Raw genomic sequence first — 144,179 nt, forward strand, 5'->3', positions numbered from 1 at the left:
TGTACTTGCAAATATAGTATCTGAAAGTTGCAAGTCCTATCTTTAGAAAGGGCAATGCTGGGACTTCCCTGATGGCCCAGTGGTTAAGACGCCGCACTGCCAATGCAGGGCGTGTGGGTTCGATCCCTTGTTCTTGGGAACTAAGATCCCACATGCCACCTGGCACCGTAAAAAAAAAAAAAAAAAAAAAAAAAAAAAAAAAGGCAATGCCGCTTATCATTGGGGGTCCAGGGCATGGGAGTTTAAAGTGGAAGAAGAGCAGGTCCCAGAGGTCTCTGAGGCAGGCCTCCTATCTTACAGAGAACATTTCCTTCTAGGACAGAAGCCATCTTAACCCCTCTTTTAGGATAGGACCACCGTACCATTCCTTGGCAAGGTAGCAGTAAAACTGGCAGTCATGCCAGTCCTTCTGCACCGTTAAAGTAATTTTAGTAGAAGCAACAAGAACCTCGACTCCAACTGGATTAAACAATCAAGGTGATCTATCAGTTCATGTATTTGAAAAGTCCAGAAGTAGAGCAAGATTTTCAGTACAGTCCATTAAGGATTCCACCTCTCTCTCTCTGTTTCTCTGGATTCTGCCTTTCTTTATGTGTTGACTCTGTCCTCAGAATAGTTTCCCTCTTAGCTGCTAATAGCAGCAACATTGGTTTCTGACTTCTTCATTCCCATGTGAAGAGAGAGACCCTTACTTCATTCAACCAGTAAACTGAAGTGCTGGACTTGTTTCACCTGGACCATCCCAGAACAATCACAATGGCAAGGGAGATGGGATTAGAACCATTCCGGAAATAGGCAAGGGTCAATCCATCCCACCTACAATGCCTGGCTGCAACTGAATGCACGAGGAGGGTGTGATGTCGGAGAGGCACCATTATGTCCATGTTCAGCCTCTGCACTGATATGCTTTGTCCCTGTAACTCAGAACCACAAAGCTGCCCAAGAAATAAACTCACTCTGTTTTTAGCCATTCTCTCTCTCTCTCTCTCCCCTTTTTCTTCTCTCTTTCTCTCTCTCTCATTCTCCCTGTCATCTTTACCTTCTGCTTTGTTAAAACTGACTGGCCATGAAAGCAAGGTAGGAAAGAGGATGAGGAATAAGACAGGAAAGAGATAATGTGTCCTTCATTTTAGTAGAAGAACTCTAGAAAACTCTAGACTCTAGAAAACTTCTAGACTCTAGAAAAATTCTAGACTCTAGAAATCAGTGATTAAATCTACACAGTTACCCAAAGTCTGAAGCTGTGGCCAGAACTAGTGCTCTAGATTAGCAGATGTATGTGGTAATCCAGAAAAAAAATTTATTTTGGGAAATTTTAGAAGAGAAAGCAAAATAGGTAGATTACCCAGATGTACTATACAAGTCTGGACAATTCTCCTTCAAACCAATACTATCCCTTGTGTTAGTCATGCACTCTTAGTAATTAAATAAATGAATAATCTAAAAATATGGCAGGGAGCTCCCTGGTTGCCTAGTGGTTAGGATTCTGGGCTTTCACTGCTGTGGCCAGGGTTCAATCCCTGGTAGGGGAACTGCAAGCCACGCAACGTGGGCAAAAATAAAAATAAATTAAAATATGGCAAATGTTGTGCATAATAATTATTCACAGTAGCAGGAAAATAATTGAAATTAACTTAAATATCCATCAGCAGGCAAAGTGTTATCTAGATTATTGTACAATCATTCAATGGAACATTAAGTAACAATATTAAATAATGGTTCTGAAGGATCTGTAATATCAAAAAGTAATGCCTGTGATTTACTACCAAGGGTAAAAAGCAGAATTTGAAAAATAATTACATTAAATGTACATATCAGCTATAATTATATAAAATATACATACAAAAAGGAAATAGAAATATACCAATGGTACTTGAGTTTTACTGAAATGTGATTGTTTTCTACTTCTCAATGTTTTTTGTGGTACTGTTACATTAATTTTATAACTGAAAAAAATTAGAAAGCATTATTACTTGGCAGATATCTATTTAGCACTTTGCCTCTGTGCTGGTAAAATAGCAGTTACGATTAAGTGGTCTGTTCTCTGTCCCAATAGCACTCATTCATTTACTTGACAAATAATTATTCAGTACCTATTATGTACTAGGCACCAGGGATATTTCAATGAGGTAAATGACTTGGTCCCTGCCTCTATCCTTACAGCCCAGTGAGGAAGACAGACAATAAGCAAATAATTTATTACAAATCAGGAGAACATAGTATGAAGGTAACCAACATAATGTCATACTAGGAAGGGGAAGCTGCTTTAAAAGGGGGTCAGAGACGCTTCCAAGGAAGTGGTATCTAAATTGAGATGACGATGAGAAGGTGCCAAAAACTGCAAGTGCCAGGGCAGAGCAATTTAAGCAGAGAAGCTAAGGTGAGAAAGATCTTGGCAAGTCCTGGGAACCGAGAGGAGGAGGCCCCGGGTGGCTGGAGCACAGTGCAAGAGGAGAAGAGGAGTTAAAATGAGGTTGGAGGGCTTCCCTGGTGGCGCAGTGGTTGAGAATCCGCCTGCCAATGCAGGGGACACGGGTTCGAGCCCTGGTCTGGGAAGATCCCACATGCCGCGGAGCAACTGGGCCCGTGAGCCACAATTACTGAGCCGGCGCACCTGGAGCCTGTGCTCCGCAACAAGAGAGGCTGAGATAGTAAGAGGCCCGCGCACCACGATGAAGAGTGGCCCTGCTTGCCGCAACTAGAGAAGGCCCTCGCACAGAAACGAAGACCCAACACAGCCATAAGTTAATTAATTAATTAATTTTTTTTAAAAATGAGGTCGGAGAGGTAAGGAGGGACCAGATCATGCAAAACCTTGATAAGCATTTTGGATTTTATTCCCAGCGCAATGTGAAACTATGGAAGAGAAGAAACACGGTTCAGTTAGTATTTTAATAAGCTCACTCAGGCTGCTTTGTGAAGAATGACTTGGTGGTGAGTAGAGGACAAGATAAGAAGCAGAGAAGTAGTCAGAACGTCTGTGAAGGAGATGATAGTGAACTGGAGTAAGGTGGTGGCAATGGAATGAATTAGAGATAGACCAGAGGATATGATGAGGTGAGGGGAGAATGAGGCAAGGGTGATGCCCAGATTACTGGTTTGAGCAATTGAGTGTATGGCAGCGGCGCTTACCGAGATGGGAAAAGTGAGGAAGAATTGGGGGAATAAAATGAAGAATTTACTTAAATTTAAATAACACTGAACTGCAATTTAGAATCTGCTTATATAATCTTACTCTCCAGGAAGACCTTTAAGGACGGGGAATATGTTTTTCACCTTTGAAGTCTCAACAATGCAACATGTTACAGACTAGGCATTTAGTAAGTGTTTGTTAAATGAATGTCACAGCTTTGCAAATAGTTCATTCCTTCCAGTGCAATAAGAGTCTACTTATTGTGAAAAGCCTGATTTTAGACAGTTTTCCTTACCAAGGCAAACAAGGACAAAATGATTGACCATTAATTATTCTTTAACTGAAAAGGTGAAAGAAAAAGCATGAGATGCTTATTTTTTAAATTCTTTGTTTAGTTTTCTGTAGTTAAACTAAAATGGGAGTTCAAAGCTTTAATGTGTATGTTTAAATTCTTGGGCCTGCTACTGACCTTCTTCAAGTGATTTTACCTCCCAGTGTTTTAGTTTCTCCATTTACAAGATGGAGATAATGGTAGTTGCCTTATCTCACAAGGATGTCATGAAAATAAGTCAGATAAATTGCTTTGCCCTCCTTAGAGAGGGGCTCTAGAAAGTAAGTATTATTAGATATGATGATGAATACCCACAACTTCAAAGATATTTTTAAATTGCCCCCCAAGTCTTTGAACATGTTAAGCCTATGAATAGCACCCTGTTAGGTGTTTATACATTTCTGGCAAGCTTTCACCTCTTGTTAAAGCAGTAAATGGTCTTTGAACAAATGTATTTCTCATTCTTTGATAACTATGCTTCCTTGTTTGTACACTTGAAAGATGATTATCATCTGGCATATGAGGTCGAGTTGAACTCCTTGGTGCCATTACAGTTCAATTGCAGCTTTAATTGAGTTTTCCTCCCAAGGTTGAAAATAAGTCACTTGGTTCACTTTAGTAAGCTACTTACTTCCTAAATAATGGTGAGGTGAATTCAACTATTTTCTGCAAATGATATGTATAAATAATGCTTTTCATTTTAGCTATAATATCCTCATTCAAAAATTGACATAAAAATTCAGTATTTTTATTTCTTCATTGCTGTATTTTTTTTTCTGATGGGTTTTCCTAGAATTGCTTTAAATATCTATAATTATTCATTTTAACATTTCTAACATAGACAGCCATGGTACACACATAAATATCACCAAAGTAAAAACCTACAACTCTCAAGACAAAATATAGGATAGTGAACATCATCTAGAGCAACTTTATATTTTTTTTTTGGCCAGTGTGAAGCATGCTGGATCTCAGTTCCTTAATCAGGGATTGAACCCATGCCCCCTGAAGTGGAAGCATGGAATTTTAACCACTGGATCACCATGGAAGTCCCTAGGACAACATGCCTTACTGCAGATGTGCATCAAGTTCATAATCAGTGTTATATAAAAACTTGACATTAGCACTTCCACCCTTATCCACACATCCTTTACCTGTATACCCAACACAAATCAAAACCACTTTCTGCTGGAGTAGCCACAATGCTCCTATCAGAGTGCTGTAAAATCATTCCTTGCAAACTATGAGAATAAGACCTACCTCTCCTCTTTAATAAAACCATTAAAGGTAAGTCTTAGTATATCCATTTAATAAATGTGGAATCTGAAGTTGGGTGACTTATACTAGATTCTTTTGGCCAGGTCAGAACCCAGGTTAAAATCGTTTGACTATTTCTTCCTGTTTCCTTTTTCTCTCAAGGAAGAAATGAGAATTTGAAGATACTGTTATCAAACAAAGTTTGTGTGCATGATGCAGAGTGAGGACAAATAAACCAAAACGTCAGAGTTTGGAGCAGAGAAAGGTTTATTGCAGGGCCAAGCAAAGAGAACTGGTGGCTTGTGCTCAAAAAACCTGAACTCCCCATTGGTTTTGGGGGAAGAGTTTTGATAGGCAAAATTTGGGGCAAGGGCTGCAGGGTGTATGACTTTCTACTGATTGGCTGGTGGTGAGGTAACCCAGGGTGGTGGTCCAGGAATCTTGTGCTCAGCCTGAACTTGCCATCCTCCACCTGTGTGGGGGCCTTAGTTCTGCAGAAGAACTCAAAGATATTGTTATAAATATTCCTTGAGGAGGGACAGGGACCCTGCCCCAAGGCTACACTATTGCTTCTTGACTGCTCCTCCCTTGTTTCTGCATTCTCTCTCCTCCCTGATTAGCAACTGTTTGAACCTGCCCTTTGAAGCTCAGGGAAGTTCATGGAGGCTGAGTGAAGCCTATTTCCTACAAACTATTGGGTTGGCCAAAAAGTGTGTTGGGGTTTTTCCATAAGATGTTATGGAAGGGACTTCCCTGGTGGCATAGTGGTTAAGAATCTGCCTGCCAATGCAGGGGACATGGGTTCAATCCCTGGTCCGGGAAGATCTCACATGCCACGGAGCAACTAAGCCTGTGCAACTACTGAGCCTGCACTCTAGAGCCCACGAGCCACAACTACTGAACCCACATGCTGCATCTACTGAAGCCTGTGTGCCTAGAGCCTGTGCTCCACAACAATAGAACCCACTACAATGAGAAGCCCGCAACGAAGAGTAGCCCCTACTCGCCACAACTAGAGAAAGCCCATGCGCATCAACGAAGACCCAATGCAGCCAAAAAAAAAAAAAAAAAAAAAAGATGTTATGGAAATATGTGAATGAACTTTTAGGCCAACCTAATAGAAATGGGCGACACAGAAAGGATTTGTACCCAGGAGCCCCACAGCGTCCTTCTTGGTTTCAATACTGCACACTGTGATGACTTTCTAAGAAGGGAGATCTAAACCAAGGTGGAGGAAGGGTATGGGAGAAATGGCCTCAATTCCACCAGGTGATGGTATAAGTCTCCTCATGTTACCAAGTCCAAGCTCGCTCTGCTTGCTGCATGACAGGCCAATGAGTCGGGAGATGAGGTGTTGAGATAAGGAATATGACTTTATTTGGAGAGTTGGCAGACCAAGAAGATGGCAGACATTGTCTCTGAAAAACCATCTTACTGGGGTTTGGATGCCAGTTCCTTTTATAGAACAGAGAGGAGGAGGAAGTAAAGCAAGAAGGCCATAAGATTCACATATGTCCCCTGGAATGGCCAGCCTCGAGGAGGGAATTTCTTCTTTCTTCAGCCATCCACAGGTGGACAGGGTCAGGATGTTTCCCTGAACAAAGGCACTTTTGTTTAACATTCAGGCAGAGGGGCAGTGTTCCCTGAGGCAGGCCATTGTGTATAGACAGTATCCTTTTAGTGGACAAAAGCAACAGGAAGCAAAGGTTAAAGTAAAAGAAACAGATCCAACTTGTAGTCAGATTTCGCTCTCCCCTGTTAGACTCACAGCCCCACCAGGATCTGACAGAATGGACACTGAAGGACAGGCCTATCCCTCAGGTTGATTCATAAGAGCAAATATCGTAGGTGTCCTAAGTCCTATATGTGGGGGAGGAGTTCCAGTTCTATTTTCAGAATATTATTAAAGTTTTATTTTGAAATTTCTGTCTTTAGCGATATTCCCAGGGGCCTATAAAAGATGCTAAGAGCATAGCCTCCTTTCACATACAATTATCTTGCATAGGCCTTTAACTGGTGGGATGGCCCAAACTCCCATACTTCTGGGAAAATCATTCCTGACTTCTGGTATCATTGAATTTGCGTAGGCCAAAGGCCACAGATTAGTAGCTATGATGGGCCAGAGTTTTCCTCAAAAGGTTTTTTGAGTGGCCCATTGCAATGACTTCTGACACCAACTCCCAAGTTAGGCCAAACTTCACTGGTTAAGGGCACAGTTCTCCACAAGACTGCCCTTACTTCAGACACCAGCTTAAAGTCTGGGGTTCCCCAAGCCATCCTCACTTCTGACCAGCTGGCTACAATTCAGCTGGCTAACCCTCAGGTTAGATAATTCACTAGAATGACTTGCAGAACTCAGAAAAGTGCTATACTTACGATTACAGTTTTATTATAGAAAAAGGATTCAAATCCAAACCAGCCAAAGAGAGAGATGTAGAGGGTGAGGTCTGGGAGGGCCCCCAATGTGAAGCTTTCTCACCCAAGCTTCAAAGTGTCCAGAGTTTTGACTGGGACTTCATGACGTCAGCGTGATTGGTTGAGTCATTAGCCAGTCTCTAGCCCCACTCCTCTCCTAGGAGGTCTGATAAGGACATGTTTGGTATTGTTGGTGTGACCAGTCCCATCTAGGTCATCCCATAAGCTATTAGGTGCTGTCTGAGGCACCCACCAGGAATAAGAAAGGCACTCCTACCAATCAGAAATTCCAAGGATACGGAAGCTACTTCTCAAGACTCAGGAATAAAAGCCATCCAAATGCTTTATTGTACACACACACAATATGTAATTGTATTTTAAATTAACTATCAACATTTTAAAATCAGTCTTTACATAAACTAAACTTTTTGTCTCCCCCTGAAATATTTCCAATTTTAGGTCTCCGTTCCCACAAGGCTGCTTCCCCTTTAAAAAGGATATTTCCCCACCATCTCCACAGTCTAATTCTTGGTGTGATTCACTCCTTTTGTTTCCTTCTGGTGCACTGCAGACATTTAAATTTGCAAATCTTGGCCTAAGCCTTGGGTGTTTTTGCTGTTTTTACTTCCATCACACATTATTACCTTAAAAGAATAAATGGGGAAGGAATGACAATTACCTTTTGTCATTTCATCCTCACCTTAGTTTAATTTAAAACTGCTTTTCCTCTGCACTTTGTGTGAGTGCGAGTGCAGGTGTCTTCTATTTGTCTCTTATGTCTTGAGCCAGGCCAATATGGAATTTTTGACTGCAGAACCAGGACAAACTAAATTAAAACTCACATCATCCTCAGAATCAAAAACTACAGCCAACCCAGGACCTTGGAAAAGAAGCCTCTCTTTCTAAAGACAAAACAAAACCCGTGTTTCTCAATATTTTTAAAGCTGTAATTTCCTTCACAAGCATTAAATTCTCACATTCTCCTTTATTATTTGAAATTCATAAGTAACTAAAAATAAATAAATTAGACAAATAGTTATTTTCAAATTTCATTTACCCCTTCCCCCATTAAAACCCTTTGCAAATCACTGTTTAAATAATCTTAAAGGCATGAAATAAGCCCCAAGTACTTCAGGGGCCATGTGGATACATGCAGTCTCTCTCAGGTACAGGGGTTGCATAGACCTTGAAGTATAGGCAATCCTCAATATTCGCAGATTCCATATTTGTAAATCCACCTACTAAGATTTATTTGTAACCCCCAAATCAATAGCTACAGCGTTTTTACAGTCATTCATGGACACACGCTGAGCAGTGAAAAATTTGAGTCACTTGACACAAAGTTTCCCCACTGAGGTCCAACAAGGTGACACGCTGCCTACTTATTCCAAAAAGAACACTGTAAACAAGTGCCCTTTTTGTGATTTAGTTAGTGGAAGTTTTTTTTTTTTTCATTTTTGTGCTTGTTGATGATTTTGCTGTTTAAAATGACCCCAAGTATAGTGCTGAAGTGCTGTTTGGTGTTCCTAAGTGAAAGAAGGCTGTGATATGCCTACAGAAAATATATGTGTAGATAAACTCATATACAGGCAAGAGCTATATATAGTGTTGTTGAATATGAGTTCAATGTTAATGAATCAATAATATATATTAAATAAGATGTCTTTAAATAGAAACATTCATAAAACAAGATTATTCATTGATCAGTTGATGAAAATGATGTGACTAGAGGCTCTCAGGAACCTAATCTTGTATTTCCCCTAGGAGAAATGGCTTTGTATTCACTAATTCAGTGTTAAGGTGACTTTATAGAACATACTACCACAAATAACAAGAATAAACTGTACTTGTAAACTAGTGAGACACACAATGGACTTTCCAGCACAAAATCCTATCAAAGAAGGTTGTGGAGGGAAGTGAGCAGGGGATGAAAACTAAGCTCACAGGCAAGTAACCCTTAAAGATGTTATTTTATTTTAAACCAGAAAATGGTGGTGGAGCTAACACTAATCATCTTTCCCAGGAAAGCCAATGCAGCATTAAGGTGCCACATAGTAAACAGAACACTGGACTTTAAGGTTCAGGTGGCTAATTGCTGGTCCCAACTCTGCAAAAAATTAACTTAGCCAAGGGAGTTTCTTCATCTGGTAGAGGGACTTAAATCTTTTAGCAATAAGAAGTCACATTTGCCATAATTATTATCTCCAAAATGTTGTCATGTAAATTATCTCATTGGTTGAACTCTATGGCCCCTTCTTGCTCCAAAATTATATAATTTAAGGAAGAGAATCATTCTGCCAAAACAGAAAAAAGTATATCAAATGTTCATAATACTGAGAATTTTCCTTTGGAATGTTTATAAGACATTTGTCAAGGAGAGGATTTCAAGTATAAGAACTAGAAAACGGCTGGGGTCTTTTAAATTGTATTTATTAAATCACTACTTTCTTTTTTTAAAATGAGAGAGAGAGGGACTTCCCTGGCAGTCCAGTGGTTAAGACTCTGGGCTTCCACTGCAGGGGGCATGTGTTTGGGAAACCCTGCAGGCCTCAGGAGGCCAAAAGAAAAAAAGAAAAAAAGAAAAAAAGAAAAAAAAAAAGAGCCTTCTCCCCAGTCGGTGGCCATCCTTGCCTCAGGGCAGACTCCATCACAAATTTTGTACGTGTGGAGAAGCAAAAGTACCACTAGATGGAGCAGGAACAAAAGACATCTATTTATTTCTAGTTCAAGGAACCCTGGCAGTCTTCAAAAGCGATCTTAAAGGTCACTTTCTGAGTAACTGGTAGCTTAGTGAAGCTAGCTGAGTTACCTGAAAAACCAAGAAAAATCTTTGGCAAAATCAGAACGAGAACGTCATTCACTAACTTACCCCATGTTCTTTCCACAAAACCATGCTGACGGGAAAACTTTTTCCTTCTTAGAGAACATTACCAGAAACAGTGCAGTCCAGGTTTTTCACATTTCTTAACTGAAGGCTAAGAATTGTATTAGACGACACTGAGGGACCTACTTCAGGCAACAGGATGAAATGCTAGACATGTTCATGTAGATACTGACATGGTCCTGATTTTTCTTTTCCATTGTCGGATCCAGCTCCAGGCTGGATATCACACTGATAATTTGCCTTTACAATTCAGGCTGCTGGGTACTCTCTCTCCCAGCAATTGCCGCCAGAATAGCTGTCTCAAGGAAGTGAAGGCACTGACTTCAATTCCCACATAAACCTGGAAGTTAGGTTTCGGAGACGAATGGGCAGAATGACCTGTTGATTGTTTCCTAATGGACCTTTTTCTTCCCCCCCCCCCCCGCCCCACACACACCTTGGCAAAGAAACCTGACCCAGTTCTTGGGGTGGGGTGGGGGGATATATACTTCTTCGTACACTTTTCCGACACCACTTAATACTTTGCATCCAAAGACGGAGACAAAGATGAAAAGCAACGACCATTAAGGAACAGAATTTCCACTGTTTTAAGAACAGACTAGATCTTCCAGCTAACAAATATTGTGTTTAATAATCTCACAAAAAAAATCACTGCTCTTCCATACCCGATTGTCGGGACTGATCGGGATCTACTTTGGAAGAGGCAAAAACCTCGACAAAATCCGCAGAGCAGGAACTGCGTTGTGATACTATGATAAAAAGCAACAAAACCAGAGGAGGGGGAGGACAGAAAAGCCCTACACAGGAACGGCTAGCTGGCTATTCGGCTCACTGCCCATTCATTGGGACCAATTTTGGAGATGCCGCCACGTGTCCTTCTGACAGTTGATTTGCACGCACTGTGGTCCAATCTGCAAGTTTGGAGGCCCACAGGCCCACCACTGACGGCGAGGGAAGACGGACGCGCACCAACGGAGTCCCTCCTTCCAGAGAGAAAGCAGACTGCCCGCGCCCCACCCCCGCAGCTCCTCCGGCTGCAAGTGTCTGAGCCGAGTCCCGGGTGCACGTCCCACAGCTCAGGGAAGGGCACCGCGCGCGGGGACAGGCTCCGTTCCTTTCCCTGCGGTAAGAGCCTCGCCTCGGCCCCCCAAGCGACCCGCGGCTGACAGAGCCCAACTCTTCGCGGCGGCAGTGGGCGCCTCCGGAGAAGCCCCGGGCCGACCGCGGCCTCAGGCGGGGCGCGGGGCCTGGGCGGGCGCCACGCAGGTTCCCGGGAGAGGTGAGCGAGCCAGCGGCTGACATTTTTTTTTTTTTTTTTTTTTTTTTTTGCTTCAGTCTGGATGGTGGATGGCGGTAGGCCGAGGCTTTTCCGCCCGCTGAAAGTCAGCGAGAAAAACAGCGCGCGGGGAGCAAAAAGCGCAGCGCCTACGCCAGTTTCGGTTAGGGTTAGAGAAAAAATGGCAGCCACCACTCCCGGGCCCACCCTCCGCAGCCCACAGCGCCTCCTCCAACGTCTCCTTATAAAGAGAGCGGCCGCCGCCTGCGCGGATTGGCTGGGGCCCGCACGCCGCGGCTCTCGCGAGAGCCGGTCTCGCAATTTTTTTTTTTTTTTTTTTTTCAAAAGTTCTGTTTCCCGCCATGAGGACAATCGCCGCCCCACCCACACATTCCTTACGGGAAGATTTGGATCTTTTCTTCAGACGTATTAACTTGTAATTTGAAAACTAACTTGAATGCTTCTTAGCGCTGTTTTCCATCTCTTACAGACCAGGCGAGGTGCACGTTACTATCTTAAAGAAATGGAGTTCACACAAAAATTGTAGGGCCAAAACAGTGATTCTCAGTTCGGATCATCACGTTTGTTAGAGAACTTTACCAGAATAGATTCCCGAACAGAATCTTGGCTTGGCCCATTGGGCTGCCTCCGCGATCCTGACCTGTTCCCTTCTTGAGCAGAGGTTGTTTTATTACGTATAACTACTCCCTTCTCGATCTCAACATTGAGGACTGAATCTCCCTTTTATTAGGAAATAAAGGCTTTTCAGTCATTGACTTTGCTTTAATGTTGTGTCGTGATTGTGTTAAAAAAGAATAATGCACCGTAAATTGTAGCAGGTTTTTATATTAGCCGGTACATGCTGTTTTTCATATAACTGGCTAATCTTAAAAGTTGAACTCTTCAGTTGGGTGAACTTCATGGAGTTGTCGCTATTGGCACCGCGATCTGAAAGAAAAGTAAAATGTTAAGGGGATTGGTTTGATATGGTTTAAGATAGGGGAAAATATAACTAAACGGAAATTTCACATTTTATTTCCTTTCCCTAGATTACCTGAAAAGAATCATCTATGACCCCAGTGAAGAGGCTAGAGTCTGTACAGAATATTCCAGGCTAGTTGTTGGGTTAACTGCCTAAGACACCACAGTTAAGGACCGTGCCCCTGCCTAATCTAGCAAGCTACTTTGGAGATCACTTTCAATTTACATCTCTTAACCTCTTTACTGGGATGTTGAAGTTTAAATTAGATAAATGTACCTAAACAGGTTAGACGAAATTTCTCTTAGGAAAAAAGCACTTTAAGAATTTTAAAGTGAGGGGGTTGGGATCATTCTGTTAGGGGAACCACTGACTGAAACCGCCTGCCCTGGCCAGGTACCATAGTAACCACTTGCAAGAGCTATCTTAAGCAGGAGGTCCTGGTAAGGAATGCGGAACTAACAAGCTACCACCAACCGGAAGAATTTGGGAAAGATCAAAAGGAGAGAGGAGACTCCAGTCCAAGTGTTGTACCAACCTCCCAGAATCCTTCTCGCTAGAATCCATCTTGGCTGAGTGATGCGTGTGCCACCAGGAAGGATCCTGAGTCAGAGTGATTGGCCAGAGACAACCCAGAAATCAACCCAATTACCATAAAACCCGAGACTGCGAGCCACGTGGCAGAGCAGTTCTCCTGGGCTCCCTCACCCTGCTGCTCTCTGCCCCGCCGCCCCTTCCCAATAAAGCCTCTTGCTTTGTCAGCATGTGTGTCTCCTCGGACTATTCATTTCCGAGTGTTAGACAAGAGCCCACTCTCGGGCCCTGGAAGGGGTCCCCCTTCCTGCAACAGTTCTCTCTACAGTGCTTGTGACTCTAGTGAGTACAGCATCGACTATTCAAACTGCTCTCAGATAATCATTTTCTACACCTTATCCAATCTAATAGTTTTGCTTACAATCACTAAAATGATCAACACATGTCAAAGAATGAAATGCACCTCTTCACAAATGCTTCAGGCCAAACTGAATTACTTCCTGCTGCTTGTACATGCCCATGATTTTTACACCTTGGAGGCTTTGCCCTAATGTTCCCTCTGCCATCAGTGTGCTTCTGGTCAATTCTATATATCTGCATATCTACTGGGAGTGCACCACAGAAGTCATCAGGGAAGGGGACAGAGATGAAAAGAGAAAGCCCACAATCCCTGTCCTCTAAGAACATATCTAGTAAGGCAGAAAGACAAGCAAACCAAAAGATAAGCCTGCATAAATTAAGTGGTCAATAAAAGTACAAGTAATATAATGTGCTGAAGGATACAAATAATCGATTTTAACTATGGAGGAAGTAGCATGAGCTGGACCTATAAATTGTCTAATTCTATAAGCAAAAAATAACATTGTGAAAGTTCCCATAGAGACATTATCTCATTTGTATTTCATAAGGACCCTGTGAGACAGATAGAGATTAAGATTAGCAACCCCACTTATCAATGAGGAAATTGATCTTCAAAATATTTAAACAATTTGTTTAAATCATGCAGCTGGTAGGTGGCAGGACCTGGACCTGAACCCACATATACTGCCTCTACATTCAGAAGGATGGGCACTGTATTAGGTTTAAATTTCAGCTTCAAGCCCAGCCCCCAAAAGCCTTCCCTGAGCCTTCAAGTTGTTTTCCCTCCTATAAGTCCCATTTTATACTTCTCTTAGAACACTAAATCAGTTTCCACCTTATATTGTAATTAAAGTATGAATTTCACCTCTCACACTGGACTGCTGGCTTCTTAAGGACACAATCTGACTCCTGATTTAGCACTTACTGCACTTAGCACAGTGCTTTGCAGAGAGCAGATACTACATACTTTGAGTTATGTCAACACTGCCAACATTCTCTCAGCTACCTTCAACATTTCAGACCCTTCTTTCCCCTTCATAACTAATTAGGCACCAAGATTTGTCAGTTTTTCATAATTTCTTCTTTTTAATTCCTATTGCTTATAATCTTGAGTATAAGACTTTACTACTTTATATCTACACTAACAGCTTTCTAATTGATCACTGAATCTCCAGGGCCTTTCCCAGTCCAATTTATCCTCCAAACTACTACCACATTCATCTTAATTTCCTTATGTCTCCTGTTTTCAAATCTTTAATGGTTCCTTTTTGCCTATAGGACATTTAAAACAAAGCCTTCGGGCTTCCCGGGTGGCACAGTGGTTGGGAGTCCGCCTGCCAATACGAGGGGACACGGGTTCGAGCCCTGGTCCGGGAAGATCCCACATGCTGCGGAGCAACTGGGCCTGTGCACCACAACTACCGAGCCTGCACTCTGGAGCCCGTGCTCAGCAGCGAGAGAGGCCACCAAGGTGAGGGGCCCGCGCGCCGCAGCAGGAGTGGCCCCCACTCACTGCAACTAGAGAAAGCCCACACACAGCAACAAAGACCCAATGCAGCCAAAAATAAATAAATAAAAATAAAGATAAAACAAAGCCTTCCAGTCTCTGGCCTTAATTTACCTTCCTAGTCATTGCTCTTAGTCTGCTCAATATGAGCTCTTCATTTTAACAAAACCAGTGTATTAAACATGCCTTGAATATGCTTTGTTCATTCTCATATCTAGCTTGTTGCTCATTTCCACTATGCTCTTCTGAATATCTGCCCTCTTTTATTATGCTCCCACACCCATCCTAATGCCACCCCATTCATGATGGCATACCTCTGCTATGAAATCTCCCCTTATAGCAATCTTCCTTCCATAAACTTCAACAACCTTCAATCTGTATCACTCATTTGGCACATATCATGTTGTACCACGAATTGCTCTCTCCCTCCAAAGGAAGTGTAAGATCTCCAAGGTAAAGAATAACATCTTCTCAGGACTCCTCTGGTGGTGCAGTGGTTAAGATTCCACACTCCCATGTTAGGTGGCCCGGCTTCGATCCCTGGTCAGGGAGCTAGATCCCAGATGCATGCTGCAACTAAGGAGCCCACCTGCTACAACTAAGACCCGGCACAGCCAAATAAATAAAATTAAAAGAGTAATGTCTCCTCTAGCATTTAGTTTGGTTCTACTCAATAAATATGTTATTTGACTGCTTCATCATTATTTTCCCCCATTATAGAAACGCAACAGAGACATGGACCTTCCAATAACTGAAATATTTTTTCTCCCAGAAACATATAATATCCAAAGTTTTCTGTCACATGTACTCAAAACATTTTCTTCTAACCATTTTATCTGTATTCAGAAGCATCTTTGGTGTACTATGTTGGGTCCGACTTCTTTAAATTCTACAGCGGTGATCCACATGTCCTGGAAGGCAGAGAGGGATGCAAGAACAGAGCCTCCCATCCACACTGATATTTTCCTTTCTGGGGGAGCAATAACCCGCACAGGGGTGTTGGCAGGCACCACCTTTGCTATATCTTTAACTAGCCGCTTATCTAAACCAGGGAAAGAGGTTGATCCCCCAGCAAGGATAATATTGGAGAAAAAGGAATTCCTCAGATCTGTATCACATTTCATTATGCTGCTGAAGCACATCTTATCAATGCCAGGGGTCTCAAGATGCATGAGACTTGGAGAGAAGAGGGCCTCTGGACAATGAAAGAGCTGGTCATGGAGTTTGAGTGTCTTCCCATCAGGCAGTTGGTAAACCTTCTCTATACAATCAGCTTTCTTGGCCTTTTCCTCTTCAAAGTTCATTGCCACATAACAATAGGTTTCCTTAATGTCTGTGACAATCTTTCTGTCTGAAGCACTAAGCAGCATGATGCCGTGCTCCTTCAACAGCATCGTGAGGTAGTTGGTAAGGTCAAGACCTGCCAGATCTAGCTGCTGGACACTATGACGCAGACAGATGGGTACACACTGGGTAACCCCAGCACCTGAATTCAGCACAAAGCCAGTTGTGAAGCCAGCAGCAAAGAGAGCTAGCACCCTGGATGGACATATAGAAGGCAGGAACCTCCAGATGCTCAAAAAACACTTCAGTGACCCGTTGCCGGTTGGCCAGTGGGTTCAGTGCTGACTCTGTAATCAAGACTGGGCCATCACAGGGCTTTAGCTTCAGGTTATCGTCATAGATATGCTTCCACATGATCTCCATGTCCCCCCAGCAAGTAATGAGACCACGCTCCACTGGGTAGCTGTAGGAAAAGCAATAAGATAAATGGCAGCTTTAAATTTTTCCAGTGTCTGCTCTCTTCAAACATGGGTTAATCCCCATATTTATTACCAGTAGCCCTTTATGGGCAGTGCCCTCCAGAGCCTCTCAGAGATGGTAACTGCCAGCAAAAGATAGCCCAGCTACCTTCCTCTGCAATTTTTGTTGCTTTCCATCTTCCCTACCTCTTTGGAATACCCTTTTTGACTTAAAAAAATAATAATAATAAGGAAATCTTCACAGTTTTAATATCAGTTAGTTGAAAACAAATAGCCCAGAAGACAAAGGTACCTTGAATTAACATTCCTAAATGAACTTATATTTTATGAACGATAACTGTGTTTGTACGTTTGAATACATTTAAAAAGATACAGCGAGCAAGTAATGTTCACTCTTTAGGTATGTGGTACCCTCAGAGATTTGCGGCTCGAGCGTTTGCAATAATGATAGCTGGCAGAGACTTTCCTGTTCCTCACTTCTTATCCTTTCTCTCAGTGTTGGGCCCCTCCTCTGGGCTCCCCCTACTTTGCCTCCACGCGGGTCCTGCCGGACGGGAGAAGGCGGTACCTGATGGAAAGTGAGCTTCTCCGCTGCTGCGCTTGGTCTCCCACGCACACTTCCTGCGTGCCCTCTGCCCTCCAGGTCTGGCCTTTGGCGCGGCCTATAAAGTTCTGGTAGACAAACTGGGGCTCCCGGGACCCAGCCAGGCCCGCCTTGATCACTCTTGAGCCGTTGTCGATCACCACCGGTAGCTGGTAGTAGCTCACGCCGCCGCCGCCTCCTGTCGCCCGGCCCCTCGGGCTGCCCTGGCTGCGGGCTGCGCGGGAAGCGCGGAAAGCGATGTGCCGGTCCGACGACCTGGAACGCCGCGTCATAGAGACCCCGGCACGGCCCCGCGGGGCCTGAGCCGGGCTGGTGGGAGCCGGGGGCTGGGGGGTAGGCGGGGGGGAGTCCCAGGCCTGGGACTCAATGGATGCAAGGCGCACTCTAAAGTGCCACCCACGATTGCGTCTCACCCGGGTTGAACCACTCCTCACCCCCTTGGAATCCGGGAATACCAATATCAGGAAAACCTGACTTTCTTCCCAAAAAGCTAGATACAAATCTAACCCTTCACAAGAGGCTTTCTCTAATACCTCGATAAGCCATAAAAACAGTTTTATTTCTCAGCGTCATTACATTCTGGTTAATAGATGTCTGTCCAAGGACCTGCGGGAAGCTCTGAAATGCGCCCTCGAAACTGGAAAAAAGTGGAGAGATTTGACAGGGTAAAGTGTCGTAGCAGGGGAGGCACGGTTCATGCTTCTGAACTTCTAAAAAGAGAATTTCGTCAACCTGTAAAAAGAGAAAGGGAAAAAGTGCTAGGACTTAAAGAGGGTTTTAAATACTTTTATTATTATTTCTATATATTCTGGGCAGTACTTTGTTGTGTTTCTTTCCCCGTGTTTTCTAAGCAAAATGTACTCAAAACCAAACAAGTATAATCTCACTTTAAAATTTTTTAAGCAATCCCATCAGGTTACCCACCCCACGCCCCCGCCCCCGGTGTAATATGGAAGCTCATTCTCATTCCCTAAAAATTCTTGATTTTTAGGCATAAGGATGTGTCTGCCTCTTTGCAGGAAAAACGATATTCCTTAGGTCATATGAAGCTCAGGCTTAGAAAAATTTATGCATGTTGCGTGCCCAAAAAGTGCATCTTGATGTCTGATTTTCTTTTTTAACCTCTTCAATTTTGCACACCCTGTAGAAGATTTTAAAACAAGTGCCGTCTAAAACAAGTACAGAGCAGAGGAGGAAATTCAAAAGCTAACGACACGTCCCTCCACCAGAGGCTGGAAGGATCGCTTTCTCGCTAGCTAAGTAACAGCTAGGGAGTTTGGTGCTGCGCGGAGCTGCACCCCGCTGCGGGAGCCGGGACTGCGGGATTCGCGTGCGGCCAGCCCTTCCTAGCCCGCCAAAGCCCCGAAACTCATCCGGGACTCTCAACAGAGTAACGCGAAGAAAAGAAACTAATATAACACTTCTTTTCCGTAGAAGAGAGTAAACCCCAAAAAAGTGCAACCAACGGGTGCCCGGTTGCTAACTAGGGGCTTTGAAAAAAGTGTATGCAAATTCCAACTTTTGAAATGGTAGTACTGTCCAACTGGACATACGGTTATTTTTCATTTGGGGGGGGGGTTCATTGTTCTTTCTGTTAAAAGTTACGCTAACCCTACCTTTAAGTGCTTGTGAATTGCACGTTACGACAGCGATATCAAGGACTTTCTCAGACACGACTGCCAAGCGGGTTTCCGTAGTGTAGTGGTTATCACGTTCGCCTAACACGCGAAAGGTCCCCGGTTCGAAACCGGGCGGAAACAGCTTAATCCTTTTTCCCTTGTTTACGTCCACTTATTTACTCCTTTTTCCCCTGTTTACGTCCACTTACTTAACAGGGTTTTGTGATACTCCGTATGTTTGCTTTTCATTTTATTTTTTTAACATCTTTATTGGACTATAAGTGCTTTACAATGTTGTGTTAGTTTCTGCTGTATAATAAAGTGAATCAACTGTATGCATACGTACATCCCTATATCCCCTCCCTCTTGCGTCTCCCTCCCACCCTTCCTATCCCACCCTTCTAGGTGGTCACAAAACACTGAGCTGATCTCCCTGTGCTATGCAGCTGCTTCCCACTTGCTATCTACTTTACATTTGGGAGTGCGTATATATCAGTGCTACTCTCTCAATTCGTCCCAGCTTACCCTTCCCCCTCCCCGTGTCCTCAAGTCCATTCTCTATGTCTGCGTGTTTATTCCTGTGCTGCCCCTAGGTTCATCAGAACCATTTTTTTTTTAGTTGCCATATATATGTGTTAGCATATGGTATTTGTTTTTCTCTTTCTGACTTACTTCACTCTGTATGACAGACTCTAGGTCCATCCACCTCACTGCAAATAACTCAATTTTGTTTCTTTTTATGGCTGAATAATATTCCATTGTATATATGTGCCACATCTTCTTTATCCATTCATCAGATGATGGACACTTAGGTTGCTTCGATGTCCTGGCTATTGTAAGTAGTGCTGCAATGAACATGGTGGTACATGACTCTTTTTGAATTATGGTTTTCTCAGGGTATATGCCCAGTAGTGGGATTGCTCGGTCATATGGTAGCTCTATTTTCAGTTTTTTTTTTTTTTTTCTTTTTGCGGTATGCGGGCCTCTCACTGTTGTGGCCTCTCCCGTTGCGGAGCACAGGCTCCGGATGCGCAGGCCCAGCGGCCATGGCTCACGGGCCCAGCCGCTCCGCGGCATATGGGATCCTCCCAGACCGGGGCACGAACCCGTATCCCCTGCATCGGCAGGCGGACTCTTAACCACTGCGCCACCAGGGAGGCCCTATTTTCAGTTTTTTAAGGAACCTCCATACTGTTCTCCATAGTGGCTGTACCAATTCACATTCCCACCAGCAGTGAAAGAGGGTTCCCTTTTCTCCACACCCTCTCCAGCATTTGTTGTTTGTAGATTTTCTGATGATAACCATTCTAACTGGTGTGAGGTGATACCTCATTGTAGCTTTGATTTGCATTTCTCTAATGATTAGTGATGTTGAGCATCCTTTCATGTGTTTGTTGGCAATCTGTATATCTTCTTTGGAGAAATGTCTGTTTAGATCTTCTGCCCATTTTTGGATTGGGTTATGTTGGCTTTTTAAAAAACATAATCCTGATAGTAATTTGCAGTACCTTGGGAATTTGAACTTTCAACTGGGATGTTATTTTACTTGTTCACCAAATGTTTTTTTATTAACGGCTTGCACATGGAAGAAGTGCTTCAGACTTTTTAAAAAAGCTTTTAAAACTCACAACCTGATACTGAAAAAATAATATAATGTACAGCCTAGTAAGAGTAATCAAACACCGCGTAAAAAGTAAGCCCTGTTGCCCCCAGCACTCTTTGTATTACAAGTCATTTGGTTTTCCATTAGTTTTCCCCCTGAGATTGCTGATTTCTCTAAACGCCAGAGACCATGTTTTATGCTTTTTCCATATTCTTAGTATCTGTTTGACACCTAGTAGAGAGAAATATTTCTGAATTAATTACTGAAAAGGATTCTGACAAAAATAAAGTGGAATCAAAAAAAATTATATTCATAAAGATGAAATCAAGAAAGAAACCAGCCTCATTTTTTTTTCTTATAAACCTAACGGTTGTGGGTTTTTTCACAAACATTATTCTTACCAGGAAGAAAGAATTTACAAAGAGAGCAAACAGAATCTAGTTGTAAAAAATCTCAAGAGAGAAGAAAAGAATAAATTCAAGTTGAGACTGTCCTTTAATATAAAATCACGAGTAAATTTCCTGTGGTCCTGACACAACTTTTTTTGTTTTTAGGTGGAGTATAGTTGCTTTACAATGTTTTGTTAGTTTCTGCAGTACAACGAAGTGAATCTGCTACATGAATCAGGATAGATACATATATTCCCCCCCTCCTTTGGACCTCCCTCCCACCCCACCCCCCAATCCCACCCATCTAGGTCATCACAGAGCACCGAGCTGAACTCCCTGTGTTACAACTTTTAACAAAAAAAATATTGGGCTTCCTTGGTGGTGCAGTGGTCGCGAGTCCGCCGGCCAATACTAGGGACGTGGGTTCGTGCCCCACTTCGGGAGGATCCCCCATGTCGCGGAACGGCTAAGCCCGTGAGCTATGGCCGCTGGGCCTGCGCGTCCGGGGCCTGTGCTCGGCAAGGGGAGAGGCCATGGTGGTGAGAGGCCCGCGTACCGCAAAAAAATAAAATAAAATGTTGACGCTTCAGTTTTCTTAGATTATATTGTCCGCGGGTAGTACGAAAGAATTCACCCTAACATACCAGCACGACTTATCTTACCGTTTCTGCGTCTTTTTATCTTACGCAGATAACTGGCACCCCTTTCCCTCACTGTACAAAATCTGAATACGATGTAAATAATTGTATTAAATTTTTTCTAGTCCAGACGCAGAAGAACCCTTTCCGGTACAAAGCCCACCTTTCCCCATGCGCATGCCCAGTGTACCCTACTGCTTTGCTCCGCTTTCATGCAGCTCAGACTTCAATCACCACGTAAGGGTATCCTGCAAACTGGGCTCCAGTTGGCTGATGCAAACAAGACTCGTGGGTTCCCAAGAGCTTTCGGGTACGTAAACTAAAAAGGGGTGATCAGTTTCAGTTCAAAAATTCCCATGGCCCAGAGCCCGAGTACACAAAGCAGCCGTTCCTACTCGTGGGGCCTCAAAGAAGGGGAGCATGATGGGAGAAGACGAGCAACTAACTACAAGCCCCAGCATGCAATGCGCTATTTGGCTCCTGGAAAGAGTCCCGCGGTGTAGCGCGGTTCCGCCTCGGCCCAGAACGCGGGCCGAGCGCGAGATGACGACTGTCGTCCAACCAGAATGCTCAGAATGAGGAAGACAGGCGTGGCGCTGTGAGCGAGACCTTAGATCTCGTATCCAAGACTCCCTGTTTCTCCCTAGCTCCTGGCATGCTAGGTAGCGGTGTCTGTGTACGCCAGACTATTCCCCACAGGCCGGCATCGGCCCTCCGAGATCCTAGTGCCTACGGTGTTGCCACGGAATGCCCGGAGCCGGATGTGACGTAGCCGTGGAGGAAGAAGGGAGAGGTGGAGCGTGGCGCGGTGACGTCCTTCCAAGATGGCGGAGAGAGAGTGAAGAAACTGTGTTCCCCTTTGGGTTACTATAGGTGAGTTCTGTCTTCGCCCTCAGCCTGCTGTCCCCGCTCTCTCCAGACCCAGGGACATTGGAGGGCAGGCTCCTTGGAGTTCGCGCTCAGGTCGGAGTGAAGGTGTTAGTGTGGAAAGCTTGAGCGAGGCAGCCCCGGTGTTGGCCTTGGCCACAACCTCTGCTGTGGGAATTCGCGGGAGTGGGAGCTCGGCGAAGGGCAGGGAGGCGGAAGCCAGGAGAGACCGGCTTTCGCAGTCACTCTCGGATGCCACCTCGAGTGGAGGCGGGGTAGGGAGGGGTGTGGCTTCCTGGGGCGAGTGAGCTAACCTTTGACAACTCTTGGCCCTGCTCGTTCTCCGCCCCCTGGGCGCCCACCTTGCGTTTGAAGCCACTGTGCTCCGAGGAAGCTAACAGGTTTCAGTGATTTGAGAGTTTTACATTTGATCTTAGCCAAAAGGCCGAGAAGCGATTGAGAGCAGTTTTGAAGAACTCATACCGTGTCCTTTTCCCCTTTGTCCCAAGAAATAATTTCTTAGTGGTTTATTAATTTTTTTCGTAATATACCTGTGCCTACTGAGCTTGAAAGTCTGAAGGTTCAACTGATGCAAAAGCGTGAAATTTTGCGGTGCTTTTGTTTTTTCCACTTGGTGGAAAATGTTTTCACACATCGCCATTTATTGACGTGTCCAAAGGATTGTGTTAGTTTACCAAGCTGAAATAAAAGCTAGAAAGGCATTTATCCCTTCGGCAGTTTTATCCATAACTGTTTGATAAGAATTTTCTGGGGATATAAAATGAGAACAGACTTTATTCTAGTTCATGTTTTGTGTCTCTTCACTCATCAATTGCTTGGGTGAAAAGTTTGATGAAAACTTAGGGTTACTGATTTACTATTTCTTTTTGTTTTTTAGAGCAAGGGTAAAATTCGATTCTGATATCAAAATGCAGTATTCGCACCACTGTGAGCACCTTTTAGAGAGACTGAACAAACAACGGGAAGCAGGTTTTCTTTGTGACTGCACCATAGTAATTGGGGAATTCCAGTTTAAAGCTCATAGGAATGTGCTTGCCTCGTTTAGTGAGTATTTTGGTGCGATCTACAGAAGCACTTCAGAGAACAATGTCTTTCTTGATCAGAGTCAGGTGAAGGCTGATGGATTTCAGAAACTGTTGGAATTTATATACACAGGAACTTTAAATCTTGACAGGTAAGGTACACATTTTATTTCCACTTATAAAAGCTGGTCAATAGTCTTTAGAGCCAAAGCAGATTAGTTTTTTTCCATTTAGTCCCTGAACTCTGAGTCTTCAAATATTGATGTGCACAGTGTTGTTTTTAATAAAGAAGTCAGTGTCTCTGATTTGAGATAAACAGACCACATTTCATAAGCACAGAAAGTACAGATGTTAATACGATTAAAGCATGGTTTTTGACACATTTGATTTATCTACTGAAACAAAGCCCGTGATTTCAGTTATGTAAAGTTAAAGATCAAAATATGATGAATTTTAATTGAATTCCAATTTCCCCTTGCTTTTTGGTCTTTATGTTCCTCTGGTCTTCTCTCTCACTCTCTATCCCCTACTTCTTAAGGTGTTAGGGGTGGGGAGGTATAGGTGGAGAAAGAAGGAAGAATCTCTGTGTTCATTTAATAGTGCTCCCATTTCCAGCTGTAAATAGCAACCTGCAGGACCTCTTCCTGATCTTGATTCAGGAAAATAACTTCATTGGCCATGACTCCTGTTGCCTGGTAGAGCTATCAGTGCTAATGCTTAAGTCTGGTCTAAGATGCAAGGATGCTTCTCTGAGATGCTTAATGCTGTCACTGTACTGACAAGAAGTACGTTCCGAGGAATCTGATAATGCAGGCATTTTGTGTCTTTCATACGTGATGAACTGTATAATTAGATTAATACTAATTCGTTTACTTGTTGTTGGGGGAAAGGTAGTGGGGATAAAAGGAAAGAGAAACCAATAAACTTAGTCCTGTCTTCTTTTCTCCATCTTTTATGAAAGTGTAAACATGAATAGATCATCATCTGACATAGAAAGATTATGGTCTTTAGAATTAGATCTTGCCTGTCAAGTCACCATGTCTCTGAGCAAGCTGTAGCCTCTCTGGGCCTCAGTTTCTCCCTTTGTGAAAATGAGATGATAATAACTACATTGGTTGTTACTGTGAAGATTTAGGATTTACTGCCTCCCAATGAACATTACTTTCCTTCCTTTATTTCCTCTTCTCTATCCTACTCTACAAGCCCATTAATTCCGCATTTATTGGAGAAAAATTAGGGAAAAAACAAAAAAGGAAACACCTGAAATTCTGCCACCCACTGATAACCACTCTTAACACTTCGGTAAATATTCTTTCATTGTTTTCCAGATGATCTCCATAGATATATGCATGTACACATTAAGCAAAGTTCTTCGCTCTCTTTACACTGCAGCTTATCGTGGAAATATACTTCTTGAAAAGCTGGAATTAGGATGTTCCTTAATCCTATTGAAAAGGAAACATTCATGCTGTTTGGAATTGCTTTTAAATTTTGATGTAATGAAATTTTTGAGTCAGTTCCGTGTAAGTTGATTAAAGGAATAAAGCAGTGTCATAGAAAAATGTCATATGATGTTATTTAAATTTACTGAATATTTGGCTATACAAGTGCCTCTGATCTAAAAATTTAGAATACATAATATAAAATCACAAAACCAGTGAATTTTGGTTGATCTTCAATTTAGTGGTTTCCCTTTCTCAAATAACTTTACCAAAAATCTTGAACTGATTGGAACACAATGAACAGTGCCTTACTTTGAGCCTTCATGCAAAAAACCAATGTGAAGAAGAGCCAGATGTTTGGCTCAATCTTTTTTTTTTTTTTTTTTGGTGTGGACCATTTTTAATGTCTTTATTGAATTTGTTACAACATTGCTTCTGTTTTCTGTTTTGGTTTTTTGGCCCCAAGGCACGTGGGATCTTAGCTCCCCAACCAGGAAATGAACCCGCACACCCTGCATTAGAAGGTGAAGTCTTTTTTTTTTTTTTTTTTGGTATTTATTTATTTATTATATATATTTTTTCAATCACTTCCTTTTTTTTTTCTGCTTTATAACAAAGTGAATCAGTTATACATATACATCTGTTCCCATATCCCTTCCCTCTTGCATCTCCCTCCCTCCCACCCTCCCTATCCCACCCCTCCAGGGGGTCACAGAGCACCGAGCTGATCTCCCTGTGCTATGCAGCTGCTTCCCACTAGCTATCTACCTTACGTTTGGTAGTGTATATATGTCCATGCCTCTCTCTCGCTTTGTCACAGCTTACCCTTCCCCCTCCCCATATCCTCAGGTCCATTCTCAAGTAGGTCTGTATCTTCCTGTTTTACCCCTAGGTTCTTCATGACATTTTTTATTCTTAGATTCCATATATATGTGTTAGCATACGGTATTTACCTTTCTCTTTCTGACTTACTTCACTCTGTATGACAGACTCTAGGTCTATCCACCTCATTTCAAATAGCTCAGTTTCGTTTCTTTTTATGGCTGAGTAATATTCCATTGTATATATGTGCCACATCTTCTTTATCCATTCATCCGATGATGGACACTTAGGTTGTTTCCATCTCCGGGCTATTGTAAATAGAGCTGCAATGAACATTTTGGTACATGACTCTTTTTGAATTATGGTTTTCTCAGGGTATATGCCCAGTAGTGGGATTGCTCGGTCATATAGTAGCTCTATTTTCAGTTTTTTAAGGAACCTCCATACTGTTCTCCATAGTGGCTGTACCAATTCACATTCCCACCAGCAGTGCAAGAGTGTTCCCTTTTCTCCACACCCTCTCCAGCATTTATTGTTTCTAGATTTTTTGATGATGGCCATTCTGACTGGTGTGAGATGATATCTCATTGTAGTTTTGATTTGCATTTCTCTAATGATTAGTGATGTTGAGCATCCTTTCATGTGTTTGTTGGCAGTCTGTATATCTTCTTTGGAGAAATGTCTATTTAGGTCTTCTGCCCATTTTTGGATTGGGTTGTTTGTTTTTTTGATATTGAGCTGCATGAGCTGCTTATAGATTTTGGAGATTAATCCTTTGTCAGTTGCTTCATTTGCAAATATTTTCTCCCATTCTGAGGGTTGTCTTTTCGTCTTGTTTATGGTTTCCTTTGCTGTGCAAAAGCTTTGAAGTTTCATTAGGTCCCATTTGTTTATTTTTGTTTTTATTTCCATTTCTCTAGGAGGTGGGTCAAAAAGGATCTTGCTGTGATTTATGTCATAGAGTGTTCTGCCTATGTTTTCCTCTAAGAGTTTGATAGTTTCTGGCCTTACATTTAGGTCTTTAATCCATTTTGAGCTTATTTTTGTGTATGGTGTTAGGGAGTGATCTAATCTCATACTTTTACATGTACCTGTCCAGTTTTCCCAGCACCACTTACTGAAGAGGCTGTCTTTTCTCCATTGTATATTCTTGCCTCCTTTATCAAAGATAAGGTGACCATATGTGCGTGGGTTTATCTCTGGGCTTTCTATCCTGTTCCATTGATCTATCTTTCTGTTTTTGTGCCAGTAGAAGGTGAAGTCTTAACCACTGGACTGCCAGGGAAGTCCCTGGCTCAGTCTTTTTTGATACATGTCTTTCCTGGGGAGCTGGGGAGCCAATTGTTTGAGCTCAGACACAAATGTAAGAGAAGACATATACCAAAAATAGAAAGTCTGTACAACTTAGTGATTAAGAAAACAGAATAATAAAGAATTAAGTGGACTCAGGAGCTAGATTACCTTGGTCAAATCTTAGTTCTAACACTCTGAGATCTTGGACAAGTTACTTAACTTCTTTGGACCTCTGATCCTTCATTTGTATGTAAAATGGGGATTATAATTACTCATAAAGCAGTTAGCCATATACCTGGCAATATGTAATTAAATGACTTTCAGTGACTATTCAAAAAGTGAAAGCAAGTTTGCAGGCACTTTAACTTCATGCTTATAAACAAAAGCAGATCAGTTATTGACATAAACAAATTCTGATTCTCTTAATTGTAACTGAGATAGGCTATCTGTGAAATAGATAATTTGTATGAATTACTGTTTCAGTACTGAACAGTTAGTGTGTGACTCAGTACTAGTTTGTATTGGTCTTAAAGGCTATCTCACCTTGTTGGTGATTCATTTTATGAAGCACTAAGCACAATTATAATTTGAGACCTAAGTATAATAAGTGATGGAGTAAATTTGGTTTTCATTCTAATAGTATCTCTCATTTATTGTAATTTAATAATAGACTGTGTAACAGAATCAATAAAAATGCTTAAGAAACGTAATGTTTTTAGAGAGTGACAGTGCTATATACAAGGAAAAAGCATTTTGTATGGAAGATGAATAAGATTGTATTTATGTTTGGGGCATTCATGCTATATCTTTGCAAACAGGGAGTTAACTTGATTACAAAGATCATTCGTTATTTGCTCCAGAATTATAGCCAAAGGCCCTAAGAAAAGACTTTTTTTTTTTTTTTTTTTGCGGTACGCGGGCCTCTCACTGCTGTGGCCTCTCCCATTGCGGAGCACAGGCTCCGGACATGCAGGCTCAGTGGCCATGGCTCACGGGCCCAGCCGCTCCGTGGCATGTGGGATCTTCCCGGACCGGGGCACGAACCCGTGTCCCCTGTATCGGCAGGCGGACTCTCAACCACTGCGCCACCAGGGAAGCCCCAGAAAAAACTATTTTAAGTAATGTTTTCTTAGCTAAGGGAGTCAGTTTACAAACAGGTTTCCAAACTAGCCTATAAATCTACTCAATTTTCTGAAGAATTAAATAATATCTGGGGAAAATGACAAGTAGGAAGTTTACTTGAGGGTGTGTGTGTGTGTATGTGTATGTTTATGTATGTATCCATCGTCAGATGATTAAAAGCGTATATTTTTAGTGTTAATACCAACTCAGCTCTGAGTTTACAGCTAAGAAAATTGAAGCACCCAAAGATGCTGATTTATTCTAATTAATTCAGCTAGTAATCCAGAGCCATTGCTAGCGTAACTGAACAGCCAGCCTTTCACTACATTGTAAACTTCTGGAGGGCAGAGACTATTTGATATTTCTTAATATCGCTCTCAGTACCACGCATGGTAAATGCTCAGTAAATTTTTTTTTCTTTTCACATTTTATTCAATACATATAACAATACATAAAAGATTGAACAATAAGGAGATTTTTAATTTTTTGCTTTTATAAATTGCTTTTCTTTTTAAAAATTTTTTTTAAAAAGTAAGCTGCAGGCTTTGGCTTGGAAAACACCAGGGTAGTGGGGGGCATAAACCTGAGGCTTCTGCCCCTTATCTGCCTTCACGGTACTGTCCCCTTCTCCCAGCTCCTCCCTGACTCTGTGAGCCAGGCCTCAGACCTTCCAGCTAACCACTTCCCATGAGCCACTACTCTGATGTCAGCCTATAACCAAAGGAGCTGGGGGTCTGGGCCTGGTTACCAAACCTTCGCCACCCACTCAGTCAGGGTGCTCCCCACCTGCAGGCAGGCAGCAACACCCTATCTGCTACCATCAGCCCCTCCCAGAGCCCACTGCCCCACCCCTCCCTGTCTAGCCCAGCCATATGCAGCTCTGCCCCATCTGGGGATGCTCTGCTCAGAGATGGGCCAGCAGGGCCGCCCCAGCCCCCCGGTAGGCAAAGACTCTGGAAACCTCTGGGGTCCTGTGTTCGGCCATGTGATCCCAGGGGTGCACATGGGCCACTTGGGTATCTGAACAGAAGGGCATGGGAGGGAGGGCCGCACCCATGCAGTCCTGCTCTGCTGGTCTAATGGGCAGCTGCCCACCCTACCCCACCCTGCACCGCGGGCTCCTGAGTCGGCAGATTAAGCATTTTATAAAGTGAAATGCTCAGTAAATATTGATTGGAATGTTGAACATTAATTTTTTCTACATAACTCTAATATGACAAACTCTCCAGCTAATTTGGGTTGGGGATCACACACAGAAAAGCTGGGAAGGTTGCTAGAGAGAGCTTAGTGCATTCTAAAACCTTGTTCTTCCAGATGTGATCCATGAACCAGCAGCATTGGCATCACCAGGGCGTATGTTAGAAATGCAGATGCTCAGGCCCCAAAGCAGACCTACTGAATCAGAATCTACATTTAACAAATCCTTGGGTGATTCACATGCACAGGAAAGTTTGAGAAGTGCAGTTGAAGTCCCTCACAGGGGAGCAGAGGAAGATAATAATTTCTTTAGACTCTTCTTGTTGTCAGTCCAGAAAAGTTGGTTGGTATCTGAAGAGGCCTCAGGAGAAATGGGAGGAGGCAGTAAGTTGCTAACAGCCACTTTCGTGTTCCAGCTGTTTTCTTAACAAGTAGAAATTTTAACATTTTGTTTTTCCATGGTTGTACATATGAATAATCCATTACTTTTCATCTTTTCAAGTTCTGTAAAACTGGAGATTTTTGCCTAAACATTCTGAGTGAATAAATTTTTTATAAATTTGTTCTGTTAGGCCTTTTGTATCATTTTACTTCATTAGGTCTTTAAAAGACAAATATTTGTGTAGCTCTGTTTCAAAAATGTTTTTTCTTTGATCAGAACATTGTCATTTAGCCTTGTTTCCTTACAGTTGGAATGTTAAAGAAATCCATCAGGCTGCTGACTATCTCAAAGTGGAAGAGGTGGTCACTAAATGTAAAATAAAGATGGAAGATTTTGCTTTTATTGCTAATCCCTCTTCTACAGAGATATCTAGTATTACCGGAAACATTGAATTGAATCAACAGACTTGTCTCCTTACTCTACGAGATTATAACAGTCGGGAGAAATCAGAAGGGTCTACAGATTTAGTTCAGGCAAATCCTAAACAAGGGGCTTTAGCAAAGAAGTCATCTCAAACTAAAAAGAAGAAGAAGGCCTTCAACTCCCAGAAGACAGGGCAGAATAAAACAGTGCAATATCCCAGTGACATTTTAGAGAATGCATCTGTTGAAGTATATCTAGATGCAAATAAATTGTCCACACCTGTAATAGAACAAGTTGCACAAAGAAATAATTCAGAACTTGAGTTGACATCAGTTGTGGAAAATACTTTTCCAGCACAAGATATTGTGCAAACTGTTACAGTGAAACGGAAACGTGGAAAATCACAGCCAAACTGTGCTCTGAAAGAACACTCTATGTCTAATATAGCCAGTGTCAAGAACTCTTACGAGCTGGAGAGCTCCGGGGAAGAGCTGGATCAGAGGTATTCCAAGGCCAAACCAATGTGTAACACGTGTGGGAAAGTGTTTTCAGAAGCCAGCAGCTTGCGAAGGCACATGAGAATACATAAAGGAGTCAAACCTTATGTCTGCCACTTGTGTGGAAAGGCATTTACCCAATGTAACCAGCTGAAAACGCATGTAAGAACTCATACAGGTAAGACTGGTTTGTGGAAAGTATAATTGTTTTTATATTGTGACCGAAATAGTATTTTTATAAACATATTAACATACAGTGTTGACTGTTTGTGACCAAAATTTGGTATATACTTGTATTCATAAAAGTATTGAGCATGTTAGACTTGAAAATGTCTTTGTAATTGTGACCAAGTATTTAATGGCTATTTGTTTTGTTGTAACTGATACTCTGAAGTCCCAGTGTGTGAACTCTTTAAACCATTTTCCCTCACAATTAAAATAAGCATAAATTTAGTTCTACCTAGCTAAATATTTAACAGACAATATATTAAAACTGATAAAAAGTAATTACAACTCAGGCCGATTCTCAGATTTTACCAACACATCTCACCACCTGCTTCTTTGTCGAACTTCTGAACATAAATTATATATACGTTCCTTCCTCAGCCTCTATATTTACCTTTATTGGTACACTTAGATTTGTGCTTTTTAAGATACATTATGTATTTCTCTCATTGATCACTCTTCACTATTATGGACTAAGAAACACTAATTTCTTTTAACTCTACTGGTGGTTTCAGTAATCAATCTGGAAAAATATCCTATTTGCTTTTTTACTTCTAGAGTTAATATTTTCTGAATACTGTTGATGAACTCTTTTGAAAGCTTGTATGGCTTAAGCAACTAAAACAATATTTCCTTCTAAATATAAATTTTATTTACTTTTCTTTTAGGTGAGAAGCCATACAAATGTGAATTGTGTGATAAAGGATTTGCTCAGAAATGCCAGCTAGTCTTCCATAGTCGCATGCATCATGGTGAGGAAAAACCCTATAAATGTGACGTATGCAATTTACAATTTGCAACTTCTAGCAATCTCAAGATTCATGCAAGGTAAAAATAAAAACAAAAAAACAGATGTTTGATCTTTGAGTCTGTCATTCACTATAGCCTTAAATAGACTATTGTATGAGAATTCAGGACAGTAGAGTTCTAATTGTGGTACCACCACACAGTATTCTTAGTACAGTGAAGGAACCGCAAGGGAGCCATGGTGCCTGGAGGGGAATAAGTGAGCGAGGGAATAAGATCAGAATGGTGTTAGGGTGTCCACATGGTGAAGGTTTTGTAGGTCATTATAAAGCTTTTACTCTTGAGAATGAGAAGTAAGTGACGTAATCTTGCTTGCATTGTAAGAAGATCACTATGGATGCTATGTTAAGCAAAAGATTGTAGGATTGCAAGAGTGGAAGCAAAGCTACCAGTTAGGAAGCTATAGATAAAACCCAAGTAAGAGTGACAGTGGTTCAGGTCAGAGAGATAGCAGTGGAAGAGATAAGTGGTAGTCAGATTCTGGATGTATTTTAAAGGTACAACAAACAGAATTTGCTGCACATTGGATGTGGGGTATGAAAGAAAAAAAGAAGAGTAGAATTGAAAATGATTCTCAGGTTTTGAGCCTGAGCATCTGAAAAGATAGAATTACCATTAACTGAAGTGGAGATTTGTGGACAAAGCAGTTTAAGTAGGAGTACAGGAGTTCAGGAGTAGAGTTCTGATCATGTTAAATTTGAGATGACTATTAGACACCTGAATGGAAACGTGCATTAGATAGTTGGTTATCTAAGTCTGGAAGTCAGGGGGATGGTTTGAGTAGATAGTATTTAAAGTCATAACATTAGATGAGATCACCAAGAGAATGAAGATGGATAAAAAAGAGATCAAAGGATGGAGTCATAAGGCACACTAAGAGTTCTGGGAGACGGGCAAGTCATTATAAGTGACTAGGAAGGAACAACCAATATAGGGGCAAACCAGAAGATTGGGCTGTCTTGGAATTCAGGTGGAGGAAATGATTTCAGAGGGAGTAATCATTGTGTCAAATTCTGCTGATAGGGAGATTAAGAGTGAGAATTGACTTGGATTTGGCAAAGTGAGAGGTTAGCAGTGGTTTTGACAAAAGCAGTGTTAGCAGAGGCTAGTAGAGAAGAAATGAAAGTAGAACCATTGGAGACTCAAGATTTTACTAAAGGGGAACAGAAAATAGAGGAGCAAGTAAGGTCAGGGGTCTTTTTTTTTTTTTTTAAGATGGGAGATATATCAGTATATTAGTATGCTACGATCCAAAGGGGTGGTGAAACTAGATGATATAGGATGGAGGAAATTGCAAGAGTGATCATTGAGTAGGCAAGGAGGATAGTATCTTAAATATATAAACTGGAGTACTTGGATTCAGAAGAACTGTCATTCTCATATTAGAGTTAAGAAAAGCAAACTCTATAGATACAGATGCCTATAGGTGGAGATTTGTGTGGTAGAAATTTACTTCTGATTGCTTAAGTTTTTCTCGGTGAAACAGGAAGCAAGGACATCAGCTGAGAGTGAGGATGGGTGAGGATGTGCTGAAGGTTTGAGGGAAGAGTTTTGAAGAGTGAGTGAATGGACAGACAAAAATAATTGCCTGCAGCATTCTGGGCACACTTGACTACCACATAAGGCTGATGGCAAAACTTTGAACTAGTCTCAGAACTAATGTTTTGAAAACCAAAACATTCATTCTTGACAGTATACATTGAAAACTGTTGATTTTAAATACATATTGTTGATCTGTTAAGATGAAATGAAATAAGATACTGCACGAAGAATTGTATGAAAAATGTTTGCTGTGTGGCGTTATCCTTAGATTGTTTTACTTGCCAACATGTATCTTTATATTTATTTACTAATAGGAAGCATAGTGGAGAGAAGCCATATGTATGTGATAGGTGCGGACAGCGATTTGCCCAAGCCAGCACATTGACCTATCATGTTCGAAGGCATACGGGAGAAAAGCCTTATGTGTGTGACACCTGTGGGAAGGCATTTGCTGTCTCTAGTTCTCTTATTACTCATTCTCGAAAACATACCGGTAAGGATTTGACACAGGGATGGCTTAAAATAAGGAAAGTTGTAAATAAAAGAAAAAGGGAAATTGAGCCTTTACAAAAAGTAGGTTAAGGCTTTGTAGTTATATATCTGTTGTGTCTGTGCTTCTTGAAGCTTTTTGTGTTTCTGATTTTCACATAAATATTAGATGTAAAAGCAGACTTATTTTCTAGAATAATACACAGTGGGTGAAATTTTTTATCATGTAACTTATATACATTAAAATCAGATAATTTTGACAATATATAAACTTGAGTTAATAAGACATTTTTTATGACCTTAGAAGAACTCCTTAGGGTCTTGAAGCTTCATTTCCCTTGGATAAAACTGTAAAGTTAAGGGGTTGGGGTGAGTTTGGGTAGAACATTGATTTAATAACTTCTTAGGACTTTTTCTACACAGACATTGTAAGATTTGCAAATTAAATAGATACTTCAAACCCAAAGTATCAATTTTGAAGCAAAATCTGTTGTTCAAAAATTTTCATTTTTTTGTAGGCTAATTTTTTAATAGATCTTTCCTAAATGATTTTATTCCCCTTTAATAATCTTATAGATAGCAAAAATTGAAATATGGATTAATGAATTTTCATGTTTTTAATTATATAAAAATCAGACTTCTTGTCCACCTCTAGTCTACTAGAAGGATATTTGGAGAAAGTTTTATTATATGAAAAGCATCAGGTTACATGAACAGTGTAAAGTAATTACTAATGTTCATTTAAGTTGGATCACACTGAAAATACCTCTGAAATACAATACAAAGAGGTTTTAATTTTAATAATATTTTAGAACAGCTTACTTTAGATTATTGTAATTGATAAATATTATATTGGTATAGTACACCACTTCGCTATCTTTTATTTTCCATCTAGGTGAAAAACCATACATATGTGGTATTTGTGGGAAAAGTTTTATTTCCTCAGGAGAGCTCAACAAACACTTTCGATCCCATACAGGTCTGTGTTTAGGGAGAACGTATTATTTTTTGTTCTCTCTAATTTCTTTTTATGTAAACCTTGACTTTAAACCATTATGGACTATATGGTATCTCATCATACTCTTAACTGTAGCTATATTTTAATGTATGAATATCAACTTTTTATTTGTTTATTTTTGTTTTTTTAGTTGTTTGGATTATGGATTAAATTTGGTCAAGAATTGTGTAGATTTTCTAAGAAGTGTGCCAGATAATCAATGGTTTTTAAATGATTTGGATAAAATTACACAGATAATACCAAAAAATGAAAAGGAATAGATAATACCAAGATAATATCAGATTTTCTTATTAAACAATGTTCAGTATGCACGTTTTAGGAATATATTTTAATATTGACATGTTTATTGTAAAAGGTAGTTAATGTAAGTAGTACGAAGAAAATATGAAATACACAAAAATTTTTAAAACAAAGAACACCACTTTGAAAATGTACTGTTCTTTTTCTTTCTAAAAGTTATTTCTTGTAATTCCTACCTAGTATAGTGTGAGCACCTAGTAAACAGTTAATAAGTTTATTGGCAACTTCTATATCCTCATGTTCCTTACTTTGCATTATAAAGCAATGAACAGTTCTTATTTCAAAAGAATTATAATTTTGTAGTATTTTTATTCTGTGAGTATTTTTAAAGGATTTTCTAATTTATAAGCTACCTGAGAGCAGAAAGCATAATTACGCATTTTCCCCCAGCTACATCTCTTAGCCAGAGTCTGGCATATAATTGGCACTCACTAATGTCTGATAGAGATAAAAAAGTAAGTTTTTTTTAGTTTGAAGGTTCTGTTAGTGAAAATGCTCAATTTTTCCTTGAAATAGGTACACTTTGTATTATAAAGGAAAGGAGTGCCTATGTGTATAGAAGTTTTCATTTCACTATATTAGAACCAAGAGATTAAAATGGTAATTTGAAACTAAATTTAAACAATATAATGTTTGCATTGTGTTTGTGAACATTGATATTTTTGCCTTAGTAGCTTCTGAAATACTGAGATTTTAATTTTTTAACTTGTTTTTCAGGAGAAAGACCATTTATCTGTGAATTATGTGGAAATTCTTACACAGATATTAAAAATTTAAAGAAGCACAAAACGAAAGTCCATTCTGGTAAATGCTTCTGTTTTTTAAAAATTTTGTGCTCTCATATTTGTACTATTCCTTAAAATGTTGAGATACACATTGTAACAGTTTATATTAGATATATATTTTTAAAAATTAGGTGCACAGGGCTTCCCTGGTGGCGCAGTGGTTGAGAGTCCGCCTGCTGATGCAGGGGACACAGGTTCGTGCCCCAGTCCAGGAAGATCCCACATGCCGCGGAGCGGCTGGGCCCGTGAGCCATGGCCACTGAGCCTGTGCATCCGGAGCCTGTGCTCTGCAGCAGGAGAGGCCACAACAGTGAGAGGCCCGTGTACCGCCAGAAAAATAATAAAATAAAATAAAATAAAATAAAATTAGGTGCACACATATGAGGAAGGTAGCTTTATAATGTGCCGATGAGTTCACTCTGAATTTCTTTCCATATTGACCTTGTAATAAACGTTGCTTGAAATAACTTCCTCCTTTAAAAACCTGATATATGAATGTAAAGCAATTAAACTCCAATAAAGATGTTAATAAATAAATAAATAAAAACCTGGTATATGAACAATTGCAAGAATGAGAGAATACATAAACAACTATATATCACTCTTTCCCATACTACAATCTAGGTTAACTGGGGTCTACTGTAGTTATGCGAAGAAAGGAGCATCATGAACGCTAGTCCAAAAAGGTATAAGAGGAAATAGGGAAACAGGTATCCCCAAATTGTTATGATGCATGAAATGGAAAGCCAGACTACAAAAATTTTAGTCTCTTATTTAAAATGAATCCTTGAGAAAGTTTCACTGTGCTTACCATTCTGTCATGATTAGAAACAAAACGCTAGTCTTCTTCACTGTGTAGAGATGATAGTAAGTCTTTGATAGTAAATATAAACATCATAAGGATTGAGGTAGTAATGTCTGAAAACTTCAGTGAGTTATTAATTCAACAGGCATTTATTAAATACCTCTAAAGTACACATAACTATGCAGGGTATATGAAGTTGAACAAGGCATAGTCCTAGTCCTCAAAGAGCTTACCATCTGGTGTGGGAGACCAGAAATCTAAATAAATAACTGATTACAACACAAAATACAGGATATAATAGAGATGCAAGAATACTGAAGAAGAGGTTAAGTCCTTCTGAGGTGAGTATTGGAAAGGCTTAATTCTGGGGAAACTGAAAGGTGAAGAAGAGTTCAAAGGGTCGAGATGGGAAAGGGAATGTTCATCCCAGGCAGAGAGAATATTGTGAAGAGAGTCATCGCAACAAGAGAGCGTAGGTTGTATTCTTGGCTGGCTGAACTGAAGAATAGTCTGGCAAAAACAGAATCATAACTTTAAAAAAGCAAATACGCAATTTTGTCTAACAAGGTTAGTGAGATTGAAATCATGTCAGTACTTTGAGAAGAACGTGGTAAAGCTAGTGGAAAATCTGAAGGGAAAAATATATCTTTAGTCAGTGGGGTAATTACTCCCTTGAGTAACACAGAATTTTCTTACTTCTGAAAATAAATGAAAGTGCCATACCTCTGAACTTGAACTTACAGAATAATATGAACTACTCATTAATACATTCAGTGAATAAACTGGGTACTTACTATGTGTGTAGCACTATAAGGTACTTTGAAGGAATTAGAGAAGTATAATTAGACATTTACTTTGAAGGAATTTATAGTCTGTTGAGCATTCAAGGCACACCTAAGTAGAATGTTATATGCCAGTAAGATAGATGTCACAAGGTGGTATATGAAAAACTGACAAATGAGTGATAAAGTAGATAGGAAACAGCTTACCCTAGTCTAGCACAATTAAGTCCATTTTTATAATGGTGCTTAAACCTAATCTTGAGGCCCATAATGGATTTGTATAGATAATGCTAAGGGCAAATCAGCAAAAAAGAAACAATGTGACTAAAGGTGTGGGGCTGAAATGCAAGTTCTGGGGGTGGTAAATAGATTGAGTCTTCCTCATGGTTTTTGTTTTGTTTTTAAAGATGGTGAGTTTTTTTACCTTCCATTTCAGGTACAGATAAAATTCTAGATTCCAGTATAGAAGATCATCCCTTGAGTGAACAAGATTCCATACAAAAAAGTCCTTTATCAGAAACTTTGGATGTGAAGCCTTCTGATATGACTTTACCCCTAACTCTTCCACTTGGGACTGAGGACCACCACATGCTTCTGCCTGTCACAGATAATCAGTCTCCTACATCAGATACATTGTTGAGGTCAACTGTGAACGGGTATTCAGAACCACAGTTGATTTTTTTACAACAATTATACTGACTTTGTGAGGAATATGGAATTGCTAAATCGTCTCTGGTAGTAAACATAAACATCTCTGGTAAGGTGCATATATTCATATTAAATTAACCCTTCATTTGAGTTGTGGCCATTAGTTTTCATTCACTGAAGTAAAAGCACCTGATGCTGCATCATAACTGTGCAATGCTTATTTTGATATTTGGCTTTTATGTCTACATTATACACATAGCTTTTAAAGGAATGAATTATACTACAGTAGCACTATTTGGGGTGGATAAGTTTTACTATCTTTTAGAGCTGCCTTAATTCCATATTTATTTTCATTTTAGAATTGCCTTTCACTTACTGAAGTAGAATCTATCAGTTTATGATCCACTTATGACCTGTGGGATGTGTTTATTTTCTTCCCGTCAAAATTTAAACAAAATCCATAATAGTATCAGCCCAAGAGTGGTGCTGTTACTAAGTGCCATAGACCAGTACATAAACTGTGGGGAAAAAATTCGAATCTCTGCCTAAGAAAATTTAGGTACTGAGTAAGAATTGTGCTATTTCTCTATTAATATAGTCCATTGGAGGTAACTTTTCTAATGAAACAAAAAGTGCTTCTCAAAAACTAGAAAACTATATATAAATTTTGTTCATTTAGAACTCAGTGTTCTGGATAAAACCAATGGTCAGTACTTTTGAATTATCTGAGACTACATTTTCAAAATGAATTTTAAATAGATATTTGGTGTTTTTATCTTATTAAAGACAGTTTCAGATTTGATGCAGATTGTTTTAATAGGTTTCTAGATTACTGGAGATGAGGAAAATATACTGAGTTTTGAAAATTTTTGATAAGCCTCTCATATTCTTATGCACTTTTTAAAATATAAAATCCTAAAAAGAATTTTCTAAATAGCAACTTAATGCATAGTATAAAACACTTGTCTTCTGAATTTCATACATTATATTCATAAAGAGTTAAGAAATTAACTTCAATTATAAGTGAACATTTGAGATAACAGAAAGCCAGTTTATTAAACATTTTATACTTGAGTTTTCTGTAAGTTTCGAGTTTTACATTTTTATAGATTAAACCACAACAGTTCATGGTGGTCGTAGTTTCACAGTAGTCCTTTTCCTTCCTAATGAACTTAGAAAATTCAGATTTATTCTGATATTTACTACCACTCTTCCCCCTTCCATTTTTCCCACATATTGATTTATTTCACTGCCTAATCTTTGGACAGTAAATTATCAGTTCCTCAAAGTCAGTTCCTATACTGCTGATCAAACACCATAGTGACATTATTTCTTATTTCTGCTGTGCATCATTTGTTTTCTGCTTTTAAACTATACCTGTAACCAAATTAATGTATTTTCTATTGGTATTGATTTCTTTAGTTGTATTTTCTCTGGGGTTCCTAGTCATAGGAACCAAGTAGAAGACTTAATAAAACTAAATTCTTCTAAACTGTACAGATCATCACCATTTTACAGCAGCATTTTTACAATGAATTGCCACCAGTGGGATTGACTTAATTAAATAGAGTTTGAAATACTGCCTTTGTATAACATACATCAAACTTAGTATTTAATTTATCTAAGAAATCTAATTATGCATATGTATTAATTTAATATACTGGGTTTAAATACAATTTATAAAGTTATAAAAATGTTCAACTAATCTATTCTGGCTTAAATTCAATAAGAATTTATTGGAATGTGAAGAAATTAAAGAAAATTAAGACTCAGCCTTTTTAAGAAGTCTGCTGAAATGGAGAGGCTATATTTAATTGACATCTTCATTAATCCAAGCATCTAATGAACAAAATTTCTTTTTAAAAACTGCTATAGTGATGTCATAATTCTGTAAGGGTAGTAGTTACCAAATTTCCTCTAACATGATAATTAGCATTTGCCTTTACATAAATTAGCCTTTAAATTTATTATTTTTAGGATTATTGGATTGGAGTAACTGAAGTTGATCTATTCTCTTCATCACATTATCTGCTTCTTAGCTAAAATAATTTTATTTTAAATTGACATGGCTTGACGCTCTTCCAGAATGACATGTAAAGAAAGCTTGAAGACTGAGTATCTTTGTCTTGTCATTCTTCTCATAATGCTGTATTATTCTTTATCATAATATGCATATATTTTAGTTGTATCTGCTATCATTGTAACACAATTATCAGTTAAATTCATCTTTAAATATATTTGCTACAATGCAGTGTTTTGGGAAAGTTCTATTCTTAATTATGTAAGTATTACTAAGTTTTTTGAAAGTCTTTTTAGGATGCTGAACATCTTATTGAGAAATTATTTTCTAAATTAATTTTGTTTTGTATTTGTATTAGATTATTCTTTCTGTATCGTTAGATTTTAGGCTTTTTAAAAAAACATAGATTATATATAAATGATTTTTTGCTGGTATTTGTTTTATGTTTAATTTCATAGAGTGATTTTGATAGATTTTAGAAAATTGTTTTATTTTTTTCAAAAGAAAAGGTTCTGTCAGTTCTCTTGCAACAATAGTGTGTCACTTTTCTGTATGTTTCGTTTCTACAGCAATTGTGCAAATGAGAGTAGTTGAAATGTGCTTATATAAAGACAATCTACATGTACTCATTTTTAAAAATATCCTAGAACAGTAACTGACATTTGATGCATATCAGAAACATAGTTTAAAAATAGTGGTGTCCAAGCCCCACCCCACCTTAGGCTCTCTGAATCAGACAATCTCCAGAACATGCTGAAAAGCTCCATAGGTGATCTTAATGCATACCAAACACTGAAAACTATTATCCTAAACATTTCTTGGTGTTCTTCCTTTGGGCTCTTGATATGTGATATGTAGGCTCTATTTTTTTTTTTTTTTTTCCTTTTGGCCACGCCATGCAGCTTGCAGGGATCTTAGTTCCCCGACCAGGGATTGAACCCGGGCCCTCGGCAGTGAAAGTGCAGAGTCGTAACCACTGCACTGCCAGGGAAGTCTCTCTGTGGGCTCTTGATAAATGAAGCTCTTGATATAACTTTTCACTTTTTACTCAGAGATTTTGAGTTTTTAGAACTTGTCTAGAAATACCACCAAATAAAAAGAAATTGTACTTTAATGCAATTTCTGTAAATTCTACATTTTTACTCATTATGTATGAACAATACCGATAGTTAGTTTTTGGAGCATTTCTTGAGACAGTGATATGGTCTACTTGTCTGTCCTCTACAACCCCTGCCCCCCCTTCACTGAACAGAGCTTTGGTGTATTTGCTTAAGGAATTTAGATAATTATCATGTAAACACAGTAATCATTCAGAAATAGGGTATTTAACTTCAAGAATATACTGAAATAAACACCATGGATGTGAATCAGACATTTAGATTAAAATATCTGGCCGTTATTTCAAATGCTGGAAAATTATTGAAATCAGAATACATACAGCTGTAAAGATGAATAAGATAATCTCCTCTTTTAAGTTTACAGTCAAGTGGGAAAGACAAGCCTGGATGCCAAGTGTTATAGTGGAGGAAGGAAAGAAAGGAAATGCTGAGCAGTCAATGGAAGTTGAGTGGACAGAGAAAGGGCTGTTACTCCCCTGGATAGGCAAACAAGAGGAGATGGCTAATGGGAGGAATTTGTACACAGCTGACTGAGGTAGGGAGAATGGAGAGAAAGTCTGAAAGGTGGTGGCAGAGATAGGAATCAAAGACACATCTAGCACTGTATCTATACCACCTTGAAATAGTCCTCTACCTTTAGCCTGTGCTGAAAGAGTGGGATTAGATAGCCATGTTTATAATGCAGGATCTCACACACTCAACTACAGTTGACTGCTGAAGGGCAGGGATTAGACAGCCACATTTGTAACACGATTCCATACTTGTGACCACAGCTGACGAACACCTTACCAGGGAGAAACAATTCTTAGGCCAAACTGAGCGACTTTCTTAAGAATTTGAGCTATGAAATTCAGAGACTTACTAGGTATTGGTGTACATGGAAAAGATCATTTAGATCTGGTCCACAGTCACTGAAGCAAGCCAAAGTCTAAAAGAAACAGTGAAGCAAGAGAAAGCTGACCTGTAGAGCGAAACAGGGGATGAAGTAGGGTTTGCAGAACCAAGCGACTGAGGCCCTGTGAGAGAAGTGGCTTGGTTTCTGGCTTTGCAGTCCCATTCTTGAGGTCACACAGCTATGCTTCATTTCCTTGTTCTGGATGCCAGTGATTTTCTTACTTCCCCAGCCAGGGACTGAACCCACAAATTCCCTAAATCCACCTTTTCTTAGGCAGGCTTGAGTCAGTTTCTGTTGCGTGTAGTTAGGCAGTTTCAACTTAGAATCTTAAATTCTGATCCTCAGCGATTGAGTATATGGAGGTGCCATTAACTGCTAGGCAAGATAAGGGGGAGGTTTATGGAAGAGAAGACTTTATTTTGTTTGTGCTGAATTTGATCGGTGGTGAGATACCTATGTGAAAATGTCTAGCAGTAGTTGGAAATGGGGACTGAAACCCAGCAGAGGTTAAAGCTAGAGAAACAGATCTTGCAGCATAAGGCTAATAATTATTGTGATAGAAATGATTTAGGCAACGCTGGGAGATGGTACAGAAGAAAAGACGAGGACAAAATCTTGGGGGAAATGCATTTTAAGAATGAGCAAAAGGGCCTCCCTGGTGGCGCAAGTGGTTGAGAGTCCGCCTGCCGATGCAGGGGATACGGGTTCGTGCCCCGGTCTGGGAGGATCCCATATGCCGCGGAGCGGCTGGGCCCGTGAGCCATGGCCGCTGAGCCTGCGCGTCCGGAGCCTGCGCGTCCGGAGCCTGTGCTCCGCAACGGGGGAGGCCACAACAGTGAGAGGCCCGCATACCGCAAAAAAAAAAAAAAAAAAAAAAAAAGAATGAGCAAAAGACAGAAAAAGAGATGGAAAGTGATAATAGGAAGAAAACCAGGGTGATGCAAGTTTCACGAAGACAAAAGTGGCTTTGTACTGATCACGTGGTACAGAGAAATTAGATACGATGCAAATCAAAGACAACATTGGGTTGAGTAATTGGGTTGGGTAATTGGAGCATGAATGATCCCCTGAGAAAGGCAGCTGCAGTAATAATAGTGGGAGTAGGACCCAGGTGGATATGGTTTGAGTAGTAGATAAGACATAATGAATACTACCATTTAGTTTGAAAAGCAGAGTGCGTACAGCAAACAAGATCATTTTATCAAATATCTAAAAGGTACAAACCACTTTATTTCTTGCTTTTTTGCTTCAAACTTGAAACTTTGTTAAATGATGAGCATAATAGAGTCTGCAACACTGTAATTTGAGGCTGGATTTGAGCTGGATCTTAAAGGATGATTGCTAAGAGGAAAATGGAAGGAAATGTATAACGTATATGATTGCAGATTTGGTCGTTACAATTCAGATGTGCAGAAGAAGGGGGATTTTTCCTACAGAACTCTTGCACCCAGTGGGAAGTCTAGAAAAAAATTAACTTTTAGTCCTAGGCACTTCAAAACCTAATCTGATACAAAGCACGTAGAATTTGTAATATCTTAAGGTACTGCTTAAACATTTTGAAAATTGCTGTCTTATTTCTACCCTTTGTCTTCTCTCTAAAATGCTGTCCACATATATGGGGAGGAGAGGAGGCTTGCATGACAAAATGGCATCAGGGAAGACACTGTCTTCACTCTGTTCTCTGGGCATCCTGCTGGCCTCTCATGCAATAGGCAACAGCTTGTAAAATATGTGATCAGGTTTTCCCTAGCCTGGTCAGAGCCCAGTAATTCTTGGCTGACCTGGCTTCACCTTAGTTCTCTTGGATGCGGAGAAGAGAGCTCTGAGACTTCTGCAAAAATGTCTCAAGCAGTCCGGTGTAAGTAAGGTCGCAGGTTTAGCACTTGCCACTCCACTGCAGGCTCCAGATAAGCCTATTTCCCATTTACCTATTTGCTTCCCACTCAGCTACCTTGTCAGTCTCCCCTTGGGAGAATATAGGAACTTGTGGGTCCCCTCTGTAGCACAGAGGAACAGAGAGTAGCTTGGGAAAGCAAACTGCATTAGAAAGGTTTACTTTGATATGGCTGTGTCCTAGCCTGGGAGTAGCTCTTTGAGAATCCTGTGGACTCCTACCCAGCATATTATGGAATACTTCAAAACAATGAAAGCTGAATAGACACTGCTACATTAAACAACACGAATGAATTGCACTAATGTACAAAAGAAGTCTGACACAAAGCGTATATATACTGTATGATTCCATTTATATAAAATTCCAAAACATGCACAACTACTCTGATGTTAGACATCATGATAGTGGTTGTCTATTGGAAGATGGTTGGAGGTGGTTCTGGGGAAGCTTATGGCATTTACTATCTTTATCTGGGTCCTGGTTAACACAGATGGGTTAGCTTTGTGATAATTCATCTCGCTATTCACTTAGATACTTCCATTTAAAAGAAGTATAAAAGAAACTAATTTGAGAAAACCAGAGCATTGGTTTTTAAACTTCAGTGAGATTAAAGATGACCTGGATTGTAAAAATGCGGATTCCCCAGACTATCCTCAGAAATTCTGATTCAGTAGCTCTCACTCTAAGAATCTGTATTTTTAACATTTGCCCCAGGTGATTCTGATGCTCCATACTTTAAAAAATGCTGATTTGGTATCTTCAGTTTAAACTCTCTTTACTCTTTGGACAGATGTTCAAGTGTCTGTGACAGAAGTCTGTCATAGTGTTTCTCAAGTCTGAGTTTATTGGCTATCTAATTGCTAGGAGTAGCATTTCCTCACCAGCTTAATGTTTTCCAAATGTAACGACAATTGTTAGAAATGTTTGTATTTTTTCCTATACCATGGTTTTCTTGCACTCATTGAATTCTGCAGTTTTTCAAATTTGATCAAAAGACAAATTTTTTTTTAAATTTCCTATTGCATTTTTAACACTATAGACATGACCTTCCTCGGACATACAACCTTTTTTTTAGATACAGTTAATTATTTCTAGCTATATTCAGCATGTAATAATGTAAAAGAACTTGGTTAAAAAAACAGCTAGTCTTTGTATCCGCAGAGGAGAGATCTTAAAGTGGAAAGTAAGATCTGAAACATATAGAGAACAGTGGAAACTAAAGTTTGATAAAAGCTAATAACTAAGAGTAAAATAAAATTCATCTCTGAAAGCGTGAGAATGGATTTGGTAAGGCATTTAGGTCTTTGCTGGCTCAGTAGCTCTAGAACATTAAGCGCAAATCATGGCTTATATAATTTATTCAGACGTTCTTCCCATTTCATAACCACCACCACCGTCTGTGCCACCCCCTCACCACCACCACCCCAGTTTCCCCAAGGAGGGTGGAAGTGCGGTATGAGGTGCTGAATATAAGGAAAAACCTGTTAAACTTTAAAAAACATTAAGTAGTGAGTAGGGCATATTTATCTTAATTCTTTAATCTATTAAAGGAATGGACAATGACAGATGCGGGGGGGGGGGGTTTTGTAATGTTAATTTTTGTGAATAAATACAGCTATGATTTGAGGAATTCACAGTACTTTAAGTGAAGGCCAGTACTTTGACAACTGTAAAGCTATCACGTTTATTCCTCTCTCAACACTTAGAGATAGATGGTTTTTCCATTTAGACTGCAGAACTTAAAAGTCACCTCTTTAAATTGTTCACACAAAATTTTTTTTCTCACACTTTGCTCAGCTTTAGCAGTAATAAATCATTCAGATTAAACAGTTAAGTGGTATGTATGAATTAATTTGTGAACATGGGTCTGTAATCAAAGGATCGTGGTGTCTGTTGCCTCTTCATAGAAATTTTAATTTGAAAACAGGATTGACCACAGACAACAGTAATTGTTTGCCATCAAATCATGAAAATGTTATTGGCATCCTCCAAAAGAGAGAATTATCTTCTTTTAAAAATTCACTGGCAGCACTGACTTGTTTGGAAAGTATACATTTATATGTATTTGTATATGTTTATATATATTTGCCTGTATTTGTGAAATTGTATCAATACCCATTTGTAAAATACTTTTTCAACCTCTAAACCCCTTGACAGTCCCTGGAATCTGCCACCTGAAACCTTTTTACCACTTCATGACAACTTTCAGTTAGGATACCTATAATGACCTCCCCTTGTATGCTACTTTACTCTTTGGGTATATTTTCTTTATAAAAAGAAATTAGTTCCTTGATTTCCTTCTCCAGGTGTTCAAATTTTAGTCCCTATTTTGCTAAATTTTGAGAAAATTACACTACTCAGTTTTTCACAATGGACAGTTATTCACAGTTTAGTATCTCTTTTCATTGTTCTAACTTATGAAAGAAAATTTAATAGACAATAAAATGTAATCTCTGTGAAGAGTAATAAGACAAAGATATGAAAATTAAAGCTTGTTTTTCATAGATATTGACCTACTGGTACAAGAGTAAGACCTGCATTAGATGATGGGCTGCAAGCTTCTCCATAACCTGGTGTCCAGTAATAATGCCTTTTAAGGCCATTGGAGACTTCTGCAAGGTACACGTGTCCATCCACCACAAATGGCTCCACATCTGTATTGTCTGATTTTAGACGGCCCATGTAAATTAAATCTGAATATGCCTAGGATTTTTAAGAAAAACTGTATCATTAAGAAAATAGTTTATTCATTTTACAGTGCTTAAACGAATTTCAACATCCAAATTAGATGTGATAATTTATAGTTTAAAGTCAAATATTCTGTATAACACTGCTGAATTTTAATATTTTCCAGGCATTGTAGTTTTTATTCATTTAATTCCACACAATGTAATTACAGTCTTGCAAAACTTATTTCTACATTTTAACGTTATTAGGCATGTTTTGTTGTTTCATGACTCCCAGAGATAAAAATTCTATGTATTACCAATTTTGTGGACCAAAGGTCTCATGGTCAAAATTTTCAAGTCCTAAGGTGACTGACTGATAAATGAGGATGGAGTGCTGTTGTATATGCCCTTGAAGATCCGATGACAGCCAGGGATCCATTTTTCAGGAAAATAAATAATCACAGATTTTGGCATACAACTGTATGGAGTTCATGGACCCCCTGAAGGTAATCTTCAGATTTAGGCTTAGAGAGACCATTCCCATAGTATTAGATGCTGGCCTGGCTGGGCACTAATTATTTCTTCATTGTAGAATTTTCTTTGTATATATCTTATGGATCATTGATACCTACATAAAAGTGTCGTACAAACATGTTAAACTAGTTTGTCAGTACGGTTGCGATTATAGAGAATGGCAGAAATTAGACAGTAAAAGATTCAAAACTCTAGTTGCTTTCTGCTGTAGCTTGTCATTAGTAGTTCCAACTCAGCTCAGCCTCTAGTGTATAGAATGTGGATATGTTTTTCTGAAATCAAGGAATTTTTTTTAATAGTGTACATTTTATTAGCCTTTTTAGTGATAGAATTCTGGTTAGTCTTTTGGCAATTTTTGAGAATTCTAACATATATATATATTTTTTGGCTGTCTTGGGTCTTTGTTGCTGCACGTGGGCTCTAGAGCACACGGGCTCAGTACCTGTGGCACACGGGCTTAGCTACTCCGCGACATGTGGGATCTTCCCGGACCAGGGCTCGAACCCATGTCCTCTGCAGTGGCAGGTGGACCCTTAACCACTGTGCCACCAGGGAAGTCCCCTAACATCTTGTTTTTCTTTCTTTTCTTTCCAAATGAAAACTATTTGTTACTATGCTTTTTGTGTGTGTTGAAAGCAGTATCAAGGGTTCTCTGTATTTACATAAGCAACACACCAAATATTTTGACAGCTTTTACTATATCTCTCCAAATTCTGTGTCTTGGTTTAATTATTGAGTAGCAGATTGGAGATTGTGCCACAGCAAATTTAAAATAAATCAACAATTGTGATTTAAAAAAACTTAACTTTGGAGAAATTGGGACTGTGTAATTCAGTGATCTTTATACTAATATGTAGTATTTGATATCTTTTCCTATTTCAACCACAAAACTTTCCAGTAGCTAATTTTTAGGACTTAACATTAAAATTTATCAAAACTGCAGTGTCTCATTATGCTTTGTAATCATGTCTAAGGCATCTGTATATAACATCTGACGTTATAGGGAAAACCCCAGAAAAAGCCTCAGTGAAGAAAAAAACTTACCACACATGTAGCTTCATCAAATTTGTTTCCCCAAATGTAGATATTAGAGAGTGTGGGATTTGTTTTCATTGATTGTGAAAGTGCAACAAGTCCTTCTCCCTCTATGTTGTTGCTTACTACTGACAACCTATGGAAAACCAAAAAGTAATAACCCTGGAAACCAACAGTTCCACAAAGAATGCATAAGCTAGCAACAGCATTTATTAACACACATTTTATTGTGTTAAGTCTTAGCATTAAATACATTTAATGTATAATCAAAATATTGACCTAATAATTCCTAAAATCCAAGAAGCTTAGTTTTCTAGTTGGATACTTCACGTACCTAAGTAGAGCTACCTACATTTTGGAAATAAACAGTCTATTGTTTTCTATTTATTATTCAGTAAAGGTTTGGGGTGGATTACAGATATATTTTTCAAGATAAAGTCATCCAAGTAATATTTACTTCTTTGATTCATTCTTATTTTAGAGTCTTGATCATATTGAATGATTATAATTTTTCTGTTAGAATTCAGGATAAAATAAGTAATAAGAATTTTCTCATTAATTTTAAGCAGTCATAACTAGAATCAATCTAATTTTTAAAAGACATTACTTTTGAAAAATAGAAGAAATTGAAATGTTTCCTGTAACTTAATATGTCAATTTAGAAACTGAGTTTTCATATTTCGCCATGAATCTTAAGAGGTAAGAGGTTTAAGGTTAGTATTCTAAAAAATTTAAGTTTTTCTGTTATTTTGGTTAAATATAAAACCATACTAACGCTTTAAGAGTCCTGTTGTGTGAAGCAAGAGTGTCACTGAGATAGTTTGCTCCTGCATTTTCTATTCTGTTAAAAGAAAGATCTATGACTTCCAGGGTAGTATTGCTTCTCAGTACCTCGGCCAAACACACCATTCCATCCTGAGTTATTTTATTGCTGGGAAAGGATAAATATGTAGTTATATTTGGAAATATGAAGTATTCTTTTATTCATAGAGATAGCATGCTTGAAAACATATAGTAATAAGTACTTTCTATTTTAGTTAAGATTTATTTTAATCACTCAATTTCCAAAAAATTTAATAAAAATTTGCCATAAAATGTTGCTTCTATTCTGGTTTACATGTTTAAACTGATCTCAAGTTATTATATCGGTATAAGCCGAATAAATACTAAGGCTCGAGACAAAAAGTTGACAACAATGGTTGCATTTTCTAAGTTTTGGAATTTAGTGTCTAACAAAGAATCTTATCTACAGGGGATATTTACAGAGACCATTCCCATGATTTAACTCCTGAATTAATACATGCTATCACTTACCAGCTTACATCAAGGTAGTGTAGGCTTCTGTTCAGATACAGTGCATCACATAACTGTTTCATACCACAGTTTTTTATGTCATGCTTACACACGTGTAGTTCAACAAGGCACTGATTTTCTTTCAACATGTGGCCTAGATGAACTGTGGACTCTTCCTAAAAATAGATAATCTTTTTTCTAGAATATAATTTTGAAGCAGTACATGTTTATTCCAAACATGCAAAGTTATTTAAATTAGCTTTTAAAAAAGATTTTATCAGTTAAGACGATCAGTCTACGATTTGCAATTTGTTTGGCATGGCTTTTAAAAAAAATCATTTTGCCACAAATATCTTTACTGTCTTAGAAACAGGCAGCAGGCACTTGTAAAGTGCAGTGACTAAGTGATTTAAGAGAGGCTGGTTAAAAAAAATCATTACTAAAAAAGCAACAATCATCTCAGCAGGAAAAATAAATCAAAATAATTGGTCCCATGATTGAGCATGACGGAATTCCCTGGTGGTCCAGTGGTTAGGACTCGGAGCTTTCACTGCTGGAGCTCAGGTTCAATCCCTGGTCAGGGAACTGAGATCCCACAAGCTGCACGGTGTGGCCAAAAAAAAAAAAAAAAAATTGAGCATGGAAGCTCCTTTACTGCTGTCCTCTCAAGACAAGGTGTTCTTGCCCCTTACACATGTTTCTAAACTTTGCTCTTGATCTCCACTCTTTGTAGTTTTTAGACTCCCTCCCTCCCTCCCTTCCTTCCTTCTTCCCTCCCTCCCTCCCTCCCTTCCTTCCTTCTTCCCTCCCTCCGCTGCTTCCAGGCAAAAGGTATGTAACCTCAGTGAGGATCTGAACACCAAGCACTTTAAATTTTTAACAGAATCAAAGCATGTCTTAAAATGAGTGGGCCAAAGTATTTTATGATAAGAAGTCCTGATGCATTATTGCTGTTTTTATAAGTTTTATAGTCACTGGAAATGCTGATCATGGATAGCCATATATGCTCGAATTATCTAAAAGTACTTTGAGAAAAAATAAAAGTTAAGTAAAATCATATAGCAATAGCAGATTGTACATGAGCTTTATAATAAAACTGTCCAAATGCTAGCTTTACCTTGTACTAACTTTATCACTTTGGGCGAATTATTTCATCTAGCTGAGTCCCAGTTCCCTTTTCTATATAAAATAGGTAAAATTTTACTTCCCTCACAGAAGTAAATAAATTAACAAAAGTACCTGGCACAAAATTGGTGTTCTATAGAAAACCACAAAGCATTTATTATTGTTCAATATTCTATAATACTGTATCTGATTTAAGTTATTGCTTTGACACTGAAAATACATATCCAGAGGGAAGCTGTAGTCTGAAATCTTAGATGAGAACTGACCACTGAGAGGTCCAGTATTGCTCTGCATAGTGCCTGGAGCAGAGGACATACTCAATACGGATGTGATGTATGTCTTGACTGCATTTTTAGGTCAAGAAATTTGAAAGAGGGACCATCCTTATTAAGAAAGGGAACTAGTATCACAGATAGTAAAGGGTTTTTGTTGTTTGGTGTTTTTTTTTAGCTCCACTCACTCAGTTTGTGGCTTAGTTTGGCCTAGGGTGGCACCTAGCATCAGCGTTTTTCTAAGCTCCCCCGGATAATGAACAGTAAAACCCTTAAATGAAATAGGTTTGCTGGCTTGTATTTGGGAACAGCAGGTATGAGGAAGCACAAGAGGATTCTACTCCACAACCATTTAAGAGAATAATACTGTCAGGGTTAGAAGGTGGCGGCTGCCTGGGAGAGGAATAGAAAGCAGGCTAGTTTAGTTGTCTGCCCAGAAGCACCAGGCTAAGAGCAAGGTCCGGGGCCTGAGAAAGAGCCCTGGGCTTTTTTTTTTTTTTTTTTTTTTTTGGCTGTGTTGGGTCTTTGTTGCTGCGTGCGCGTGGGCTTTCCCTAGTGGAGGCCCTGGGCTTTCAATAACTATTCTCAGATGGATTTAGGAGTAATGACACCACTCAACATTTAAAAGAGGAATTGTGCTTCTAATATAATTTCATATAGTTTAACATACTTCCTCAGGGATTTAATCCGGAAAAGTTTGATTCAGCCTTCAAATCTCTTAACATGTCCTCAATCTGAGAAGCTTCCCTGCCACCTCTCATCCCCCTGCATTGATTTCTATGTCTTTTCTCCTGCTCCCAAGGCACCCTGAGCATATCACTCTCCAGACTTGTGGATCTTCCTCCATGTGGACTGAAAAAAAGCTCTTTGAAAATTAGGGCTATGTGCTTTGACATTATCCCTGGCACCAGCATTGTTTCTTGTTTAGGGTTGCATTCAAATATTTACTGAGTGAAGAATGAGAAATGAAGCAATTTGCTGAATGCTTACTTTGAGCCAGGTATTTTGCTGGTCTTTCTTTAAAGTAGGTTCTTCTATTTGAGGATTCTGGTTGTCTTTTTGAGATTAAATTTGTAAACATGAAGCAATTAACATGATGTAAAATTCCAAAATTTTTCGTACAGCAAAGTACAGAGATAATTCAAAGGGAGAGATCTATGTAGACAACGAATGCAAAATATACTTACAAATATGAAAAATATTTTTAAAATATGGTTAATTCTCAATTACTCATACTAACGGGGAACAGTGAAGTAGCTGATTTAAAGACGAAAGTCCTTGAACTTTTTCTTTTAGTAGATATTCTGTTTTTGTTTAGCCCAATAGTAAAACAAGTTCTTATTCCCTAGCATTTTGCTGATAAGAGAGGAGAGCCACCTAAAAGAGTGTTAAGGGGCAAGGAGAAGCCTTGAGAGTTGGAACCATGTTTTTACTGTCTTTCTGTCTCTAGCGTGCAGCTTACCTGAAGCACCAAGTCCAGACCTCCCAGACTGCTATTCATATGCAATTTGCCGTTATAGCTCAGGATTTCAAAAATGTAATGGTTCATCACATCAGTGTAACAACAAACAAATCACAAAACAGTTCACACTGGGCTCTTATAATCCTCCAGCCTTTAAAACTTTCATCATTTATGCTTTCATCTTAAGCCCTCTGCCCCTCACAGGTTTACTCACTGAGAATGAGCTTATAAGAAAAATAGACGACATGTTTTCTGTTTAAATAAGCAACATCTAAAACCATATTTATAAAACTTACCAAGAATTTAACATTTTCCTTTCAAGTTTTTCTTTGTAAACAGTAGTTTACAGTTCTAAAAATACAATGCATTCATGAATCTTGACATAACCTTCAGTAAGTAGTACCTTCATTTTATTCACATGTAGCCTTATTAACTGCTCACTTTGAATACATACCTGTTCACCATACAGTATAGGTCGGTTTAGGTTTAATCCCTTAATTGTTTGGTTTTGAGTTAGGACTGTAGCGAATGCTATCACACTCTGCATTCCCTAAAAACAGGTAAATTCATTAAGGAAACTGACAAAGTATATAACCCCTAATATTTCAAGATCAGTAATCTGGAGTCTGACAAATCAAAATTGTGTTTTTAAAAAGTTTAATTTCCTGATCCTTCAATTGTAAGTTGATCAAATTCAGAAATGAATTGTTACTGTGTTATTTTTCTCTCTGCCCTAAAATCTATAACATACATGGGGAGTTTCTTAAGGTTTCAGTATCCATTTCCTCCGGTGTTTACCTCTAGGTTTGCTCCTAACCCCTCAAGGTTCTATATGATGCACAGAAATACAGACACACAAGTGGATCCCAGCTAGGGCTCTATACTACTTATAGTGTATATCCTTAATGCAAGCTTTCTTTTACATTCATACTAGTACTTTAAGTGTGTGTTTGTGGCAGGAAAGGGTTACTAATCACATTTTTCACTGCTCCCACAGGCCTCCCTCTACCTTATTGGAAGGGCCTAGTCCTCCACCATCTCTGTGATGCACACACATCTAGTTGTTATGCCAGAAAACGTGGGCTTTTTTCCACTTCACCAGTCAGTCCTCTTACTCTCCTATCAGTTGATCAGCAAGTCTTACAGATTCTGCCTCCAAAAGATGTTTCAAATTAGTCCATCTCTGTAGCTACCACCTCAACGCCAGTCTTCATCACCCACCTGAATTACTGCAGAAACTGCCTAAGTGGTCAGTGGGCTTCCTCTCACCACCCTCTAATTCCCCACAGAGAAACAAGAGTGATCTTTTACAAGCACCAATCATATCATGTCACCCTTCAAAGCCTTTCCATAATTTGCATTTAACTCCCTTTGTGTAGCTACTCTGGCTTTTTAGTTCTCAGACTCAGTATTTCATCATTCATGTATTCCCCTCATGATTTTTGCCATATCTGAGTATCAGTTTTACTCTTTACCTAATACTTTTCCATTAAATCAACTCACTTTTCATTTATATTTATTTTAAAACTGTGTCACTACCTTAAATGGAAAGCCATAATCCCTCGAAATAAATAGAAAGCATTTGTAAAAATAAATATGTATTAAAATTACCTCAGATTATGTCAGTCAGTATGCTACCCATACCACACTTGGGGAAGCACTATCTTAGAGTCTGTGTGTTCTGGACCCCCTGCCTGGAATGTTCTGCCATGGACCCTCTTCAAGGGAGCTCTTTCTCATCCTTCACAACTCCTAAGTATGACCTCCTCAGGTCTTCGGGGAACCATCCTATCATGCATATTACCTTCTGCCCATTATCAGAGTACTCTGCCAACTTTGTCGCACTTTTCTCTAACTTACTGATGTTTTCCTAACTAAAATATAACCTTTATGAGGGCAGAGACCATATCTGATGCACTCCTGTATCCTTAGAATCTAGAATTGTGACTGGTATGTGTAGACAATACACAGTTGACCCTTAAAGGGTCAAGGATCAACTGTGTACCTTGGTATCCATGGATTCAAACAACCTTGAATCCTGTAGCAACTGTAGTATTTACTATTGAAAAAAATCTGCATATAACTGGACCCCAGCAGTTCAACCCGTGTTATCAAGAGTCAACTGTATATCGAATTAATGCTTTCCCAAGACCATACTGGCTGCATCTACCCCCTTCTTAAGCTTTAGAGCCTATTACCCCAAATAGCCTCCTTGGCTCATCTTACTGTTTTCCTGTCCCAGTAATTTTGCATTAACCTATTAACAATAGGTTCCTAACAGTAGGCCTGAAAGTTTGAAGGCCTGTTTGAGAAAATGAAGCCTAGAATTTGAAGACATGCAAAACAGAAAAACTTCTCATTATCAGTCCAGATGAAGGCTCAGAGCAGCTCTTGGCATCATCTTAGGTTTTATGCTATAACATAACTACTCACTGCAAAATGTTTCCATGAGTAAAAAATTTATATTATACGAATGAAGCAGTATTTGTTTAATTAAAAGGAACATAATCATCTTCTTTAGAAAATCCCATACAAGTTAAGAAGGGTAACAGATGGAAGTTTAGGAAGATTTTTATTACACTGGATATTCTTCCATAATATTATTATAATCTGAGTCTTATTTAAAAAAATATTTTCTCTGATATTAGACCTTAGAGACAAGCTTAATCATTCATAAGCCTGTCATTTAGCTGGTCTCTGACACTTCTCTATGCTAGTTTCCAGGGAGAATGATCCAATATCTGAGTGACTATCTCATACCCAATTTAACTCACCAGATCGCAGTCACCCAGATCTAATTTCTCTAAGGATGAATTAATTTGTAGCATTGCAGCAAAAAACATTCCACCCTTATTTTCAATCTTGTTTCCAGTCATTCTTAGGTGTTTCAGAGTTGTATTCTTCTGAAAAGGAAAAGAGGCAAAACTTGGTTAAAATTTTAACCCACAGAATTCTCTTTAGATTACATGAGTTAGGAGACTCTATTACTATTTGCAGACTCATCAGGTTTTCATGGAGATAGAACAGGATATATTCCTTAAAGGTAACATTCAATTTCCCATAACAGATAAAAATCTAGTTTAATAGTTTAGTAGAAAGAATGCCCAGGAAATAGATACCAAAATAATGACCAGTGAATGAAGCAGATTTTAATAACTTTCCTTTCATTAGAAAATCTATAAATTTATCTTCTAAGAAAATTATACCACCTTTTAAAATTGAGATGAAATTCACATAACACAAAATTAACCATTTTGAAATGTACAACTTGGGACTTCCCTGGCGGTCCAGTGGTTAGGACTCCATGCTCTCGCTGCTGAGGGCCTGGGATCAATCCCTGGTTGGGGAGCTCAGATCCCACAAGCCGCATGGTGCAGAAAAAAAAATAAGCAGGAAAATGTACAATTCACTGGATTTTATTACATTCGCAGTGTTGTGCAGCCATCACCTCTAGCTAATTCCAAAACATTCTTATCACCCCTAAAGGAGACCCTGTACCCATTAAGCAATCACTTCACATTCCCCCATATCATTTTGAAAGTGATACAATTTCTCAGACATTTGCGAAGTTTAATTCCTTCTCTTATTTCATTTCTTTTGATAAATCTTTCACAAAATTACAGACATTTCATTGTCCTAGTGAATAAGTATTTGGACATACAAGTGTAAATAATTATCTTTAAAATTAAGTCAAACCCCTTTAAGAGTGGGAAGAAGGCAAGGATGTCCACTCTCACCATTTCTATTTGACATTGTACTGGAGGGTCTAGATAGGACAATTAGGCAAGAAAAAGAAACAAAAAAGGCATCCAGGTTGGAAAAGAAGTAAAACTCTTGTTTGCATATGACATGATCTTATATGTGGAAAATTCTAAGGAATCCACCAAAAAAACCCAAACCAAACCAAAACAAAAGCTGTTAGAATGAATAAATGGGGAATTCCCTGGCAGTCCAGTGGTTAGGGCTCCGTATTCTCACTGCTGAGGGCCCAGGTTCAGTCCCTGGTCAGGGAACTAAAATCCCACAAGCCGGCCAAAAAAAAAAAACTAATAAATGAGTTCAGCAAGACTGCAGGACACAAGATCAATATATAGAAATCAACTGTATTTCCATACACTAGCAATGAACAATTTAAAAATGAAATTAAGAAAATTCCATTTATAATAACATCAAAAAGAATAAAACATTAGGAATAAATTTAACAAAAGGGCAAGACTTGCACATTGAAAACTACAAAGCATCAAAGCATGGTTGAAAGAAATTTAAAACAACCTAAACAGGGACTTCCCTGGCAGTCCAGTGGTTAAGACTCCGAACTTCCACTGCAAGAAGCATGGGTTCCATCCCTGGTCGGGGAATTAAGATCCCACATGCTGTGCAGCGTGGCCAAAAATAAATAAATATTAAAAAAATAAAAAACTAAAATAAAAACAACCTAAGTAAATGGAAACACATCCCATGTTCCTGGATCGGAAGACTTAATATTAAGATGGCAATATTCCCCAAATTGGTCTAAATATTTAAAGCAATCCCTCTCAAAATGCCAGTTGCATTTTTTGCAGAAATTGATAAACTGATCTTAAAATTCATGTGGAAATGCAAGGGACCCAGAAGGACCAACACAATCTTGAAAAAAGAAGAAATATGACTCACTTCTTGACTTTAAAACTTACTACAAAACTACAGTAGTCGAGATATTGTGAGAGTGGCCTAAGGATAGACATATAGCTTAAAAGAATAGAATGGAGAGTACAGAAATAAACCCTCACATTTATGATCAACTGACTTTCAACAAGGATGTCAAAATTAATGGGGAAAGAACAGTCTTAACAAAAGGTGTTGGGTCAAATGGATATCCACATGAAAAAGAATGAAATTAGACTCCTACTTCACATCATATATAAAAATTAACTCAAAATGTATCAGAGAACTAAATCAAAGAGCCAAATCAAAAAGCTGTTAGAAGAAAATGTAAGTGTAAATCTTCATGACTTTGGATTAGGCAAAGTCATGAAGTTGTAGCCTTCTTAGATACATCACCAAAAGCCCAAACAACAAAAGAAAAAATAGATAAAATGAATTTTATCAACATTAAAAAATTTTGTGCTTCAAAAGACACCACTATGGAAGTTAAAGGCAACCAACAGAATGTGCGAAAATATTTGCAAATCACGTATCTAATAAGGGACTCCAGAAAGGGCAAAAGATTTGAACAGATAGTTCTCCAAAGAAGATACACAAATGACTAATTAGCATATAAAAAGATATTCAACATCTTTATTCATTACGGAAATGCAAATCAAAACCACAAAACCGGGCCTCCCTGGTGGCGCAGTGGTTGAGAGTCCGCCTGCCGATGCAGGGGATACGGGTTCGTGCCCCGGTCTGGGAGGATCCCATATGCCACGGAGCGGCTGGGCCCGTGAGCCATGGCCGCTGAGCCTGCGCGTCCGGAGCCTGTGCTCCGCAACGGGAGAGGCCACAACAGTGAGAGGCCCGCATACCGCAAAAAGAAAAAAAAAAAAAAAACACAAAACCTCTCCATACCCACTAGGATAGCTCAAATCAAAAAGACAATAACAAGTACTGGTGAGGATATGGAGAAATCAGAACACCCATACACTGTTGGTAGAATTGTAAAAAGGGACAGCCACTTTGGAAAACAGTTTGGCAGTCACTCAAAATGTTAAACAGAGTTTCCAAATGAACCAGCAATTTCAATCCTAGGTATGTACCCTAGAAAACTGAAAACATACATGCACAGAAAAATGTGTGCAAATATTCATAGCAGCATTATACATTATAGACAAAAAGTGGAAACCCAAATATACATTAACTAATGGATGAACAAAATTGATATTTCCAAACAATGGAATATTATTTGGCAATAAAAAGAAATGAAGCATGTTACAACATGGATAAAATTTGAAAGCATTAAGCCAGTCACTAAAGGCCACATACTGTACGATTCCATTTATAAATGACCAGAATAGGCAATCTACAGGTAGAAAGTAGATGTGACTGCCAGGTGCTGGAGAGTGAGAGAGAGAAGCACAGAGAGGGATTACTAACGGGTACAGGGCTTCTTTTGTGGGGGGGAATGTTCTAAAAACAGTGATAGTGGTGATGGTCACATAACTGTGAATATAACTGACTGTTGAACAACACAGGGGTTAGGGGCGACGACCCTCTGTGCAGTTGAAAATGAGTTTAACTTTACATTTGGCCCTCTGTATCCGAGGTCCTGCATCCTCAGATTCAACTGACCGTGGATTGTGTGGTACTGCAGCATGTATTTAGTGAAAGAAATCTACATACGAGTGGACCCATACAGTTCAAACCTGTGCTGTTCAAGGGTCCACTGTATTCAATATACTAAAAAAAAATTGAATTGAACACTTACAAAGGGTAAATTTTGTATATGTGAATTATATCTTAATAAAGCTCTTTATTTTTTTATTCTCTATTTTTTTAACTGAAGTATAGCTGATTTACAATGTTGTGCTAATTTCTGCTGTACAGCAAAGTGACTCAATTATACACACATATACATTCTTTTTTTATATTTTCCATTATGGTTTATCCATAAAGCTGTTTATTTTTAAAAATGAGTTCAAAAGTGCTCATGTAATGTCCAGATTTTAATAAATGGAAGTGAAATAAAAAATATACATTCGCACAATATTAAAATAAGTTGACTTAACATTTGTTTCTGTTGGTTCCAAGCTAAAACTAAAGAAGTTAAAATTCCCAAATAAAATGTTAGTTTGAGGTATACGAATGCTTACATGTAGTGCTTTAGCAATCAGTTCTCCACCTTCAGGCCCAATGTCATTAAACATAAGGTTTAAGTAAATGAGATTATGTTGTTTCTAAAATAAGGAGAGAAAAGAAGCTATTACATATGTATTATTAAAAATCAATAATATGTAAGAGCTGCTTTTTAAGTAAAAGTGTTTACCTCCAAAAAAAATCTTTATAACCAGGAAATTTCAAGGTCCAGCAAAAGAAAGGACCATTAAGGAAAAAAATCAACATGATCATTTAAACAAATATAATGGCAATATAAAGAAAAGAACTATATTCATTTTTGATCAATGATTCAAAGTATGGATGTGCTTTATGTACTTAACCATAGAATATGAGTTTGCAAAAGATGACTTAGGAGGCCCTAGGTACCAGCTCTACTGAGACCAAATACACAAATGGGTTTTTAGTATATTTCAAGTGTTATAAATATGGCACAGAGTCAGGACACTTGACATTTTGCAAAACTAGTGTTTTGTATGTGTGTCATTAGACTAGGTAATTTCACCATAAACAGAGCTAAGAATATTTTGATGATGGTGCTTTTGCAGCATTTTTATTTGTGGTTGATGAAAATAACTTGGTTACTTCACTTTTTTTTTTTTTAATCTTCACTCTGTCCTTACATTGTGTGCCATTTCATGGACATGAGAATTTTAAGATCATTTTAAGCTCATTAGAAGCACTTGTAGCAGATGAGAATGGAACAAATAGGAAATTAAAAAGCCAATTTAAGGGAAGAATAAAAAATGATATATGCAGCTTTAAACATTTTATTTTAACTGAAAATACAGACATACATACATATGTGCCAATCTTCTGAGGTTGAAACATAGCCTTTTCTTTAACGACACCTATTCTGATTGGTGGACCACACTGTCTTTCTTAAATAAAATGCAACCATAAAACAGCATTTCACCTTGGGTATCTCCAAAGTGAAGTCTGCAATAAAGGGTTAGCTTAGCAGACTAGGGGTGCTGAAACCCTACACGTTCCAAAGAAAGGGCTGGTTCTTAACTGGGTCCTGGGAGAAAAAAAAAATGAACCAAGAACATTTTGTAGTAAAATAATACCTGAAGCAGTTTTGCAGCATAGGATGCGCCAACATCACTTATGAGGTTATATCTAACATCCAAACCTGAAGAACACAGATGAATAGAAGCTGATATTCCTTCTAGTGAACAGTTAAAATCAGGAAAATGAAAGTTGGAAGGAATGATTCTTAAGGAGACATACCATTAATATATGGATTATTCTTTAAAATTCTGCAAAGAATCCAAAAATCTTCACCTGTTACTCTTTCTACTGGCATTAAGTGACAGTTACCAGCAACATTTAATGTGATTCCTGCCAATCTGTTAAAATATAAAAAAGAAATCCAGTAAAGAAATAGAAGTATTTTTCCTTCGTGTTTAGTAACATCATGGATAGCATTTACTGGAACCAAGTATGTACCACAATACAGATTTATATCAAGTAACTTAAAACTACTGAATATTCTACAGCTTTTGCAAAGCACTTTAATATATGCATAGTTTAACTTCTCAACCACAAGAAAACCAAAGTATTCCCACTTGACAGATAATGACATTGAAGACTTCAATGATTTGCATAAGTAAACTCAGCTCACAGGAGTTAAGGACAAATCTGGAACCCAGACTTGGAGAATGCTGGTCTAGTCCTTTTTCAGTAAACTCCACTACCTCCAAGACCTAACTATGTCAATCATCTATGCTGAATCAAAAAGTATGTCCACTTTATCAAGCATTTGCACATGGCTTTCAAATCACTCAACGTTCCAGTATTTTCTCACAGATGAATATCAGTGAATGTTACTGATGTAATCAAGTATTTGTCTTCCTTACCCCTTTTCAATTTCTTCGTCCACTTCTTGGAGTATATGCAATATAAAAGGTTTAATTTCCTGGGATTTTTCCATACACAGCTCATAATAATATTCCTGTAGACCGCCAATAGGTTCTGCAGCTTTTGAAAAATAAATGTATTACCCTTCATCACATATACATTATCCCAGGTGCTTCCCCCCTGCCAAAAAAAAATTAGACTTCTTTCAAAGATACAAACGTGTGCGTATAGAGTTGAGGGCAGGGTGAAGAAAAGGAGATGACGTTAAGAATACAGAAAGGGAAGAAAAATAAGAAGGAATGGGAGAGAAGAAAAATGCTGTTTGGAGAACTAGGGCCATAGAAGTACCCACTTGAGAGTGGGCAGACACTAACTTCGAAGTGACACAGAGGGAGAACTAACCTCTGTTATATAACAGGCTTGGCAGCTGAGGAAAATGATGTCAGAGAAATTACGTATTTTGCCTAAAATCATACAGATAATAAGGGCAGAGTACAGAATCATACTGACTCCAAAGTCTCTTCCTACTCTGCTATAATGGGTTAGGGTGACTCAAGGTTGCTTATCATGGCTTCAAACAAAGACAATTTTATCATAGAGTCTAAACTCAAAAGGGATCTGAAAAATCACCAAGTCCAATAGGCTTCTTGGAGACCCTCTATACCATGCACGTTGATGGCATTTGAATACAGCTCTGTCTGTGCTTCCTAACACCAAGTTGAGGCCTAGCTCACAGAAGCGCTTCACCTACCCCGGCCTTCCATTTCCTCTTTCTAAAGGTGATTTTCCCTGTCCAGTCCTTAATAAGGAAGACAGAAACAAAACAGGAGTTAAGAACTTGTTCCGCTGTTATACCTGCACTTTTCCTTAATGGTCTTATTATTTTCAATATTACTTTTTTAAAATTTTTATTGGAGTATAGTTGAGTTAGAGTGTTGTGTTGGTTTCAGGTGTACAGCAAAGTGAATCAGTTATACATATACATATATCCACTCTTCTTAAGATTCTTTTCCCATATAGGTCATTACAGAGTATTGAGTAGAGTTCCCTGTGCTATACAGTAGGTCCTTATTAGTTATCCATTTTATATACAGTAATGTGTATATATCAATCCCAGTCTTCCAATTTATCCCTCCCCCCTCCCCTTCGCTACTACTTTAAAAGCATCCTTTTTGAGGCCCAGGCCTTCTTGGGTAGAAGGTATGTTGACACTTTTCTTAGAAGCACACACCACTGTCTGTATTTTCTGTCCTACCTTTTGGGTATGTCTATTTAACAGTACATGCTCAGAGATATCACTACTCAATCAGCCTGAGGTCTTTAGGATCCAGCTTCTCTAAGTCTCTACATCTCAAAGATCTTATTTGCTGAGTGGATTTCTGCACTATATGAACTAAAGAGTTTGCTAAACAAATATGCAAAACAAGATTTAAGATGAGGAACATCATATTACAAGTGAAAGCAAATAAACCTTTCTTATAGTTTTTTAAAATAAACTTAAAAAAAATAAATTTAGGGGACTTCCCTGGTGGTCCAGTAGTCAGGACTCTGCGCTTTCACTGCACTGCAGTGCAGCCCAAATAAATAAATAAATAAATAAATTTAACCCACACTTATTTCAGATAACTTGAAAATTTCAATATCAAAAAGAAAATAAAGAAAAGAAAAGAAAAGAAAAGAAACATTCATCAGCAATCCCACTACCAAAGAACCACCACAGCTGAGGTCTGGGGGTATTTCTTCCCTATTATTTTTCTTTTTCTATATCCTTTTTTTCTTCAGTTAACATTGTGAGCAGCTTTCCCATATCATTAGATATTCTCTGAAAAATTTTAATGTCAGCATAATTTCTGTCTTGTGGATGGATGTACATAAGAAACCTTTCACTTACCAGATATAAAATAGATAAACAACAAGGACCTACTATATAGCACAGGGAACTATATTCAGTATCTTGTAATAGCCTATAATGGAAAAGAATCTGAAGAAGAATATACCTATATATATGTATGTATAACTGAATCACTGTGCTATACACCTGAAACTAACACAACATTGTAAATCAACTATACTTCAATTAAAAAAAATTTTTTAAAGAAATCTTTCACTTACTTTAGGAAATTTTCATGTATTTAAATAATACTTTAGCACAATATTTCCCAAATTGTGTTCTGTGGAATACTAATCTACAAGATGATCAACGATGCTCTAAATAGAATAGCTTTTACTGTCAAATAAGTTTGGGAAATGATGAATTGAACAATGCTAAACAGATTCCTACCTACAACACTTCTCAGGACATTTAAAACTCTCAGGTACTCAAAGATTCCTCAGATTGTTGAGCATGGCGGGGAGGGAGGTTAAAAATGCTCCCAGACTTAGGACTTTCGTGACCATGGTTAACATGGAATGCAATCCAAAAAATGCTAGTTTAGCGTCCTCAACAGAAAACAAAGCAAGTAGATCTCAAACGGATTTACTTCCTGGAGCTGGGCTCCCACTGGGCTTCTTTCCTCTCTTCTGGCTACTACTTTCCTCGGTATTAAAAATGTTAAACAATATTTCAGAAATAGAGACCTGATTGAAATAAAGGCGTGTTTATTTGGAGTTTGTTAGGACTGCAACCCAGGAGACACAGATCCAAGAAGCACTTGAACTGTGTTCCACCAGACTACAAAATGGTGGGGGCTTATAAAGGCAAAAAACCCACAAGGTTACATAAATTGTTTGTCAAGAATTAGGATTGGAGCTGGCAAGAAGTAAGGGTGCTTGGTAAGCAAGGATTGGTTAGGAGTCTGAAACACTTACAAAATTGCAAAGGTGGGGGTAATTTGAAACTACAAGGTTGCAACTAGCAGCTGCTAATACAGTTCAGAGAAAATTCAAGCTCTCAGTGATGAAGGAATGCATCTGAAATCATATCCACAATGGCCACTTGGCTCCATTTTGCGTGCCTGTACCACAGTTACTCCATTTTGATTTTTAAACGATCTTAAGTATGTCATCAAAGAGAAGAGAGGATTGCCCTGAGAATTTCTCTGACGTTCATTCTGCCTGCCCTCAGCTGGCACAACCATATCCAGGACATGCAGACAGATGTCAGACTTACAGGTCATGTTTTTGTGAAGACATGAAGGAATCTTAGATTACAAGCTACATATAGCTAAAGAAATTTACAAGAATATTTGTATTTAATTACCTGGCCATGGATGTAGATTATTTTAAAGCTTCAGCTATATCTTTCTGTTACTCTCTCTTTTATTTAAAATTCACCTATTGTATGTCAGGATTCTATGGCACCAATAATTTATTTCCTATAGTGTATTCATATTAGGAGAAAATAATAAACCACTCTGCAAATTGTAAAGCAAAACCTAGGAATAACCAATTACACAAGAAAATGTCAAGACTCTAACCTGGATTTCATTTTTAATCCACACTGGGTCTTGAATTCCAAATAATTTTTACTTAACAGTCTGTTTAAAAAATTCTAGTTAAGGCTCATTTTGGAGGTGGTGCCCAATGCCCTCCTATACTGGAACAACCAAGTACTGGGAAATCCAAGGGTTGAGGGTGTCATACTTGGGTGCCTATCCAAAACGTCTGTATGACGCTGAACAAGTTACTTAAATTCTTCTATCTTAAATTTCCTCTTCTGCTAAAAGCAGAGTATATCAATGCTCATCTTCATGGTGCTTGAGGAATACGAAGGCTTCTGGCACAATTCCATATCTACAACACAAGTGTCCAAAATGGAAATTGTGGAGGGAGAGGGCGTTCACACTATACTTAACTTGCTACCGGATAATTCATGTGTGCAGAAATACTTAAAACCGAGCTGGCATAGAGGTGCAAATAGCGGTTTCCAGACCCTCTCGCCCACCTGGGCCCTGCTCTCTGGAGACTGCACAAAAAGGGGCCCAAGAAGTATATCCAGACAACCTTCTCAGAGACCGTAAGAGCAAAACGACACACACACTTTAGTACTTCAGGACAACCCACGGCGCGAACTGCGTACCCGCTGCGGGAACTTGGGGCTCCGCTCCCGCCTGCGTTTGGGGGCGCCCCGAAGTTCCGGCCACAGCTGGGGTTCCCAGGGGCACCCTCCCGCCGGACCACCTCTGGCCCGAAGTCTGCTCGGAGGAATCGGCCTGGCCCCGACGGCCCTCGCGCGTTTCGTCCGGGCGAGGCCGGCGCCAAAGGACCCTCTATTTCTTACCGCTACCGTCGGCCGCAGCCCACGCCGGAGTAGCGGTCGTAGATGGGGCGGAAGGTGGGGTCTGGGACTCAGGCCTGGCCTCCTGCGGGCTGCGTTGCATGCTCTCTGCATCCAGCGGGCCGCGGCAGCGGCGTTGTCATGACGACCGCGCGCGTGCGCCAGCCGCCCCAGGCCGCCAACGATCTGCGCAGGGAGCAGATCCACCGCACGACCCCCAGCGCCGGAACCAGCCGGCTGTGGCGACCTTCGCCATTACTCCCTTGGTCCCTGAGGCCTGATTGGGCGGGCAGTGACCGCCGATGCTATGGAGGCTCTTTGGTCACCCCGCTGGGTCCAGGTCACCTGCCCTGGGTTAAAGACACACTGAGGGAGGGCACCCTGGCTCCTTTGCAGGGAGAAGTTCTCGAGGTTTAGGGGGCACAGCTGATGGGCTAGGGCCCGGGGATACAAAGACGATTATGACACGGTCCTTTCCCCAAAGTGTGCACATAACCTGCGGAGGCCAGGCGCAAAAGCACAGAGTGGCACTAACACGGATAGGGCGCGGAGGTAAGGGAGCATAAAGGGGCTTGTCGATCAGTCTTATGGAGGGGTGGGGGCATCAGGGAGGGCTTCTTGGAAGAGGTATCATCCTGACTGGCCCGGGTGAACCTGCCAGAGGGCAGAACTGCTTTGTGCGTTTCTGGAGATGTGCAGGTTCTTGGGGCTGCCCAGATGAGCCCAGACTGTGTCTGTATTGGGGGCAAAGGGGGAGTTGTGTGGCAAGTGAGGCCAGATCCACGTGGAGTCCTGTGCATCCTCTGAGAAGCAGAGCTGTTATGGGGCAGGGCGCTGGGAGCTCTCAGATGGGGAACAGCTGATGGAGGATGGATTTGACACGACCTAGGGGAGATGCAGTATGAAGCAGCTCAGGAGAGATCATAAAGCCTCAGCTAAGACTGGACTTTGGGGAATGAGAAGGAGACAGAACCCAGCGATAGTTACAGGGTAACATAGTCAGGATTTGGTACTTGGGCCTGGGGGAGGGAAGAAAAGGAAGGAGGGAAGGAAGGCCCTCTATTTGGGGTTACCATAGATCAAAGAGAAGTGGAAGGCCCCTGTAGAGCAGTGGTCCCCAACCTTTTTGTCACCAGGGACCGGTTTTGTGGAAGACAATTTTTCCACAGATGGGGGGGAGGCATGGCGGGGTGAAAGGGGTGGGGGATGGTTCAGGCGGTAACGTGAGCGATGGGGAGCGATGGGGAGAAGCAGATGAAGCTTCCCTCACTCACCGCCACTCACCTCCTGCTGTGCGGCCCGGTCCCTAACAGGCTGCGGACCTGTACCGGTCCATGGCCCGGGGTTTGGGGACCCCTGCTGTAGAGGACTCTGGAGCCAGTCAGAGACTTCTTGCCTGAGCAAAGGTGCAAGGAGGATCCTCAAGGTAAAAACAGGCCATTTAGGAAGACAGTTCAAAGGTGAAAAACAAAATGTCTGAGTCCTCTCTCCTTCCCACTACCCCACCAGCCAATTCCAGACCACCGCTCCACTGCCAAGAAATTGTGCCAGGCAAGGCAGCGGTCTCTTGAAACCCTGTGTAGCCCACAGATTTTAAGCATCACTTGAAGTATTTCTTCAGATTACACATGATGATGATAGAAAAGACAATTATATTTTCATTTACCCCACGTGCTACCAACAAAGTTGAGAGGTAGCCTGAAATACTGTGTGAGTGTAGGTGCAATTCAGCACCCGCCCTTCCCTATTCCTCCCTTACAGTATTTTGAGTTAAGAAAGTAGGAGACGGGCTTCCCTGGTGGCGCAGTGGTTGTGAGTCCGCCTGCGGATGCAGGGGGCGTGGGTTCGTGCCCAGGTCCGGGAAGGTCCCACATCCCACATGCCGCAGAGCGGCTGGGCCCGTGAGCCATGGCCGCTGAGCCTGCGCGTCCGGAGCCTGTGCTCCGCAACGGGAGAGGCCACAACAGTGAGAGGCCCGCGTGCCGCAAAAAAATAAAAAAATAAAAAAATAAGGGAAAGAGAGGTTGAGGATTAATTAATTGCTGCCCCAGGGGAAGGGAAGAACACTCTTCCAAAGGAGCTAGAAGGGCAGAATTAGACTTTTGTTCTAGAGAGTGACTAACAAACAGGGTCAGAACAGAATAAACAGGAAAGAGCTGCCTTATCCAGGCAAACAGCACCTACAGCACTGTTCTCCCCAACTGCCTTAGCAAAACAAAAACAGTATTTACACAGAACGACAGCCTGCAATGTCAAAATGCGTATCAAATAGGATGGTCAAAAAGACACCACATGTACAGCTCATTTCCGTTAGTACCTTTCTCATCACCCCCAGTGATTTCCAGGTATGGAGGAGGGATGTAGTTTGGGGGAAAAAAAACCCTCCCTGATTGGGGGGTAGGGGAGCAGGGGAGAGGGATGCTGAGTGGATTCACTGGGTGCTTATGTGTCAAGAACTCGGAGTAGAGGTCTAACTGGAATCTGAGCTTTCTAGAAGTCAGAACCAAAGAAAATATGTGAGGATGTCATTGTTCCTTGTCATCCCTCGGTATCCTCAGGGATTAGTTCCAGGACCCACTCGGATCCCAATATCCGTGGATGCTCAAGTCCCTTCTCGGTGTTTATGGTAAGAGCAATGATCTTTTGCAACCTTCCACATCCAACCTGAAAATAGAATCAAAAGAGGCATTTCTAAAAATTGAAATTAGACAATCCTTCTTTTAAAATATGAGTCAACCTGTTAGGAGAAAGAGGGGTACTCTCCCAACATGAAACACAAAAACCTACATTTTATGTTCTGTCGTAGTGAGCACTAAATTTAATCAACTAAATTTTATTTCTCTTAAGTATACCAAATCTGGTGGCAAGTAAACTGATATTTTTTTCTTTCTTTTCACAATATTTCAGATTTTGAATATTTGAACTTTCCATCAGAATAATGTCAAATGACAGCACAAAATCAGAACATTCATCTAGAATTCATCAGAAAAATGATCCACAACAGGTCTCTGATAGAACATTTTTCATTGACGCTTCTAATCAGAGCTTGCTTACCATTCCAGCGGAGATTTTAGGCTTACGAGAATTAGAGGAAGTGCATCTGGAAAACAACCAGATTGCAGAAATCCCCAAGGATATTCAGCATTTAAGGAATGTCAGGATCCTCTACCTGAACAAGAACAAGCTGAAGAATCTGTGCCCCGAGCTGGGGAAGCTGAGCAACCTGGAGGGCCTGGACCTGAGCGACAACCCGCTCCTGGCCTCGTCCCTTCGGGTCCTCAGCAGCATCCGCAAGTTGCGTGAGCTCCGCCTCTACCGCACGGACCTGGCGGAGATCCCCATCCTCGTCTGTAAACACCTTCACCACCTCGAGCTGCTCGGACTGGCGGGAAACCAGCTGAAATCTCTGCCCAAGGAAATGGTGAACCAGACCAAACTGAGGGAGATCCACCTGAAGCAAAACCAATTTGAAGTTTTCCCTCTGGAGCTATGTGGTCTCTTCAACCTGGAGATCATCGACCTGGATGAGAACAAGCTAAGTGTCATCCCAGAAGAGATTGGGAACCTGACGAAGCTGAAGAAGTTCTACGTGGCCTACAACAGCCTGCCTGTTCTCCCGGAGTCGCTGTGCCAGTGCTCCAAGCTGTCGGTGCTGGATTTGTCCCACAATCGCCTCCACTCCATCCCGCACACCCTGGCCAAGCTCTCGCAGGTGACGGAGATTGGGCTGAGCGGGAACCCCCTGGAGAAGGTGCCGCCCCTCCTTTGCAGGTGGACCTCGCTGCACCTGCTCTATCTGCACAACACCGGCCTACGGGTGCTGTGCCGCCCCTTCCAACGCCTGGTTAACCTGCGCTTCCTCGATCTCAGCCAGAACTATCTGGAACGCTGTCCGTTGCAGATCTGTGAGCTGCAGAACCTGGAAATCCTGGCGCTGGATGATAATAAAATATGCCAGGTACCGATCCCCTTCCTGGCTGTCACTGTGCTCCCACCAAGGGCCCTTCTGGCCCTAAGTTGGTGTAGTTCTGTGTCTAAACATCAGGAAATTCGAACTGAGTTTATGAGTGAAAATCCGGGATTAGCAGATTTATCCAACAGGGTCACCATTTATGTTACTTTTCCCCCCTGAATAGCAATAGTGATCATAAATGGTAGCTGATGTTTACTTACAATATGTATGTGCCAGTCACTGGGCTAAATGTTTTACATGTATTGATATTATCCCATTTAATCCTCACAATAACTTTTCGATGTGGGTGATATTATCCTCAATGATCTATGAGGAAAATGAGGCATGGGGAGCTTAACTAACTTGTCAAGGCCACACACCTGTACATGAGAGAGTCAGGATGCCAACACACAGCACTGGGTTGCAGGGTTCATGTTCTTAACAAGACCACCTCCTAACGGGGTTTCCTGAAACAGCAGAGTTCTCTGACATATACAACCTTAGGCTTTAATGTTCCATTCACGGGAAACTGCAAAATCAGTTTGTCCCTAGAGAAACTCTCCCACACGTGTGCAGGGTGGTGTGTTCAAAAACGTTCATGATAACATTGTTGATAATCATGACGTACAGGAGATAATCTAAATGTCAGTTGGTAGAGGAATTCGCAAGTAAATTGCGGTATATTTGTAAAATGGAATACTACACAATAATTTAAGTGAACTGGAGTTATACGTGTCAATGTGGATAGATCTCAAAATTGCGATGTTTATTAAAAAGTAAAACACCTAATGGCAGAATATTATATCACATATAAATCTTTAATCACACAAAACTACATACACACAACACATTTTATGGATTTTTTATATGTAATAAAAGTATAAAAATATGTACTGGGAAAAAAAACTCACAAAATTCCTAATAATGGCTGCCTCTTGGAAGAGGGAGGAAGTCAAGGAAATGAGGATGGGATCATAAGAACTCAGTTTTAATTGCAGTATTTCATTTGGTTCATTAACGAAAGGTTTGGATGGTGGGTACAGATTATTACAAGATATTGAATATATCTTTATTACAAGATATTGAATATCTCTTTTTTTTTTCATATTTGAAAATTTAAAAGGACAGAGTTCTGTAAAAAGCAAATGACAACCGTAGAGAGAGAGAAAGGGAGGTTTGGAAATCAACGACAGTAACCGAATATTAGGTCTGTTTTTCCTAGCCGTGAACACCACTCCCATGTACTTCATACATTATAAAAGTCCTAGCCTTAAAGTTGTTTTTTGTTCTTTTTTAATCCTTTACTCAATTTTCAATTTCCAGAACTTTGGGGTTTTTTCTTTTTTTTTTTTTTTTTTTTTTTTTGGTTTTCCTCATTGCTAGAGAGTTTCAAAACTGCCTTTCAGGAAGTAAATATTTTGATGATGACTTTAAGATTTAGGAAGAGAATCTAGGACTTAATCTCTACTTAGGTAGCAGCCCACCCTGGAAGATTTTAGAGGTTCTATAAGAAGCCCTCTGCCCATCTCCCAATTCTTTTGCAGCTCATGTAAGAAATTCCTTTTATAGTGAACAAAGTCTGTCATTCCACAGTTGGGAGTGAAAGTCTCAAAATATAAAGTGCCCTTGGGAAGTTCACTTAAATCCTGTTGAGTCATGAGTGATACCTAACCCTTTCCTGTGAGACATTTTAAGAAATCAGGGTGGAGGAGGGAATCACACACAGATGGCTCCTTAACAAAGATTAGCCTCACCCAATACCAAGTTTTACTGCAAGTCAAACTGCACCGAAATGTGAACACGTTCAATGTTATTATGTTGAACATGAAGATCTCCATGTACCAGGGCTTATTATTCTTCAGTTCTTATGATGGTATTTCTGCATCTTTTGTCTTCCTTTTTCAATTTCCTATTATGCCTCCAGCAACCTCCCAATGCATTTCTCTCCATAATGACACATTGCCTTTAAGCCAACACCTAATCTCTCACACCCCAAAATTTACCTCATGGGCTTCTGGCGCTAGAAGCCTGGCCAGTAGCTTTTTCTTGCCTAGATGGAGGCAAAAATAGCTAACTTTCAGTGTGTATCTAGATGGGTTTTATTTGTATGGTACATTTCTATTGTTGACTGAAAAAAGACGGACAACCTAAAAGTAGAGAATTATGTTTTATTTGGTGGACAAAACTGAGGACTTGAGCGGGGGACGCAGCCTCTCAGATAGCTCAGAGGGACAGCTCCACAGAGGGAAGGGTGGAGCCGGGATATATAGGACTTTTTGCAAAAAAGACTAGGTAGTCGGAACTTCAAAAGGTTACTGTTAATTAAAGAAAACCAAATTCTCAAGTTAAGGAATTTAGCGCTTTTCTATGTACAGGAAGATGCAACAGTCTGGGCTCATGGAAATCATTCCTTTGATGTGCGCCTCAGCTCTCTAGGGCCAGTATCCTGTGCCTTCCCATCCTGAGTCTCCTCAGGGTGCACTGTGGAGGGTGACTGCAGTGGCTGAGGGCTTGGGAGTGGGCAGCCCATTTGTCTCCATCCTGAGTTCCCTCAGGGCTCACTGTCAGGGGGCTGCAACATCTTTTGTTTACTGATTTGGCTGGTAACATTTTTCATTCACACTATTAAGGGGGAAAATTCAACCTCAGAATGGCTACAGCTCAATTATAGTGTCAGCAATAATTGTTCTCATTTGATGCTCTGCAGGTTTTCTGTACATCCAAATTTACTTACACTATACTTTGATATGACTATGATGGGATTCATTATTAGATCTTAAATATCCTGGGGAAAAAAATCTTTAAAATTCAGTGGGCTTTTGAAAAAGAAAAGCTAAACCTATGAACGAAGTAAACAGCAGTAAGAGTGAAATGACTAGGTTATAATGAAGTGGTTAGATTGAAAACTCTTTCCCCATTATTTTGGACCGCATTGAATGCAAATGCTTCCCACTGAAGGGATCTAAGGGCCTAATGAAGAATTTTGAAATAGCCAAGAAGGAAAGCTTAAACATCAGTTTCTCTGGAGGTCGACTTGTTCTGAGTTTTCTTTTTTTAATGTTAATAAATAAGTAAAACTGTAAACAGTTTATAACTTTTTAAGAAAATGAACCCTCACACTACACAATAAAGAGAAAAATGGCTTATGGCAGATTCCAAATGTATGAGACTTTTGCCTGTAGGTCAAAAGAAAGCCCACTATAGAGATAATCTATTCACTAATTATTTACCTATTCCACCCATCTAGAGAGAGATTGGGCTGAGCCAAACTCTATCAACCATTCTCATGAAAAGTAGAGTGACAGATTAGGGAATGGGTGGGGGGAAAGCCCAAAGGCTGAAGCAGGGACCTGTGAGGAAGGATTTCCCAGGGAACTATATTTCAAAATGAGTTAAGAAGCTATTAAGACACAGAGTTGGGCCTTTTTTCCTACAAGAAAATAGGTATTTCTGTAACATAATAAATAGGGTGATAGTGCCACATATTTTAAGAATGAGATTTTTCCATGTGGTTCCAGAAGGCCAGAAAGAGGCCAAAAGGTGGATGTATTAGTGACACAGATTTTGGCTTGACAGGAGAAGGAAATATGATAAGTAGTGGTCTTCATCCAATGAGCTTTTCATCCCAGGAGGTGGTGTTTAAATATGGGCTGGATGGCTAGCTATGGAACATATTCAACCAGCATATTAGAGGGTTAGAATAGAGAGACCTTTTTAAGGCCTTCCGACTCTGAAAGTCTGGGAGTGGGAGTCTGTGAAATGCCTGCCTAATACCAGGACAGATAACCTTGGGATTCACTGGAGGGCAGAAGATATAATTGTAATTCATTGTTTCCTTCCAACTGAGATTTTAACTAAAGTTTCAGAATTGCTGAGCTAAAGCCTTTAAGGGTGAGAGGTCATGTCACTAAATTGATCAGTTCCAATAACAGAATTAATTATGAATATTATAGTTGCAATATTACACTAATAAGCTTAGTACTTTTTCTTTCCGTAGTGTCAAGCATTTGATACACTACAGCTTAAAAATTTGCAATAAAGTAGGTTAAAAATTGGTCTAATTTTATCCAGTGCATAAAAGTAAAGAGCAGAGAGGCTGGGGGAAAAGTAGAACTCCAGACTTTAGATCTATGAGTATAAATACTATATATGCAAACATATGGGCTAACTTTTTATCAGTAGGAGATGCTAAATTGCTCTACTTATTTTTTAAACATTCTGCCTCAAAACTAAAAGCCCAATTTATTTTCTTACTGTTAAAAATAATCTTGACCTGAAACTTATCTTTTTGGAATACTTCCAGTTACCTTCAGACTTTGGTTTACTTTCAAAACTGAAGATTCTTGGACTAACTGGAAATCAGTTTTCTTCCTTTCCAGAAGAAATCCTTTCTTTAGAGTCTTTAGAGAAATTATACATTGGCCAAGATCAGGGAGCCAAGCTTACCCATATGCCAGAATGCATTAGGAAACTACAGGTAAGCCTCCCCAAACGAGCAGGCAAAGAATTATATGCCCTGATTCCTTAAGTTGGCTGATATTGAGAAGACATGGTGTTGTTCTCACAGGCTGCATGTGGAATCATCCATACAAGATTCCTAGCTCCCAGCAAGCAGTCACTGTTACACTTTGAGGCTTCCACTGTCTTCCTGAACAGCCCCGGGATCCCTACTCCAAGAACATTTTATTGTAATTGCTCTTGGATTATGTCAAGCCATACTTGTTTCTACTGTGTGCTTTGGCATGTTTTATTTGCAGAAACTGAGCCATACCACTTTCCAATTAATTTCCACTTTTTAAAAATATTCCCTGAAAATTACACTATTTTGAAGTTAAGGTATCATACAGATGACATGGCTGGGAGTCTGCATTTTGGATGGGACAGTCTGATTTCCCTCCCTGCATGGTGGAAGGCATATCATGGTGTACTTAACTATTGCACCAGGTTCATGCTGAAGATGGGTCCACAGCACTATGCTGAATCCTAGCAAAGCAACAAGATGACATCATTCAAAGTAGCCATACCAGTGTGTCTTTATGTATGCGTACTTTAAAGATTTTTTTTTTCATGTTCCTGGTGCTACACTTTAATAATGATAAAGTAGGTGTAAGCCACTACATAACTCCCAGTCATGGAACTGAGCCATGGCATGTACAGAACAGGTACTTCTCACCTATTCCTAATTCTCTCTATTCCTTTGCCCTGTGTTCATAGAGCTCCTTTCATCAACTTGCTCCTTGTACATGTCACGCCACACTCTCCAAAATCCTAGGGTGAAATGCAAACATTAAAATCTTGCCCAGTGAATCTGAAAATAGTTAACTTTTCTCTGTACATTTTGGCTACATCCACTTGGGCAATGTTGGATTGATGTTTGTGGCAATTGCAGTTCTGTAGCAACTGCCACAGAGAATTAGCTGTTGAACGGGAGCAAATGATATTTGTAGTTAAATGATCCAAACTGTTTTTCCATAAAGTTCTCATGAAACAAATAAACACTAGATTCCCATGTTCTCTTTTCCCTGCATACATGAGAACCGCAACTGATGGCTTAACTCAAAAATAATTGTAGTTTTTGATGATGATTCTTTAAATGTGTTTTTCCCTTTATCCCAATGCATAATATCCCCGTTGAAAGAACATGGAGGGACTTCCCTGGTGGGAGCCCAGGTTTGATCCCTGTCAGGGAACTAGATCCTGCATGCATGCTGAAACTAGGAGTCCACATGCAGCAACTAAGACCCAGAACAGCCTAAGTAAATAAATATTAAAAGAAAAAAAAGAAAGAACATGGGAACTCACAGGTGATTCTGGTTACCATAATTCTTTTATCAATGTAAGGATCATTATGGTATACTCTCATGTTATTTCAGAGTCTTAAAGAGCTGTATGTAGAGAACAATTATCTCGAGTACCTGCCTGTATCCTTGGGATCAATGCCCAACTTGGAAATTCTTGATTGCCGCTGCAATCTGATTAAGCAACTTCCAGATGCCATTTGCCAAGCACAAGGTGAGGAATCTTTGTAGATCCACAGCCCAGTGGAGTTTGAGGCTAACATTTCCTGGGATTGAAGGTTTCCTTGCCCTACTAAAGATCAAGCTCAGTGATGAGAGCTTAGACCTATCCCATCATCTCCTTGCAGAGCTTCCTAGTAGTGTGGGGAAGGCCAGGTGCCAGGTTAGTATAGCTAAGAGCCTCACAAAGGCAATTAGATTGTTTATTAAGAATTGAAAAGAAAATAGCAACTGCTAAGAAAGTTATCATTCATCCATATAGTCATTATGCCATGAACAAGAATTTACTGAATACCTACTATCTGCCAGAATTTGGAATTGGGGGTCCTGTATTAAATTTGCATTAGGTCAATAAGTCACTTGAATAAAAAGGAAAAGGATTGACCCAGAGTAATGAAATTAGCAAGGGGGGACTTTTGGAGCTATGATTGACATGAAAAATCATACATGATTCATATTTGAACATGCAAACATTTTCCACTAGGCTAAACCACTATTTGTAAATCCATCCATTCACTGAACAAGCTTTTGCTGAGATCCTACTGGAACCAAATAAAAACTTTTTTTTTGCCATAATGTGCTGAATCTTCAGGTTTACAGATGTGTTTTCAAGCTATGACTTATTCTTTAATGAAAGGAGGATGAAGGAATATGAGTGGAAGCTGTTGCCTACCCATATACCCATAGGACATCATTCAAAGATTAGCGGCAGGGATGGGTATGAGGTACTCTTTAGCCATGCTCCTGACCATGCATTTTTATCCTCTCTTTGATCCCCAGAGGACTGGAACGTTCTCAACATTTTTTAGTATTTACTATTTTCCTGTCTCTAACACTGATTTACACTGGCTCCAACAACTTTGAGTTGTTATAAAAAAGAGAACTTGGTTTGCCTCATTAAACGTGCCATCTTTTGTTACATGGCATAGGAGGAAACAAACATTTCAAAGTGATTGGACTAAAGAATGCATGCTCGGGCTTCCCTGGTGGCGCAGTGGTTGGGAGTCCGCCTGCAGATGCAGGGGACACGGGTTCGTGCCCTGGTCCGGGAAGATCCCACATGCCGTGGAGTGGCTGGGCCCGTGAGCCATGGCCGCTGAGCCTGTGCGTCCGGAGCCTGTGCTCCTCAACGGGAGAGACCACAGCAGTGAGAGGCCCGCGTACCGTAAAAAAAAAAAAGGAATGCATACTTTAATTTTGCTTGTTTTTAAGACAAATTCATTATTTTAGAAAAATCATTTCAGCTTTGAAAGAATTACGGCTCGAGGACAACTTGATCACCCATCTTCCAGAGAATTTGGATAGTCTAGTGAATCTAAAAATTCTGACACTGATGGGCAATCCCATGGAAGAACCCCCAATGATAGTGTGTACTGAAGGCGCTGAGGCTGTATGGGCGTACCTTAAAGAAAGAAGAAATATGAAGACAATGGCAACAAAGGTAAAATCAGCAAAAATTTTGTATAACATATTCACAGTTGCTTGGAGTGGGATTAGTGTTAAACTATAGATTTATGAGGCTGCTCTTTACACATCTCTACCTTGAGAATAGAGATACTTATTTACTTTTATATCCCCATGGCTAAGCGAGAGAGTTTTTAACATCATCCTAGCATTTTTTGTCTTTTCTGTTCCTTTTCTCTGTGTCAGATGAGAAGCCGACAAATAGGCAAAAAAACGCAAACTTCAAATTCCCAAACTATCTAAAACTGTTGGACTATTCGCTGGAGTGAAAAGCTTATGTTAACAAAGTCAGTAAGATGAGGCTGAAAAATGAGAAATGAAAGCATTTATGGATCAGACATCTAGAGACCAGAGTTCTGCTCTGCCCCTAACTTAGCATCAAAGGGCTAAGAGCCTTGTCACTCTTCTCCTTGCCCACCAAGCCCGTGGAAACATAAGGATATCCCAGACAGCCCAGGAACGTGTCCACTTCAGTCAGTATTCAGTATTCTTCATTCAACTGGTCCAAACCCCCATCATCTCAAACCCAGATGACTGCATTAGCCCTCCAACTAATGTCCCTGCTTCCTCACCTGCTTCCCCTGTGATACATCTTCCACTCAGCAGTCAGACCTATGCTGTTAAAACCTAGGTCAGATCTTGCCATGCCTCTGCTGAAGTGGACAACTCTCCATTTTACCTGAAATAAGAGTTAGTCTTTGGTCTGTAAGACCCTTTATCAATGGCCCTCAATCATATCAGACCTAACATCCTCCCTTTCCTGGTAAATATTGTGTGATACCTCCTTTATGCTTCTGAAATTAAACTCATAGATAATATAAGCTACCACAAACATAATTTATTTATTTATTTATTTATTTTGTGGTACGCGGGCCTCTCACTGTTGTGACCTATCCCATTGAGGAGCACAGGCTCCAGACGTGTAGGCTCAGCAGCCATGGCTCACGGGCCCAGCTGCTCGGCGGCATGTGGGATCTTCCCAGACCGGGGCACGAACCCATGTCCCCTGCATCGGCAGGCGGACTCTCAACCACTGCGCCACCAGGGAAGCCCAGTCCTACTATTTTTAATTATCTCATTTTTTGGTGTCCCAGAGCTTTTTGGAGTCCAGGGCAACCCCCCTGGTCAGATTCAGGTAGATGAGAGACTGCCAGAGGGGCAGTTGTGAAGGAGCAGCTACAACTAGAGGATCAGCAGTTGTGTTCCTTGGCAGATACATTTCAGGGAGGGGTATGGATGGAAGTTGAAGCTCTGGAAATGAGTTGCTTCCAACGTATCTAAGTCTGCACACTCTTGGAAAGTCTTTGTGGACCAGGGTGCATATCACAAAATAGAGGTCTGTTAAATCTTAACACACAAAAAGCCTCATAAATTTCCAGAATCCCCCTCCTAGGCAATACTGTTCCCCTGGAAAATCACCACCTTAACTGATCTGCTGCTTCCACTCTGCATCTCATCCTTCCCATTTTCACTTTACTTCAGTCACAAATGGGGTCCTTGGTGTTTTTTCAAGGCCCATGTGTGCTCCTGCTTCAGAGCCTTAACACTGGCTCCTGCCTCTGCCCAGAAGTGCTTTCCCCAGATATGGACAAGACCGGCCCTCACTTAGTTCAGCCTCTGCTCAAATATCCACATATCTGCCCTTCATCCACCTTTTATAAAACAGCATACCTCCACCCACCTCATTCATTCATTCGTTCAACAAATATTTACTGAGCTGCTACTGTGTACCAGGCACTGGAAATGCATTCACTGAACAAAATGGACAAATATTTCTGTCCTCATATTGCTTAAAGCCTAGTGTGACAGAAATAAGAACATGAAATATAAAACATAAAATTGTATACTAAGTTAGAAAGTGATTAATTGGTATTGGAAAAAAGTTCAAGCTAAGGGGAACTGAGGTTGCCAGAAGTAGTGTGTGTGTGAGTGTGTGTTATAGGGGTTTCAAAAAAAAATTTTTTGGTCCAAACATTTATTTAGGCAGGAGAAACTGGCAGATTTCAGACTACTGTTCCATCCTACTGCACTACTAAAGTAGCCACTTACTATATTTAATCTCTGTTCTTTCATCTGATCTTACTTCAGTTAGCTTTTTTTTTTAATTTTTATTTTATATTGGAGAATAGTTGATTAACGATGTTGTGTTAGTTTCAGGTCTACAACAAAGTGATTCAGTTATACATATACATGTATCTGTTCTTTTTCAAATTATTTTCCCATTTAGGTTATTACAGAATATTGAGCAGAGTTCCCTGTGCTATACAGTAGGTCCTTGTTGGTTATCCATTTTAAATATAGTAGTGTGTACATGTCAATCCCAAGCTCCCAATCTATCCCTCCCCTGCCACCCTTCCCCCCGTTAACCATAAATTTTTTTTAAAGGATTATTTTTATAAATTTATTTATTTTTGGCTGTCGGGTCCCTGTTTCTGTGCGAGGGCTTTCTCTAGTTGCGGCGAATGGGGGCCACTCTTCATCGCGGTGCGCGGGCCTCTCACTATCGCGGCCTCTCTTGTTGCAGAGCACAGGATCCAGATGCACAGGCTCAGTAGTTGTGGCTCACGGGCCCAGTTGCTCTGCGGCACGTGGGATCTTCCCAGACCAGGGCTCGAACCCGTGTCCCCTGCATTGGCAGGCAGATTCTCAACCACTGCACCACCAGGGAAGCCCCATAAATTTGTTTTCTAAGTCTGTGAGTCTCTTTCTGTTTTGTAAGTAAGTTCATTTGTATCTTTTTTTTTTTTTTTTTTTAGATTTATAGGGGTTTCAATTTAATAAGATGGTCAGGGTAGGCCTCATTGGGAAAATGACTGTCTTAGCTCAGGCAATCATTACAATATATCATAGCTTGGGTGGCTTGAACAACAGAAACTTATTTTCTCACAGTTCTGGAGGCTAGAAGTCCAGGATGGTCCATGGTGCCAGCATGGTCAGTTTCTGGTGAGAGCTCCCTTCCTGCCTTGCAGATGGATGCCTTCTCACCGTGTCCTCACATGACAGAGAAAGAGCAAGCTTTCTGATGTCTCTTCCTATAAGAGCAATGAGAGCTCATCATGAGAGCCTCACCCTCATGACCTTATCTAACCTCATTACCTTCTAAGGCCCAATCTCCAAATACCACCACATTGGGCATTAAGGCTTTTCAACATACGAATTGCGGGAGCAGGGGACACAATTCAGTCCATAACAATGACAATTGAGCAAATTCTTGAAGAAGTGGAGGGCTGAACCATCCGAATATTAGGAAGAGTGTTCCAGGCAGAGGAAGCAGTAAAGGCAAAGGCCCTGAGCTGGAGCAGTACCTGTGTGTGTCTGAGCAGTGAGGAGGCCTGCATTGCTGGAGCAAGTGAGCAAGGGGGAGAGAGTTAAGAGATCAGGAGGGAGGGGCAGATCGATAGGGCTTTGTAAGCCATTGCAAGGCTCTGAGTTTTGGGGGGGGGGGAGTTTGTTTGTTTGTTTTTGTTTAAGACGTGGATATATTTAGAGAGATACACATTCCATAGACAGAATGTCGTCCATCTCAAAAGGTGAAAATGACCTTGGGAGAAACACACTCCACAGACAGAGTGTGGGCCATCTCAGAAGGTGAGAGGCCAGGACTTGAGTTTTTATTCTGAGAGAAACGGGGAGCCACTGGCAGGTTCGAAGAGTCTACTAGAGAAGAGGTTTCCTGAGTAGGTGCGAAGGAATAGGATCTCAAGAACAAGTAAGGGCTGCCTGTAGGTAGGAGCTCGGGTAGTCCAGGAACAAGAGGAAGGCAGGGTACAGGCATACCCATTCCCCTTGCTGTGCACTGTCACCTCTGCCATCTGGCAAATTATACAGTCATGTGTTTATTGTTTATTGTCTATTCCCCTCACTGGGATGTGAGTTCCACAGAGTCAGTGACATTGGTATTTAACTGCTGTTTCCCAAATGTCTAGAACTGTGCCTGGCACGTAAAGCACCAAATACTTGAAAAATGCTTTGCCTGGATGACTGGCCAATTGAGAAAGAGAGAAAATAAGGTTCAGAGTTCTAGTGACATTTCATTCTCCACATCTTGAAAACTACATACCAGAACAAAGAGCTGTAACCATCCCCAGTCCATTGTGATACGAGCTGATGCTGTTCTTGTTTTCAGGTTCAGGCATGGTGGCGTGGAATAATGGTACGCAAAGGATTTGGGAAATTTGAAGGCCTGCTAAAATTGCAGAAGAAGGGAAGGAATTCTCCAAAAGATAAGAAAGGAAAGAAGGATGTAAAAGGAAAATCTGTAAAGAAAAATAAGAAATAATTCTATAAATGTATGACTTGAGGTAATAAACCCTGATGGATTAAGAAGGCAAAATCTCTAGGAATTAGATGCCTACCACACAAAAATTATTCACAGAGTTATGGTTATATATAAAAATATAGGTTCTTTTACTGAAATGTTGATGGATAAAAATGCTATGATGCCTGGGAGTTGCTTCAGAATAATATCAGGGAGAGGTAAATGTGGAGGATCCAAATGAAACAAGATTGGCCAAAAATTGGTAATTGTAGAAGCATGTGATAGGTACATGGAGGTTCACTGTACTGTCATGTCTACTTTTAAAACTTTTAATTATGAAATAATTCAAAGGAGGTTCCAAAGAAATGTACACGGAGGTCCATGCACCCTTCACCCTCCCTCAGTGTTGACATCCTACATAACTATAGTACAGTAACAAAATCAGAAAATGGACCTCACTACCAGCCACAGAGCTTATTCAGATTCCATCACTTATACATGCACTTTTGTGTGTGTGCGTGTGTGTGTGTGTGAGTGTGTAGTCTAATGCAATTTTCTTACATGTAGCTTTTGTGAAGACACCACCACAATCAAGACACAGAATTGTTCTATCACCACCAATCTCCCTTGTGCTATTGCTTTTATTCACACCTACCACCTACCCCTCTTCCAACCCCTAACCTGTAATTTTGTTATTTCAAGAAGATCATGTAAATGGAATCACATAGTATGTAACATTTGGGGACTGGCCTTTTTATTCTGTATAATTCATTTCCAGTCCATACAAGTAGTGCGTGTATCAATAGTTCGTTCCTTTCTGGTTGCTGAGTAGTATTGCATAGTTTTTTTCACCATTCACCCTTTGAAGGGTGTTGCTCTGTTTCCAGTTTTTGGCTAGTATGAATAAAGCTGCTATGAACATTTGTTCATAGGGTTTTGCATGAGCACAGGTGTTCATGGAATTCATGGGAATGCCAAAAGAAGTGAAGAATCATTACCTAAAACATCCCCATTTATACCACTCAAGACCTCCTCACCCTGATGAATTTTCCTTTTTTTTTTGGCCACACTGTATGGCTCGTGGGATCTTAGTTTCCTGACCAAGGATTGGACCCAGGCCAACAGCAGTGAAAGCAGCAAGTCCTAACCACTAGACTGCCAGGGAATTCCCATTATGACTTTTTCTTTTAGAGTGGTATTGATTTTAAATTCTACATGTCTTTCAAGGAATGATTGCAATATGAATTATTAGTGTAGCAAGAAGAAGGCAAAACATAACTTGACTGGAGCATATCAGAATAGAAATGTGTGAACAGACCCCTCAGCCATGCAATGATTTCATGCTCTAGTAAGAGAAAAATTAAAAATTCCAAAAATCACTTAGAGCAGTACAGAAACTTTAATGAGTTAAGTAGGTTTTATGTGGCAAATTCCATGTCAAAGAAATGCTCAGAGGTAATATGTTAATTTGTTTATTTTAGCAACAAAATATTTTACTTTATTTTAACAAGGTATTTTTTGACACTGGGTTTTGAATTTTCGACCACTTTTAATGAAGATTTGTATGTCAGTGGCCATTATTAGTGTTCATGGTTTATATCTGAGATAAAAGCCAAGAGAACATAAAATAATAAACCACTGAAAGGAATACTTTCTGATAAAAATGTGAGTGGACCACATTAAGATACATATAATGGTAAAGAGCATGAAAATGTTCCAAAGCTAGTTTCTTTCACATTAGAATTTTACACACACATGCACATACACATAAACACACACCCTTATATTTAAAATATTTAGGAAAAGAGAGGCAGAAAATTCCAGGGCAAGACAAAAGGAGATGCAGTACCAGAATCTAAGCATTTTTGTCAGGGCTTCTAAACAGTAAGTGAACTAACTATATATCAAAACAAATGAAAATCCATTGAAAAGTGTCATTCTTGTTTTATAAAATAGAGAATAAAGACATGCTCACATTAGATTATTATAGACAATATATATTTACAAAGCTCTTGTACTGTATATCCCACCAAACAGCCCAGAAACTGGTACTCCTTGATTTCACCGGGATTCACTCTTGTTCTTTTCCTACCCCTTAGGATGGTGAGTAGCTTAGTTGAGCCTTGAGAAGTCAGCTTACTGAAACCCACCATGGTCAAAGTGAATGCTACTTTTGTGATCTTGGTCAAAGCCTTCTAGTTCTTCCTCCTGTGAGGCTGGGAGGACCCACATCTTCATTCCTATCTCGGTGATCTCAGGAAGTTTGGTCATGGCACATAACAAGTGTTTAAACCATTGTCCACACTCCCGAAAAGCTGATGGCTGAAAGCTAATATCCAGCTCGGTTAACTCTTTGAGGAGCCACAGGTTTTGGCAGAAGATGGTCCATTCTGCATCACAGATGCTCTCATTATAGCTCAGGTCCAGCTTCCGCAGCCTGGCCAGGTGACCTGTCTGGATTACCGATGCTGAAAAACAAAATCACTCTAAATGCTAAAAGCCAAGGATACTTTCTAGTGTGACCATTTCCCACTTCCAATAACACAACACAGTAGCTCCAGGATTCGTAATGAAAAGACTGATACTTAGTAATGAAATGTTATTAGCTAACAGTTTTATTCAGGGCATCTGAAATTACTCTAGTAACAAATTTCCTCTCTGCATTTCATGTATAGCTTGAAAATGGATTTTTCTTTCTCTTTCCAAATCCCATTCCAAAGAGTGTCTTTTTTTGTTGAGTTCCTGCTCTCTGCTCCACTGGAGTCCCAACTCTTACTGCAGACTTTCTCTAATTAAAGGTGAAGAGTGATGGTTCACTGGCTTTAACTCAGGACCATTTCTGAATAGTTTTCTTGCTGTGTAATGCTGTTTAATTATTCATTGCTTATTCATTGTTCATTCAACAGTTATTTAATTGAGCACTTTCCATGGGCAAAATATGCTTGGATAATTTCTAATTCATGGGTCAATTAGAGACTTTAATACATGGATCCAGTTTTCCTTTGAATAGCACATATCACAGTACTACCCATAATGGCTCTCAATAAATAACAGTTAATGATGAAGCTAAGAAAAGGAGCTAGGAGAGACAGCCAAAGCAGACAGGACATGCTTCCCTTTTCAGCCAAAAACAGGAATGGATTACAGAGATGAGATGTGTAGAATCTCAGAGTTGGAAGGGACCTTGAAGGGCTCCTCATTCAACCTGATGGATGATCAGAGAGAAATCCCTCTCACAGCTTCTCTACTGGGGACCAGCCCAACTCTGCCTGAAGTCCCTCTTCAGGTTGCCCCAACAGAGGGAAGCAACTCTCAGCGGGAGGAAGCCATGCCTCTAGGCCCTATCTGACTTTCCCCACTGCCCACCTCAGCCTGCTGGGAACTTCAGTTCCTTCCTTGTGCCAACCATGCAATGTTGGACAACAGTCAGGTCCCCTCAAATGTTCCCCCTATAGGCCTAAACATGCCCTGGTCCTTCAATCATTCCTCACACATCATGGCTTCCACACCAAGTGGGATGCTCCATCCCCATCATTTTCATCATCCCAATCAGGACACTCAGGAGCTGCATTTGGTCCCTAGGTGTTCATGTTGATCGTGTCCCTTCCTATCTTTCTGTCTCGGAACATTACTCACCATGTTCTCAAGACCTAGCTAAGAGTTAAAGATAATGTGCATGCTTTTTCCCTTTAGAAAATTTTCTATTACAGACATTTTCAAACATATAAAAAGTAGATGGAATAGGAGTGAGAACTCCCATGTTCCCATCAATCAGCTTCAACGCTATTTTCATTACACTGATCTTGGCTCATCCAGTCCCCTTCCCCTACTTTTTGTTTGTTTGTTTTTTAGTATTTTAAAGCAAATCTCAGACATTGTTTTACCTTTCCTATACTATTTGAATTTTCCAATGATGTGAGTACTCCATTTATTATATTTTAGTATTTTATATGCATTATATATTTTTAAATCTGGGTAATAGTATCATGGGTCATGAAAATACTATTTTTGTAGCTTACTATATGAAAAAAACCAATGCTGTTATTTACAAAAGAATAAAACACAAACTACTAGGGATTAACAAATTCTTAAAGTTTCTATTAGAAATAATCAAAACAGTTAAGTGGCAATGCTTAAAGCCACACACAGCAATACTTGTCATTGACTAAAAATTGAAAGAACAAAAAATAGCCTTGACAAAATGTAAAAGTATAAATTTGACCTGAGGAAGAAAACCTGGTAGTAAAAATTAAGAAACAATATATAATGGCTGGAGCTATAATTAATAAAATATGATGCAGACCAAAAACATTAAAAATTGAAGAAGCAAATTTTAATAACTTTAAATGAAATAATTTAAATATGTTTAGTGGTGTCCAGTTCAGGAAAACAAAACAAACCAAAGGCTTATTTTTTTAGAAGATTGATAATATTGATAAACCTCTTGTGGTAATCAGAATTCTAAGGTGACCCCAAGATTTCCACCCTAATTCCTAGGACTGTGTATATGATGGATTCCCATGATTGGGTTATATTACATGGCACACCTGAGTTTAAGAAACGCAGACCCAAGAGAGGTTTACCTACTCACAGGAGCCCTTTAAAAGCAGAGAATTTTCTCAGCAGGTGGTTGAAGAGGAAGGAGGTCACAGAAGAAGTAGTCAAAGTGATTAGCAGACATTAACAGGATTATAAGAAAACAACTTTATTTCCATAAATTCGACCTAAGTAAAATGGGCCAATTCCTTGGAAGACACAAAGTGCCAAAACTCAAGAAGAAAAAGATAACCTGCATGGTGCTATATCTATTTTTTGAACTGGATTTGTAATTTAAAACTTCTCACAAAGAAAACTCCAAGTTTAGACAGGTTCAGTGGTCAATTCTATGAAGTTTCAAGTTAATGAAAAAATAATACCAAGTCTACAAAATCTTTCCAGGAAATAGAAGAGGCAGGAACACTTGCCAACTCATTTTCTGAGATCATTATTACCCTGATACCAAAGCCAGAAAAAGATATTACAAAAAAACTATTAGGCAGTTATCTCTCATGAACATAGCCACAAACATCCTCAACAAAATATCTTCAATTCATTGTAAGAAATCTAGCCAGATTAGGATTCCTTTACCTGATAAAGGGCACATCTACAAAACACAAACAAAAACCTATAGCTAACATTATACTTAATGGGAAAGACTGAGTGCTTTTCCCCCAATATTGAGAACAAGGCAGGGATGTCTGCTCTCACCTCATTCAACATCTACTGGAAATCCTAGCCAGTTAAATAACCAAGAAAAAGAAATAAAAGGTATAGAGACTGGACAGGATGAAATAAAGCTAACTCTAATTATAGATGACATGATTGCCTATGTAGAAAATCCTACAGCAGCTACCAAAAATCTCATAGAACTAATAGATGAGTTTAGCAAGGTCTCAGTATAAAATGTCAATATACGAAAAGCAATTGTATTTCTACATACTAGCAATGACCAATTGGGAATCAAAATTTAGAAACCAGTACTGTTTATAATAGCACCAAAAAATTAAATACTTAGATATAAATTTAACAAAGTATATGTAGGATCTGCATGGTAGAAACTACAAAACACCAATGAAATAAATCAAAGAGGACCTAAATAAAAAGAGAAATATACTGTGTTCATGGATGGGAGTGCTCAATATAGTTAAGATGTCATTTCTCCCTGAATTTACCTATAGATTCAATGCAATCCCAATCAAAATTCCAAAGCATCAGCTGATGCTAAAATTTATATGGTAGTGTCAAGGAACTAGAATAACCAAAATGATTTTGAAAAAGAAGAACAAAGTCAGAATGCCCATGCTACCTGATTTCAAGGCTTACTATAAAGCTATAGTAATCAAGACACTATGGTATCAGTAAAAGAATAGATGCATAGCCCAATGGAACAGAACAGACCAAAAATAGACCCTCACAAACTGGTCAATTGATTTCTGACAAAAATGCAAAGGCAATTCAATGAGTCTTTTCAACTAATGGTGCTTGAATAGTTGAGCTATCATATGCAAAAATATCTTCAGCTCATATTTCACACCTTGTACAAAAATACTCAAAATGGATAATAAGTCAAAATGTAAAATGTAAATGTAAACCTTTTAGAAGAAAATCTAGGAAAATCCTTGAGAACTTGGGTTTTGCAAAAAGTTCTAAGATGCAACACAGAAAGCCCTACCCATCAAATTAGCAAATAGATAAATAGATCTTTATCAAAACTGAAAGTCTTGGGACTTCCCTGGTGGTCCAGCGGTTAAGACTCCGCACTCCCAATGCAGTGGGCCAGGTTTGATCCCTGGTCAGGGAACTAGATCCCGCATGCCACACTAAAAGCTCCCTCATGCTGCAACGAAGGTCCCGCATGCTGCAACTAAAACCCGGCACAGCCAAATAAATAAATATTAAAAAAAAAAAAAACTGAAAGTCGTGCTATGCAAAAGACACTGTTAAGGGGATGAGAAGACAAGTTACAGACTGAGAGAAAATATTTGCAAGTTATAGATCTGATAAAAGACTTGCATCCAGAAAATCTAAAGAACTCTCATTAAGAAGAAAACAAACTATCCAGTTTTTTTAATTAGGCAAAAGATTAGAACAGACATTGCACCAAGGAATATATACAGTTTACAGATAAACACAGATAAACACATAAAAATATGCTCACCATCATTAGTCATTAGGGAAATGCAAAATAAAATCACAATGATTTGTCCACATCTTCCAATTACAGTGTTTGGCCATAACACTTGTTTTGAAAACACATATTTGTTCCAACTAGATTGAAATATCAGAGAACAGTGTGAGCATAACACAAATTTCTTGTTTGCTTATGCATAATTTATCCACAGGAAACAGTAGGTGAACACAGAAAACTGCACCCAGCTGAGCCAAGGTGGGTATAGGCGTAAACAAAATCCACACATGCACACACCTCTCAAGGACAAGAAGCCTCACCCATCCACATCCAGTGTTCCAACTTTCTATTCTACATCAGGTAATCCTCCTTCTTCCACCACCATATCTATGTCTATCTCCTTTTTATCTTCTTCTTTTTTTTTAATGTTTGGCCGCACCTTGTGGCTTGTGGGATCTTAGTTCCCCAACCAGTGGTTGAACCCTTGCCCCCGGGAGTGAAAGCGTGGAGTCCTAACCACTGAACCGCCAGGGAAATTCCTCCATCTCCTTTTATGAAACACTTTCCACTGTCTTTTTGGTTTTAGAATTGCCCTTATCTGATTTAACCAGCTCTCTCCTAAGCAGATGTCAGGGACCAGGGAAACTGCACAGAGGGCTTAGCTCCAGGCCTCGCTGCCTTCTCCACCTCCCTTGCCCTGGACCGGCAGGGCAGGCACGCTGGGCTCTGAGTGCCAGGACTGCTTTGGATGGAACCAGTAGGTAAAACCCAGAAGAGCCACGTCCTCTGTCACCAGGGAACAGCTGCTCAGCCTCAGCACCCGAAGGGACGTTGAAAGCTTTAGCGTTTCAGGAGCAGCTTTAGGTTGCTGCCAACACACTTATTCCAAGAAAGGCTGACTATTTCCAGAGCAGGGAGGTGAATGGAGGCTTCAGCTGAAATTGACAGCGATAAGAATAGCAATAATTTAGGTTTCCTTAGAGGTCATAAGTCTTGAATTTGAGGAACCTAGGCTAGGGCAACATATTACTATCAGTGAGGTTAAGACAGTTGTAGAGACCGTTTCTCCTGCCTGAAATTCATGGCCTCAATTTAGGTTGTCTACTTTTATTTGGAAGAAATGTTGGAAACTTTAGAAAAGTAACACTTGATTAAATGGGGACTTCCCTGGTGGCGCAGTGGTTAAGAGTCTGTCTGCTAATGCAGGGGACATGGGTTCGAGCCCTGGTCCAGGAAGATCCCACATGCCGCGGAGCAACTGGGCCCGTGAGCCACAACTACTGAGCCTGTGCTCTAGAGTCCGCAAGCCACAACTACTGAGCCCCCGTGCCACAACTACTGAAGCCTGTGCGCCTAGAGCCCGTGCTCCGCAACAAGAGAAGCCACTGCAATGAGAAGCCCGCGTACTGCAACTAAGAGTAGTCCCAGCTCACTGCAACTAGAGAAAGCCCACGTGCAGCAATGAAGACCCAACGCAGCCAATAAATAAATAAATAAATAAAAATTTTTAAAACTTGATTAAATGGAATTCACTATTGACTGGGATTTCTTTCCTTCACTTCACATTTAAGAGGGAGAAAGAGATGAACAGTTTTCACAGCTAGTCATGATTTCCAGAGTGTGTCCTGGTTTTACATGTCCTGGTCGCTGTTGAAATTCAGAGGCAAGGCAAACCTCCCTAGAACTCTGAAACACCAAAATGTATTTGTGTTTACTTAACTGCAGTTAACAGAGACAAAGAAGGGAAATAGTGTATATTGGAAAGATTTTTAAAGGAAATTCAAAGATTTTCTGCTTAGTTCTCGGTTTTGCCTAACATTAAAATGAACCAGAGGGCTTCCCTGGTGGCTCAGTGGTTGAGAGTCCACCTGCTGATGCAGGGGACACGGGTTCGTGCCCCGGTCCGGGAAGATCCCACATGCCGCGGAGTGGCTGGGCCCGTGAGCCATGGCCACTGAGCCTGTGCGTCCGGAGCCTGTGCTCCTCAATGGGAGAGGCCACAACAGTGAGAGGTCCGTGTACTGCAAAAAAAAAAAAAAAAATTAACCAGAGCAACTTATCCACAAGGTATAGCCATTAATTACATTTTAAACTATTCTGCCTTCTTTCTAAAAAATAATATACATTTGAGGGGTAGATATATATTCCTTTTTATAATATCTAACAAGAGCACACTCCCACTCCTATGGTACAGAGACCTATCAATAAGAAATGGAACTTTCTTTTCTCAAAGTGATGCAGAGAAATATGTATTTACTTGATTTACTTCTTTTTTATTGTTGATTTACTTCTTAATTCAAATTGAATTAAACAGGTCTCCCTCGACTTATGGTGGGGTTACATCCCAATAAGTTGAAAATATATTAAGTAAAAAATGAATGTAATACACCTAACCTTCTGACCATCATAACTTTGCCTAGCCTACTTAAACATGCTCAGAACATTTATATTAGCCCATGGTTGGGCAAAATCATCTAACACAAAGCCTGTTTTATACTAAAATGTTGAATATCTCATGTAATTTATTGAATACCATACTGAAAGTGGAAAACAGAGTGGTTGTCTGGGTACAGAGTGATTGTTAAGTTTACCCTCGTGATGGCATGAGTATTGCACCACGTATATATTACTAGGCCAGGAGAAGATCAAAATTCAAAATTCTAAGTATGTTTTCTACTGAATGTGTATAGCTTTTACACCATCTTAAAGTCGAAAAGTGTGAAGTCAAACTGTTGTAAGTCAGGGACTGTCTAAAGATTTATGTCAGACGATGTAATTTTGTGTAATATCTATTTGATTATGATCCATTGATTGTGTAGCTATAATTGAAAAGAGTTGTGCCTTCTGATGGCAGAAGACACAAAGTTAAAAACAAAATTTTCTTTAAAAATATTCAACATTTTCCATCTAGGAAGTATATTTATGAAATCTCATGTTGTCCCCAAATTTATTTTTTTGTGAAATTTTCCTAACAACATTAGTCTGAGCAGTGGAATGTGGGGTGTGTGTGTGTGTGTGTGTGTGTGTGTGTGTTTACCTAGCCATTTTGGGGATTATAGCCCCCTTTGAGAAATTTGTTTGTCTGTCTGTATGTCTGTCTATCTACTAACCTGCCTATCTACTTACTGACTTACTTAACTAATACCGAAAATGTGCTTTGAAGGATGCAGTGAAGAATAAACACAATCCCTGCCCTCAAGAGGGTAACAATCTGGGAGAAGTATCAACATTATAAAACCACACAAGTAAATACATAACTATAAATTCTGATAAAGGCTATAAGGAAGATACAGGGACTTCTAATTCAGAGAGGGGCTGTCTTAAAAGGGGACATTTACACTGAGACCTGCAATCAGAGCTCCCCAGGAAAGACTAGGGGGTAGGGAATTCTAGAGAACAGGAAGGTCAAAGGCAGGAGAGAACTCGGTGATATGAAGGAACAGAAAGAAGCCAACTGAGGCTGGGTTCAGGGAGCAAGGGGGAGAGCCGCCAGGGGGCCTGTTAGATCACATGAAGGAATCTGGATTTTACCAGAGGTTCTCTAGGCAACTGCTGGCTTTTACAATAAAATTTACTTTTTTTTTTTTTGGCCACACCGTGTGGTATGTGGGATCTCAGTTCCCCGACCAGGGATGGAACCTGCACCCCTGCAGTGCAAGTGCGGAGTCTTAACCACTGGAGCGCCAGGGAAGTCCCAAAATTTACTTTTTGAGTAAAATTTATAGACACTCTCCCCATAATAATATTAACAATTGGCATTTATTGAGCATTTACTATGAGCCAGGCACATTTCCAAGAACTTCACATGTAATAACCCATTTAATTCTTACAACCCTATGAGATATGATCCTATTATTCCATTTACAGACAAGGAAACTGAAGCACAGAGTTGTTAAGTACCTCAGGTCATGAGAGCCAGAGCCAGGATTTGCTTTCAGATGTCTGATCCCAGGTGCTTTGGAGCCAGAAAAATGTACCATATGTTCCCCACCAACAAAAGAATTGGAATCAGTTTTAGGGAGTTCACAGCTCCCTGCCCAGGCATAACTATAGACTGAGTCTCTTAAGGGAGGAGCCGTGGACCCCAGGTTAGGAAACGTACATATCCTGCTACTTTTCCCCATCCAGACACGTGGTCAATGAGATGAGCAGTGCTGGGGGAGGGCTGGGAGCAGTACTTGGCAAGGACCAAGACCCCGTGGGTCAAACAGAATACTTGGGCTGAAAAGGAGAGCAGGAGTACCCTAAATAGAGAGTTCTTAGAATTTGGGATAAATTATGTGTACTTATTTTTATTAACAGATATTAATAAATAACTACTTGTTATTCTTTATTAATAGAATGCCTTTATTTCATTAATAATAGCCCTGTTGGGTCCATAGGACAATTCTTTTTTTTTTTTTTTTTGCGGTACACGGGCCTCTCACTGCTGTGGCCTCTCCCATTGCGGAGCACAGGCTCCGGACACGCAGGCTCAGCGGCCATGGCTCACGGGTCCAGCCACTCCGCGGCATGTGGGATCTTCCCAGACCGGGGCATGAACCCATGTTCCCTGCATCGGCAGGCGGACTCTCAACCACTGCGCCACCAGGGAAGCCCAGACAATTCATTTTTAAGGGAGTGTCAACAGACATAACCCTTGAGGGAAGGTCAGAGAGAAGGGCTCAGTTTTCACTGTTACCCAGGAAGCACCAGAATCCAACCACACTAGTCTTGTGCATGTGTACAAAACAGAGTTAACCTAGCAGGCCTGAGACCACTATCCCTACAAAGTCCTGCTGGCAAGGTTGGCCCTTGGCTGACATCTGGGAACTTGGAATTTGGAAGTGTTGTTACCATCCCCTAACTTATAAGGGTGGTTTGTTGTGCCTACAGTGTTTGTGTACAAGTAAGATGATTCATGCTGAACACTAGCTTTCCTTCTGTGAGTCTGGAATTTTGGTATGTGCTTCGTAGAGGGTGCCTTCATGACCAAGCCCCACTAAAAACCCTGGACTTGAAGGTTCAGGCAAGCCTTCCCAGGAAACATTTCAGACCATGTCGTCACAACGTGCTGCAGGAACGGAGCGCATCCTTGTGACTCTGCTGGGAAAGGAATCTTGGAAGCTTGGGCCTGGTTTCCTCTGGACTCTGCCCCATGCATGTTTCCCTTTGCTGATTTTGCTTTGTATCCCTTTGTTGTAATAAATCTCAGCAGTGAGATCTGTGAGTCTCTCCAGTGAATCGCTGAAGCTGGAGGTGGTTGAGGACCCCTGGCACCATGTGCTTAAAGTGTTGGATGCCTGGGTGGTATATTTGGGAAAATTGGGCAAAGTCCCTTTGCCTCAAAATGTCTCCCTCTACTCGTTGACAGTGCCCTTCCCCCAGCATAGGCAGAAATGTCAGATTTAGTAAATCCCTGATGTAGGCCAGGCTGTATCCACGGTCTTCAGGAACGCCAAGATTCCTGAGAGAGGACAACAAAACCTGTTGGGGTTAGGTGCTAGGCAGCCAGCTAGGCTCACACACTAGTAAATGCCTCCCTTTCCAGCAATTCCAAATTATACTGTAAAAATTACCAGAAAGGTGAGCCTTCAGAGTTGGTTATACAGCCGTCCCTCCGTATCCACAGGGGCATTGTTTCCAGGACACCCTGCAGACACCAAAATCCATGGAAGCTCAGGTCCCTTATATAAAATGGCACAGTATTTGCGTATAACCTATGCACATCCTCCCATATACTTTAAATCAACTCTAGATTACTTATAATACCTATTACAATGTAAGTGCTATCTGTGTAAATTGTTGCCTGAATGAGACAAATTCAAGTTTTGCTTTTTGGAACTTTCCGGCAATTTTTTTCCAAATATTTTCGATTTGCTGTCAGTTGAATCCATGGATTTGGAACCCATGGTTACAAAGGGCCAACTGTGCACACTTTAAATTTTAAATGTTAAATTTACAATGCCAGAAATCATTCATGTGGCTTTGAAAGTCACTTTCAAGAAAGCATATTTCCTGAAAGAAAGACAAATTAATACTTTACGTTGCCTACAGCTGAGCCTTGGAATGAAATTCATTTGTAGGCAAAGAGAGGCCTCCCCTCTCAGATGTTATGTTACCAGTGCCTGCAGGGATTTGGGGAATGCTCTTACCCAGGGCAGTAAAAGTCTCACTTTCCAAAGCACAGTTGTTGAGTAACAATGACTTCAATGCTGGTAAAAATCGGAGCCTGCTGAGTAGGTTTTCAGAAGAGCTGCCCATCTTTCTGTTGGCAGATAAATCCAATTCTTGAAAACTCGAGAGAAAAGGGATAACCTGGGCTATTAAAACATCAACAGTGACATGTTTTAGGCAGCATCTCACAAAGGGTCTTCTGGGTGTTTGGGTCCCACAGTCTGCACAGGCTCCGGACGCGCAGGCTCAGCGGCCATGGCTCACGGGCCTAGCCGCTCCATGGCATGTGGGATCCTCCCGGACCGGGGCACAAACCCGCATCCCCTGCATCGGCAGGCGGACTCTCAACCACTACTCCACCAGGGAAGCCCCCACTGTCTTCTTGATCAGCAAGCACAGCTCTTCCCTCTCTGACCCCTGCCCTGCCTTACACACAATTACACACCACATACACACCAGCCATTCTTCCCAGTGTGCAGCTTGGGCTCTTCTCCAAGACTCTCTCAAGGCTAGAAGTTAAGAACAAAGACTTTGGAGACAGAACTGGTGGTTCTAATCCTGGATTTGCTACTAAAGAACTGTGTGGTTTCAGACAAGTTACTTAACTTCTCTGAACCTCAGTTTTCTCAATAAGAATAACAATACTCCCGGGCCTCCCTGGTGGCGCAAGTGGTTGAGAGTCCGCCTGCCGATGCAGGGGATACGGGTTCGTGCCCCGGTCTGGGAGGATCCCATGTGCCGCGGAGCGGCTGGGCCCGTGAGCCATGGCCGCTGAGCCTGCGCGTCCGGAGCCTGCGCGTCCGGAGCCTGTGCTCCGCAGCGGGGGAGGCCACAACAGTGAGAGGCCCGCATACGGCAAAAAAAAAAAAAAAAAAAAAAGAATAACAATACTACTTCACAGAGGCAATGGGAAGATAAAACGACTTGGTATATGTAAAGTGCCTGGTACAGTGCCTGGCACACACTAACTGCTCCATTAATGTTTGATATGATCATTCTTTTCTCAGAATAGAAGTCAGAAGTACTAGAAAGGCAATGAAATCAAGAAATCAGAACAGATATCTGTGGCTAACAGCACCGGAGTGGGGTCCTGAAGGCCCTTGCTGTGCCAGGAGTTACCCCTGCTTCGCTATCTTTCTGCTGCTTTTCCTGCTTCCAGACCTTTGCCCTAGTTCTTTCCAACGTGGGAAATGCAGTATCCTGGGATCTCTGTGGGGCTGGCTCACCTCCTCAGAATCTTCCAGGGCCACCAAACCCACAGTAACCCTTTGGTCACTATTACATCTCCCTATTTTCTTTTCCTCCCAGCACCCCCGTTACGTGATTTGTTTGTGGTTGTGTTTGTCTTCTGCCCTCCCCCCGCAAAGGTGAGCTCTGTGTGTAGGGGCTGCTTCATGCCCAGAGTGTGCCTCAGAGCCTGGAAACCAGAAGCACAAATGTTAGTGGAAGGAGGGAAGGACAGGAGAAAGGAAGGGGAAGGGAAGGGAAAAGGGCAGGTACTTGCTGTGGTGTCTCCCTCTTCTAACGCCCCCAGCACCTTGTACTTCACCACGTATTTGGTTTATTGCTGCCGCCACCAGCCTGAAGCTCCTGCCTGTGAATTTCCCTCAGCTCACAGAACAGTGCCTCGAGCAATTAGATGATCCATCAAACGTTGTTGGCTAAATGACCTGTAATTCCATTCCTTTGGAGCTATCGAGAATGATCAGATCAAAGAATGTTCAATTCTTTAACATCATAAGGTATAAACGGGATGTATTTTCATTTCCATCTTTTCAAAATTAAGCAGGAGAACAATGCAATTCACTACAGTTATTAAATAACCATTACCTTTCTGGGGCCATTTACCCGTGTTGGTGGCTGCAGATCTAGATAAGAGAGGCTAATCCCTCTGTTGTACTAGTGTTAACAATTCAGATCCTCTAGCACTTTAATCCTCCTCTGAGCAATAAGATGAGACAGGACGTTGGTGTTATTCAGTTGTAGCAGGGGAAATTCCTTATTTGGAATCTGGTGGATTGCTAATTCAGGAGTGTCTCCACAGGTAGGACATTCATAAGAAAAGGGGATGGTGGCACTTCACAGTCTCCACCTGGAGCCCAAAAAGGGATTGTTTACTACTTTAAAGTCTTCATGAAAGCCTTGAACTCTTCTCATTTTCCCCAATTGAGGGATAAGAGTCTAAGAAATAACTTAGCAGAGCTAAAAATCAATATTAGACCTAAAGACCTATTTTACTGTTTTTCTCCCCCAACTGTACTAAAAACAACAACAAAAAATTCTTTTTCTCGTTCTTTATTGATGGATTCATTCGATCAATCACATTCTCAACAAGCATTTACTGCCTGCCAACTATGTGCCAGACCCTGTGCATGAGCAACAGAGAGATACTGAAAAAAAAAACAAAAACCCATCCCTACGCAGGACCAGCCCATAGCACGGAGGGAGGGCAGAGCATGGCTGGTGTGCATGAGCGTCAGCACACGTGCTGTGGCTGGAGTAGTCAATGGGGGGAAGGAATAGAGAATGCAGTCAGAGTGACAGAGGAGCAGGAAAACCATCTGGACTCTTGTAATAATCTAGGCATGAGGTGACAGCGGGCTGGACCCGGGTAGTAGAGGTCTAGATGGTAAGCCATGGTCAGAGTCTGGATGCATTCTGAAGGTTTATTGGGGCTGCAGGTGGAATAAAACCCTTGATCTCAAGAGTATGCTTGCTGTTTGTTAGGGGAAACTGCACTTATACATTACAGGTTACAGGACTATGTCTGTGGTAGGAAAGTAAGCGTAGTGACCTCAAGTTGTAATGTACAGTCGTTATGCACCGTCCCACTGACTTTCTGTAACTTCATTTGTATCTAAGTGCCTCGGCTTCACTTGATTAGCAAGAAAGACTCAACACCTTTTGTTTTGGCTTTCCTTCTACATCCCTATTTGTAACACACTTTGTAACAGTAACAGATCCATTTCTAAACAGCCACATAAATTCAAAAATTTTCTCCCTCAAGCGCCACATCTATCCTTTACAGATGTGTGTAGGAGGAGTTTAGATTCACTAACAATTACTGGGCGCTTAATATTTGCCAAATACTATATTGGGGCATTCACAAAACTTTTATGATGTGATCCTTCTGGTAACTTCATAAACAGCACATCTCAAATTCGCCAGGTTTGCAAACACATGGCAAGGCTCCAAGAGTCCTCCCTTGGCTCTGCAGTACCTGCTCAGCCACACCATGTCGTCGGCCGTCAGCGAGCACTGGTGAAGATCCAGCCCCTCCAGGTGCTCGAGCATGGCCAGCCCCGGGGAGTCTTCATCTCCTTGTTGCAGGAAAGGTCTAGTGTCCTCAGCTCACACAAGTATCTAAAAGCAGCACCTACAAAGAAGGTCAGAACCCCATTCTGACATATTACAAGGCGGTCGGCAGGAGAGGGGGCAGGTGTGGAGAAGGGAGACTGACACAATACGTACACTATTTGACAAAAGCCCAGACAGTGGGATAACGGTCCACTTTGTACCATCTACCCCTTTGGACCTGACAGTGGCTTCAAATACACACTCCCTGTGATCTGCATTGATCGTCAATGGTTTTGATCAAAATCTTTCAACTAATGAAGCTTCCCCTACTATCCTTGAGCACTGGTGCTGTCATAGCATTCTAGACTTATTCAAACTGCCAGGGAGAAGGATTTTACAGGCTCTAGAAGTTGAAGGGATAAATACACATTTCATTTCCTATTCTTTAATGTGGATACTCCATAGCAGAGTAAATTTTAACTACAGATGTCACTGAAGCTGTTCTTTTTATCAGTACCAATTCCTTCCTACTACTAAGCATAAAATAATGCTGGCATTTTCAAAAGTAAGAGAAAAATGGACAGCTTTAGTAGCACACTTATTTTGCACAGTGTCTCTCTCAGACCTACAATATCCTGGCCTTTTCAGAGTCAGCCGTTTTCAAAGATTATTTTTGTAATCATGAAAATACATGCTCACTGTAAAAGACTTAGAAAATCAATAAAACATGAAGAAGATTTAAATCACCCATAATCTTATTCCCCAACATAACCACTGTTTATGTTTTGTTGTATTTCCTAACAGCTTAAAAATTCCATATAGTATAAAGTTATGTAGAAACTTTAGCCATTCCTAACTCACCCAGTAGGTTTTTTGTTTTTTGCTTTTGTTTTGCAGTACGCGGGCCTCTCACTGTTGCGGCCTCTCCTGTTGCGGAGCACAGGCTCCGGACGCGCAGGCTCAGCGGCCATGGCTCACGGGCCCAGCCGCTCCACAGCATGTGGGATCTTCCTGGTCCGGGGCACGAACCCGTGTCCCCTGCATCGGCAGGCGGACTCTCAAACACTGCGCCACCAGGGAAGCCCTTACCCAGTAGTCTGACACTCTTTTGTGATAATCCACATGAATGTAACTTCAAGACTTTCAGATTTAAGGTACTTTTTAATCCCTGAACAATACTGTTGAGACTGCCACCGCTGTTTCTGTTAATAGAAAGATCAAGTACTTCAAGGTTTTGCAGCCTAAGTAGCAACTGACCTGGAAGGAAGGAAATCCAAAGGACAACTCAGTAAAGATGCAGGGTGTGAAAGTTGGGGCAGGCAGAAGGGAGGTACATCTTCATATGACCTGGGATATAGTGAACCACTCTTTCAATTCAGGGTGAGAGAAAACACAGCTAACGTTGATTTCCAAGCTATCCAATCATGGGTGCCTTCACATTTTTTCCTGGGAAGAACTCTTCCAAATTCCACTTACCCACAAACGCCCCATCTTCTGACGTGAGGGCATAGTCCACAAGCTCAGGCATTTGTATCTTGTTCCCTTCTCAGAATGTCTGGAGGATCAGAGGCAAGTTTCCTTCCACTTTACTGGACAAATTCAACTCAAGTTCAGGCAGTGCTTTAAGTGCTTCTCCTGTTACAAAATAGCCCAAAGATCAGGTTGATCGCTAATCCGCAAAGCAGGGAATTCATTTCAAAATCAATACAGCCATTGTTTAAGGAGTATTGAAGCCGGGCCAGCTACTGGTTAGATGCCAGGGAACAGGGAGGAGAAAAGGACCCAGTTCTTACCTACTCCCAGCACGGTGAGCTTCTACAGGTACAGGCACAGCAAGTCTAGTCCCTCCAGAGTTCTGAAGCCATGCTGGTAAGTAAACATTGTGTTAAAAAAAAGGGCCTCCCTGGTGGCGCAGTGGTTAAGAGTCCGCCTGCCGATGCATGGGATACGGGTTCGTGCCCCGGTCTGGGAGGATCCCATATGCCGCGGAGCGGCTGGCCCCGTGAGCCATGGCCGCTGGGCCTGCGCATCCGGAGCCTGTGCTCCGCAACGGGAGAGGCCACAACAGTGAGAGGCCCGCATACCGCAAAAAGAAAAAAAAAAAAAAGAAAAAAAAAAAACTCCACCTGTTAGTAAGGGTGGTTTTACCGAATTGTTTTTATGGTAATAAATATACTTTGGCCAGAGGAAGATTGGCCAGAGGTAGAAGCAAAGCAGGGCACTGGCCACCACAGAGGAAAAGCTCACTTTGACATCAAGAATATCACATACAACTGATCCAACCACTGCAGGGAGGAACTAGTAAGAGAGCATCGGGCACTAGCGTCTCATAACAGTGATGCAGCCTTGGGGTGGAGGAGGATGCAGTGAGGGGGGTGAAACTTGACATTTCTGATACCATTTCACACAGGGAACATCTGAGGGCTACAGAGTGGAAGCTGGGAGAGAACAGGGGAAGTGTGGGGAGATCAGCCCTTAGGAATAATTTTCACTGCTTTGGGGGTAGAACAGAATGGTGAGCCACACACACGACAAATGTGCTTTCTCAATGTCTGGAGTCAATTTTAGCACCAGTTAAGAGTGCTGGAAGGTCCACTGTGTCCAGAAGCCTCTCTTCCACTGTCCACTACTGGGCTGGAACTTCTGCCACTGGTTATTTATTGCATGGTTTAAGGTTTTTGGAGTCCAGGAGCCCCAGGTTAAAATGAAAATTCTCCAGGAGTTATAATATCATAAGCCAGGGATAAACACGTGTCATTTTGTATGCCATTGCCAGTCAAAGGGGCGTGGATATGTATCACCCTGAGGCATCCCCCAGGATCAGGGAGAAAGAGTACATGATTGTCTGCAGTGCATATGGTACTGGAGGGCCTAGGCATTTGCAATCCTGCACTAAGCAATTGTAACAGGTGTAATAATGTTGAAATGCCTCCTGATTTATGTTTTCTTATCAGTAAACCATTTATTCTCCTTATACTCCATCTGCCATTAAGGCTAAGCAGAGTATGGATGATAAGATAGCCCCTCCTGGTGGAGAGGATGCAGAAGTCCTTCCAGAGAGGATAAAATCTTGGGGAGAGGGGAAAGGACACAAAACATAAGTGACAAGGGTGCAGACGCTCTCCTGGACCAGATGAGTTTAGAGTGGGCCCCAGGGCAGAAATTCCACTTCCTGGTTTCTTAAGGATGGTGGATCATGAAAAAGATTAGATTAGTCATAGAAAATAATCTATACTTCTTTTCATGACTGAGTAACAGTATGTTAAATTTGAGACCCTGGTACACGATAACCAGCTGCTAACCAGTGGGGCTATATTGATCATGAAAAACCACAGAAAGGTAATTCTGGATGAGGGAATAGGGAAAGAATTATCGATTATTGAGTTCCTACTATGTGTCAAGCACGTAGTAGGTACTTTACAGAAATTATTTAATGCTCACAATAATTTTTTTTGAGTTGGATATCACCCCTTTTCAGAGATAATAAAACTGAGGCTCAGAAAGTTAAGTATTTTGTCCATGGTCACAAAGAGAATTAGAAGTGGGACTAGGATTTGAAAGGACCTGGCCAGCTCTGAGATGTATAACGTTCTTCCTTAGCTATAGGAAGGGTGAACCAGGAAACATCAGCTGGCCCCTATTTTCTAGGGAAGGATTAGTGAGAAGACATTGGCATAAATTTTGTTGCTTTTACAGAAATCTTTGCAGAGATGTAAATGATCAAAATACATGATCGAAATAAGAAACTTCAGACAAAAAGAAGACAGAAAAAGTACTAATTGCATCTAAAACCAGCAAGCATTCTAGATAACCCAGCATTCATAACCCAGTAAAGCAGCTGGGTTAGTAGCATGACAAATTTTATCTTATGGGGCTTCCCTGGTGGCACAGTGGTTGAGAGTCCGCCTGCCGATGCGGGGGACGCGGGTTCGTGCCCCGGTCCGGGAGGATCCCACGTGCCGCGGAGCCGCTGGGACCGTGAGCCGTGGCCGCTGAGCCTGCGCGTCCGGAGCCTGTGCTCCGCAGCGGGAGAGGCCACAACAGTGAGAGGCCCGCGTACCACAACAACAACAACAACAAAAAAAATTATCTTGTGTTCTATGTTATCCAATGTTTGATATACTATAAACTAACTTAATTGAGGTTCTAGTCCTATTTAAATCATTGCTTTTAATTGAAAAATCTTGTTTTGATCATTTTTTAAAAATGGGAATGGGAAAATAGAAGAGAGAAGTACTATTTTGGAATTGGAAAGGAACTTAATTATTATCTATCCCAACTCCTCTAATTTACAGATGAGGTAACAGACCCAAAGTGAGCAAATTTTACAGTTACTACCTCCACTTAAACTCCATGAGAACAGAGGCTTGGTCAGCCTGTTCCCTTCTCTATCCCAGGGCTTAGCACGATGCTAGGTGCAGGTTACACAGCTCCTTAGAAGGTATACAAGTGCTCAACACAGCATCACATCATGTACAGTCAGCGCTCTCATCCTCGTGCATGGGCACTTGAGGGGGTGGTGACCCAGATAATTCGCCCTTGAGGGTTTGGGTTGCAAAGATCCTTCCAGGGGAGCCATCTCTTAAGGGAAGCATTCATCATACCCAGTGCTCGAACATCATCAGCAGTAAGTCTGCAACTACCCAGCCTCAGGATTTTTAACTTGCTGACAAGATGCATTTGCTGCATGAGTAAATGGAGGGTTCTGCCTATGAAATCATTCCAGGAAATATCCAGTTTTTCCAAGTCTGGGAGAGAAGGCAGCAAAGCAAGTAGAAGTGAACACAAGAAAAACCAGATTTGCACGTGTAATTTGTGATTTGTAGTAAATAGGATCCACTGCCTGTTGCTCTGTAAGAGGATAGAAGGAGTGTGGACTTTCTGACTTGCCACAAAGCAGGGATCTCTCAGCCGCACAACTGGAGACATTGTGACGTTTGCTTTACCTATTTCTTGGGACGTTTTCTATTTCTGCCAAATAACTGCACTCTGGAAATGCAGTGGTGTTTCCATAAGATTTCATAAGAACTCCTTTATTGTAGTGGAAATTGTAATTCTACTGCTAGGACTGTTACTACCACTGTCACTGTAATGTGTACACGGGTCCTTTTATTTTGCAAAACCCCCTGACACCCGTCACCCTGTCGTCCTATTGGACCCTCAGGCTGAAGGTCTGGGGAATACTCCATTGGCAGGACCGCTGAGACTGAGGGTGCCCGTTACCTTTTCTTTCTTATCTTGATCACCTGGGTGTCACCACCTTATAAAGTTCCTGTTATACCTACATGGGCCAACATGTGCAGGTTTAGACTGGCACAAACCCTGACCGGAACCTTCTCTGAGTCTCCTCCATTGCTCACGAAAATTGAAGCTACTCTCTGTGAACAAGATTCTCAAAGGTCATCTTTATCTCCTGCAGCAACAAGACTTAAGAGTGGAAATGCCAAAGTCAGGGGTCAAAAGTGTCTTTGCTTGCTTGCTTTTAAACATCTGTCTTGAATGTTAAAATGGCATGTTAAAATGTTAAAGTGGCAGCAATCAGACGCTGCATGGTGAGCTTCTAGAGTTACAGGCATAGCAATTCCTGACTTTCCACAATTCCGAAGAAATTCTAAAAACATGCTTAGGGGGCAAAAAATATATTTTCTTTCTACTAGCATTCAAAGCACTTTAGCAACTTCATCTTGTTCACCATGATCCTAACTTTATAAAGTATGAAAGCTTATTGAACACATTAAGAAGGAAAAAAACAGGATTCCTGGGGCCTACCCTCAAAGATTTCAATTCGGTGGGTTTGGGTTGGACTCAAGTGCCTGCATTTCCACAAGTTCTGCAAGAGATTCTGACATGTACATAGGCATTTGAGAATCACAGGCATGGTTAGAGCTCCCTCATAAGAAATCTGTCTCAAATATAATGGCATGGATTTTAATTAAAATACTCAAGGAACCCTCACTCAAAACGCAGTTCTTTTGATATCTCTGTTGGTAGCCACACATAATTTGATTCAAGACTTGATTTAAGGTATCTGAAAAAAGAGCGTTTTTTAAAAAGGTGGTGACAGTGGTGTTGGGAAGATGGTTCTTCACAACCAAACTCCTGCTAGAGTGTCACAAACAGTAGTTGCACTTTTGTGTAAAACGGTGTGAGCAATAATTGCTGGTAGTGACAGTTTTCATTCCACAGATAACAACGAGATGCCCCTTTAAATTCCCAGCAGGGCTCAGTTTTACGGATGAGTTTACATCCTATGCAGGAACAGATGTGTTTCAGGGAGCTAGAGGTAATCAGTAGAGAAGTAAAATTGCTCAGGAAAAACAAACAAACCTCCCTCTTATACTCGGCTCAAATCTTTGAAGCTTGAGGAAGAATCAATTAACTTGTTAAAAAAAAAAATAGTGTTGCAGCTGAGCTTCCTGAGTTGTCTGGGCCACCCTGCAGACCTCGGATTACTAAGTGAGGACCCAGCACTTACCCTGCTCATCCCAGTCCAAAGGCCCTCTGTGCCTCTGCGCAAGGTCAACTCCATACAGACCTGGCTCCCTCACATCCGCTGTTGTTAGTCTACAGTTGTTCAAATCTAGACACTTGCCGGCAGGGTTTTTGCCCAGCTTCTGCAGGAACGGCTCATTTTCCTCCATCCTGGATCTTAATTCCATTTCTGAAGTGATAGTCTTAGCTGTATTATAAAAATAAAGAAAAATTTGCTGTGAATGACAGAGTGTATTAAAGATGCATAATGATCGCCATAAGACAAGTGAGAAGACAGACAACAACCCTGAACTGGTCCCTTGTGAAACCTCACCTCAGAAGGGGACAAAACCTGACCTCTGTTCCTGAGGTCGGTGCTCAACACTGGCCGCTCCAGTGACCCATTTCCTAGAAAGGAGCCTGAGGAACTCGGTGGCTTTTCTTTTGTGGCCTGACCTGGGCTTCTTGCATGTAGATGGAGCTTTGGTCTTGGACAAAGAGGTAAACTTGTTAGCACAGTGTTTAAGACAGCGCTGCTGGAAGGGTGCACAAACATCTTTGGTGAATGCAATGCTGGGGGTATGCCCAGGCACTGGCCTCCTAACCAGACAGGTGAGGAAGGGGAAGCACTGCAGTCACCACTGATGAGCCTCAGATGGCTAAAGGGAGCGAGTGAAACACTCGCTGCTCATTTCCTAGACCCTTCAATTGACACATCCGGAGAGAGTAGTCCCTGGGAGAGCTTTTGTATTTTCTCAACTCCTGCCAGAGAATACACTCAGAAAGCCTCATGTGTCCTCGTTATTAGGGACTTTTTATGTGGCACCCTTACCAAGTTCCACTGTAATAATACCACACTACTTGATATCACTACAATTTTTATAAGTTAAATAAATAAAAATAAAAAGCTATGATTTTACTGAGTGCCTACTATGTACCAGGGCTTTACCTACTGAATGTGTCAACATTTAAGACACATGTGAAACACATCATACTTTTGTAAGGAAAAATGAATAGGCATGTATGGACAGTGACTTTAAAGAGGTTTTGTAAGTGAAAATGCACAGTTTAAAACACATGCAAAGAGTATACTGGAATCCAATAGGAAAGCATAAGTTCTGAATGTGCACTAATACTCTACTACCCCTGACAAAACATGTACAACCACATAGCAAAAAAGAAATATATTAGTACCAGTGGAAATGAAAAGATAATGGCCTTACAGTAGTAGTAAATTTAGACTAAAATATTAGCAGGATAATAAAAACTCCCCCTCTCCTCCACAGTGTGTCTGGTGGCTAGCTATTTTTGTTTTGTTTTGTTTTGTTTTCTTGGTGGCTTGCTATTTTTAAGAAAACCACCTACAGGCTGTACATCTTTGTGGGGATGGTTGGTGTTGTCACATTCTACCAGTAGGGGGCAGCATCATCCACCCACCATTCACCTCTTCATTTTCGTCTTCAATTTTTATTATGGTACATTGGATACAAGGTATTTTGTTTTGGGTAGGGCTGCCAGATTTAGGAAAAATAAAAATAGCACGTCCGATTAAACTTAAACTTCAGGTAAACAAAGAATCATTGTTTAGTAAAAGTATGTCCCAAATATTGTGTGTATTTTTTCTGGCAACCCTAATTTTGGGTGAGGAGAGTTGTGGATGGAGGATGTGAGTACAGGGCATTTTGTGTAAACTTAATGCAAAGAGTCACAATTACACATAGATTTGGAAACTGAGACTCAGAGAGACTGTTAAGCAGTAAGCAGCAGAGGCAGAATTTGAACCCAGAGCAATTGGCTCCAAAGCCCATTATGTGCAGCTGCTTTTAAAAATTTTTGTTCTTAAAAAATTTTTCTCTGCGTTGTATCTTATTTCTCTCTCTCTCTCTTTTTTTTTTTAGCTTTTTATCTCCATAGGCTCAGCCTACAATCATGCTCAAGTTCCAGCCTCACCAAACCTTCTTTTTCTTTGTTTTCTCCTCAAGCCACTGTTTTGTCAATCATTTCCTTTACTGTCAAATGTTTGGAAAGAATGGTTTGTATTTGCTGACCCCACTTCTTCACCACAGTTACCAATTAACCCTCTACATTCTGGTTGCCACACTCACCTAGCCAAATAAATTGTTTCTCAGAGGTCACCACCAATGACCTACGTGTGGTCAGGCCATTCAGGATGGCTGTTCTCTTGCTCTCTGTCCATCCCCTGTTCCACCAGGCCCTGCTTCACTCACATGACTATCCAATCCTCTTAGTTATAGGGCTTAATCAATAACTGCCTGCGTGCTTGCCCCCTGCCCCTGCTGCTGGTTTCCGTGGTAACTGATGAGCCCACCTGACATCAATTCCCCTATAAATGGTAGCCTCCTTCTCCACCAAGTAGTGGAGGCTGTTGCCATGTCCTGTCTGCTGCCAGCCATCCATGGAAGGAGTGTTGCTCCAGGGCCTTTGTGGAAGATGCCCCTTAACCAATGAGCTTTGATGTCTCTGTTGTTGTCTCCAGGTTTTTCTTTGGTCTCAAGGCTGAGCAGCTACGAGATTTGCAGGCTGGTGGGGTGCGGTCCACCAACCAACCAGTTGACAGATTCAGAAATCTCTTCTCAGACCACAGCCTACTTGGGCACTCTGTAATATTTATATGATTGGCAAGTCCAAGGCAGCACAACTGGAAAACCTGGTTCAACTCGTGGGTCCATCAGGTAAGCAAGTCACTTAACTTCTCTGAGCCTTGGTTTACTCATCTATAAAATGGAAATTATAATTCCTGCCTGGTTCATTTCTCAGGAACATAGTGATTAAAGTTACTGAGGTCTCCCAGGAAGATGGGACTCTGCAATGCCTTTTACATTAGAGGTACTTTGTAAGCATTTGTTGAATGAACAAATAACTGAGCAAATGAATGAATATTAGTTTTACAGTTCCTCAATAACCAAAATAAATCAAGATGACCAATCTTTATCAAACCACCTAAGTATAAATATGAGTACCAATTTATGAGGCCCCTGGACATCTCCTTACAGACCATATATTTCTTTTTTTTTAATCTATAAAACACTTTCTTCAAAAAATATCTTACGTCACACCTCAATATATAAAACAGATGAGTCAGAGTTGCTACAGGTTGGCTGAGGAGGGAGGGCTGGCACTCCGTGGAGGGTGCAAAGTGACCACACATAAGCAGCTCCATGGAGTGCCTTGGGGCCTTTTCTGGCGGCTTTACTGCTGAACCGAGCTCTTGCTTCTCCAGGTGATTCTGTGAGCCAAGCAGTATCTTCTCATTAGGTTCTTTTCCAAGCTAAACCTGTAGGGATTTGTTTCCGTTGTTTACAACCAAGAATCCCGATGCTTTCATAAAACATTTTTACATGTTTGTAACATGGGTGATGCTGTACAGGGAACCAAGGTAACAAGTTCCTGTTGCCAAGGAGCTACCTGTCTGATGGAGCAGACAGACAAGAAAGCCACAGAGGATCCAAAGTCCAGTGGGTGCATCTTGGGAAGCTTCCAGGTGAAGGTGGTAGATAAATTGCACCTTAAAGGGTGAGTGAAAGTCAGCCAGGTGGGTGGACATGAGGGAGGGATAAATGGGGGAGGGGTGCAGAGGGAGGATGCCACAAGGGAAGGTCTTTCTAGGCACAGGTACCCACTTCAGGGGAATGTGGCCAGTTCAGGAAACAGTCAGTCAGAATGTCAGGAGTAGCGGATGGACATAAGATTGGGGGCAAGGCAGAGGTTGTGAAGAGATATTCAACTGATCACAAATACCTTGAAGACCATGCTTGAGAGTATAGACTTTCTCTACAAGGCAAGAAAGACTCAGTGAAGGATTTTAAACCGGTGAGAGACACCACAGTATCTGTGGTTTAGAAAGAGCACCCAGTAGCAGTGTGGAGGACAGGCTGGCCACAGAGCAAGACCAGGAGCAGAGAAACCCGGGAGAAAGCTGTGGCAGTGGTCCAGGCAAGAGACAATGAAAGCCAGGACAGCAGCGGAGAGGAGGAATGAGGTCCCAGAGCTGTTTGGCGGACAGAATTCACATGACTCCAGGGGCCACTGGATTTGGGGAGAAATGGAAATGGAGAAGCCACGCATGGTGTTGCCCAGCTGGGATAACCAGCTGACTGGTCTTGCACGGTTAATTTAATCATGGTTATGGGTATCCATTAACCATGTTCCTGAAGCTCCAAATCATACTTTAGAACAAATATCAACAACTTTCTGATTGCCCTCTTTTAAAGGAAGACTTCTTAATTTTCTACTTCCAAAAATGCATTCAATCTGCTTACAGGTAAAATGATATTTTTGGTATTTGGTGCAAATAATCTGACGGACATGAGGGTAAGTATAAATGAAACAAGATTGGCCATGGATTGGTAATTGTTAGAGGGAGGTGGTCATGGGGACTCATACTGTTCTCTCTTCTTTTGTATATGTTTGCATAAAAAGTTTAAAGTGTTTTAAAAATACATTTAATCTAATAATATAGTGACGGCATTGTATACGACACATAACTTTAGAGAGAGATTTGGCAATACTTTCATAACCCTTGTATTTGTAATCTCTGTTCTGGGAATTTGTGCTAGTTGCTGAAACAGAGTAAAGCAGAAAATAGGGGAGAGGGAAAGCCAAAGATATTCACTAAAGGGCAGAAAAGGAACTTAAGTAATTATGGCATAGGCATGTAATGGAATATTATGCCACTGTCAAAATTAGGCATATGAACATTATGTAACAATATGAGAACTGAGCAGTATAATAATATGTCTCAGGGGCTTCCCTGGTGGTGCAGTGGTTGAGAGTCTGCCTGCCGATGCAGGGGACACGGGTTCGTGCCCCGGTCCGGGAGGATCCCACATGCCGCGGAGCGGCTGGGCCCATGAGCCATGGCCGCTGAGCCTGCGCGTCCGGAGCCTGTGCTCCGCAACGGGAGAGGCCACAACAGTGAGAGGCCCGCGTACCGCAAAAAAAATAATAATAATACTAATATGTCTCAGTAGGATCACAGCTCCGTGTAAGATCAAGCGGGCTTTATAAGCTCTTATAACTGTACAAAGTACGTCCGTTTGGCCTCAGCTACCTCTCTGACTGGTCTACTACTCTCATCCACTCTCCATCTCTCATCCTGCTTTAGCATGCCTAACCTCCTGGCTTGCTCTCAAGCACTCCAGGCTCACTCCCATCTTGGGCCTTTGCATTCACACATCCCTTTGCCTGGAAAACTACTCCCACAAATACCTGTGTAGCTGGCTTCATTCATTCTACGTGGCTGACTTTCAGATCTCAGCTCAAATGCCACCAAATCAGAGACTCCTTCCTTCCAACCACATCTAAAATAGCACCCCCAGCCCATCATTCTCTGTCTCCTCAGCCTGTTTTGTCTTCATATGACTTATCACACTGAAATTATATCTGCTTTTGGTTCTTTACGTACGCAAATGTTCTCTTTTTCATGGCTGTACTGCTAATAACAGTGACTGGCACATAGCAGATACTCAGTGTTTGACTGGTTGGTTGACCATAAATGCATGTATATGAATAAAAGGCTGAAAAGAATCTTGAAGAAATGACCATTTGTGTTAGAATGAAAGGAAATAGGGTATTTTTCTCTAAACCTTTCTGCAACATATTACTTTTGATAATTTAAAAGGAAAGTGAGGGGAATTCCCTGGCGGCCCAGTGGTTAGGACTCCACGCTTCCACTGCTGGGAGCCTGGGTTCAGTCCCTGGTTGGGGTCCCGCAAGCTGTGTGGCATGGCCGAAACAAAAAAGTAAAATGAGCAAATTGTTTAAAGCATTTAACAAAATAAATGTTTAGAACAGACTCATCATATTAGGTTTTGGTGTCTTGTCGCTGGGTCGAAAATCAGTTGTTTTAAGGTCATTGCTCTCTTTTCTGTTTTCAGCCTTGGGGGACCTGAATTTTGACCCCCTGATGCATTTGTTGACAAATGAAGTCTGGGGTTTAGTTTCTCCATCTGAGGAACTCTTGTTCCCTGTTTGACTCACGGACAATTTGAAGGGGGTCTTTCTCAATAAGCCATCTTCCTGTGGTTTTCTGTTTTCTAGGATTTCAGAAGAAAACAAGAGTCTGTCAAGCCTGTGTGAAATCCTAACTTCCCTACACCTGTTTTTATTTCCCCCTTACTTTCTGTTTTTGTTGCTGGCAGTGTTTAACATAAAAATAAGAATGATGCAACCCAGGATCCTGGAACTAACAGGTGGTAGCAGATACAAATCCAAAGCAAATTTGAGTTTTAAACTTTGCCCTATTTTATTGTGAGATACAATTCATTAAACACCACTTTGGCAAGTGCATTAAATGTGTCAATACTTTTTAAATTTCAACAGTCAATTTAAGTTCCCTTCCGGGAGAGAGAGCGTCAGAGCACTCGGCATGCCTCTGAGCTGTCTGGCCCTTTGCGAAACTGTCGCCCAGAGGAGACTGCCTCCGGGGACGCCAGTCGCATCTCTTGGCTTACCATTTCTTTTTCTCTTGGCATTCTCACCTTCTCTACTGCAGCCCTTCACCCACACCCCATAAAAACACATTGCAGTAAAGAATTAATTCACTCCATAACCAGAACTCACTGTTCTCGATGCTAAGAGATTCAGTGATAAACAAGACATAGCTCATGTCACTGAAGTCTTAACCTGGTGGGAAGATGGTTACACTGGAGCAAGGGCTGTCAGGGAGGAGAGACCCACGTAGTCAGGGAACCCACAGTTGGACCAAGCCTGTCTTGGAGCACAGCCTTTGAATGATGAGTGGCATGGCCTGGGTTTTGAAGAACTGAGATAGCTAAAAAGAGGAGAGAGAGGGAAGTGTCCCAGGCAGACAAATCAGGCTCAGAAACTTCCAGGTATGAAGATCTAAAGGAGCCTGGGGTTGCCTCTAGGAGTGAATTCTGGTTTGCCTGGAGCAAGAACGGAGGATGGAGGTTAGGGGTAGTTCTGGTATGACTTGAGGCTCAAGATTCATAAGGGTCAATCTATGAATCCCTCCAGGGATTTGCCTACATTTTAAGGGAGGGTTCAAGAATTAAAGGGATAAAACTATAAATGGAATTTTAGATTCTGTTAATAAAATCTGGATTCTATCCTTAGGCTAGGGCCTAATAGGTATTCTTAAAGTTACAATGTTCATGGCTTCCTCCCTATAAAATAGGTCTTACAATGTTCCAGAATGGTTCAAGAAACATTTTGCACAAGAGGATCCTCAAAATGACTTTGCAAAGCCTACCTCCATGCTTGGGGGATGGAATGTTCCATATACCTGGAGTACTATTTTAGAAGTCATAACTGGGCATCCTTTTTTTTTTCTCCAAACTAGAAGCAGGATCCGGCCCACCAGGTTTACGCAGGAACAGACAGCAATGGAACCAGACAGGTGTCCCAGCCACAGCCCCATAGCTGACCGAGCCTCAGTAGGTTGGGTGGGAAAGAGAGACCTTCAGCTTGTGAATCCAGCCACAACCTGCTGCCCTAACTGCCCCATCCTGATTCCACCATCACCCCGGGGGTGCTTTTCCTTTCACTGGTCCCCTGGCTCCCACCCAAGACTTACCTCTATGGTCATTTTCACTCATTTTCACCTTTGGGAGGTTTATACACTGCTATTCTTTGGAGAGCCATCACAGTAAATGCTTTTACTTCCCCCCCTCCCACCCCAGTTGCTGTGACTCCATCTCCCACGTCTTAAGAAAACACTGCTGGATGGTGCTCCAGGATGTGGTAATTTCCCCAAGTGAAACCCCACCCAGCTGGTGAGGCCCCGCTGGTTTCTCTGTGCAGATGAGTACACCACAGAGCAGGATGGGAAAGACCAGGGAGCCAGGGAAGGTCAGAAAGTACACAGGACTCGGAGTGATCGGAGGAGGAAACAAAATACCATAGGGAACAAGGAAGGCAGAAAGGAGAGGAAGGCAAGAGAAGGAAGCAACTGAGAGCTAACAGGGAATCCGAAAAGGAACAAGTGCGAGAAAGGCAGATTTGTGAGAACAAGAGGGAGAGCACCTGCATATTTCTTAACATACAGTGGGTTAAGTGGTAGGTTACCATGCTCGTGCTTAGAAAAGAATTTTTTTCAAAATGTATTTGGGAAATTTCTCTTTATATACAAACTTGTGCAAGTACTCAGGCTTCCCACACCAACTCAAGCTTTAAGGATGGCTTCCCCCTTGTCTCTGCACTGGGTTTTACTCTGTGAAGGTAAATCTTGGAAACCGAATTTGGGGAAATTTTCAGATCACAACATAACCAGACTACAGCAGCTAAAAACTAGGGTTTTGCCTCTCCTGCCAGGATCAGAGGCATTCACTTAAGAGCCCTCTGGGAAAACTAATGGCTGGCATTTAACAGAGTAGTTACTGTATTATATTTACTGTATTATCAGTAGGTAAGATTACTTGCCATGAAACCCCAAGGATAATACATATTTGGCATGTAATTTCTCTTGCACTGAAGCGATTTTTGTTTTTGTAAAAGTGAGGTATACTTTTTTTTCTTTTCCATCCTTAGGTTTAGGCTTAACGTATATTTTATTTTATTTTATTTTATTTATTTATTTATTTATTTATTTATTTTGGGCTGTGTTGGGTCTCCGTTTCTGTGCGAGGGCTTTCTCCAGTTGTGGCAAGCGGGGGCCACTCCTCATTGCGGTGCGCGGGCCTCTCATCATCGTGGCCTCTCTTGTTGTGGAGCACAGGCTCCAGATGCGCAGGCTCAGCAGTTGTGGCTCACGGGCCCAGCTGCTCCGCGGCATGTGGGATCTTCCCAGACCAGGGCTCGAACCCGTGTCCCCTGCATTAGCAGGCAGACTCTCAACCACTGCGCCACCAGGGAAGTCTTATTTTATTTTATTTTTTAACATCTTTATTGGAGTATAATTGCTTTACAGTGGTGTGTTAGTTTCTGCTTTATAACAAAGTGAATCAGCTATACATACACATATGTTCCCATATCTCCTCCCTCTTGCGTCTCCCTCCCACCCTCCCTAACCCACCCCTCTAGGTGGTCACAAACCACCGAGCTGATCTCCCTGTGCTATGCGGCTGCTTCCCACTAGCTATCTATTTTACGTTTGGTAGTGTATATATGTCCATGCCACTCTCTCACTTCAGGCTTAACGTATATTTTAAAGCATTTTTGAGGAATGCTTTCAAAGGCCTTAAAATTTTTGATCCAGTGTTTTCAGAGTGAATCATATTTTCAGTGTTGCTTCTTAAAGGGAAATGCATTTTCTTTCTCCACAAAACTTTATTAAAAAGCATAACACATGCTGCAACATGAATGACACTTGAGGACATAAGAGAAGAAAGCTAGTCATAAAAAAAGGCAAATACTGTATGATTCCACTTACATGAGGTATATAAAGCAGTCAAATTCATAGAAACAGATAGTAGAACGGTGGTTGCCAGGGGCTTGGGGGAGGGGGAATTGGGGAGTTGTCTAATCTGTACAGAGTTTCACTTTTGTAAGATGAAAAAGTTCTGGCGATCTGTTGCACAGCAATATGAATATATTTAACACTACTGAACTGCACACTTAAAAATGGTTAAGATGGTAACTTTTATGTTATGTGGGGCTTTTTTTTTTTTTTTTTTTTTTTTTTTTTCCGGTATGCGGGCCCCTCACTGTTGTGGCCTCCCCCGCTGCGGAGCACAGGCTCCGGACGCGCAGGCTCCGGACGCGCAGGCTCAGCGGCCATGGCTCACGGGCCCAGCCGCTCCGCGGCATATGGGATCCTCCCAGACCGGGGCACGAACCCGTATCCCCTGCATCGGCAGGCGGACTCTCAACCACTTGCGCCACCAGGGAGGCCCGGGGGCTTTTTTACTACAATTAAAAATTTGTTTGAAATATATTTTAAAAACATGATTCAGAAAGCTAGGACTCTAAATGTAAAGAAGTTTTAAGAGTACCTTAATCAATTTCTGATTTATTTTTCTTCTTATGTATGTACAATTATGACATGATTTTTAAAAATCCATACCTAAATGTCTAAATAAGTTTTAATAAGTATAAAGTAAAGATCCTAGGTAATTTTTTTTTTTTAGTTTAAAACAATAACAAATTAATTTATTTAAGTATTTCAGATAGATCACAGAATCTCTGGGAAAGTAAGAGAAACAAGTTTAGAGTCAACATAGTAACAACATTCAAATCACACTGCAGAACTCCTAGGTAATTTTTAAAAACTTACTTCAGTCACTCAGCTCTAAAGCATTCTGGCAGCATGCAGTGTCTTGAGTTACATGTCTGATGGGCTTACTTCAGCCCTATTCAGACCTCTTGCCTTGAAAACATTATTGTAGATATATTTCTAGCATTAGTTAATATCACTATTCTCAGTTAATTTAAGCAGAAAAGGGATGTATTAAAAGGATGACAAAACTTCTATTAAAAAGATGACAAAGGTAAACATGTGTTTACCTCCACTCCTCTTGAACCCCATTTAAACAATTAAGGAATTAAAAAAACACAATCACTTCATGAATCTGTAAGGATAAAGAGAACTGGACAGATGCCAACAAAATTTTGGAATCTAGAGAGCATGAGGAGGGTACGTTTACCTGACTTTACAGTTAATTACCTGCAAAGTTTGGGGTAACAGATTTTTCAAATTTCAGAATCCCCAGAGGTTCAGTAAGTGAACCAGTAATTATACCAGGTAACTCTGAAGGAAGAGGTAGGAATGGGTAGGGCTGAAAACAGGATGATTAGTTTAAAAGTATAAGAAGTTAAACTATTAAATTCCATTTCTCACCTTGGGGCAGACAGGAGACCGCCCTCATCCCCACCCTGGAAAATATAGAAAGTTTATTTTCAGAAACTGTTGAAACACAGAGGATCTGGATTCAGAGACACTGGTCATGGTTCGAGTACCGTATTGGATAGGGGGTGAAGTAAAGTCTGTGCACGGAAGCATGAGATCTCTCCCTAAGCCCCCTTTAGTTCCTCTAAGAACACACTGGCAACCAAGCTTAATCACCCTCTTCCTCTGCCCAATAGAGGCAGGTGCAGGGACACCTACCTGGGAAACTGACCAGCCCAAGAGAAAAAACCTGCAGATATTGACTGTGTAGAGTCCCTCAACTAAATGAATCTGTTGCTGCCCAAGCAATTACAGAGAAGCCCACTGATTGACAAGTCCTACCTATATACATAGAGCCCCTCATTCTACAAGCGCTCGGAGGACCAAAGACCTCAAGATAGTGGAGGAAAGACTCCGATATGAAAATGAGGTGCAGAAACCGTAAGAAAAAGGGAACTTGGAGAAACTAAGGACAAAGTAAGGAGAAGAAAAAAAAGTTTTTAAATCACTATTATACTTAGAGAGTTCTTGGGCCCATAAGCCAAGAATCAGAAGATGTAAAAAGGGGGAAATCTAGGGAATAAAGGAACTTCTAGAAATTAAAAATGTGATCATTTCTGTGCAAGATTAAAGCGGCAATCGTGTAGTTTTGAATCTAGCTATTCCTCTAACAGTAACCACCACCACAACAAACGCACAACAATTATCTACTATAAAAGTAGTAAGGTATCCTGTGAATTTCGAATACAAGGAAAGGGCGGATTAACTGACAGCAGAAAGACCCACAGGGTATCAGCAAGTGGGCAGGAGGAAGTCGAAAGCAGGTAAAGGGTCTTCTGGTGGCACTGAACGGCATCTGACTTGTAATCAAACTGCCAAAGGTACTTACCCTAAAATCTAAATGTGCCCACTCAGCATAGAAAGTGAATTGGGTTTTTGGGGAACAGTGCCAGAGCTAGGTTCTAAGGGTGAAGGCAAAGGAAAGATTAGATGGTGTGGGACAGTCTGGGCCCTATTAAATCTCAGAACTAACCAATTGACTCTCCTTTCCAGGACAAAGTCCCTCACGGAGAAGGATCTGCTGGCAGTAGAATCTAAATTGAGCAGCACAGAGATACTATGAGCAAAGGCAAGAGACGATCCAGATGAAGTGGGAGAAGGGGAAGAAAAGGTAGTTTCAAAAAGCATAAGGCAATAATGTTTGACTCTTTAGCATAACAACAGCAAAGCCATCGAGCTAGGAAAGCAGTCCTGGTGTACCCTCCTCTCCTAAGGTACACCATGTGGACCTCTTCATAGGGCTGCCTGATATATTCTCACAAACTGGCAGCTGACATGCCAGAGCACATGATTCATGGGTGAAAGCAAGGAGGAAGCTGTGATGCCTGCGATGAGCTGGTCACACACCATCCCTCCCGCCGTATTCCATTCGTTAGAAGTGAGTCCCTAAGTCCAGCCCATACTCAAGGTGAAGAAAGAGCTCCACTCTTTGAAGGAAGGAGTATCAAAGAATTATAGGCATTTAAAAACTGCTCTAAGATACAAAAGAACTAGAGAGAAAGCGAGAGCTGAGAATAGAAGAGAGGCAAAGACAAACCAACATTTGTTTGTCAACAGTTTTGAGGAACTGCCAGACTGCCAAAAGGTAAACACAATCCAAGTGTCCATCAACTGATGAATGGCTAAATAAAATATGATTTCATCCAATGGAATATTATTTGGTCCTAAAAAAAGTAATGAAGTACTGATATATGCTAGAACATGGATGAACCTTGAAAACATTATGTTAGGTAAAAGAAGCCAGACACAAAAGACCACATATAAGATTCCATTTATATTAAATATCCAGAATAAGCAAATATATAGAGACAGAAAGTAGACTAATGATTGCTTAAAGCTGAGAGGGGTAAGGGAAAGTTCGGTAGGGGAAGGTGATAGTTAAAGGGTAAGTGGTTTCTTTTCGATGAGATTAAAATGTCCTAAAAATGTTTGTAGTGAAGTTTGCACAACTCTGTGGATCTACTAAAAACCAATGAATTTGGTTTTTAAATTTGGTTTTCACTCATTAACTGAGTGAAGTATATTTTGTGAATTTTATTTTGATAAAGCTGCTACTAAAAAATGAAGTTATTATTAACTACAGGAAAAATGTATATACATTTCTGACATACTTTATGGTTAAGATGTGAACAGTTTTTACATAGCTGTAATAATATAACAGTAAATGTTATATTACAAAACTCTGGAATAACCATATTGAAGGGTTGTGGAAAGGGGAAATTTGTAGAGGTTTACAGAAATAAATTCTCATCTGCCCTACCAGGAAGACAATAGATAGTACCTAAGTTGAAATGACAGTATAAGTGTATTATTTAGAAATACAGATGTAAATAGTAGACAAAAGAATAAAAGAGTTGGAATATGCTGCCTGAATAAAATCTTATTACATTTAGGTTTTTCTCAACTACTTCTTTTTTGTGTGATCCTGGACATCTGTAACCTCTAAGACTCAATACTGTCTTCTGTAAAATAGAAGTTATAATAATAACATATAATACAGAGCATTTTGTGATGATTAGATGAGATGATCCATGTCAGATGCTTATTATAGATGCAAGTACTCAATAAATGTTAGATTCTGATGTCATCATGATCATAATCATTATCACCACCAGGACTATGAGGTAGCTGGCATTTATTCCAACCATTAGGGCTAATTGGATGCTCATGGGAAGATGTAGAAATAACCGCCAGGGAGTAGGAATGATGGTTTCTCTCTGCTGTGAGGCCCTCCACTTGTACCCAAGGCCCCTCAGGGGTCCCAAGGTAACAGAGGACAGACACCAGTCTTGAGTGTAGGATCTTAGGTGCAGCCAATACCTTCCTGGCCTCTCCACAACCCCTAATACTTAGTCTCCTATATCATCACCCACCCATGCATCCCTTATTATGCAGTGAGTTATCATGAAGGATGTAGTGACAAGCCTGCCCGTGGGATCTTCTCTCCCATTTTAGGGCTGTTGGCCGTTAGTTGTTTCCTGCAGTGAACCCATCTCCTTATTGGCAAATTGTGACAAAGAGGTCCCCCAACCCCCAGTCCCCGGTACCCCTGGTACCAGTCCACGGCCTGTTAGGAACCGGGCCGCACAGCAGAAGGTGAGCGGCGTGCCAGTGAGTGAAGCTTCGTCTGCCGCTCCCCAGCCCTCGCATTACTGCCTCAACTATCTCCTCCCCCATCCCCCGCCAATGTCCGTGGAAAAATTGTCTTCCAGGAAACCAGTCCCTGGTGCCAAAAAGGTTGGGGACCGCTGTTGTAGCATAAGGAACGTATCCATTTGAGCTCAAAAAGTCACCAGATGGGTTTAGATGCTCCCAACATTCTCCTTACCTAGATATCACCTCCCCTGTGCCCAGCACCAGGAGAACATCAAGACTCACAGAATTCTGAGAATCAAAGTTCTACCTAGACATATCCTGATCATGAAAGCAGCCCAAGATAAAGGAAATGCAAAGAAAATTAGAGAGTTGTAAAAGCACTGTCCAATTAGTCACAGAAAATAATATAGGCCTGGAGAGGTTTTTAGTATCTACCTTTCTCTGGTCCTTAAGCTGGAGGCTCAATGCAGCTCATCCCAACTGCATTACATATGCTCCCTTTTAAATGTTCTCAAAACAGGAGCAGCTTCCTTACAGAGGGACTTACTGAGACAAATAACATTTGTATAATAAGCATGTATGTGTACCTTACGCAGTGCTGGGTTCTGACAAAGCTCATCTGTGATAAGGAACTTGCCCTCTTACAGCTTCTAATGTTCCTACAGCAAGGAACAGATGGAGAGAAAGGCACATGCTTTAGCCAAATGCAAAAGAAGTGGAGTAATACACACTTTTACAGTGGCTTTATTCTTGATAGGGGAAAAGACAATAGAAAGACAAGGAGAGTGGCACTAGATAAGTATAGGATTTTAAAGAGCTAATGTGAGAATTGGAAGATTTTCAAAAGTGGGGATCTCACTTTGATTCTTTTGATATGTGGTGTGATGAACACCATGAATTACACGCTCAAAATCTCTTTCAACCCCGTCCAGCAGGTTTTCCCTACTGCAGAGACTACAAACTTAAAATGCCTTTTCCCAGCCTCCCCCAGAGCTAGGCTCTGGATGTGATTTAGGTTCTGCTGAGCTGCTGCATTTGTGCAAGCCTTGAATTTGCAGCTGAGGTACATGGGGAGAGGGACGGGTTACGTGATGTCCAATTTCCTGATGTGTGTGGTTTGGGGCCAGCAGCTGTAGCAGCTGCTTCCAGTTTCAACAGGCAGTGGCCTCATTGTGACAGGGCAGCAGTTTTCTTGGTGGCCCAGTAATATGGGGTGGCTTTAGGGTCTTCCTGGAAACACAACTCAGAATCCATTTTCCCATGATTCCATAACTGATATAGTACCTGTAACAATCCCTTTTTGCCAATCTAACCAGAGCAGATCCTGGTCTCTTGAAGAACCCTGCCCAATACAGGGTGGGTGGGATGGTGGGAGCTACAGAAGAGTGGGAGACACCAGTCAGGAACCTCATAGGACAGGAGGACGTGCTCAATCTCTCAAGTTGCTTAAATCTCTCTCAGCAAGAAGGAACTCTGTGCCATTCCACAAGGGCTTCCGGGGTGGAGAAAAGTATGATAGGAGGGTGATACATGACCATTAATTGTTTCAGGAATACCCAAATAAGTTTTAGAAAAAGAGATTGAAATCTTTAACAAAGCCCACAAGGCCGTACAATGTGATTTCTACGTGTTTCATGAGCCTGGTGGACTGTGCCCTCACTTTCTCTTGTCCAGCCATGCTGGCCTTTTCTTCTTCAGATTCACTACTCCCTTCTCTGCCTCAGAACCCCAGCGGCAGATATTCTTTAACTGGTAACTCTTACTTGTTGTTAAATGAACTCTCTCATTAGACCTCAGGATGTCCATGTGATGTGCTCTCTTGACACGTTCTACCTTGCTTCATGAGTCATAGCCAGAGTTAAATGCTGATTTATATGTCATAAATATTAATAGATGTCTGCCCTGCCGACAGGAAAGTCCATGAGAGTAGAGGCTGCCATATCCTCAGTATCTAAAAGTGATTTGCACACAGCTGGGGCTCAGTAAGTATAGGTTAAGTGTACACACTCCATCTTCCTGCTCCGGTTTTGTTGCAACTTTATCTGAATACCTGCTACCATGACTGTTTCAGCAAAGGAAGATAGATTAGAGACTTGGCCACCGGTTCCTAAATGCTTCTGCGAGGGAATGACGTGCATCACCTCCATGAATACTTCGTTGGCCAAAGCAAGTCACAAGGCCACCTAGCTTCAAAAGGGCAATCCAGGAAGGGAAGGAGAACTATGAATACTGGTCTGCTGCAGCCCCCTACCCTAGAAGCTGACCTAAACATTAAGGTTAGAAGGGGGAAAGTGTTGATTATTCTATAACTCGTGACTTGAGTCTTACTTCCTAAAGCAAGCACATTGTATTCTTTGTTCTGAGGCATATTTTCCCCGTTTCACTTTCATTGTCATGTTCTCTACTGGCTAATGTGCATTCTTATCTAGGCAGTCCTAAGCTCAGGGCTTTACCAGAAATGTCCCTGTGAAAATGAACTTTAGGCCAATAGCAGAATGTGCTTACCCAAGCTGGCTCATCGTCTATTCATTGCCTCAATGAGGACAAGCACATTTAGTCCCTTTGTTACATATGACCCCTGGCTGTGCTGCTGTTCTCATTCATTTGCCTTGAAATTAGCTGCTCTTGGAGCTTGGCAGCATGGGGCCAGCATCCACAATCAACCACGTATGGACTGACCATCTGTTACCCAGAATTCCTTTACCAGGTGTCGATAGGTGCAGAGAAACACAGTTCATGACTCTTGTCCTCAAGGAGCTAACCCTCCAACTGAGGAAACGAGATGTAAATCCCCCCAATACTACCTAAATTTATGGCCGTGTATGTTTAAATACAGAATGGGTTGTCGGACAATGAAAGAATTTCAGAGGCCGGAGAAAGAGGGGGGAAAGGGAGGAAGAAGATCAGCCACAGTTGTGGAGGAGAGAGCCCCCGCCGTCAACGGGTGTGGAGGGCATGTTGCTGAAGCGGCGGGGAGAAATCCTGAAAGCAGGGCCAGTGGTGGCCTCCCCTTGGTCCAGTTGTCTCTCGGTTCTGACTTTGAGTGTTCCCAGGTCATGACTGCACCTGGGATTCCAGAAATTCTACATCTTCTGCAAGTCCAGCATTTGGATTAACATGAGAATGCTACTCCACATCAGAGATCTTTGTGTCCCGACTGACATCCTCCGAGCCCACAGCTTGCTGCAGGCATTGCTGGGACAGCCGGGTGTGTGCAGGCCTCACAGGACAGCGCTGCCTTGGCTGAACCCAGGAGCTCTGCTTCTAGGCCCTGGAGCTTCTCTGCCGCCACCTTGAGGGAGGCTGAAGGGAGCTGCCCAGAGTTCTACTGCAGGTGCAGCAAGCCTGGAAGTGCCAGGAAGTTCACACCCGCCTTGGACAAACCTTGGCCAAGGGGAACTTGGGGGCCGTGCAGCAGGTACACGCTCCCCTCTTCTGTCCCTTGAGCTGACATCTGTGAAGGTGTTTTACACATTTTCTCAGGAGTTCCCCAGAGGGGAGTAAAGTGTGAAGAGTAACCTCCTGTTTAACACACACTGTCCTGACTTTTCTTCCTTCTGTTTCACAATTCCAGGTCCCCCAATAAGCAAATCCTATGCCCAAGTTAGGACACCCCCCCCCAAAGAAAACTGCTTAAAGTTCTTTACTTCTTTAGTAAAGCATTTACCCCTTTGTTTCAGAGTTATTAATTAAAAAATTAAAATTAGAAGAGGCTAATTCTTTGCTCTTATACTTTAATAAACTATTCTGGAGAGCTTTTCATGTTAGGACAAAAATATCTATCTGATTTTTAAAATAGTATTCACTCTATGGAATATCAGAATTTATATAATCAGTTCTCTATTCACTCTTCTGATAAATACTTTGATGGACAGCTTTATCTGTGTATATGTCCTCTTTTCCCAAACTGCCCTTTATCTTTATTTTAATATCATTTCTCCTGACCAAAATATTGGGAGAAATATCCTGGCCTGCGCTTTACTAGGATAGGTCAGGATTGATGGGTTTCAGGCAGCAAAGCCGAGCTGGTAGGGATTTTTCCAGGCCATACAGATGTGCCTTTAAACTTGTGAGAGTTTAGCCAACTGAGAAGTGAGAAGAAAACAGTCCACAGAAGAGACCAACCTCACTTCTAATACAAGTTGCAAGTTCAGGGGTTCCCAAGACCACTCTTAGGTTTGATAATTTGCTGGAAGAATTCACAGAACTCACTGAAAGCTGCTATGGTTATGCTTTAATACAGCTAAACACTACAGATTAGAATCAGGCAAGGGAAGACGTACACAGGACAGAGTCCAAGAGAGTACGAAATGCTGTTTCTGCTTCCTCTTCCCATGGAGTCATGACACTGTCACTTTCTTGACATTGATGTGTGGCAATACGCATTGAATATCATCAGCCAAGAAAGTTTACCCCAGCCTCGGTGTCCAGTTTTTATCCAGTGGGTAACCTCGTTCCAGCCCCTCAAGAGGTCCACTGATACCACCTCAAAACACCCACCCTACCTCACTTTGTGACTAACTGTCTGACCCCCAGGCTAACAAAGACTCTCCTGTCAAGAAGCTGAGGACAGTGTAGGTGGGTTCCCTTCTCTCCACACCCTCTCCAGCATTTATTGTTTGTGGATTTTTTGTGACAGCCATTCTGACTGGTGCGAGGTGATATCTCATTATAGTTTTGATTTGCATTTCTCTAATAGCGATATTGAACATCTTTTCATGTGCCTCTTGGCCATCTGTATGCCTTCTTTTGAACCCTCCTACAGTGTTGGTGGGAATGTAAATTGGTGCAACCACTATGGAAAACAGTATGGAGGTTCCTTAAGAAACTCAAAATAGAGCTACCATATGATCCTACAATCCCACTCCTGGGCAAGTATCTGGAGAAAAACATGGTCTAAAAGGATACAGGCACCCCAATGTTCATTGGAGCACTGTTTACTATAGCCAAGAAATGGAAGCAACCTAAATTTCCATCAACAGAGGAATGGATAAAGAAGATGTGGTGTGTGTGTGTGTGTGTGTGTGTGTGTGTGTGTGTGTGTGTGTATATATATATATACACACACACACAATGGAATATTACTCAGCCATTCAAAAGAATGAAATAATGCCATTTGCAGCAACATGGATGGACCTAGAGATTGTCATACTGAGTGAAGTAAGTCAGACAGAGAAATATCGTATGATCATGATTATATGCGGAATCTAAAAAAAATGATACAAATGAACTTATTTACAAAACAGAAGCAGCCTCAGAGACTCTGAGAATGAACTTACGGTTACCAGGGGGGATGGGGGGGATAGTCAGGGAGTTTGGGATTGACAGGTATTCACTGCTATATTTAAAATGGATAACCAACAAGGACCTACTGTATAGCACAGGGAACTCTGCTCAATATTATGTAACAACCTAAATGAGAAAAGAATTTGAAAAAGAATAGTTACATATGTATGTATAACTGAATCACTTGGCTGTACACCTGAAACCAATACAACATTGTTAATCAACTATACTCCAATATAAAATAAAAAATTTTTTAAAAAAAAGCAGCAACTGAGGACAAAGGCCAGACCTCTTTTTGCAGTAAAAGATAGACTCTATACCACACAACACCAAAACAGAATTGACTCCATTAGATTTTTCTAGAGAAATATCCAATTAAAAATGTCTGATTTTTTTTCCCAAGAAAGTTATTTAATCAAGCAAAATGGGAATGACCATCAGTTTGCTCAATAGCAAAAAGTGTCCTTGACAGCAGTCAGCTCAACATGTCGCAAAGAAGCCCTGGTCCCAACCTCACACCCTGCCTGAACATGGCAAAGAGCAAGCTGCACTGGTCACATATTTTCCCCTTGGGCTAGGATCTCTGTTTATTTTAAGGGAAATAAAATCCTTATGTTTCTGAATCATTTACACTTAACTTATTAAAAAATTTCACAATGGAAATTCTTTGGTTCTCTCCTTCTTTAAATCTTGGGGAGTGGGGTTGTGGGAAACAAAGAAGTTTTATACTAGCAGGTATTTCAAACATTCAACATACCGCAAACTTAGTTTCAGGCCAGGAAATCATGAAGAATAGTGCTGGTGTTAGTGATACCACATGACTCTATTCTTCTAGAACTTGAGTGCTCAAATCACACCAGATCCACAAAGCCTTCTCCCAGACAGGAGTTTTCTTAGTCCCTTTGGGCTGCTTTAACAGACTGTGTGGCTTATAAACACAAATTTATTTCTCACAGTTCTAGAGGCTGGGAAGTCCAAGATCAAGGTACCAGCAGATTCAGTGCCTGGTGAGGACCTGCTTCCTGGTTCATAGACAGCCATTTTGTTCTGTGTTGGTACATGGCAAAAGGGGCTAGGGAGCTCTCTGGGGTCTCTCTTAGGACACGAATCTTATTCATGAGAGTTCCACCCTCACGACCTAATGACCTCCCAAAGTTCCTACCTCCAAACACCATGACATTGGAGATTAGGTTCAACACATGAATTCTGGGAGGACACAAACATGCAATCTATAGCAGAAGGGATCTCTCAGCCTTTTGACTGTTTTGCCACACCTCTGCTCTGATCTAATATGATAATAATAATGCAATATTATAATAATAATACAATGCTGCATCTCTGTTCTGATCTAATATTACCTTGAGTGCTTATCTCTACAACCAAAGTGTTATCTCTACTCCAGAGTAGGAGGACACCTCATACCTGTGCATACACTGCACATTGCCCAGCACAGCACCCTTTGATGATACTGATGACAGAGCACATAGTGGGGTTCAATAAACATTTGTTGACAATAAAACAATTTATATTTTTGCAGGTTCTTTTGCATATATTTATTTATTCTAAATTTAAAAAACAAGCTCCTTTACCCTCCTGTCCTCATTCTTTAGTTACAAAGTACTGTACCACGAGTTTCAGTAAAGCCCTCAAGAATAGTGTTCTATGCCTATTTATCACATATCTTCTGCACTACGCTGAAAAAGATGAAAGTAAACATGATCGAATGCAAAAAGAAGCAATCTGAGTGTAGGAAAGGAGGGATTTTGCCATTGGAATTTTACTATGGTTTTTAATTTTTTTTTTCTTGCTGAGAAAGTAAGCAACTAACCTCAAGAACCACTGCACAACAAAAACCTACTGACTTTTTTGTTCCTTAAACAGGCTTTATGTAATTTATACATTAAATGAAGTTAGACCTTTCCTGGAGGTGCAATTACCACTAGTTCTCAAATTCTGTGGTGAGGAACAGTATCATTAACACACAATACCGGGTTTCTGCACATCACATTAAATTAACCCACTGGTTCAGGCATGACTGACTGGAAGACCATGTTCTGCCCTAAAAGAGCCCTTAATGACTAACTATTGTTGTCTACGAAAACAGTGAAACTCTGTGCCATTCAAGAAAAATATGGTCAGGGGACCGTTCCTTTGATGGCTTATGCAACTCCAGGTGTTTCATTTAGTGGGCCAGTTTTCAGAGTAATTTGGCCATAATAAAGATTTTTTAAAATCCAGTTTTAGATACATCTTTAAGGCTCTGAGGACAAACATTAATCAGATACATAAGCATTCCTTGTCATTTTTGGCCTCATATCCACTTTCCCCTACATTTCTGAGGCTCCAGCTGTTTTATCTGGTAAATATTTTGTAAAACTGGGAAGGTTGTTGACCCTCTTTCAATGGTAACTCTTGTAAAACAGGATAGAGTGTCAGCTGGATGCTGTGACAAGGGTGGTCCCAATGACATGGGCTCAAGGTCTCTCCCAGAGAAGAGCTTTGGGGCTGGTAAAAACCCTCTCACTGGGCTTCCCTGGTAGCACAGTGGTTAAGAATCTGCCTGCCAGTGCAGGGGACATGGGTTTGAGCCCTGATCCGGGAAGATCCCACATGCAGTGGGGCAACTAAGCCTGTGTGCCACAACTACTGAGCCCATGCGCCTACAGCACATGCTCTGCAACAAGAGAAGCCACTGCAATAAGAAGCCCACTCGCCGCAACTATAGAAAGACAGCATGCAGCAATGAAGACCCAACACAGCCAAAAATAAATAAATTTAAAAAAAAATGAACCCTCTCACTGAGGTCCTTAGAGTGAAAACAGTTCTCACTTTAACAATGCTAAGGTGTTATTTGCCTTGTTCACTCCTATGCTCTCATGACTGTACATGACATGTGGAGTTTTCCAGAGGTTATATGATATGCGATGTCACAATAGATTGAATGAAGAAGGAAGAGAATCCAGCTGTCTTTTTCTAAGCCAGACATTACAGAGATTGGCAAAAATGCAAAACAGTGCCATTCCTCTCACTAATTTTTTTTGAAAATATCTTTTTTATAAAAATATTTTACTTATATTAACATGCAATGGGTTCATTGTTATTTTTAAATGAATTGATAAATGTTTTTGAAATTCTGCTTTAATTTCTAACACAGTAAATATTGACATACATTCCATTTGAACAAAAGTTTTTTAAGGCACCCAAAACATTTTAAGAGCAAAATTGATCCTGAGGCCAAAAAAGTCTGAGAATCACTGGTGTAAGGGAAACAGCTTTGAATAGAGATATCCCTGCCACTTACTAGCCACCTCTCCACACATCCCACCTCGAAGAGCACGCACACACACACATACACACACACGCACACACACACACACACACACACACACATCCCAATCAAGCTCTTTCCCATCGCCTACTGAAGGAAAAAAAAAAACAGTTTAATTCAATAAGTAAATATTAAGTGACTCAACAAAGCAATTAAAAGAAAAAAATTCCCCAACTGAGTAATGAAGGTAGAGGAAAACAGAATATGTCATCCCCAAATACCCCTCTTTGACATAAATTTATTTTGAGCTGAAGGCAATTAAGAAGAAGCAAACAGAGGAAAAACTGTCTGTACTGTCCACTTTTTCTCCCTAAAGGCAGGATATAAATTCTCCTTTACTAGAGATGATGCTGAACTCATAATTATGAGCCCAGAGAAAACCCAAGGAAGCTGCAAACAAACCTTACTCCCTTATTTTCCTCCTATATGTTTACCTTCCCACAGCTTGCCACCTTTGGAAACCTAAAACTGCTTTCCTTTGTCTTGTCATTTCTCTACAAATTTATTACTTTTTGTTGAAAATGCTATGAAAGTAGGAGTTCTAAGCCACCTTTTCTAGTTACTCTTCTCTTTCCCCAAGTTTTTCCCATGCATATGTGAGATGTTAACAAACTTGTTTGTTTTTCTGCTATTAATCTGTCTTTGTAGAGACCCAGCTGAGAACATAGAAGGGTAGAAGGAAAGATTTTTCCTCTCCTACGAACATACTCAGTTTGGGTATGGGAGCAAGGAAGGGAAAGCGTGAAATAGAACTAAATGCAAGTGACTTGGGGGTTATTTGGTATTATGCTATTTTTGTATGCATACTCAAATGAACTGTATTTGGATATTCAAAAAATTTTAGTTTTTCTATTAGCTTATTATGGGTGCTCTAACCCTTTTGTTTTGAATACATACTATTTTATTTTCTTTTTCCTTCCCCAATTTTACTGAGGTATATTTTATCACCATAAACTGCACATATTTAGAGTGCATAATTTGATGGGTTTTGACCCATGTACATACCTGTGAAACTATCATCACAAGTTAATAAACATATTCATCATCCCCCCAGTCTCCTTTTATAATTCACCCCCACTCCTCCACTCATCAAACACTAATCTGTTTTCTGTTTAGTATAGATTAGTTTGCATTTTCTAGCATTTTATATAAATGAACTCACTGCAGTATATACTCTTTTGCAACATTATTTTGAGACTTAATCACGTTGCATTTATCATTAGTTTGTCCATTTTTATTGCTGAGTAGTATTCTACTGTATAGATTCACCAAAACCTGTTTATTCTACTCACTCATTGATGGACTGGGTTGTTTGCAGGTTTTGGCAATTGAAAACAAAGCTGCTATGTCCACTTGCGTACAAGTCCTTGTGTTACCAACCCTTCCCAGTCAAGCCCCAACAAGGGCCCTCCTGCCCCGTATTGCCAGTGCCAGTAGAAGGAGACGGAGTTCGGTTTAGAAGCAAAGGGAAGCTTTATTGTTTGATTAGAGAATGGAGAGAGGTGAGCTCCACCCTGCAGCACTCACTGGCCGCAACAGGCCGGCACGCCCTGGGCGTGGCTGCTTTATAGGGATCTCGTGGAGGGCGCGGGGCGGGGTTGGGGGGCGGAGTTCTCACTGAGCAGGCGCACATGTGCTGCTCGTGGCGTTCACTCGTATCAGCGCCAGGTGCAGCCCCTCTACACACAGCCCACCACCGCCATCTTGGATTAAGGTGTGTGCGCAGCGTCTCTGCACACGGCTGGGGCTGAGGTGCTGGTTGCTGCCGTTTTGCAATGGGAACTCTGCTGAAGTGCTGGGTGCGAGGTGTCTGCTCGCGGCTCCCTATGAACAAGTGGAACTAGACTAAACACAAAGGAAAGGAAAAAGGTGAGACTTTATTTTATTACCCAGATTCTGTTTTTATTTCCTGGGAATTGTTAATGGGCTTTGGCAGTGACAAATCCCTCCTCTGTCTTTTGTCCTGCTCCTCATTTTTGAGGGACGCTTGTCTATCTTCTGTAATCCTTTTTATTACTGGAGTCTGGGAGGTTACTGTGTATCCTGCCAGCCTTTTTCCCTCCCTCATAAAACTACTCCTGTCCATGAACCATTCCTCTTTAGGGTTTGGGGAGGCTCGCTTCCTAGGTTGGGGGAACTGGCATAGACTGTATCTATTGTTTCTACACAATCATGTTCCAAGGACCCTGTTTCTGTAGGTAGTAAAGTGGCAGGATTTAGTGTGTGACAGGTTTTTATAGTAACCACTGGGTTGTCTAATGGCTCTATGAATGCCTGTTCTTGGGCCATGCCTGTTCTTGGGCCTTCCCTGTTACCCCCATAATTTTACAACTCGTTTTAAAACTAATTTTATTATATTTTATTAATTTTGAGGAAAAATAACTGTTGGCCTAGAATTCTACATCCAGATGAACAATTTTTTTAAAAGTATAGTTGATTTACAATGTTTCAGGTGTACAGAAAAGTTATTCAGTTATGCATATGTATACGTATTCTCATTCAGATTCTTTTCCATTATAGGTTATTACAAGATATTGAATATAGTATATATTCAAGTATATATAGTATATACAAGGCCATATAGTAGGTCCTTGTTTTTTGTCTGTTTTATATATAGTAGTGTGTATATATTAATCCCAAAGCCCTAATTTATCCTTCCCCTTTGGTAGTGAGTCAGTGAGTTTGTTTTCTGTCAGTGAGTCTGTTTTCTGTCAGTGAGTCTATTTCTGTTTTGTAAATAAGTTCATTTGTATCATTTTTTAAGATTCCATATATAAGTGATATCATATGATTTTGTCTATCTCTGTTTGACTTATTTCACTTAGAAGTTTACAACTCTTGCAATCGAATTTGCCTGGTCTGGTCTTCAGAACCAAGTAAGTGACACTGGTGTGGACTAAGAATTTGACAGGCTTTCCCCTTATGTCCAATGTTAGCCAGGGCACCTCGGGGGCCAGATGGAGCACCAGCTTAGGAGCCCCATGGCCCCATGATTCTTCATCTGTTTGGACTATCTGCTTTCAAGGGTAGTGGCCAGGATCTGCCATTTCTATCTCCCTTTGGGAGTGGCAAGGGCATTCTCCTTCCAGTGTCCCTCTTGTTTACACGTGGCACACGGGCACTGATGAGGTCCTAGTTTCCTTGGCTTGTTATCCCTCGGTGGGGACTTGGGGTCACTCAGTGGAGTCTGGGCAGTTAGTCCAGATTCCCGTGTGACCAGTTGACATTGAAGGGCAATAGCCAGGATGTGGGCTTGCCTCCACACCTTTTTATCTTCTGACTTTTCTTCCTCTGTATCTCAGTTATTAAACACCTGGTAGTCAACCTCAACCAGGCAAGGGGTAGAGGTATCTGGTTCTATTTCCAGTTTCTGAAGTTTGCACCTGATGTCGGGGCATTTTGGGAAATGAAACACGACCTCAGGACTGCATTCCCTTCCAGTGACCCAGGGTCAGTTGCAGTATATGTTCAAAGGCATTCCCTGAGGCTGTCTAGGAGTGCCAGAGGGTTTTCCGTTGACTCTTGATTGATTTTCCTTTGTCTTACTCTAATTGACAGGTGTCTTTCCTGCTGTTTGGATTCCCTTTGGGATCATATTTGGTTAGCCTTTGCCTTCTACCCCCTTATCCATTGTCTCAGTGGTCCCAGTTGCGTTTATTATCTGGGACCCCTTGACTTCCTGGTCTGAAAATAACATGACCTACATTGTTTCTATTCTCTGTCTGCTTCCTCTCAGGCTTTTAAAAAGACCATGGCCTTTTCTTCCCGCATTAGGAGGCTCTAGATGTCAGCCCATGTGGGTCATGGGTCTAAAAGATTCCACTAATCAAATTCAGGAACCCCTCTGGATCTTCCCTCAGCCCCTTACTATGCCTTTTTTTCCAACTACCATCGGGGTGTTGGAGTGATTTGTTGGCACGCAAATGCCACAAGATTTGACCCAAATAAGATTTCCAGTTTGGGAAATTTGGAACCAGCACCAAACTGTTACTGGATTCCTCAAGAGACCCAAATAGGAGTGAGCTCTGATTGGGGGTTCCCCTTGACTTTCAGTCGGTGCTTGAAGACGGGACTGCCTCCAGGCCAGAGCAGCTTAGCTGAGGCGGGTGTCTTCCTGCCAAGTGAGAGCTAAACGCATGAGGGATTCCCCCCGCCCCCAGGGTACTCACCAGATCATGAGGATTGATACCAGGAGGAGTGTCCGTGGAGCCTCAGTTGATAAAGAATCACCCAAGGCTTTTGCCTCACAAGCAGAAGGGGGAAGGAGCTTGGAATATTAGAAGGAAAAGAGATCAGGGAGAGGTCAGACGGTGGGTGTTTCCTGTTCTTGCCAGCAGCTCACAGGGCTTCCTGATAATGGGGCTCCTGGTCTTGCGAGCAGCTCATGGGGCTTCCCAGCCCGCTTCAGGGAGATTGTCACTGACCAGAAGCAGTCAAGTCACCGGTCTTGTACCTATAGGGCCCTTTCATACTCAGGCGTCCCTGGGGCCTTTTCCTGAACTCAAATCCTGTGCCCTCATTCCGTTTTGTCAGGCAGTCTTTATTACCTGGGCCTTTTCCCCATCTAGCCTCTTGACTCACGCGGCAGGCCACTTTCCTTTACCAGACTGTGATGATGGAGGATGCACTGTTGACCCCTGGAGGTTGGCAAGGAGGGCAAGAAGCCCTGTTGCAGCTGCTACTGCCTTGTACAGGGGTCACGAGGCCAGCACTGCTGGCGAGACAGTGAGCAAGACTGCCTGGCTCCGTCTTGTCTGGTAACATGGGAAGCCAGCCAGAGGCAGTGGGCAGACACGTGTGAGTTTCAGTCTCCAATCCCCAACACTGCCACAGTATGATCCCCTCAAGGAGGTGCAGTCCAGATGACTCTGGGGGCCACGCTGTGTGCTTACCGCACCTGGGTATTGGGTTGCTGGGCAGAGTTGCTGTGAATTTGGCCAAAGGCTACCGCCATTCTACCCCATCAGAGTGAACTCAGAGATCAGAGTCAGTCATCCTTATGCAAACCTCCCAAAACCTCTGCCATCCTCCCTCTGGAGCTGGGGTGAGCCTGGAGCCTGGTGGATAGGTGCGGCTGAAAAGGCCACAGTCCATCCTTCGTGGTCGCCAGAATTTGTGTACTGGTGTACTTGATGCCAGTAAAATGAGACTGAGTTTGGTTCAGAAGCAAAGGAAAGCTTTATTCTTTGATCAAAGAATGGAGAGGTGTGAGCTCAAGCTCTAAAGTACATGTTCTCTCTGAAAGGCCCTTGGCTGGGTTGCTTTATGGGGTTCTCATGAGCAGAGGGAGGGCTGGAGTGCTTGCAGGTCGGGCGAAGTTCTGTGGCTCACGGCACTTCACACTGAAGTGCCAGAGGCAGCATGTCTGCACACGGTCCACAGTCACTGTCTTGAATTGAGGTGTCGTGTGCAGCACTTCTGTACACAGCTTGCCAAGTTGGGGTGTCAGGAGCAGCAGTTCTGTGCTGGGAACCCTTATCCGATGTGTGAGGCACAAGGCCGCTACACACGGCCCCCTAAAAGCAAGTGAAACTAGACTAAGCACAAAAGAAGAGGTTAGATCTTATCTCGTAGATACCATCTTATTTTTCCCCAGGGACCCATTGGGCTTTGCCAGTAACAAATATATATTTTTATTTCTCTCAAGTGAATACTTGGCAGTGCAGTGGTTGACTCATATGACAGATGTGTGTTTAACTTCATAAGAAATTGCCAAACTGCCAAACTGTTTTCCAAAATGATCACACCGTTTCACCTACTTATCAGCAGTGTGTGAGAGAGTTCCACTTGTTCCTACATCCTTGCCAACACTGTATGGTCAGTCTTTTAAATTTTAGGGAATTCCCTGGCAGTCTAGTGGTTAGGATTCCGAGCTTCCACTGCAGGGGGCCCGGGTTTGACCCCTGGTCCAGGAACTAAGATCCTGCAAACTGCAAGGCGCGGCAAATAAATAAATAAAATTTGGCCAATTGAAGGTGCATAGTGATAACCTGTTACTTTTCCTCTATCTCCTGATGCCCTATAACACCACTATTTTCCTAATTTTCTAAATATTATTCATCATTCAAGGCCAAGCACAATATAGTATGTCCTTCAATGAAACATTAAGCAATCGTAAATAAGAGTCCTCTGTTTATGCTGATAAGGAACAAACTCCAAGACATATTATGTGAAAATAGTAACGTCTAACATATTACAGTGCTTTCTACATGCTAGGCAGTGTTCTGAGCATTTAATATACCTTACCTTATTTAATCCTTAACAACCTTAAGAGGCAGATACTCATACTTTACTTCATTTTAGAGATCGGTGAACTGGCTCAGTGACTTTTGCCCAAGATCACACTGGTAAAAAATGACAGAGCCAAGACTGGAACACAGGCTCCAGAATCTCAGCTTTTTTTTTTCCTTCCAGTTTATTAAGATACAGTTGGCATACAGCACTGTATAAGTTTCAGGCGTACAGCATGATCATTTGACTTAGGTCCATCATGAAATGATCACCACAGTATATTCAGTGAACATCCATCATCTCATAAGGATACAAAAGAAAAGAAAAAGAAAAAAAATGTTTTTCCCTTGTGATGAGAACTCTTAGGATATACTCTCTGAACAACTTTCATATATAACATGCAGCGGTGTCAATTACATTAATCATGTTGTACATTACATCCCTAGGACTTATTTATCTTATACCTGGAAGTTTGCACCTTTTGACAACCTTCCTCCAATTCCTCCTCCCCCCGTCTCCCACCTCTGGTAACCACAAATCTAATCTCTTTTTCTGTGAGTGAGTTTGTTTGTTTCTTGAAGAATAATTGACCTACAACACTATGTTAGTTCCTGGTGCACAACATAGTGATTCAGTATTTCTGTACATTATAAAATGATCACCACAATAAATCTAGTCACCATCTGTCACCATACAAAGATATTACATGATTATTGACTCTGTTCCCCAGGCTGTGCATTTCATCCCCATTACATTTATTTTGTAACTGGAAGTTTGTACCTCTTAATCTCCCTCATCTATTGCTCTCAGCCCCCCACCCAGAGCCTCAGCTTTTGATAGCTTGCTACACCATACTACCTCTGTGTTTCAAGGCACAGACTAGCTACAATTTGTAACTCCAAAGGGAGAGAAAATATCTACTCACATTTATTTATATATGCATGAGATATCTCTGAAAAAATATACAAAAAAAGCAGTAATGTCAATTGCCTTTGAGGAGGAAACTTGGAGTTGAAGGATAGGGGAGAGAGGAAGATCTTTGAAACTTTGAATTTGGAATTTTGGATATTTTTACTCAAAATAGAAAATAAAATTTAAGTAATTAAAAAAAAACCCCACAAGTCCAACTTTTTTCCAGAATGTCTCCCAGATACTCAATTCCAGATCCATGTTGTATAACAAATGACATTTTTCATGTACTCACCTTTCTTTCCCAGGTTATAAACACTTTGAATGAAATACCACCTTCATACTTATAAGTCTCGGAGTTCCCTGCAGTACTCAGCACAGTACTGGGCATTAGCAAATGCTTAATAAAAACTTGTTTATTAACTGGTAAACCCATTCCCAAGAAACTGAAATCCTGACACGAATCCAGCTTTATGTAGCAAGTTGTCTTCTGTGACGAAAACACGTGGGACTGGGTCAGCTGAGGAGAGGATCAGGCACATGCTGATCAGCAAAAAGAGAAGCAACAAAAAACCTTTTTTAAAAAAAATTTGATATTTTATATTTGAAAAATAAATTGAAGTGGTCATCATGGGAAATACAAATGCTTTGCTGGATTCCGTACAAGTATTTTATAGTTTGAAATTGTTTTTACTTGTTTACATAATAGAGCACAGTTGTCTTTTCAACGTCTGTCTGCCCGCCCAGGGCCTCTAAGTACTTAATCCAGCTGGGAAATCACACAGAATAGATTTTTCCATGATGATGTAGTTTACTTGTCTCCTTTTTTTTTTTTAATTTTATTTATTTATTTATGGCTGTGTTGGCTCTGCGTTTCTGTGCGAGGGCTTTCTCTAGTTGTGGCAAGCGGGGGCCACTCCTCATCGAGATGCGCGGGCCTCTCACTATGGTGGCCTCTCTTGTTGCGGAGCACAAGGTCCAGACGCGCAGGCTCAGTAATTGTGGCTCACGGGGCTAGCTGCTCCACGGCATGTGGGATCTTCCCAGACCAGGGCTCGAACCCGTGTCCCCTGCATTGGCAGGCAAATTCTCAACCACTGCGCCACCAGGGAAGCCCCTTGTCTCCTTTTTGAATAAATTAGTGATGGTGAGCATTTGTAGAAAAATCATTTAGAATCCCAAGGTATTTTATAAATGAGTCAGTAAGGGTGGTGGGTTATCATCACATAATTGAAGAGCTAGCCAGCCCTCCTGAAGGTGAAGGTGATTGTGACGAAATAAAAAGCTCAGGCCTTTTGTTTCCAACTTTGAGAACTGAACTTTTGGGATAAATCTCTAGTATAGATGCTAAAATTGGTCAAATTTTATTTTTCAGTAAGAGTGGTTGGCATTACAAAAACAGGGCTTAAGTGTTTGTATAGAAAAAAGTCCATTTCCCATCTCTTGAAGAGATTGTCACAAAAAATTTGCATATTCTCTCTGCCTGGTCCCTTCAATCAGTAGGAAAACTGATTCACCCAAAATGTTAGCAGTACTATATTCTGCTTCCTAGGCATATTTATATTCTTCTAGGGTTAGTAACCCTTAACTCATAGAAATGAGTGACTTAGAGTAAAATTTCAGGTGATGAACCATTTAGAAGTTTCTGCTTCTTCTTAAAGATGATCTTACTCTCTCAGGTCCTTTCAGCTCTTAACTTTCGTTGCTACAATTGCAAATTATGAGTAAAATTCCATGTTCAAATTTAGAAACTGTCAAAGGAGAAATTTTTATTTTATCCAGGTTTGCTTTTAAACTTTTTTTCTTTTTTTTTCTTTTTGCGGTATGTGGGCCTCTCACTGTTGTGGCTTCTCCCGTTGCGGAGCACAGGCTCCGGATGCGCAGGCCCAGCGGCCATGGCTCACGGGCCCAGCCGCTCCGCGGCATATGGGATCCTCCCAGACCGGGGCACGAACCCGTATCCCCTGCATCGGCAGGCGGACTCTTAACCACTGCGCCACCAGGGAGGCCCTGCTTTTAAACTTTTACAAAAGAGAGGCAGAGAATGTGGGCACCATTTCAAAAGCCAGACGCTGTTCTGACTTTTTTTAATTGTTTTGGAGAACAAAAGATTGTTTTTGTAAATATCAGAGTTGATTTTATATTCAGACACCTTGAAGAGATAACAACAGGCTCCTTGCATAAACCACCATTACTTCCAACACCAGCCTTACTTATTAATGTTTTACAATTTCTAAACATGTTTCAGAGTTATTGACAAGCATGAAGGTTTGCAATTTAGTTGAATATCAAAACAATTTGGCAGTAAGATAGTCCTCATAAACTGAATATCATAAAAGCACAACTGAGGAAATCTGTTACTCGTGATGAAGCAAAATCTTTACTTGAGTCGTTGAGAGTTCGTCTCAACCAGATTACTTTAAAAAGTCCTCTGTTTAGCAGCCTGAGTCATAAATATTTGTTTATCCTTTGGCTTTGTTTATCAGCATAGGAAGGCAATGAAAAAGTACTTTTCAGTAATTTGCTTTATCAATTCTTTTTAATCAGCTGATTCCTTTCTCAAAGGAAGTCATACTTTCTAACTTAAAATTTTTCCTTCTCGGAGAGATAAATATGATTCTGTTTCCATATCTATGAAGCCAGCCTGTGCGTCTCCTCTTCTGAACATTTACCCAACTCAGGCCTGCTCACCAGATTGTTGGACATTGAAAGAGCCTGGTGGGGTGCCAGGACACTTTAGGAATCTCAGCTGTGCTTAAGGCCAAACTCTTGGCAGGAAACTGGGCTGAACTTTCCAGGCCCCAGTATTGGAGGCCAGCAGCCTGGTCTCTTTTATGATGGCTGGCTTTCACCAGACAAAGGTGGAGCTCTCTGCCATTGCCAAGATATTGGCTAAGAGAGCCATATCCAGTGATCTCCTAGGTGGCCATCATTTTTAAAACATTATTTATTTCAGCTTTATCTCATCCTTTAAAATTTCTATTTGGGGTGTTATTATGCACATAATATATTAAATAATAGTACATATGTATAATTATAAATAAACATACAGTGGTGATTCACACTTGAAAATATTTTCTAATGGGAGTTAACAATAAAAAACTTTGGACACCAGTGCTCTATGAGTGAAAGTTCTGGAAAGAGTGTCTATGCCCTTTTCCCAAAAGTAGTTAAAAATCTTATGTGCAAGACTCAAGCACCAACTTGAAACAGCACCAACTGGCCAAAGATGGAACAATTTGAGCATTAAATAAATTTATTATAAAAGTCATAATGACATTTTAAAAATAATCTCATTGGTCACCTTTGGAGAATATTAGTGAACCAACTAAATATTTGGAAAAGAATAAAGCTTGAACCTGCCTTTCCTGTATGAGCTGTATCCTTACACTCAAGGAATAGTAGACTTAAAGTATCATCATATGGCAGACCTCAAATGAAATAAGATCTAGGCTCTGACTATCAGTAGCACTAACATCACAAGAAGAGAGAGAACTGAACATGATGTGCCTCCTGGTAGGAGATCCAACACCATCTTTGACGAAATATTTTTTTTTTTTTTTTTTTTTTTTTTATTGCCAGGATTTTTTTATTGCATAACCTCCAAATTGGATTTCCCTAAGATACAAGGGGCCAAAATACAAATGGGACCCAACATAACAAATATCTAAATATTTGAACTTTATGAGTCAATCTAACAAAGTTATTTAAAATATGTTCTATCCTCCTACTTTATCTTTTTTTTTTTTTATTTTTTATTTTTTTATTTTTTTATTTTTTTATTTTTTTAATTTTTTTTTATTTTACAAATTTAATCAGTTATACATATACATATGTTCCCATATCCCCTCCCTTTTGCGTCTCCCTCCCACCCTCCCTATCCCACCCCTCCAGACGGTCACAAAGAACCGGGCTGATCTCCCTGTGCTATGCGGCTGCTTCCCACTAGCTATCTACCTTACATTTGGTAGTGTATATATGTCCATGTCGCTCTTTCACTTTGTCACAGCTTACCCTTCCCCCTCCCCATATCCTCAAGTCCATGCTCTAGTAGGTCTGTGTCTTTATTCCTGTCTTACCCCTATGTTCTTGATGACATTTTTTTCTTAAATTCCATATATATGTGTCAGCATACAGTATTTGTCTTTCTCTTTCTGACTTACTTCACTCTGTATGACAGACTCTAGGTCCACCCACCTCATTACAAATAGCTCAATTTCATTTCTTTTTATGGCTGAGTAATATTCCATTGTATATATGTGCCACATCTTCTTTATCCATTCATCCGATGATGGACACTTAGGTTGTTTCCATCTCCGGGCTATTGTAAATAGGGCTGCTATGAACATTTTGGTACATGTCTCTTTTTGAATTATGGTTTTCTCAGGGTATATGCCCAGTAGTGGGATTGCTGGGTCATATGGTAGTTCTATTTGTAGTTTTTTAAGGAACCTCCATACTGTTCTCCATAGTGGCTGTACCAATTCACATTCCCACCAGCAGTGCAAGAGTGTTCCCTTTTTTCCACACCCTCTCCAGCATTTATTGTTTCTAGATTTTTTGATGATGGCCATTCTGACTGGTGTGAGATGATATCTCATTGTAGTTTTGATTTGCATTTCTCTAATGAGTAAAGATGTTGAGCATCCTTTCATGTGTTTGTTGGCTGTCTGTATATCTTCTGTGGAGAAATGTCTATTTAGGTCTTCTGCCCATTTTTGGATTGGGTTGTTTGTTTTTTTGCTATTGAGCTGCATGAGCTGCTTATAAATTTTGGAGATTAATCCTTTGTCAGTTGCTTCATTTGCAAATATTTTCTCCCATTCTGAGGGTTGTCTTTTGGTCTTGTTTATGGTTTCCTTTGCTGTGCAAAAGCTTTGAATTTTCATTAGGTCCCATGTGTTTATTTTTGTCTTTATTTCCATTTCTCTAGGAGGTGGGTCAAAAAGGATCTTGCTGTGATTTATGTCATAGAGTGTTCTGCCTATGTTTTCCTCTAGGAGTTTGATAGTGTCTGGCCTTACATTTAGGTCTTTAATCCATTTTGAGCTAATTTTTGTGTATGGTGTTAGGGAGTGATCTAATCTCATACTTTTACATGTCCCTGTCCAGTTTTCCCAGCACCACTTATTGAAGAGACTGTCCTTTCTCCACTGTACATTCCTGCCTCCTTTATCAAAGATAAGGTGACCATATGTCCGTGGGTTTATCTCTGGGCTTTCTATCCTGTTCCATTGATCTATCTTTCTGTTTTTGTGCCAGTACCATACTGTCTTGATTACTGTAGCTTTGTAGTATAGTCTGAAGTCAGGGAGCCTGATTCCTCCAGCTCCATTTTTCGTTCTCAAGATTGCTTTGGCTATTCGGGGTCTTTTGTGTTTCCATACAAATTGTGAAATTTTTTGTTCTAGTTCTGTGAAAAATGCCATTGGTAGTTTGATAGGTATTGCATTGAATCTGTAGATTGCTTTGGGTAGTAGAGTCATTTTCACAATGTTGATTCTTCCAATCCAAGAACATGGTACATCTCTCCATCTATTTGTATCATCTTTAATTTCTTTCATCAGTGTCTTATAATTTTCTGCATACAGGTCTTTTGTCTCCTTAGGTAGGTTTATTCCTAGATATTTTATTCTTTTTGTTGCAATGGTAAATGGGAGTGTTTCCTTGATTTCACTTTCAGATTTTTCATCATTAGTATATAGGAATGCCAGAGATTTCTGTGCATTAATTTTGTATCCTGCAACTTTACCAAATTCATTGATTAGCTCTAGTAGTTTTCTGGTAGCATCTTTAGGATTCTCTATGTATAGTATCATGTCATCTGCAAACAGTGACAGCTTTACTTCTTCTTTTCCCATTTGGATTCCTTTTATTTCCTTTTCTTCTCTGATTGCTGTGGCTAAAACTTCCAAAACTATGTTGAATAAGAGTGGTGAGAGTGGGCAGCCTTGTCTTGTTCCTGATCTTAGTGGAAATGGTTTCAGTTTTTCACCATTGAGGACGATGCTGGCTGTGGGTTTGTCATATATGGCCTTTATTATGTTGAGGAAAGTTCCCTCTATGCCTACTTTCTGCAGGGTTTTTATCATAAATGGGTGTTGAATTTTGTCAAAAGCTTTCTCTGCATCTATTGAGATGATCATATGGTTTTTCTCCTTCAACTTGTTAATATGGTGTATCACATTGATTGATTTGCGTATATTGAAGAATCCTTGCATTCCTGGAATAAACCCCACTTGATCATGGTGTATGATCCTTTTAATGTGCTGTTGGATTCTGTTTGCTAGTATTTTGTTGAGGATTTTTGCATCTATGTTCATCAGTGATATTGGCCTGTAGTTTTCTTTCTTTGTGACATCCTTGTCTGGTTTTGGTATCAAGGTGATGGTGGCCTCGTAGAATGAGTTTGGGAGTGTTCCTCCCTCTGCTATATTTTGGAAGAGTTTGAGAAGGATAGGTGTTAGCTCTTCTCTAAATGCTTGATAGAATTCGCCTGTGAAGCCATCTGGTCCTGGGCTTTTGTTTGTTGGAAGATTTTTAATCACAGTTTCAATTTCAGTGCTTGTGATTGGTCTATTCATATTTTCTATTTCTTCCTGATTCAGTCTTGGCAGGTTGTGCATTTCTAAGAATTTGTCCATTTCTTCCAGGTTGTCCATTTTATTGGCATAGAGTTGCTTATAGTAATCTCTCATGATCTTTTGTATTTCTGCAGTGTCAGTTGTTACTTCTCCTTTTTCATTTCTAATTCTATTGATTTGAGTCTTCTCCCTTTTTTTCTTGATGAGTCTGGCTAATGGTTTATCAATTTTGTTTATCTTCTCAAAGAACCAGCTTTTAGTTTTATTGATCTTTGCTATCGTTTCCTTCATTTCTTTTTCATTTATTTCTGATCTGATTTTTATGATTTCTTTCCTTCTGCTAACTTTGGGATGTTTTTGTTCTTCTTTCTCTAATTGCTTTAGGTGCAAGGTTAGGTTGTTTATTCGAGATATTTCCTGTTTCTTAAGGTGGGATTGTATTGCCATAAACTTCCCTCTTAGAACTGCTTTTGCTGCATCCCATAGGTTTTGGGTCGTCGTGTCTCCATTGTCATTTGTTTCTAGGTATTTTTTAATTTCCTCTTTGATTTCTTCAGTGATCACTTCGTTATTAAGTAGTGTATTGTTTAGCCTCCATGTGTTTGTATGTTTTACAGCTCTTTTCCTGTAATTGATATCTAGTCTCATAGCATTGTGGTCGGAAAAGATACTTGATACAATTTCAATTTTCTTAAATTTACCAAGGCTTGATTTGTGACCCAAGATATGATCTATCCTGGAGAATGTTCCATGAGCACTTGAGAAAAATGTGTATTCTGTTGTTTTTGGATGGAATGTCCTATAAATATCAATTAAGTCCATCTTGTTTAATGTATCATTTAAAGCTTGTGTTTCCTTATTTATTTTCATTTTGGATGACCTGTCCATTGGTGAAAGTGGGGTGTTAAAGTCCCCTACTATGATTGTGTTACTGTCGATTTCTCCTTTTATGGCTGTTAATATTTCCCTTATGTATTGAGGTGCTCCTATGTTTGGTGCATAAATATTTACAATTGTTATATCTTCTTCTTGGATTGATCCCTTGATCATTATGTAGTGTCCTTCTTTGTCTCTTCTAGTAGTCTTTATTTTAAAGTCTATTTTGTCTGATATGAGAATTGCTACTCCAGCTTTCTTTTGGTTTCCATTTGCATGGAATATCTTTTTCCATCCCCTTACTTTCAGTCTGTATGTATCTCTAGGTCTGAAGTGGGTCTCTTGTAGACAGCATATATATGGGTCTTGTTTTTGTATCCATTCAGCCAGTCTGTGTCTTTTGGTGGGAGCATTTAGTCCATTTACATTTAAGGTAATTATTGATATGTATGTTCCTATTCCCATTTTCTTAATTGTTTTGGGTTCGTTATTGTAGTTCTTTTCCTTCTGTTGTGTTTCTTGCCTAGAGAAGTTCCTTTAGCATTTGTTGTAAAGCTGGTTTGGTGGTGCTGAACTCTCTCAGCTTTTGCTTGTCTGTAAAGGTTTTAATTTCTCCATCAAATCTGAATGAGATCCTTGCTGGGTAGAGTAATCTTGGTTGCAGGTTTTTCTCCTTCATCACTTTAAGTATGTCCTGCCACTCCCTTCTGGCTTGTAGAGTTTCTGCTGAGAGATCAGCTGTTAACCTGATTGGGATTCCCTTGTGTGTTATTTGTTGTTTTTGCCTTGCTGCTTTTAATATGATTTCTTTGTGTTTAATTTTTGACAGTTTGATTAATATGTGTCTTGGTGTATTTCTCCTTGGATTTATTCTGTATGGGACTCTCTGTGCCTCCTGGACTTGATTAACTATTTCCTTTCCCATATTAGGGAAGTTTTCAGCTATAATCTCTTCAAATATTTTCTCAGTCCCTTTCTTTTTCTCTTCTTCTTCTGGAACCCCTATAATTCGAATGTTGGTGCGTTTAATGTTGTCCCAGAGGTCTCTGAGACTGTCCTCTGTTCTTTTCATTCTTTTTTCTTTATTTTGCTGTACAGCAGTTATTTCCACTATTTTATCTTCCACCTCACTTATCCGTTCTTCTGCCTCAGTTATTCTGCTATTGATCCCATCTAGAGTATTGTTTATTTCATTTATTGTGTTTTTAATCGATGCTTGATTCGTCTTTAGTTCTTCTAGGTCCTTGTTAACTGTTTCTTGCATTTTGTCTATTCTATTTCCAAGATTTTGGATCATCTTTACCATCATTATTCTGAATTCTTTTTCAGATAGACTGCCTATTACCTCTTCATTTGTTAGGTCTGGTGGGTTTTTATCTTGCTCCTTCTCCTGCTGTGTGTTTTTCTGTCTTCTCATTTTGCTTATGTTACTGTGTTTGGGGTCTCCTCTTTGCAGGCTGCAGGTTCGTAGTTCCCGTTGTTTTTGGTGTCTGTCCCCAGTGGCTAAGGTTGGTTTAGTGGGTTGTGTAGGCTTCTTGGTGGAGGGGACTACTGCCTGTGTTCTGGTGGATGAGGCTGGATCTTGTCTTTCTGGTGGGCAGGTCCACGTCTGGTGGTGTGTTTTGGGGTGTTTGCGGACTTTTTATGATTTGAGGCAGCCTCTCTGCTAATGGGTGGTGTTGTGTTCCTGTCTTGCTAGTTGTTTGGCATAGGGTGTCCAGCACTGTAGCTTGCTGGTCGTTGAGTGAAGCTGGGTGCTGGTGTTGATATGGAGATCTCTGGAAGATTTTCGCCGTTTGATATTATGTGGAGCTGGGAGGTCTCTTGTGGACCAGTGTCCTGAAGTTGGCTCTCCCACCTCAGAGGCACAGCACTGACTCCTGGCTCCTCAATTTGGGATGATTTGTTGTCTATTCATGTATTCCACAGATGCAGGGTACATCAAGTTGATTGTGGAGCTTTAATCCGCTGCTTCTGAGGCTGCTGGGAGAGGTTTCCCTTTCTCTTCTTTGTTCTCACAGCTCCTGGGTCTCAGCTTTGGATTTGGCCCCGCCTCTGCGTGTAGGTCGCCGGAGGGCGTCTGTTCTTCGCTCAGACAGGACAGGGTTAAAGGAGCAGCCTCTTCGGGGACTCTGGCTCACTCAGGCCGGGCGGGAGGGAGGGGCACGGAGTGAGGGGCGAGCCTGCAGCGGCAGAGGTCGGCGTGACGTTGCACCAGCCCGAGGCGCGCCGTGCGTTCCCCCAGGGAAGCCGCCCCTGGATCCCGGGACCCCGGCAGTGGCAGGCTGCACAGGCTCCCGGAAGGGCGGTGTGGACAGTGTCCTGCGCTCGCACACAGGCTTCTTGGCGGCGGCAGCAGCAGCCCCAGCGTCCCACGCCCGTCTCTGGGCTCCGCGCTTTCAGCCGCGACTCGCGCCCGTCTCTGGAGCTCCTTTACGTGGCGCTCTTAATCCCCTCTCCTCGCGCAGCAGGAAACCAAGAGGGAAGAAAAAGTCTCCTGCCTCTTCGGCAGCTCCAGAGTTTTCCCGGACTCCCTCCCGGCTAGCTGTGGCACACTAGCCCCCTTCAGGCTGAGTTCTCGCCGCCAGTCCCAGTCCTCTCCCTGCGCTCTGACCGAAGCCCGAGCCTCAGCTCCAGCGCCGCCCGCCCTGGCGGGGGAGCAGACAAGCCTCTCGGGCTGGTGAGTGCCGCTCGGCACCGATCCTCTGTGCGGGAATCTCTCTGCTTTGCCCTACCCAGGTATGTGGGGAGTTTCTTGCCTTTTGGGAGGTCTGGGGTCTTCTGCCAGCGTTCAGTAGGTGTTCTGTAGGAGTTGTTGCACGTGTAGCTGTATTTCTGGTGTATCTGTGGGGAGGAAGGTGATCTCCGCGTCCTTGACGAAATATTGAATCTGAATCAGATCAAGCATCTAAATCTCATAACAAGGTTTCAGGAAATACACAGGCCTGTGAAACATATTAACACCACAGGAATGCAATAAGCAAAACCAGACTGTGAGAGACTCGACAGAGATAACCTGTTTTCTTAAACAAATATATTTCGAAGAAAAAGAAGGGAGAGGAGAACCTACAGCTTAATAGAAACTCAAGGCACATAAACTAAATGCAACAAGTAGACATTTTTTGGAGTCTCATTCAAACAAATCAACTTTTCAAAAAGTGATGAGAGGGACTTCCCTGGTGGCACAGTGATTAAGAATCTGCCTGCCAGTGCAGGGGACACAGGTTTGATCCCAGGTCCGGGAAGATCTCACATGCCTCAGAGCAACTAAGCCCCTGTGCCACAACTACTGAGCCCGAGTACCACAACTACTGAAGCCCACGTGCCTAGAGGCTGTGCTTCACAACAAGAGAAGCCACCGCAATGAGCAGCCCGCGCACTGCAACGAAGAATAGCCCCCGCTCACCACAACTAGAGAAAGCCCGCGTGCAACAACGAAGACCCAATGCAGCCAAAATAAATAATTAAATTAAATAAAAACAAAAACACTTAAAAAAAAAAGTGATGAGACCGTGAGGGAAACTTAACACTGACTGGGCAATAGATGCCACTTAGACTTATTATAGGTGTGGTAATGGGGTCACTGTAATTTTTGGAAGGTTTTTCTCTTTTAGAGAAATATTTGTGGATGGAATCATATCATACCTGGCATTTACTTCAGTATAAACCAGTGTGGGGAAGGAGAAGTGGACGGCATCACTGAAACAAGAGTAGGCACGAGTTTGTAATTGTT

At 40.9% G+C, this 144,179-nt stretch overlaps 5 protein-coding genes and 1 non-coding gene across 9 annotated transcripts; 3 read left to right on the forward strand and 3 right to left on the reverse strand.

The window, feature by feature from the left end:
- Positions 1-12,175: 12,175 nt before the first annotated feature.
- Positions 12,176-17,338, reverse strand: ACTRT3 (actin related protein T3). Its single transcript, XM_060100021.1, is given in 4 exon segments — positions 12,176-12,244; positions 15,505-16,215; positions 16,217-16,423; positions 17,008-17,338. Coding segments are annotated over 3 exon segments (1,212 nt in total). The 5' UTR covers positions 17,316-17,338; the 3' UTR covers positions 12,176-12,244; positions 15,505-15,518.
- Positions 17,339-18,730: 1,392 nt separating this feature from the next.
- TRNAV-AAC (transfer RNA valine (anticodon AAC)) lies at positions 18,731-18,803 on the forward strand. The gene has a single exon. It is a non-coding gene; the product is annotated as a tRNA-Val (tRNA).
- Positions 18,804-21,542: 2,739 nt separating this feature from the next.
- On the forward strand, positions 21,543-38,692 carry MYNN (myoneurin). 4 transcript variants are annotated; one of them, XM_060099106.1, is made up of 8 exons: positions 21,546-22,165; positions 23,058-23,354; positions 29,768-30,558; positions 31,274-31,433; positions 33,269-33,447; positions 34,339-34,422; positions 35,479-35,565; positions 37,570-38,691. In XM_060099106.1, exons 2-8 carry the CDS (start codon positions 23,089-23,091, stop codon positions 37,830-37,832), a joined length of 1,830 nt encoding a protein of 609 aa, XP_059955089.1. In that variant the 5' UTR covers positions 21,546-22,165; positions 23,058-23,088; the 3' UTR covers positions 37,833-38,691. The 4 variants fall into 4 exon arrangements, with proteins under 4 accessions (XP_059955092.1, XP_059955091.1, XP_059955089.1 ...); XM_060099108.1 differs by lacking the exon at positions 34,339-34,422 and having other exon boundaries at positions 21,545-22,165; XM_060099110.1 differs by lacking the exon at positions 23,058-23,354 and having other exon boundaries at positions 37,570-38,692.
- Positions 38,693-46,204: 7,512 nt separating this feature from the next.
- Positions 46,205-65,090, reverse strand: LRRC34 (leucine rich repeat containing 34). Its single transcript, XM_060100022.1, has 11 exons — positions 64,991-65,090; positions 60,771-60,891; positions 60,142-60,260; positions 59,979-60,043; positions 58,887-58,970; positions 54,873-55,001; positions 52,553-52,648; positions 49,261-49,415; positions 48,722-48,877; positions 47,956-48,082; positions 46,205-46,411 (listed from the first exon to the last, which is right to left on the reverse strand). Exons 1-11 carry the CDS (start codon positions 65,088-65,090, stop codon positions 46,208-46,210), a joined length of 1,356 nt encoding a protein of 451 aa, XP_059956005.1. The 3' UTR covers positions 46,205-46,207.
- A 2,835-nt stretch (positions 65,091-67,925) lies between these two features.
- LRRIQ4 (leucine rich repeats and IQ motif containing 4) lies at positions 67,926-82,789 on the forward strand. Its single transcript, XM_060098834.1, has 6 exons — positions 67,926-68,945; positions 73,243-73,416; positions 74,813-74,951; positions 76,201-76,397; positions 80,547-80,669; positions 82,778-82,789. The coding sequence occupies exons 1-6, from the start codon at positions 67,926-67,928 to the stop codon at positions 82,787-82,789; spliced, it is 1,665 nt and encodes a 554-aa protein (XP_059954817.1).
- A 25-nt stretch (positions 82,790-82,814) lies between these two features.
- LRRC31 (leucine rich repeat containing 31) lies at positions 82,815-110,849 on the reverse strand. Its single transcript, XM_060098835.1, is given in 12 exon segments — positions 82,815-83,146; positions 88,114-88,197; positions 88,200-88,280; positions 93,480-93,647; positions 96,726-96,818; positions 96,821-96,877; positions 97,888-98,055; positions 98,275-98,433; positions 103,334-103,477; positions 108,499-108,510; positions 109,086-109,325; positions 110,828-110,849. Coding segments are annotated over 12 exon segments (1,560 nt in total).
- Between the last annotated feature and the right edge of the window lie 33,330 nt (positions 110,850-144,179).

Source organism: Mesoplodon densirostris, chromosome 5 (assembly GCF_025265405.1).
Source record: "Mesoplodon densirostris isolate mMesDen1 chromosome 5, mMesDen1 primary haplotype, whole genome shotgun sequence".
Taxonomy (NCBI): Eukaryota; Metazoa; Chordata; class Mammalia; order Artiodactyla; family Ziphiidae; genus Mesoplodon; species Mesoplodon densirostris.

What these genes read in the sequence shown, in the direction of transcription:
- LRRIQ4 (XM_060098834.1), top strand. Translation starts at nt 67,926, where the DNA reads ATGTCAAATGACAGCACAAAATCAGAACATTCATCTAGAATTCATCAG. An exon ending in AATGCATTAGGAAACTACAG is followed by an intron (nt 73,417 to 74,812) that starts GTAAGCCTCCCC and finishes ATGTTATTTCAG; the next exon opens with AGTCTTAAAGAGCTGTATGT. An exon ending in TGCCATTTGCCAAGCACAAG is followed by an intron (nt 74,952 to 76,200) that starts GTGAGGAATCTT and finishes AAATCATTTCAG; the next exon opens with CTTTGAAAGAATTACGGCTC.
- MYNN (XM_060099106.1), top strand. Translation starts at nt 23,089, where the DNA reads ATGCAGTATTCGCACCACTGTGAGCACCTTTTAGAGAGACTGAACAAA. An exon ending in ACACTTTCGATCCCATACAG is followed by an intron (nt 34,423 to 35,478) that starts GTCTGTGTTTAG and finishes CTTGTTTTTCAG; the next exon opens with GAGAAAGACCATTTATCTGT. An exon ending in CAAAACGAAAGTCCATTCTG is followed by an intron (nt 35,566 to 37,569) that starts GTAAATGCTTCT and finishes CTTCCATTTCAG; the next exon opens with GTACAGATAAAATTCTAGAT.
- LRRC34 (XM_060100022.1), bottom strand. Translation starts at nt 65,090, where the DNA reads ATGCAACGCAGCCCGCAGGAGGCCAGGCCTGAGTCCCAGACCCCACCT. An exon ending in ATGCTGCAAAACTGCTTCAG is followed by an intron (nt 58,971 to 59,978) that starts GTATTATTTTAC and finishes TCCTTATTTTAG; the next exon opens with AAACAACATAATCTCATTTA. An exon ending in CTATACTGTATGGTGAACAG is followed by an intron (nt 49,416 to 52,552) that starts GTATGTATTCAA and finishes ATCTATTTTTAG; the next exon opens with GAAGAGTCCACAGTTCATCT.